At 42.6% G+C, this 135,403-nt stretch overlaps 1 protein-coding gene across 2 annotated transcripts; it reads left to right on the top strand.

Moving 5' to 3' along the window:
* Nucleotides 1–58,824: 58,824 nt before the first annotated feature.
* UBL3 (ubiquitin like 3) lies at nucleotides 58,825–121,270 on the top strand. 2 transcript variants are annotated; one of them, XM_082072177.1, is made up of 5 exons: nucleotides 58,825–59,647; nucleotides 109,000–109,108; nucleotides 114,425–114,511; nucleotides 119,015–119,092; nucleotides 119,511–121,270. In XM_082072177.1, the coding sequence occupies exons 1-5, from the start codon at nucleotides 59,621–59,623 to the stop codon at nucleotides 119,561–119,563; spliced, it is 354 nt and encodes a 117-aa protein (XP_081928303.1). In that variant the 5' UTR covers nucleotides 58,825–59,620; the 3' UTR covers nucleotides 119,564–121,270. The 2 variants fall into 2 exon arrangements, with proteins under 2 accessions (XP_081928303.1, XP_081928302.1); XM_082072176.1 differs by lacking the exon at nucleotides 58,825–59,647 and adding an exon at nucleotides 86,152–86,225.
* The last annotated feature ends 14,133 nt before the right edge of the window (nucleotides 121,271–135,403 follow it).

The raw sequence follows: 135,403 nt of genomic DNA on the forward strand, positions 1-135,403 counted from the left end.
ATAAATAATTTCTAGGCTAAAATTTCTGCCAGTGACCCTCTTCACTGATGTTTCTGTAAGAGCCAGGGTTCCTCTGATTTATTTACTGAAGAATGATTTGCAGAAAATACATCTCTAACAAGGTCATGCCCTTTCTTGCGGCTCTGTGATGCACAGGGTGATCCTGCCCCACCTCGGCACTTCACTCCAATGTGGCGGCGGGTGTTTGGTGGGGGGCACTGAGAGGGATGGGGCAGCATCCCTTGCTCAGGGGGTTGGACCCGCCACACAAGGGAAGGTGAAAGGTGCTCACCCAATTTTTAGCATGGGCTGCATGGACTTTTTCCAAGAAGAGTTCAAACCATGCCCATCAGGGCCATGATGAGGCTGGCATCCCTGCTGCCCTGTCACCCACCCTTGGGTCTGGGACCCCACACAGGCATGGGGGTTGACATCTGCCCACCCCATCATTAACTGCAGAAAGGCGAAGCTTCAGCAGGGGCATCCCAAGGGCCAAATCGAGCCCTTGCTGGCAGCTGGACCATGCTGAGTCCCCAGCAGCCCCAGAAGACAGGATGGACGACAGCGTTTTTGTCACTCAGATCACAAGTCACCCTGCAGAGAGGGCTGGTGGGCTCTGCACTGCACAGGGGCACTGAGGGTGGGAAGCAAGGGCAGAATTTGGTGTCTACCACCATCTTCCCTGTGCTTTACATGATCCCGGTGTGCAACACTCTCTGCCTCATCTCTGCACGCAGCACGTCAACTGCAGCTCCTTGCAAACATGATTTCCTGCGTTAAGCAGGGTGGAGCTGCCCTCTACCGTCTCCCTTCCGTACAACTGCCCGCTTGGTTATTTGACAGAAAATAAAGAGCCAGCGTGGACATGCTGCTCTGCAGCGAGCAGGGTTCTTTTGGAATGAACCAGGCTTCCCTGCGATGCCACATCTGCTCCTGGAAGTGTGCAGAAATGGTATTTCTGCGGGCTGGTAGCTTCCCCGGGCTCAGTTATCCATTGAATGCTGAACAAAATTGGAACCGTAAGCGCTGGGGCACCTGTGCTGCACAGAGAGGGTGGGGGAACGAAGGAGCTTGATGCCGATTCTCAGATGCTTCAGTGTCCCTGGATGCTATTTATGCTTCTGGGTTTTCTGATGTTCCAATGTCATCTGCAGCTGCTTCTGCTCCCAGCAGAGGAGATCTGACGCTGGGCTGGTTTAGCTGGATATAAATCCAGTGTCCCTTGAATAGAAATTAAAAAGCACATTTAAATACTATTTCTTAAAGCAAATCTCTTTTTTCACAGAAGAGAATTGATAGTGCCATGCTGGTATGTTCAGCAGTCAGTGTTGCGTTGCAGGTGAACACCAGCGAAAGCTGGTACCTTTACACATACCCTGCATCACCGCGAGCGCTTGGGAGTCTGGAGGCTCAGTGCAGCAGAACAACATCAGCTACGGGCATGTGGTCAGAGAGCATCCAGCCCCAGCACCACCACACAGATGACAATGCTGTTGATTACGGTGGTCTGCATTTAAAACAGCTGGCTGAGCTGGCAGAGCTGGTCCTGATAGCTCACACACATTGCTCAGGTGGTGGGGGTGGTGGGTCTCCAGAACCTGAGTTTACTTATTTATTCTCTATGACCAAGAAGCAGTAGGACAAAGTCCCCACTCCATCAGTTTCTTTCTCACTGCCTGAAGACCTCTAGGTCTTATCAAAGGATTTCTCAAAGGTGCTGTGAGAGATGCTCTATCCATCCATGCCAAGGCATGAACACAGATGGGGAACAGAGCGGACAACTGTGACTATAAGCTGAGTTTTGAAGTTGCATCATTATTTAGCATCACCTGACACAAGGATGCAGTGTTACTCCAGTTTTTCTCTAAAGGCTCTTTCCATACAAATGTCAGCGACCAGAATGAGATACCAGGTGAAAAAATATCTGGCTTTTTAATGCCCTGACAGGTGTGATCTCCAGCTGTGCACAATGCCAAGTGATGGTTATGCAGGGAGAGCTCTGGAAATGTGGCTTTTGCTTCTCATAACATGATGAGTCAAACCAGGAGGACCAGGGAGAGAATACAGCCCTCGCCATGGGTGCCTGCGGGCTGTGGAGGAGCAGAGCGGCAGGAGCACGGCTGAGCCAGGTAGCGTGGGGATGCCTGAGTGAGGTGCTCAACCACAGCATCCCACAGAGAGCTCAGGTCCACTGTGGCATGTGGTGGCATCTCTGTGTGGACAGCTTTCTCCTGCTGAGCTTCGGTCTCCTTCTGTTTCCTCTCCAGGGTGGTCCCCAGGGGGCCAAGTTCCTACAGAAGCTTCCCAGGCTCCCCAGCCTACCCCGCTGGGTGCAGGATGGGCAACGCTATGGCTTATTCTCCAAACTCTTGTCATCATCAAAGGCAAGTCCCCACACCTGGAGGCACCTGCAGAGCATCAGCAGCAGGAATGGAGGGAACCAGGGGTGCAGTCTGGGCGTGCTAAAGGGGGAGGATAGAAACTTCATTTCTCTTGCTCAGTCTCAAACAAAAATGATGATTTAAAACAGAACTGTCCCCCTCATGCTTTATAATTTAATGTGATTGATGATAACTTGGTTGGACAGCTGCAATTCTCACAAATACCTTGGTGTTGTTTCGGGGAATAGAAGAAGTGTTAAGTGGATTTGAGCTACAGAATTACCTGTGGCCACTGAAGTGTACAAATGAAAATAACACTTCCAGGACAGTTTGGGATGGAATATTAAAGGCAGCAGTGGTTGCTGCTTTCAGGAAATTGTAGATGGAGTGATTCAATGTTAAGTGTTTTATACATAACTAGCAATACAACGGTGTTTTAATTAAAAGTGCCAAAGTGCCCAGAAGTAATTAATTATTTTAACAATTCAAGTAGGAGATAAAAATGAGGTTCTCACCCTTTTGTAAATCAGTGTACTATGTTGTGTTAGCAGGATGCTGTTCAGGGATTTTTTTTTTTTTTTTCTGGAGAATTTAAGTATTATTCTGAGTCTACAATAGCGAAAAAGATTACAGTTTTGCCCAAGATCAGACAGCAAGTGAGCACAGAGTCTGGAAGAGAATAACATTCCCCATCCAGCTCCTGGACTTTGAGGCAAGGATCTCCCAACCCCGGGGATTTTGTGAGATGCTGCAGAGCCAGGATCTCCACAATCTTGGTGCTTTGCAGCCATTTCACCCTGTGTGTTAGTGGGAGCACCTGTAAGAGATCCCTGGCAGGGGAAACTTGGGGCCCAAGGCCCAGGTCTGGACAGAAGAGACATGTATCGCATCCTTCACTGCTGGAAACAGGTCTTCAGTCCAAAATGCTTCTGAGAAGAAGAAGTTATTGCCTTCTCCTGTCTGGTGAACCTCCATGAACTCTTGATAACATCTGGGGCTGGTGGCCTGTGGCAGCCTGCATGGGATCTTGCCGTGATTGTGAACCACAGGTCCCATGTTTCTGCTATTGTAGGAACCTGTACCCATGATTGAAGCCAAACATCTGCTTAAAAGCTTGAACGCAGGACTGTCCACATGAGAGCTGGAGATTTGCTCCCCTCTTCAGACCTAACAGGAATTCAACTTCCTTTGGCCTGGAATTACCCTTCATGGCACTGTATAGCCACCTAAACCTGGCAGCAGCTGCTGCTCTGTTAGTGTGAGCTGTGGAACAGTCCTTGTCCCAGCTCCACTTCCCGTCCCAGAGATACCTGTAACTCTCTGACACTGTTTCTGCCTGCATGGCAACACTGCAATAGCAGAAGTGATGGAAAACAGAACAAAGATGCTATTATTTATGCATTTGTTACCCAACTCTTGTTTATAAAAGTGGATATTTGCAGTCATTTCCCACCAGCCGTCCATAGGGAGGCACCAATACACATTGTGTGAAGTTTTCAACATGTGCCAAATTTCTTGCTCAGCCGAGCTCTTGCAAAGCCTTGCTCTTTTGGCTCTTTGCTCACACTAGCGGCTACATTTAATGCTGTGGATCCCACTATATGCATAATTACCAACATGGATGCCTGTGCCAATGCAGCAAATTACAGGAGAGACAGCACATTCCAGCCTCTAATTGCACCACCAGCCTGAGTGCCAGCACCGAGGGTTTCGGTGCAGGTATCGCTGCCCCAGAGGACAGCAGTGGGGATGGGAAAGTGGAGAAGGCTTTGCTTCCATTAGCAGGGCTGATCCCCAGTGGTTTTTTTATTTTCTAATTTTCTGTTTTTGAAGAGGGTCAGAAGAAGAGTTGGGTGAGAGATGGTAAGCTGCTGGCTGGACAAGCACATGCTTAAGTTTCACCACTACACCACGGCTGCTCCTGCATGGGCCTCAATGCTTTTGAGGGCTGTGGGAGCAGCTGAGAGGCTACAGCAGTAAAAAAAAAGTGCTCCAGGCTCATAGTTTTGCTCAGGAACTTGCAAGCCATCATGCATCCTCTGCCAGGCAGTGGGATGCAGGGCAGAGAGGTGTTCCCCGCTTCCCAAGGAAACCCTACCCTGAGCCCTGAGATGTGCAGGGTGCTCCCCACCCTTAGCAAGGGTGAGTGGCAAGTGGTGAACTGACCCAGCCTGGGGGGTAACTCAGCTGGCAGGAACATCCTTGCCCACAGGGTGCTTTGAGGGGCTCATGCTCTCCCATCCACTGGGGACCAGGAGCCTGGAGGTGCCTGACAGGAGGGAAGCATCCCCAGGCTGTTTCGGCTGGGGCTGGAGGAGCTGCTGCTGCAGGGCAGCACCTGCTCCTGCTCCATCTCAGCTCATAGTGATGGCAAAGATCTCTGCAGACACACTCTGCTCATCCCACTGCGTCAGGGAGATTTTTACAGACATTCAGCCTACATTTCTACTTTCTTGATTTCATTCTTAACGTTCTTTGCTTAAGCCCTCAGGGCAGTAAATAGGAGGCAGGTTAGCAGGAATAGCTAAGTAGCTGTAATGAGATTTCTGCTCAGGACAGTCTTGCCTCCCCATTCATTTGCAACGTGCCACTTCTGCCTGAGTCAGCGTCCCCAGGAGATGTGCTGCTCGCTGAGGTCTTCCCCCAGGATCTATTTTTAGTTCTTTCAAATCAGGACCAGTTAGCTCCGTATGCTTCTCCCTCTGTTCCCGTGTTTCACCTGTGACTGACTGATCTTCAGCTCCTAGGAAAAGCTGGAGACTGTAGGTCCTTCCCAGCTCAAGTCTGTCTGTCCCTCAGTTACAGCTGTTCCTTGCAGTGAGGTGTTTTTCTACAGTGTTTCTGAGTGCAGGAGTAGGAACAGTGATGCATTTGCTTTGGTATCGACTTCTCACAGACTTGCAAAGAGCTTTTGTAGGCCTCAGGCTTCCTTTCTGCCGTAAGAGTGACTCTGTCCTCTTTCTTTCCAAGATTTACAAGATTTCTTTAAGACTCCTGTGGTTACTGCTTTCCAGTGACTTTATTTACTTTTCACTTTCATCATGCCTCATTCTTTCTTATTTTGCAAGTAGCTTCTCTGAACTCCTGCCCAGCTTCTCCTCCTCCCCTTTCACACCTCCTTTTTCCTCCCAGGACTGAGACACTCACCGGGATGGGACAGCTGCTGCAAAGGTGCACAGAGACTGGAAGTTGCTCTGAGCCCTAAAATGCATACCAAAATGAGGGCTAACATCCCGGTGGCCCCAGTTTCACCCAGCTGATTTATAGGAAATTTGCCTCTGGAGCCTGCTGCAAACAGCCTGTACTTAGCTGAGCCTGATGGTCCTCCAGTGCTGTTTTCTTGCAGCTCTGCCCTCGGATGCCCCCCCCAAAGCTCTTTCAATGCACCCCAAGGCATGGAAAACATACCCTTGGCACCCATTACTGTGAGAAGGCACCACTGGTGGCAGGCTATGGCACAGCCCTCTTATTATTTCAGACCCTCTGAAGTGGAAAACCACAGGAAAACAACAATTACACCTAATGACCCTAGGGACACAGTGTGGGGCCCCAAGCCTGGTCCAGCTCTCAGAGGCCAGGCCACCTCACCATGGGCCGGGCACAAGCCATCCTGTGCCTGCCAGAGTGGGGATGCTCTCCTTGGCACAGGGAAGAGGTTGAAGTGGCTGCCATCAGATGGAGAAGTGCCTGCATGGCACAGCCATGAAAGCTTAGTCCCGCGAAGCAACACCAGCAATATGGGCTTGAGCACAAGTCTCCCAAGACCACAGGGTGCTGAGACCTGCTGCTCTAGTTGGCTGAACTCACCTGGACCCTCTTCTCCTGCAGTTTGCAGAGCTCCCCGCAGGAAGCCACCATTCCTGGGAGGCATGTGAGGGTGCAGAGGTGCTGATCTGGCAGTGGAGTAGCATAGATATTTGCTCTATAAGTGGTGATGAATAGTAATGGATGTCGTGTCATCCACTTCTCCTCTGGTCGTGCGTGGCCTCCAGCTGACCTGCTGACTGGAGAGAGCCTGCCTCACCTGAGCACCCAGCCGGAGAGCAGGATGGGTTTGTTCAATAAGCCTTTTGAGGAGAGGGGTCCACACAGTCTTAAGCGTTTTTTATTCAACATGTGGCCCGCTGTTGCAGGAGGTTTTGACACAGCAGTGTGCTTTAGCACAGTGTAGCTTTGAATTTGTTTTTTACTAGAGGTTTGAAGTTTATTATAAGATGCTGGAAGCTCTTTCTGGCCTGTGGTGTGCAGGGAGATGTGAACAGGCCAGCCTGGGGACTCTGTTGCCATGAGTGCATGGTCTCTGATGGATGTTGTCCCTTAAAGGTCCATGCCTTTGCCAGTGTGTTTTCAGCCTCAGTCCCAGACTCCTCCCATAATGTTTATCACATTTAAAAACACCCACAGCATTTGAATCAGTCTGTTTGGGAGGTAATTGATGTTATCAGATGTATGTGTCAGATGGAATTTGTCCCTAGAGCAATTAGGTTGGTTACTTGTCTTTCATGGGATCTCTCTTGATTTATATAAATTGCATTAAATATAGGCTTAGCCTCCTGTTAGTCAGGCAGCAACTGGTCTGACCGGGGTGATGAAAAGCTCCTGGGTTTAATGTCTTTGCATATTTTCTTATAGGTGAGTTCCTACATTTGCTGCCTGCATGTGTGCACGAATGATCATGAGTGGTCCTCTCCAAGCCCTTCAAGCAGTGACCACACACTGCAACATGAAGTGGGTTTCTCTTTGCCCCTGAGCTGTCACACCAGTCCAAAATGGGCACATTTGATTAAAATTCCTCCTCGGGGCAGCTGGCATGAGATGTCCCTCTTTGTCTCTTCCTGCTAGGCTACAAATTGATGTTCAACTAATAAGGGGTGCAAAATGATGCCTTTCCTGTGACAGCCATGGAAGAAGGCTGTGCTTGTGTGCAAACAGGCCCTGATCCAGGCACTTCATGGTTTGAGTAAGCCTATTGATGTGCTTCAGATTTAGCATGTGTGCTAAGTGCTTGGCTGGGTCAAACCCCGAGGAAATGCCTGACGATCCTGGAGACAAAACAGCCATGGGATGTGCTGGGGCAGTGGCCAGGGAAGAAACGTGTCTCAGAACAAAAGCATAAAAAAAATTAAACCATGTGGCCCCTGTTTAATCAACCAAAATAGCTCCTGTGGATCCCAGGTCTGGAGACCCTCCCCTCTGCTCTAGGGGAGCAGGGAAGTCATGTCTCCGGTCACAGAGCAGAACAAGACACATCTCCTCCAGAGAATGGTTCTGTAAGATTTGAAATGGTGCCAAGCCAGAGCTGTCCCCACCTGGCAAAGCCAGTTTGCCCTCATAAGCCAGGCCTCAGAGCCACCCCATCCTCTCACAAGCAGCCAGGTACCCCCAAACGCTCCTTCTTTTGCAATGCCTTCTGATGGTGACAGCCACCACCTGCCCTGGTCTGGGATGCTCCATGTGGGAGACCCCACTTGCAGGTCCTTAAAGAAGTGAGCTGAGGTCTTCAGGTCCGGTTCTCTCATTCCCAATGGTTTGAAGAAATGTGAACAAATCAAAAAATGAAACAGTGCTAAGGGACCCAGCTGCTTGAGGCTGGGACAGCTCATGGGTGTGTGCCATCTCCCAGAATGATTTCCACCCTGGAAGCAATCATGATGAAGTGCCTCCTCTGTCTTTAATTACTTCCCTCTGTCGTGCTGTCCCTTGTTACATCTGCCCTCTTGTTACCCCGGCCCCCCTGGCCCACCTGGCTCAGCTCATGACTCGGGCGCACGACTCCTGACTGCAGGGGTAGGTGGGTGCGCTCCCCAGGACCAGGGGCTTTCACATGGAGGGGGCTTTGGCGTTTCCACCCTTGTGCCCTTTCACCTCCTTTCTCTGCTGTTGCTTGATAAACCAGATGTGGTCACTCATCACCAAAATGTCATCACCACCACCTTAAACCCAGTGGCACTAACCTACACGTGTGCCCTTGGCTTACCTGCTTGCACCAGAAAATATTTCCATTTTAATGGATCTGATGAATGTGATCACAATGAATTGTTGCAGCACAGCTAACAGATATTAATAACTTCCCAAATTGAGGTGGCACCATCTGAAATGGGCTGGATCTGTTATGCAGGATGAAGAATTCTAACTTACCCCAAAAGACAATTTTTGGCCGTTGTCAAGTGATGCTGCAGGTGCCTTACTGAATATTGCTGGTGGTGGTGCTCATGTATCTTACTGCATCTGAAGACAATTTCAAGCATCCTAAAAGGTTGCATAAATATTCTAGACCATATTCATGTGTCACATGTTTACACAACTGTTAAGCAACAAACAGCAAGTGAGTAAAGAGAGGAAGATGCCTGATTGCTGTAGCGGAGCCAAAGAGCAAACTGTGTTTTCTGGTTTTACCCAAAGGCCTCTGGTTTTCATTTCCAGATTTCATGCATTCCTTTAAGGTGAAGGTTCTGAGTCAAGTGCTGTTTGCTCCAAGGCCAGCTAGACACAGGAGAGCAAAGCCCTGGATTTCTTCTTGCTGTGACTACTGCATATGAGTATTTACTGTTTGATGTTTAATCAAATAGAAACATGCATAAATCTAATTATAGTAATAATGATAAAAACCAACCCTAAACGACAGAACACAAGAAGACATCAAATTAGTCTGAAATTAGTCAGACTGTCAAAAATGAGAAAAATGCTAGGTGTCAGTGGAGCCTCAATTCTCACTCACCTCGGGTTGACATGGGTTGACAGTCTGTAATTGACTGTGACACACCAGTTTGTTCACAGGGCTGGGTGAGGGTTTTCGGGAGGAGGCAGGAGAGGAGAAGCAAGCTTCCCGGTGTGGTGCTGCTGAGCGTGGCTGGTGGTGATGATCAGCTCAGGTCACAGCTCCAGCCTGGCATCTTCTCCTACACCAGCCGTCACTCTGTGTCTGGGACCTTCACCTCCTTTGCTTAGCCTCTTTCTGCCTTTACCATCCACCTTGAGTGTGTGGCTTGGTTGTTTGGACCCAGGTGACCCCTGCACAGGCTTTATAGTGATTAATTTCCTTGCAGGTGCTTCTGCGATGCTGTCGTTGTGCAGCAACCTGCGGTTACTAGCAATGCTGTCCCCTCTGTCCCCTTGCAGGTGTGAGCAAGCCTCCCTTCTCGGTTTTGCAGCAGGGGAGCTGGGGTCAGCCTGCCTGTCTCATCTGGGATGCTCAGGACAGGGTATGCCCAGTGTGCAGAGCATGTTTTGGCGCAGCTGTGCGTGCGCAGTCCTCAAAACCATGCATCTCTCTCGCTGCTCTCTGGGTGTCTGGGAGATGGGGAGGTCAGTTCACCTTTGGGTTGATGGGCTGGTAGAAACCTCACAAGTTCAGCAGGGCCAGAGCCCTGTTCTTGGGCAGGGCCATCAGCTCCTGGTCACTTTAGCAAGTCACTGTCCCTCCTCCCCTTTCAGTCCCCTTTTTTCCTTCCCAACTGCATTATGCAGGCAGGGATCCCGCAGGCAGGACCCTTTCCTGTGCACAGCCCCAACATGTTAATGGAGTGTCATCTTTCCTGTCACAGATGGGAGCAAGGGTCCCAGCTGATCTCTAGTATGTGACCATGTAATTAATTTTCCTAATCTACAGGTTAAGTGAAAGCTGCACAGGCAACTTTACTTGGACGCTGCTGAAGTACAGCTAAGCAAGAGCAATAATATATTGTGTTTGTGTACCTTAGACCAGCTATTTGCTATATCATATACCATGCTGGTAGAAACATGTTCTGAAGGATGAAAATAGTGGTTTAAAATGCTGACTTATCAGTTTTTCTGAGTACTTTGATTACTTTTTATTTTCTGTTTGCACAGCATCATCTAAATCCAGCTTTCCCTCAGATCTTAAACTGCAAAAACTGCAAACAAGTACCCCTTATAGGGACACCTAACCCTTCAAAATGTTCTTCAAAAGTATGGCTGCTATGGGGGAAGGACTATAAGTGACCCTCACCATCCAAGCAACAACACTGACCTTCATCAGTCCTCCCAAAGCAAGGAGAAACACTGCAGCACCTTCCCCATCTCCAGCTCTGCCATGGTGGTGATTTCATGGCACACCTCAGCAAACCATCAATTTAGCAGGAGAATGCTTGTAGTGGACACAGCTCCTCTTCCTCTGTGGTGAAGCATGCCAATAGAAGCCTGCTTTGTCCTGCCAAGGCTTTATTTTGAGGAGATAGATGCAATCTGTTAAAAAGAGTGTGGGGGTGAGCAACACAGAGCCCCAGCAGCAGAGAGAGCAGCTGTCACTGCCACTGCTTTTTAGACTGCCGCCGTCCCACCACGTGAGGTTGGCCAGGACGGGTGTTGGGGCTCAGTTCCAGACACACCTGAGCATCATCTTCCCTGAGCAGCTTTCCTCAGAGCTCCCTGCAGCAGGGAATGCCACTGTGGATGAGCTGAGGCCACGCGTCCAGTGCAGGGACCAGGGCTGGTGGCAGGTTCAGCAGAGCCCTCGTTAGCAGGGAGCTGTGGGCAGCTCTGGGCTTGCAGCGAGCAGGGAGACCAGAGCCTGGTGCTCCATACAGCATGATCACAGGTCTCTGATAGCTCTTTTTCTGCTGCCACAGCCATTTAGTCCCTTCCTAAGGGAGCCAGAAAGGCTCTTGCAGCAGGTGCCTGGTGTATTGCACCATCGCTGGTCTCTGTCTGGCCTGTAAACAGGGGGTGAGCTTAGCCTGTTGCTACACACGCACCTCACTGGCACAATCAAAGGGTAATGGTAAAACACGGGCAGGGCTGCCTGGCAGGGAACATCTTGAGGTTGGCTCTGCAGCACAGCAGCAGTCTGTCGGTCTGTCTGTCTGTCTGCCCGTGGAGCTGCCTGCAGCCACGTCCAGCATGGGAGGTCTCTGGCAGTACTGCCATGGTGTAGCTGGACTGGCGAGGCTTCAGCCCAGCTCGCAGGTAATGAGAAGCAGAGACCCTGCCCAAGCTGGAAGCTCAAAGTGGATGAGGAATCGTCCTCCCACCTCGTCTTTTGTGACCTGCCCTGCCTGGGCACGTGCTGTATGCCAGGGTGTGCAACCTGGTGCAGGGCTCAGACCCCATCCCTGCATGCTGCCAAGGCAGCTGAGAAAGCACATGCACCACATGCTGTAGTAATCCGGGATGTAATGGCACCTTGGTCAGGGTCGGGGATGGAGATACCTCACCCTGACCACCCCAACACTCTTTAGGGTGTCCCCCACATGTCCTGCCCACCTGCGATAGCAGCTCCAGCCCCAGAGCTTGGGCTGGGGGTGGCTTTTGCTGGCATAGCCTGAGGAGGAGACCCAGGGGCCATGAGCAGCACCCAGAGAGGCACAACCCAAACCTATCAGGGTTAGAGACCTTCAATGCCAGCCAGGCCAGTGGCAGCGCTCAGCCCTGGGATGTAGCGGTGATGCTGGCATCAGCATGAGCTGGTGCTGGGCCCAGTAAAACGTCCCACTGCTCAGGACCAGGGGATCACCCCAGCACGCACAGAGGTGCATACCCACTGGCACTGTGGCCATGAGCATTTTAAGGAGTGAGAGTCTGGATGCCACCTTTACCCCATCTGCCTTTGCAGCTTCAGGGGTGTGCATAACAGTCAGCCCTGAAATTTTAGTTTCTGCAGGTACTGAGCCCCACCATCACTTTAGCATAGTCCACAGCTCCGTCACCTGGTGAAATGATGCCACTTCCGATGGGTAATGGTTGTGGCAATGGCGAGGTGTTGTGCCCTGCTTTCCACCTCTCTCCTAGAGGCACTAGTTAAGCCATTTAGTGGGGACGCAGTTTTACTTCAGATCAGACAAGCAGCAAATTTGTCTCCCAGGGAGGTGTGGCAGGTCACATGCAGTGGCAGAGCGGGTGCAACCATCCCTCCCCTCAGCCACACATGTAAATATAAAAAACTGGGCGATCCTAAGTGCTTGGTGTAGCCCCAAGGCATTTCTTATTTGCTTTGTGGTGGCAAACACTCATGTCTGACAAGAAAATCTCTCTTTTGATAACTTTACCTTTTTCAGCAGTAAACCTTCAGCTTTTCCCAAGGGCCTTGGAAAAGCTAATCCTAACATCCCAGGTTTCAGCTACTACCCACCATGCATGGTGGGAACACTGGATAGTTGAAGGTGCCACATAGCTGTGTCCTTCCATCTTTTGTCTGCCAGGAGAAAAACCCAGCCCAGGAAATACCTCTCGCCAGGGGAGGGAACAGTGTTAGCTAGATGCTGAGGACTCAGAAATCATCACTTTTCCTCTAAAGGAGGGAGGCTTAAAGCCGTGCTGGGATGAAGCACTGTCCCATGCATCCTGAGAGGGGGATGCAGGGGTGTGTGTCACATTGTCTAGAGACATCTCACTAGTCCAACGCAAAGGCCAGGCTAATTACTAGCCTGCCACAAAGCCAAGAAACCAAAATATTCACCCTGTTGTCTGTTTTGGCTTACCTCATGCTGCCTTGGAGCATCTGCAACACTTGCATCCCGCAGTGAAATGCTGATTTGTTTCCGTCAGGCACCCAGGGTTGATTCCTTGCTGCCAAGCCAACTCGTAAGTCGTTGTTTAATTTGGTCTGGGACACAGTGGAGCAGTGCATGGTAGGACCAGGATGACCCAGCCCCGCTGAGGCTCCATGAATGGGACAGAGCCTGAAGCACCTTCCTCCTGGGAGAGAAGCATGCTGGAAGGGTAAAACACATGGAAGGACAAAAAACACTTGAGGAAGGCAACCTGGGCACTTCCAGTATCTACCTATGTCACTGACATCACTCTGTTAAGATATATGTTCTATAGCAGGAGCCAAAATCATTCTTAGCAAGCAGAGCAAGCTGATAGAGCTGACAGCAGAGCTAGAGTTCATATGTGGTTTCCCCTGTCCTGCCTGTCTGATGCCTGTCTCCTGGACACCTTGTGCCAAAACAAACCGTGCATTAGATGTGCGGTGGGCTCCCGTCTCCACCCAAGATCTTTCTGGAGTGGAGGAATGTGGGGAGTTGTCCCCAAATGTTGTGGTCCACCTGCTCCCACATTATTCCTCCTCTTTCTCCACCCAGCCTGGAGCCATCACCACCAGTGCTTTCCTGCCTCACCTGCCCAAACCACCCCCTCCCGCCCCATCCCACAGAGCTACAGTGTGAGGATGCACATTTGGTAGAGGTGTGATGCTAATAACGAGGTGTAGGGTAATGTAAACAGGAAATCCTGCCACGAGACACCTCTGGCACTTAATCAGGCTTTCAGAGCCAGCCATCACCCCAATGAGATGGAGCAGCCCTATATCCGCTTGTAATGCTGGGTGGGAACACTGCCATTGGGGTGATGGAGGACCATGCCCAGCTTGGCTGCTCTGCTTTTGGCAGCCATACCCTCCCAAAGGTGAAGGAGTCAGATGCCTGGCAAATCCAAAGGAGAAAGATTGACTTGACAAAACTATTTAGTCTATTCAAGGCAGAGTAATAGATGCTTGTCTGAGTTGTGTCTACTATTAGTGGACCTGTTCCAGAGTGGTAGGAGATGTGATGAAAAAAAAGTGCTTCCATTTTAATAACTAATTAAACAGGCTAACTCAGCCAGGGACCGCTGCCGTGGAACTGAATCCAAAACCTGAAAGAAATAGCGGTAGCTATTGCCTGAAGCCTTAGCAGTGAATGAGTGAAAGAGCAAAAACATCTGTCCCTTGGAAGAACGTCAGAAAAAGCTGATAGTCCTTTTCCAAAAGGAGAAAAACCTCTTCAGTTCAGGAAATAAAACTGCTCCTGTTGGACCCGTGCCCCTCCAGCCCTCGACAAGCCCATCAGCAGGGTGGCAAGATGCTCCATCTGCTGCTGCGGCTCAGGCATACGGCTGCACGTGAGCTGGGGTCAGCACGAAGCCAAGGTGACGCCGTGCTGCCGTGAGGGCGGCCGGAGTGCCCAGCCCGGGCCCGGCCCTTCTTGTGGTGTTTGGTTTATTAAATCATCGGCTGGGCTGACAGCTCCCTGGTGTCCCTGTGGCTTTGCCTGCAAAGTTGGCTTAATTCCTGACCTGGAAACAGACTGGGAACACGGCATGCACAGGGATTTCCAGTTCTCAGCAAATTTATCAGGGAAAAACAGGCTTTTTCTATGAATGTTTGAGTCATCACACAGTCTCCCCCATGATATTAACCTGCTCACCTGGGTTTCCTGATGTCACACTGACACCAGCTTTTTGTGCAGCTTTCCCCAGTGCAGAGGGCATCCTGCCTTACCTGGGAGCCTTTTTTTACTGAACTTGTATAAACCTGATTACCTGGGTATTCTTTGCCCTGCTGCCACATGTGGCTGAGATTGGTTAATAAGGTAAGAAATTACTCCAAAGAGGAGCAGAGAGGCAGGAACGGATGCTCACACATGTGCGCACCCACAGGGAAGCAGGCTGGACGTGCAGAATATGGTGCCGGGTGCCGTGGGGTGCATCCTCCTGTGCAGGGGGGCACCAGGCCAGAGGTACCAGCAGCAGCGGCCACCAAGGGCATGAGCAGAGCGCCCATCTCACCCAGTTTTGCATCCAGAACTGTGCAGCCAAATCAGGTGGGGAAAAGAATTTCCTCAGCAGGTACGTGTGACAGAAAAATATTGTGGGTTTTTTTCTTTTTTTTCTTTTTTTTTTTTTTTTTTTCTCTGACAGGTTCCTCAGGCAAATCTGGAACAACCCAGAAAGGATGAGCTGGGCCCAGCTTATGCTTAAAGTGAGCAGTCATGTCTCCAGTGATAGCGTCTTATTTCTCTCTGTGGGCACAGCTACCAGGCAGAGCAATAAATCTTTCAGATGGAAGTACTCGGTGTGGACCTAAATTTACCTTCCTTTCTGTAACCCTCTCAGCTGCACAGCAGCAGCTCCTAACACTGCTCCCAGCCTGCTTGTCTGAGCACAGAACCTTGTCAGGCTGCTAAAACCTCACTGCCTTGGGTCATATTTACTCCTGCCAGCTTGGGGCAAGGCAGAGATAAAGTGACTTGTCCTGCAGGAGGCTGTGCTGGTTTATTTACTGGAGGAGGCCATTCTGTACGCCACGGCAGCTGGGCTGCGCTCATCTCCACAAGGGATTTGTATTGTGCATTTGACCGTCAGATGCACATGGAGCAGCCCTGGCACAGCCCCGCTGCCACGGAGGACTGGAGTCACCCCGACACTGCTCTGGGAAGGATGCAGGAAAGCAGTTCAGCACTGGGAGCGGCATGTGTGTGTTTATTCCAATATAATCCATGGTGTGCCGGTTGTGATGCTTTAGGCCCTTGGAGCCAGGGTTTGCTCAGCTGCCTCTTCTTCTGACCTCCGGGCTGCAAGGATAGTGGCTTCTCCCCTCTTATCTCAGCTGATGCTATCACTTGTTCCTCCCATGCCCGCAGACACAAGTCATGTGGTAGAAACTTCCTCTGGGGGAAGCCATCTTCCCAGCCTGGCTGCCAGCCAGCCCAGTGTGATCCTTCATCTTGGAGCGGGGAGAGAAGGGGGCAGAAATAAATGCCTCTCCCCTTTTAAAGCATCTTTGATCCAAAAAACCCTGCCCTTTGATCTGCGTATGGGAGCTGGTGAAGGAAAATTTCAGCTTAAACTTCTCTCAGCACAAAGCACAATGCTGGACTCTGTAAATCGGAATTTTTCCTGCCACTGGCTCCTGTGTGAGTCTGGGCAAGCCCCTCACATTGTCATCACTTTGGGGTACAGGGACAAGGGCAGCTGTGGCCCTGAAGATACAGGTTTGCCTTTTTCCTAATCTCTGCCTTTTGCTGACCAAAGAGAGAATGATTCTGTGAAAGCTGTATGCTCGAGAAGCTGATCTCTGGACGGGAGCTGCATACCCAGGTTATTGCCTGTTCTGCTGCACAAACAAGTCCCTCATAGTTGTACACATGTGCCTGTGTGCACACACACACAAACACACCCTCTCATGTGCACTCCTCTGGCGGCACTTCGGATTTTTCCTTACATGCTGGTATTTTGCTGAGGTCCAACGGCCCTGGTAGAAGGGGCCTCAGCAGCATGGTGCCCAAAGGGACCCAGTGCCTCTGGAGATGAGGAGGGAGGAGCGGCAGCACAGCTTTCTGCGGGTTGATGAGTCATTTGGACTCTTCCACTCACTTTACCTTTTGAAATAAGGTGGTGAGTAACCTTTGTAATGCCCAGTGTAAAAGGCAACTCTGCAGTCAAAAAAGTAGACGGCAGTTCTGCTATGTACACTTCTTATTGCTGTTTTCCTGTGTGCCATAATCACTCCATGTACATGTCTGAAACAAGCAAGTAAAAGACGGAAATATAGCATTGGTTCCCTGAGCATATTGTGTGCAAGGCAGGTGCAGGGGGGAAAGGTGGGCAGATTCACTCCTCATTACCTGCCTAATGATCAGTGAAGTCTCCCAAGATGCTGAGGCAATTCTCAAACATCCCAAGCAGATGGGCTGAGTGGCTTTTCTGTGCAATAGGATTTTGGAGAGCAGCCGGCCATCTGGGCTCAATAGACCTCCTGTAGCACACAGGTGAGACCCAGGGCCAAGGGCTTGCTCTGGCCTCTTGATTATAAAAGATGCAGCATCTCAGAGGATACGGGTGAAGGCTTGATGATGGCAGGGCTAAGCTGGGTGTGAATGCACATCTCGTGCCTTGTAAAACCAGATCTCCTGGCCTCATCCCAGCAGCCCTGCCAGAGGTTCTGCCAGCAGCCCAGGCTGCAGCTGGTGGGAGCAGGATCACCAAAGATGGTCACCTTGAGCTGGGGGCTACCAGCCAGAGAAACCTCCCAGGGCTGTGTCTCTCTCTATAAATATATGTCTCCCATGCGATGCGTGGATCCCTCTCGGGTTTCTCCCCAGTGTATCACTTCGGAGAGATGTGGGTTGCGTTCCCTTGGTGCTGGCTTTGTTCTCCATTTGAGAGGGGTAAAAATAGTAAAAGAGAAAGAAAGGGAGTGTGTGGGAATGGTGTCCTTTTCAAAGCACATCCTCTCAGCACAGAGGCTGGAGACAAACCCCCACCAGTCCAAAGAGCCCAGGACCAGGTCACCTCAGATGTAACCCCTTTGCAACCAGATACTGTCACGGAGGAGCTGCCAAGGTCTTGGAGCTGGAGGTGGCAGTGCCCTGTGTGCCTTCTGCCAGCTGTGCCCAGCCACGGCTGTCAGGTGAGGAGCAGGAACCTTTCACTCCCAGCCCTGCCATGACTCATGGGGTGCCCGCCCTGCCCAACGTGCTGCAATCATTTCAGCACACAATGTTGTCTGCCCCGTTCCTTGGGCAGGTGTCACCTCAGCAGGTCCCTGGTGCTCCAGTGTCCCTTTCAGAGCACCCTGCCTGGCATGGACACCATGATGCGCCCCCTAACACCCTGTGACAGCCCTTGTCCCTGAGCTTTGTGGGGACACTCTGTGACGAGCTACGAGAGCTGGCACCACCTGTACGGCACAGGAACAGGGCATGGGTGTTGCAGAGATACCTTTCTAATTGCCCTGAAAACCACCCCTTCAAATTCATGATCATCCTCTGACCTGTCCAGACAATCATGATACTATTTTTGCCTTATCTTGATCTGTGCTGCAGTACATCACATGAACACAGCTTGTCACTGTGATGGTTCTCTTCCTTCCTAATATCTCATCACCATTCACGGCTGTGCAAGAGAGTGACTCCTTTCCTGTGACAGAGAAGTGCCATACCTGAAGGCTTAGTTGCAGGCAAGCCATGGAGGATTCATCTTAGCAGCTGTGAATTATCCCCTCTTACACTGTGGTCCTTAGACCCACTGTTTTGGCTTGCTGGTGTCACACAGCAGAGACTTCCAGGCTTCTTACCTTTCTCTGCTACCCTTCAGGAGGTTTGGTGTCCAAAGTCACACAAGAGTTTGCAGGAGCTGAGCGCTGCTTTTGAGAGGTGGAGGAAAGTCCCTGGCAGAGGAGACCAGCCAAGGGAAACCTCCACAAGACCTATTCAGGTTTTTGCAGGGGCTGTAGGAGCTAAGAGGAGTGTATCTGAGTGTCCATGGCTTCAGCTGCTACCTCAGGTGGTCTCTGGGCTGTTTGATGGTGATTGCCATCCCAGAGGCTCTGTGTGAAGTGCTCGTGGCACGGGGCAGCAGGGCTCACCATGCCATCTTGCCGTCTGCAGCATTTGTAGAGATCCATGTTGTGGGATCTTCTGGGAGGTGGTGCTGGGGTTCAGTCATCCCAGGCTCTTCACTACCTTAAACAGCCGATGGCTCCCAGACCTGCCTCATTCACAAGACAACATGGACCTGCAGTATTTATGCCATGCCTACACCTACCTCTTTGGTGTGGCTGCTGGGGCATGTGGTGTTAGGAGAATCACTGATCAGTGTGGCAGAAAGAGGGTTTGTGCTTGGCAGGGGAATGAGTGGAGCTCTAGGACTTCTTCCAATGCACCCGAAATGCCATAGCCCCCCGATACAAAAAGCTTATCATCTAGAATAAACACACTCCACTTGTGGGAACCTGTTTTTTGAAAGCTCACAGGTTAACTCTGTGTCACATCACAGACCGTCTGTCTCGCTGCGGCTGGTGCAACCCTGTGCCACCTCCTTGGCTAGTTTGCTAGTTTGACACAAACACACCCATGTATGTGACTGTGTCTAACCTGGGTCAGATGTGCCCAAATGGGTGATTTTGCTGAGTTTAACGATGACAGAGTCTCAGGCTGGGATTGCCCACCCTGGGGGAGAGTATCTTATCTCTGTGAGAAGACATATGCTCTGCTGGAGAAACCCTGGGCTTTCCAAAGAAACAAGAGCAGCCAGAAACACTACCTCCTAGAGAAATTAGGGGTCAATAACCTTTTGGGAGCGAAGGAAACTTGAATCTGAATCATATCCCTGAGAGATTTCAAGAAATCAAAGGAGTATAAAGGCTGCTGTGAGAGGAGTTTCCACCCTGTGAAGGCAGCCCGAGGACCTTGGGCACACAAAAGCACGGGGGAAGTTTGTAGCAAAGCAGCAGGAATAAAACAGCTTCTTTGCAGGAGGCAGCCCCCTCGGCTCACCTAGCAAAAAGCCCTCACCCGAGGGCAGGTGCCGGGCCTTTTATCTGCACATACATTTGTAGCGGTAAGGCTATAGTTCTCAAGAATAACCAAGATCAAGTGTGAAAATCAAAAGAAGACTTTATTTCAGTTCCAGAGCAGAAGCAAATAAAATGGCTACCCTGCCATAACGAGCGACCATTATCAGCCTTAGACCAGGTAGTTCCAGATCTCTGCTTTCACACAGCAAAACGAAAACCGTATTTGATATGTGTGCAGGCAGCAGGGCAAAAGCATTCTGTGTGAATTTGAAAACTCATAAGGAAAAATAAAAAGGGAAAATCTTGTGTTGGTTTTAGAAAAAACAATGTTCAGCTATATTTTACAGTTTTTGTTATTCTCAGGCACAACCAGCAGCAGACTCATCAGACTGAATCATGTCAGAGCTGTGCTCAAGACTGCTGCTTTATCTTTTCTTGCCATTGGAATTTAAACAGAAACAAAACATCTACTCTCTTTTTTACTTCTCTCATAATTTTCTATGTTAATAATAGAACTGCAAAGTCACAGAATAATTTCAGTGGGAAATTCTAGCTCCAAAGCTAGACCTCAGGCCTTTGATTCTGATTTTCCCCAGGGATGGAGATCCCACCTTATCTCCGGGCAACCTGTGCCAGTGTTCGACCACCCTTATGGTGAAATACTTTCCATATATTGAACAAGAACTTCCCTTCTTGCAGCTTGTGGCCATTGCTCTAGTCATTTCAGTCTGCATTTCTGGAAAGAGCCTGCCTCTGTCTTCCCTGTAACCCCCTTTAGGCAATGGATGACTTGCACTACATTCCCCTCAAAGACAGCATTAGGGCCCCCCACTCAGACCTCCCCTCCTCCCAATATAGCCACATCTCTCTCACACTGGGGAGCCCAAGATTGGACACAACATCCCAGATACAGCCTCATGGGTATCGAGTAGAGGGGAATGATAATTTCCCTCAATGTGCTGCGTACGCTCTAGCTGATGTGGGCCCACAGGTGGGCAGCCCTCACCCCACTACTTCGCGGAGCTCTAGACGACCAATAATGTGTTAGTCACAGAGCTGGGAAGGAAAATGCCATCACTGATAGAGTTCCTTAAATATTTGATTTCTCAAGAAGCCTAAAATCTGTATTTGCTTAGAAGAAGACTAAAAGGATCACTTGAAAAATGCGAAAGAACGAAGGGGACATAATCTAGTAAAGATATTCAGCTACAGTGTAAGGTATGGAGAAATATTCTTTGGAGTTATTAAACAAGTTTAGTTCCCATCCAAGTTGAGGATCTCCTAAGACTTGAGTAGAAAAAACCAGTCCAGCCATCAGGACAGGCAGAGTTAGACCTGTATGCTTTTGCCTCGAAGTCCAGGCTGCTGCCCCTTCAAGCACAAGAGGAGCAAGCCTGGGAGGTGGTGAAGGTCACAAGCCTTCTCTTCCCCTCCTGCCCCTCAAAGCATTACCAGCCCACAGAAAGCAAGGTCAGCCTCTCGTTCTACAGGCTCTCACTGCTCGCTAAGTCACTTGAACACCTTCTGACAACACATGCTTGTTCACCTAATGGGGCATGTGGCTGCCTTGGTGTCATGTGCTGTGCGCTGCACATCATGACTCGTGCCTGACTGCCCTCTCGTAAAGGCATCAAAATGCCCATGAGGGGTTCTGTGCTGGCTCTCTAATTCCCGTGCCTCACTCTCAGGGTGGCCGGGCAGATTTCCAGCCCTATTTGCAGGCTCCTGGTTTGAGGTGGATGCTGTTAAGAGGGTGCCTGGCTGAGCCAGTGTCATTGTTGCACTGCGTACAGTTGCCATAGAAATCTAGGACATGTAAATCTGACTGATAATTGTCTCTCTCCCACTCTTTCTTTCTTTTTGCATTAAGTAAAGGAAACTGCACAGCTAGACCTTCTTTTCTGAGGAGCCAGACTGGGAAGTCTTGGCTGTCAAGTGGTGTTTTTGGATGTTGACGCTGCAAGTAGCCATTTGTATGCTGACAGATGAGGTTAATGCTCAGGGAACAGACCTGTTCCAGAACTGGTGATGGACAGAAGCTGGAGAAGGCTTCTGCTCAGCTGAGACCTTATGCTGCTGCTGTCAAACCAAGGTGGAAGTAAGATCAGACCCCAGTTTTACTATGCACCATATCTCCACCCTCAATATACGTGGTCTTGTAACAGCAGAAATATTCCTTCCTAATTAATGATCCATTTTGTGTCCACAAAGCTCTGACAGATATTTCATGGCAAATACTGTTTGCATTTTACAGCATGCTATGATAAGATCTCTAAGTATATAAATTTGATTTCCTCCTGTATATCCTGGATAAAAGTAATATAAGACCTCATTCACTTTCAGAAATACCAACAGCTTGGCTCACGGTGCATGCCCTAGTGCTACTGATTTTTAGGCAATCACGTTATTACTCTCGCTTCGGTTGTGTTCACAATATGCCTGCTCCTTTTGCTTTGAAAGAGCAAGATGAGGGCACAAATAATTATACAGCGAAGAAATAACTGTTCAAAGATTTTACCAAAGACCATAACAGAATCATTGGAGAAAGTGTTGAAGTGTTAGGAGTTTAAAGAATTGGAGCTTCCTGCCACAGCCAGAATTATCTTTCCCTGCAGTTGCATGACGTCCTCCCAAAATGGAGCCCTGACCAAACCTGGTGGTTGTTGCAATGTGAGCTGCAGCTGAAACGTCCTGGACAAGGAAGCCTTTTGCCTTTCTTAAAACTTTGCATTTTCTCACACAAGAACACAGAAGCTGCCCTCTGCTCACCTTTCCTCACGTGAGTGCTGCCATGAATGTCAGAGGAAATGAGTGAATGCCCAGCAGCATGGGAAAGCCTTGCACAACCAGGCCTAAATATAAACCGGACACAAAAGATAAAGTCTTCAGTAAATATAATTGTGATAGCTCGGGGGCCCAGCCAGCTCACGTTAATGTCAGGGGGCGTTGGTTCCCTGCCTATCTCCTGGCTTCCCCTCAAATCAAACCACATCATCAAATTCAGTCCATGTCTGAAAACTAGTTTTATTCTGAATTAAAAGCATTCTTAAGATATTCTCTATTAACTGCTGTTTCAAAAGTGCCGTGGCGTGAGATGAGCAGCATAGCTCCTCATTGTGCCGTGCACCCAGGGCTGCCCTCCTCCCTGTGCAGCAGTCAGGACTTCTATTGGGGCAGACTGGTGTCTGCCAGCTGGTAGGATGCTCATGGGCACCAGAGCTTGTACCTGCATCATGTTCACCCAGCATGCTGGGGAGGTGGGGCCTCATCTGAGGGTGGAAATTTGGGTAATTACCTCCCAGAGAGCCAGACTTCCAGAGCATATAATTGCGTTCAAATTAAATTGCTCATCAACAGGTAATCAGCCGGTCCACTTCATTTGCTGAGAGTCATGGCTGACGTTTTCCTGTGCCTGTGTTTTGTTCTCTGACACGTTCCAGAATTTAAGGTCAAGGTGGGGAGCAATCATCAGTCTGTACCACATGCCAAAGCCTGGCTTTAAACTCCAGCCTCATAATATTTTTAAAGGACTTTGGGTTGAAGGGTTCAAGCACACACTCTGGGTAAGATTGCTATGGCACATCCATTTTCTGACACTCTGGCAGGAGACATTACTTCCCAAACAGCTTTCTGGGCAACCCAGCTGCTGATCTGGCACAGTGTGGTCATTTTTTCAATACACTGAAATATCTGCAGTAGTGATGCTCAAGCTTTTTTGCATGGCACTTGAAGGATATAAACCTAGGTTAGTAACAGGTGGATCTAATCCTGTGAGGTGCTGTGGGCCTCTGAAGACGTGCTGAAGCCCTCACCTGCTGCTGGTGACTTCAGGAGATGCTCCACACCTTGGGAGGCACAGGCAGCTGTCCAGGCTCTTGAAAAAAACAAACCAAACAAAAAAAAAAAAAAAAAAAAAAAAGCATCAGAACAACACATTAGTTCGTGGCCTGAGTTTCAGAGGGTTTATAGGACCTTTTGCACCTCTTTCAGTGAGAGAAATACCATCCCGCAGGGTGGTGGTTTGTAGGAAAAGCAGCGTGGCTTGCCTGTGCACCCAGGCAGAGTTTCAAAGGCAATGGAGATCAAAGGAAAAGGCTTCAGACAAAGCCACAGGACCGGGTGCTAGGCACGTTAATAATTTAAAAGCAGTCATATGTAAGAATAGTCAAATGCAGGCGCTGAAGGAGTCACAGGGCTTTCGAGGCGAGTACAGCCCAAGGCAGGAGAGAGGCACCCGTGCAGGGCGAAGGGCTCTGCCTGCCTGGCTTTCCCTGCCTGCTCACCAAGGGAGCTGATGGCGGGGGTCATCTCTCTCCAGAGGTCCTGGAAGCATGATGTCTATGGGTGATCCCATCCTTTGGAATAAAAATCTCTGATTTTTCTTGGGTGTGTATACAGAATCTTAAGAAAGTCATGAGTGCACAGACTATGGCTTCCTGCTGTTCATTTTGTGTATATCTGTGACCTGACCCTGAGTATGGTGAGTGTGCCCAGCTGATAAAAAGCATTTTTTTGGGTGATGATAAAGATTGTTAACAAGTATTATTAGGGGGATGGAATTTTCCTTGGGAAATAAAGGATTTTTAACCAAGCTTTTGTTACCACATGCCACAGATCTTTCTTAAACTGAAAATAATGAATATCAGTGCGAATTGTATTCTTAGGTGACTAATGGGATGTTGGAAAACTCACTTGGTGATTTTTGGGGATGAATGAGAGCGGGTGTAAACAAAGAGCTTGTCAGAAAAGAGCTCGTAATTATTCAGCGCTGGCTGCATGAAGAAATGAAAATGGGAATCTGCAATGGAGCTCCTTTATAAAACCATCTCACACTGCTAAGGTATAAATTTTAGAGCCCACATAATGGCTTCAAGTTTCAAGTCACATGTACAATCCATTTTTAATGGTACTACTTTTGCTGTGGCACTTCTGACAAATGGTCAGAGAAACATCAGTCTTGACAGTCCACAAAATTAGCAAAATTCCCCTAATAAAGCTAAAAGTAGGGGCCAGGGCAGCCATGGGTGTGTGGCACAGCTCAGGCTCCCCAGCACTGCCGGGACGGCTCTCCGTGGCACAGAAGAGCCTCTCCAGGTCCTTGTGCCTCAACCCTTGCTCTTGCCTGGTATGCTCATCCACAGCTTCTCAGGACTACCCATTCCTGTGTCTCACCACCCTTATTGTAAAGAATTTCTTCTTTATGTTCATTCTAAACCTACTCTCTGTTTAAAATCATTAGCCCTTGTCCTGCCCCTGGTAAAAAGTCTCATTCCATCTTTCCTATAGGCCCACTTTAAATATTGAAAAGCTGCACTAAGGTCTCCCCCAAGCCTTCTCTTCTCCAGGCTGAACAACCACAACTCTCTCAGCCACCTCTCTCAGAGAGGTGTTCCAACCCTCTGATCATTTTCATGGCCTCCTCTGGACCCGCTTTAACAGGGCCATGTATTTCTTGTACTGGGGACCTTAGAGCTGGATGCAGGACTGCAGGCAGGGTCTCACCAGACAGCCAGAATCACCTCCCTTGACCTGCTGGCCACAGTGCTTTTGATACAGCCCAGCATACACTCAGCAAGTTTGCTGATAACACCAAGCTGAGTGGTCCAATCAATATACCTGAGGGTTGAGATGGAATCCAGAGGGACCTGGACAGGCTTGAGAGGCGGGCCCATGCAAACCTCACGAAATTCCACAAGGCCATGTGCAAAAGGTTCTGCACGTGGGCAATCCCAAGCACAAGTACAGGTTGGGTGGAGAACGGGTTGAGAGCAGCCCTGAGGAGAAGGACTTGGGGGTGTTCATTTGTGAGAAGCTCAACATGAGCCAGCAATGTGTGCTTGCAGCCCAGAAAGCCAATAATATGTGTCATTCCATCACAGAAGACACTAGATTAGTTAGGCATGATTTTCCCTTGATGAAGCCACAAAGGGTGTCCCCTGGTGTATGGCCAGCGCTTTGGGGGTGAGGGTTTCCCTTAGGCCAGCTGCAGCAGGGCAGGACACACAATGTCTGAGGGTGAGGTGTTGAAGAGTCCCAGGTCTGGTAAATCGGTGAGGTGGTAGACATTGCAGCTTCCTGCTGCAACTGGCTGCTCCAGGCCACACAGAGGTCCCTCATGGCCTCCTTGGACCTGAGCTGGGACTCGCTTTGCCTGTGCAGTCTTGTGACTCTGTATTTGCTATTTTTTCCCCTCAAGCACAAAGAGGACACTGGTGTCTCTGAAACAACCTGGTGGAGACCCCGCCCTAGCCACAAGGCATGCACAGTGGAAATGTACCATGGGTCCTGGGCAGAGCCCAGGGGGCCAGCAGCCTGCACAGGGTGCTGTGCGTCACCATGCCGGGTGCAGGATCAGCCCTGGGGAGGAGAACCATGTTGAGGGTGATGGAGCAAAATACTTACTCAGCACATAAACTTGACAAGCGTTTTAGTTTAGGAGTTCCTTAAGGTACATGCCTACACCCACACATACTTATATATATACATACTTACATAGATCTCAAATCCAAAATTGAAGTGCAAAGGCTTTTAAAAGCTTTAAAGGATTTAAAGACTCCTACTAGGAGTGATACTGATGGGGGGGAAGAGAGAAAACGTTTGCCCTGGCTGGGGAAGCAAAAATGCAAAAGAATTGTCATGGGGAACCCTGGCATCAGCTTCTTGTCCTTTCCTAGACTTTTTTGTCTGCATGTGAATTGCGGTCAGCATCTGTGAAATGGGGGCACTCAGCCTCTTCGTCACCATGGTCCCTAACGTCCTCTGCTTGCAGGCTGCCCCTCACTGCACAGCACAGCAGCAGTCCTGCCACCTCACGCTATTGCAATAAAAATAACTTGAAATAACAGAAAATGAAGCTTGAGTCAATAGCTACTGATTGGAAGTGAAGGGAAGGGGACCAAGTTCAGAGAGGGCTGGTATCGGGTAATATAGCCAAGAGCTGGTGCTTCAGGAATTATTCACCAGGGAACATGGCTTTTTTCCTCTCTTCTTTTCTTTTTCTCATCTTTTTTATTGATCTGCGAGAGGATGGAGCTCTGTGGCTGTGATATCTGAGAGCTAGTGGTATCTCATGCCTTTATCTGCAGCCCCTGTCTCTGTTTCTGGCTTCCTCTGTACTGCACCTTGGGCTTTCTCTGGGAGGCCTTTCAGCTGTCTGAAATTAAAGCAGCCCTTCACCTGAGCTCCTCACTTTTGCTACTAACCAGTGTTTTTCTCAGCAATTCAAATTGATTCAGTATTTCCATCAGAGGTCAGGTGTTTCAGCTGGAAAAAGTCACTGGTGGTGAAGCCATCCGCCTCTCCCTTCAGCCTCAGCCCTCCTCCTCCTCACCCAGCACACAGGAGCCTGATTCAATTCCTCCACGTCCTCCTCCAGCACAAGGAGCTGGAGTGATGCTGCAGCCCTGCATTTCCCTCATTTCAATGGTGGTTTAGAGCCAGGAAAACAGATCAGACCCCCTTATATTTTCATTCTTCTGAGGGAGTGGGTGGGTGTTTCCACATCAGTATCTGTGTGCTCAGAGCCAAAGGAAGGGAAAGTGCTAGCCTGCTCCTCACACCTTCTCGCCCCCTCTCCGACCTTCTGTGTCTGGCCGCTGCAGTCCCACGACAGATGGCTGCTCAGTTTGCATCAGCATTCAAGCCCAGAGACACTGGCATTTCCCAGGCAGAGTGGTAACCAGACGCAGAGATTAGTTCTGGCACATCTCCATGTTTAAATGAACTTCCCCTAATTAGGGAAATTACCCATGATGACACTTCAGACAGATCCTCCCTGGAATTATATTCATAAACTTCTCGTGCACCCCAGTACAAATGGAGCCACAAGCTCAGTGTGAGGAGATGCTCATCTCCAAACCCCTGCCTGCTCCCACCTCTGCTGTGGTGGCCCCAGTGGTGCTTGGGGTTTATATCCTTTCTCCCCCTCTTTGCTCATGGGGTGATTTTGACTGGAGATGTGCAAGTTCCTCTTACCCCAGCTCCCAATGGTTACCCTAACGCTACCAAAACCATGACCCCACACTTAAACTGTTATTGCCCACCATCCCCTGCTCAAATCCCACTGAAATCTCTACCAGGCCAACTCATGATGAATTCTTCCCTACCTCATTTTACTAAACGTGCACGATTTTTAGCAGACCTTATGGAAGAACAACTTAAAGGAGTTGTGTCTGTACATATCATGTTGCTACATTTTTGCTCAAAACAGACTCTTTTGGGATATGGTGAAGACTCTGTGCTCCAAGACAAATTAGGTCTGGGGAAAAAAAAGAAAGAAAACCAAGCAAATTAAGCTTGTTAAGTTTTACAGTAAACTGCTGCAAGTCTGAGGCATGACATAAAAGCTGGGGTTTTCAAAGGGCCCTGAGGGAAGCAGACCTGGGGCTGACGCTGAATTTAATTTGCTCTGTGCTGAAGGAAGCAGCTTTGGAAAAATGCCTATATGCATACTGATCCCTTAAATAGACATTTTATCAGGTTTAGCAAAAATAATGTGCTCCAGAGCAGCCAGGGAGTCCTTGTGCTGGATGGAGCACAGCATCCAGAGAAGGAGTCCCTCCACCCTGGTGCATGGCGGGGACTGCGTAAGCACCATGGCTTATCTTTTAATAGAGATATTACTTTTCCTTGGGAGATACAATGGGAATTTCTTAGTGTACACAGACAAAAGAAATCATTTTCAGAATGGGAAAAAAACCAACCCAACCTCCAACAAATTGCAGATGAAATCTGTGTAAGAACAGGAAATGAATTTTCTGTTAATAATCCTTAAGGTTAACAAACTCCTAAGAGCCAGAGGGTGAGAACGTTGCCCAGCTCTGACATCTGCCCTCCAAAGCGCTTTTTATTTTATGTCATTTTTTAATTGAATGGTTTTCTCTTTTTCTGTTCTTTGAATTCTGAGTGATGCTTTGGATGGCATAAAGAGGCACTGAGCCAAAACAAACTGGAATTGAAAAAGAACTCAGGGAAAAACAGAGCTTTCCTGGTTTAAGACTATTTCTTTTCAATGTGGGAAGAGACAAACCAAACAGGCAGAGTTCTGTCCAAAGGAAAAAAAAACCCTAAAACCTAGTTCAAGTTCTGGCTTCGAAGCCTGCTTCTGTACCTAAGCAGCAGGATTCGTCATCACAAGTACGGTCACAGAGAAAGGAACATAATAGAATAATAAGAGTGAAAACGTATTTAGTGCTTTTAATACAGTATTGTCAATCTGAATTATTTCATCTTGAGTTCCAGTGTCTGGAACTTTTGTTAAGGACCAAGACACTGCAGTCATGCATCTTTAGCAGCACTGCAACTTTCTGCTCTGGTTTCTTCTCTCTCCTACATGTGGGGGAGCAAAGCTTGAAACATCCAATCCTGAAGATCCAAAAAGCTCCAAAAAGCTTGTGAAAGATGCCTAACCACAATGGTTTTAAAGCCTCCATGTTTACAAGCAGGATGAAGATTTTGTGGGCAACCAGGAGAGTGTCTAGGGTTGGCCAGCATGGGACATGAAGTGGCATCCAGGGGAGGTGAAGCATGTTCATTCCCTCTTAGCATGGAGGAGGTGCAGAGTGTCCATGCGGCCATGCTGCCGGAGCTCAGACACTGCAGTGATGTCCTCAGGGTGTTTGCTTTCCCTTACGGCCTTGCTGGCTCCATCTGCAGCTACTGTCTGTTTTCTCTGTCTTTCATGAGCAAAGCCACAATCTTCCCTTCTCCAGGGATCTCACCCCAGGCTCCTGCCCAGGTGTTGGGGCACTGGGAGGGCACACACACTGCTGTGGAGGGATGCAGGGCTGGGGAGAAATCCCAGACCACCTGTACCCAAAGGAACTGGGAGTTTTGCATTGACTTGTTAGAAAAGCAGGTTGTCACAATGGGTTGGAGCTCAGAAGGTCCCTGTGCCTCTCAGCTCTTAGTTTTGCTGCGCTTCCACACAGATCCCACGCTCAGAGGCCAGCTGAGCATCTCAGTTTCACTTCAACTTTTGGCTTTTTGGTTTCAGGGGAAGAGTGAGATCATGCACCATCACCAAAGAGCAAAATAAAGAGAATGCCGTGTACACGATCTTTTTTAAATAGCAGGATTTTATCTCAACTTCATCACACAAAGGAAGTGGCCAGATGTTGGTGGTTGGCAGTCCTGCCTTTACCTAGATCTATCCCAAAAGCAGAATGATATGAGTGTGCTAGAGGAGACTCTTAAGCCTCCGTGCAAGAAGGGAGGGAGTGGGGTGTCTGTCCTGCCTTCGGCAGACCTTTGGATCTCCAATGGCATCCCAATGCTGTTTTGGGGGCTACATATCAACAACAGTGTCTCTTCCAGGTAGTGATGTCTCTCCACACACAGTCAGGGCTTGCAAGCCACCATGCAAGGTCCTTGTCACCCCTCTAAGTACTTTTACCTGGGTTTGCTTTGTGATTGGATCTTTAATTGGTGGCAGAAACTAATTTCATTCTAAATTTGCCTGGAAATTAATCCAGTTCCTCTGCACGTCAGCTATTTGCAAAGAAATCACAATGTCCTGCGTTACAGTAACTCTGGGGGCAGTGATTAGATTTCCAGCCCTCCTTCTTGCTTTGCACGACACATGATGAGCACAGCATTGTAATGTCAATATACTTGGTGCACTTTTCAAACCCATTGAGTAAACACTCACGGAGAGCGCGCTGCAGATAGGCTTGCTTGCCAAGGGCTGTTGCCTCTTTCCTTAGCTGTGTTTAGTGAGTACATGGTTTTGTTTAAACAGGAAAACACATTAAAAGGCACTTCATCTTTGAGTGTTCCTGTCTATGTTGCCTGCATTCCTGGCTGGGGTGTTTAATATACACTAAGTGCAACGTGCTCATGGGACCCTCCAATTAAAATACCAATAGGCCAACAGCGCCGCGCTGGGGTAATCAGCATGGCTACTTAACCAGGAAAAGGCCAGTTATGTTCAGTTTTTCATCATGTTTCTTTTTCCTTAGGCCCATTGTCCAAGAGTCTATGTGCTTCCCATAGAGCCTCTGGTGGTCACAGCAGTGGCACCTGGATTAAAACCCACAGTCATGATTTTCAGGCATGACTTCTGTGGTTGGTTTTGGGTTCCTTCAACTTACGCCATGTGAAAGCTAACTTAAGCCTCAGCCAAATGTTTGGTTTTCTTGTGCAGCCAGGTTCAGTGCCTAGTCACTGAGTCAACACTCTCCCCAAACACATTTTTCTCTGCTCAGCATAGACAGACACAGAATGGCTTATGGATGAGGGATGATGCTGCATGAGGTGAATCCCAGCTTAGGTTGCTCTATTTTCAGATGCTCATGTTGAGAGGGGTCAAGGTGCCTGATCTTTGCAGGAGAACTCTGCACCAAATCCAGTGGCCTTAAAATGTGTTGAGCAAAGACACTTGTCAACAGACCAGACCCTCATCCTGTTTAAACTGATAGTGGAATCTAGTTTTATTCTCTTCTGCTTAATGGTGTAATACAGAATTACAACAGTGCAAGGACTTGCCCATATGTGAAAATTTGCAGATGCAGCTATTCCAGAAGAATTACACCAAAACCAGTTCTTGACTGTTACTCCAAAAAGAAAAACATGTGCCTCCATGATGTCCTGAAACAGGTACTTTGGCTGAATATGAGACTGTCTCCTTATTTTAGTGAATTTGAGTCCCCAAATACAAGATCCACAGTCCCACAAACATCTTGGTCTGCAAAGATAACAACAGAGATGCTTTCTTCGGCCTGCCAGGCATGTCCTGACAAAAGGGTTTCTGTCTGCTCCACCTTCACCCTGAGAAGACCCCCTGCCCTGGTTCCAGTGATCACTGGTGGTGTTGGGCTCACCTAGCACTAAGTGAAACTCTCCCAAAAGCTCCCATCATGAAAGGTATGAGAAGCAGAAACTGTAGAGGGTCTCACACAATTCCCTTATAATTTAGCTACTGGGGATGAGATGCTGATCTTACCAGGAAAAAACCAAACCAAACCAAACCAAACCAAACCAAAACAAAACAAAACAAAACAAAACAAAACAAAACACTAAACAAACAAAAAAACCCCAAACAAACAAAAAACAGCAACAACAACAACGAAGAAAACCAACAAAAACCCCTACCACAGCCACTGATTCTTTTTAACCTCCTTTTCCTCTCCTCTCATGAGCTTATTCTGGAACAATTCTTTCAAACAATGAGTTTTTTCTGACTCCATTCAATGCTCTTCCACTCATTCCAAGACACTTCACAACTTCAATCATGTTTTTTTCTAGTAATTAAAAAAAAAATCCCCGATAGTATAAAAGGTATGTTATTTTGCCTCCTTCTCAGCAGATAAGGTTGTTGAAGTGGGTTTCCATTAGATGAGTTCTCCTTCACACTATACCCAATGCTAAAGTTAACAACTGCTTTTGTTGGTCCTGGAGCTTCTTCCAAGCAGACTGGGTTGCTGGTGCCATAGATGCCCTCCCTTGGTTCAAGGCTGACCTGATTCCTCGTGGGACACTGGGGACAAAATGATTTAAGAGACTTGCCAGAAACCTAAGTTGTGCTTAAACCCTTTCTCAAGATGATCACCACATACAGAGCAGGTTGAACTAAGCTAGGGGGGAGAAAATGGCACCAGACCTGGAGACAAGCATGTCCATATTAATACCAAAATAAAAACCTAGAATAACTTAACAGAGCTTATGCTGGAGAAGATGTAGAATACATCTTGACTTATTTCCAAGAGGAGACTAATCAGGCCAAAAAAATCCGTTTTCACATATTTTTAGGAGAAGTGTAGGGAAAGACTTTGGAAATGAGGAAGGATCTATTTCCTTGTCCTGGAAAGATGAACATTTTAGGGCTAGTAGCTCTGATTGTCAGTGTCTCACCTGAAGGCCTGCACAGGGGCCCATTTGCCAATAATAACAATCAAGTTACAGGATTACAAGGCCCTGCCCATGAGAAAAACCATGCAAGGAAGACGGATACAGCACAGCATCTCCGAATGCCTGAGCAGATCCAGGCAGTGCTCTAGTGCTACACAAACACTCTTGTTAGTTACAAAAGCAAAGTGCCCCACAAAGAACCAGTACTGGGCAAACCAGTTGACCAAGGAAATGGAGAATGTTGTAAGGAGAAACTTGAAGTTTGTGGTGTACCCAAAGAAAAGCCAAGAGGAGCTGTCATTGCTGTCTGCAAGTGCCTGAGAGAGGAGGAAGGCCTATTTAAGGTAAACACTGGCATGAGAAAAATAACCTATTACCTGTCTCCACAACAATTCAGGCTGCAGAGGGAAAGATCTCTCACCATCAGGGTGTGATGTCCTGTGAAGTATCTGAGCTTCCCGGGGCAGTCATGAAGGCTGGGAACCCTTTGGTGAGCTTCAGTCTGGAGCTGCTGGTACGTGGTGGTCACTGCCAGGCAGAGGCTGGTGCATTATGGCCGTGTCCTCTCCAATGAGGGGGTTGTGGAGTGGAGCAATGTCTGCTTATGGCACTGAACAACCGGCCATTGTCCTGGGGTTGGCAGCCCACAGGGATCCCCGAGATAAGCTGCTGGCTGAAACCAGATCTTGAAGCTGATCATGCCTGTAACGTCTGTCAGACAATAAAATCAACTGATCTCCTTATCATGGAGAGAGAAAAATCCAGAAGGATTAGCCCTGGGAATTGTACTCCAGTCACGTCTCTCCTCCAAGTCAGAAATGAGTCTCTTGAGTGAAAATAATATAGCACAGCCAGGGCTGGCTGGTTTGTGACACGAAGCCACACTGGTCTCACTAACGAGCAGGAGCAAATGGGACTAAGCCCAAAAGAAGCAGCGATGAGAGGCATTGCATCTGGCAAACCTCAGTGAGGTGTGCAGCCCACAAAAGTGCCGAGGGAGAGAGCAAAGAAGTGGCAGCAGATGATGCAGCAAGGGCTACCCCCAGAGACCACCCCATGCCCCCAGGTAGCCTCTGCCTGGGGCTGGTGGCCACCTCCCAGCTAGCAGCCTCCCAGGTAGAGGAGCCTCCTGCCCACTCACAAGATCTTTCCTCAATTTAAATCTAGTTTTATCCTGACAACTGGTATAAACAGGTCTGGTAGCCTGCAGTCAAATCCAGGCCCTAGGACTTCTAGCACCCCAGATACAGCTGTTGGAGGAGACTGCAGTAACCCCATTTATTCCCTAGTTAGCAGTAGCAAGAATGGTATGTTCACATCAGTTCAGCTCTGTTCATCTCTACTTATAATTTTTTTTTATCTGGAGGAATCCAAATGTTCATTCCTCTTTGCACTCATGAGGGGTTGCTCAGAGCTGGGATAGCCTCACTGACATCCATGGAGTGATGGCTGGGCTAGGAAGAAACCAGTCCCAGGGAGACTGGCTATGACAGGGTTTTTCCACATCCTCCACCTAGTTTGCATGACAGGATTTATTTATTTTTCAGCCTGTACAGCAGTGCTGGGGTTTGGCTGCTCTGTTCTGTAGGGAGCATGGCAGCACCTGTGGGGAGACAGGCAGGGGCTCTGCCAGGAAAGAACCCGCTGGAGCTGTGGGAGCTTGTTGGCCAGAGCCCACCAGGCTCTGCCCAGGTGGATGAAGCCTCCAGGTTCCAGGACAGCCAGTGCCTCTTGCACGTACAGTGCATTGTACACCAGGGCCTGGTGTACACCTTTTACAGGGCACCAGCAGAGATGCTTCACCAATCCCCATGCTTTTTTTGTCCATGTACACTCACATAAGTGTTGTACAGCGCCAGAGTGGTGGAGGCAGGATCATTTCCTCAGTCACAATCAGGGTCCTGAAGAAGGATTGAACACATGTTAAAAAAAAGTGATGTAAAAGTCGTTATTTGCATCCAGAGTGATTCTGTACAGCACCACTAGATATATTTATAAACTGAGTAAAATACTGTATTTCCTTTTAAATGAATTCTAAACTGTTCAGAAACTGGGAGAGATGAGGACACCTAATAAGCAGAGAGAACTAACATTAATCAAAAGGGAGTAAGAGTCCTTTCAGACATTCATTTAGACAAACTAAGGGGAGGATGACAGAGGAGAAAGTAGCCGTTAAAACACTGAGGAATTAAATTAGTGGGAACTAAATAATAACTGAGAGCTGATTTTTTTCAACAGCCACCTTTCCTCTAGCAAAGAAACATGGTCTGACTTCCAAGACACAATGAAGTGGGTCATCAGGATTTGAGGCATCATGTTTCTGGAGCTCCTGTGCTCAGAGTCAGATTTCCCAGGTCTCTGGTGTTGAGTAACTCCTCTGGTGAGGAGTTACTTAAGAGCAAGAACTGTACAAAACAAAACATTTCAAGGAGTGGGAGGTTATAAGGGGCTTTCCTTGCTCAGTCAGGGCTGATGGACATTGCAAAAGGTCTTGCCACTTGATTGTTATTAGTGGGACTACAGCAGTCCTAGGCACTGTGTCAAATGCGTGGGGAGGGTCAGGAGATTTTGAAATCTGAGCAGATCAACACAAAGCACAGTCAGACAGAGGTAAAGGGACTTGTCCAGGTTAGAGGAGAAATTGGGCAATGAACTCAGATCCCCTTGACACCACATGTTCCTGTTGCATGTACAGTTAGGCAGGGCTGCTTTGGGGCTTTTACATACTGCATACCTTTTTGGCCTGGTTACTGCAGACTTAGGCTTCGACTTCTTCTAGCAACACCATGCTTCCCTCTGGTACCCAAGCTGGAGATTCTTCCTTCACTTCTTCTTTCCCTGGCTGCACACAGCCCTGGGGCAAATGGCCAAGAACAGCAAGTTCTTCTTTGCAGCTTCCTCAGATGAGTTATGCAAGCAATTAAACGGTTTATGGCCCCCCTTCTGCCTTAATTTTCTATCTTGTGACTTTATGCAAGGCATCTTTCCATCAAAATTAACAGCCAGCTATATTAACAGTGGTTTCCAGAGTTGCTGACCTGCCCGCCCATCTCTAGTACTGCATGCAGTGTGCTGGGGCAGCCTGGCTGTTGTCATCCTCCAGTCCTCAACACAGGTCTTAGCAGATGTCAGGGCTGAGATGCCGACGTTTCACAGAAAGCTGAAGTGGTTGCCTTCACTGAGCGGACAGGCTGTGGCCTGGCTGCCCTGGAGAAAGCTGTCTTGGCTGGACACACTCCCTCTCGCTGTTTTGAGCAGCTATTCCACCTGCCACGCAAGAGCCTCTTGTCATTAATCAAAGTAATACCCACCCAGAATAGACAGTAAGAAATTGTTTGAGGATATTTTAAACCAGAAATTATTTTTTATGCTTCCTCTTGAGATCAACCAGTCTCTGCCCAGGCACGAAGCATCTCTTTTGCCTTTTCACTGTGCCACCCTGGTCCCAGGAGGGTGCTAGCAAGGGCAGAGCCAGGCACTCAACTCCCAGAGCTCCAGGAACTCAGGATACTCAGCTCTCCCAACATCCCTGTGAAAAGTAGCAGGGTGGTGGGCAGCAGCACCCACTACCCTGCTGCGAGGGTTCAGGCAGCTGGCACAGCATATGGGAGTCACTCGGTGGGCACCTGCTCTCCATCCCATGCTGCAGTCCAATGGTGATGCCTTGTGCTCCAGAACTCCGCCGTTACACACACGTGATTTATGACCCAGTGGGAGAGCACGGTGACATTGTGACCACCGGCTGCTTGGTGCTGTCTCTTCCACTGGCCCTGCCATCCCCCTCTCTCCCTCCCCCTCATTCAGCTCTGTGAAGTTCAGCCCAAAGCACTCCTTCGAGGTGAAGATCATTTCCAAGAAGTCTGGAAGAGTGGCCAGGGATTTTTTCATCGTCCCCCATAGAAAGGGGCCCATGTATAACCCTCCCAAGAGTTTCTAGTCTTGCTGGAGGGTTGGCAGCTTGGCTGCAGGAGATTTTCTGCATGCACTTTCCCATGTAATAGCTCTTTCAGAACTGCTTGCTCCAAATAAGAAGCTGCAACAGGTTTACTGTGCCTGAGTGTGCCAGTTCACAGTGCATTGTGTAGTTTTTGGGAAAATTGTAGGTGCTAAGGTGCATTGCAAACTGAACAGGGTCAAACCTTCCCTAACTCTGGGATTACTGTATTTGCCACCCCAAGCCCACCTCTTTCACCTCATCCCTGTTTTTAACAACATAGTCTGACCAAAGCATTTAGGAAAGAGGTACAACCAAGCTCTCCGGGGGCAAGATGAGAGTGCAGGCAGGTGTACCTTCAGTCCCAGCTTTGACCCTGACTTCTTGTGTCCATTTGAGCAAGTCATGCACAGGCAGATGCACATTGAAGTCCTAGGTAGCACTGGCTGCCTCCAGCCAAAATGATCTGATGGCCAGAAGGTACACTGTGTGGTTCACATGGTCTTTGGGATTCTGGAGAAGGTGTACCCATCGTGCCCACGGGACAGGAGGGACCCTGGCACAGATGTGCTGCCCATCTTCCCTTCCCAGCGCGGCTGGTGCAGCTGTGCAGGAATAAGAAGGTTTACGGCTCTTGAGGGCATCTCAAAGACATACCGATCTGCTTGGATGTGTCCTGTAAAGTGCAAGTCACCCTGGAAGGGACTGTGTGGCTGTTGAAATTGCTCCCTTCTGCTAAGATAGCCAGACATAAAAGGCAGAAGAAGAGCCTGAGTGGGCAGCAGATCCATCGGGGCAGGAGGATTGTAATTTCCAGCTCCTGCTTCTGGGATCAACCAGGAACTCAGCTGCAACCGATGTAAAACTGTATATTAAGGGCTCACAGAGAGCCTGTGGCAGAAGAAGAAATGGGAGACAGATCCTCACAGTGCCTGTGGAGCTGCCTGAGCAGGGACACCCTCCTCCTGCCCAGCATTCCCGCATTTCCACCCTAAACCCAGGCACACAGTGTACCCTCTCATGTGTCGTGAGATGGCATGTGTAAGGACCTCTGCTTCCCAAGGGGTTAGTCATTCCCATTGGGATGACCCATGACACTGCTGGCTGTGCTTTGGCTCCCACCCACACATCCCACTCCTCAGCCTGCCAGCAGAACACCCACGCAGTGCCACGTCTGCACACCCCAGTGTTTAAGATAATAACACCACTAGTGAAATCAAAGGCTGTGCAACGTAAGGTGCACGGGCCAAGCAGCAAGAGGTGCGCCTGGTGCTGAGGCAGGCCCTGGAGGGAGACGGGGAGAGGACCAGGCAGCATTGCCACTTGCACCACCCTGCCCAGGGAAAACAAAGCTCCTCTTTTTTTATTTTTTAAGCATAGGTTAGCCCAGACCTGCAAAGCACTTGATGGGTAAATTTAGAAAATAAACTTATAAAATATGATTTTCTCTGAAAGGTCTGTTTGTGCAAAATCTATTGAAGGAATGCTGCCCCGTTTATTCCCAGACAAGAAAGGGCTGGCTGTACAATATGCCAAGCATCCTCACATCCTCCAAATCTGAGAAGCTGAGAGTACTCAGTGCCTTGGATCAGGCTCCAAGTGGACCCAGCAACACACCTCTCCTGGAGCATCTCTAAGTGCCTGTGAGGTGACGGAGGACAATGCTGGATGCTGATCACAGCCTGCTTGTCTGTCAGCTCCTACATTTCACCCTGCACCACAGAAGCCCTGCCTGAGCAAAGTGTTGCCCAGGGAAGACAGTCTGTGCCTCCAAAAGCAAAGTCAGTGAGTCAGCAAAATAAGCCTGACTAAGCACTTCCCTGTTAGATTCTGGACATCAAGAATAAAGCATCAATGACTTTGCATTTATTAGGCAGAATTACTGAAGTGGCTACAAGCTAGCAGCCTTAAAGTACCCAATTACTCTCTTTCAAATGCAACATTCTTACTAAGCTCAGGTGATAAAGATTTCAAATCTTCCCTTCCCACAGTGAGGCAGGTTTGTCCAGAAGCATAAGCCAATAAATCCTGTCATCTCCACTGACACGCTTCTTCCACAACGTCAAAGGGTCAAGTATGTAATGTTTTGCACATACTATTAATGATTAACTGTTGTCTGTAGAGGAACTAGTTTTTCTCTTGGCTTCAAAAAAAAAATCTTGAAAGATGAAATGGAAAACCAGCCTTGGGTTGGCTCCAGTGGGTATTTATGACTATGGCATTGATAGCACAGAAGATTAGAAGGCATTTGGAATCTCAGGAATTTTCTTTTTGCTGATCTGTTCCTGGTAGGCTTGAAAATGGTTAGGAAAGCATGAGAGAAAAAAAAAAAAAAAAAGAGGCTTGTGGTTGGGGCACGTAATTTCCTGGTCTGGTTGCCAACTCTGTATGACCTTGAACAGGTCACTCAGAGAAGAAAGTGAGAGCTCTGGGGCCAGGCCCCACAAATACCACAGGCCTCCCTAAGGGTGGTTGTATATGTTCTCCCTGCAGCTGATGGTGGGTGAATTGTCTCACCTGCTTTGGGATGAGATGAAGTCATCTCTGGAGGAACCTACTAAAAAGAACATTTTAAAAGAGAGGCTCCTGCCTTGGCTTTTGCTACCAAATTTTGAGAAGGCTGAAGATGGATAGGATGGGTCCTGGCCTTAACCTCCTCAGGACCTTGCCTTTGAATTGGGAATAACTATTTCTTCTGCTGTCTTATCCCTTTGTATGTTAAGATAATCACAGAAAGGATCAATTCCTGCAGTATCGGATGAGGGACCTTGTTTCCAGCTAGACGCCAGATCAGGGAGAGTCAGCCTGACTCAAGGGAGCTGGGGGAGCTCCTGACACCCACTCTCAGGGATCCCCCAGCACACTTGTGTGCACACACACACAAGGCTCCCCAGACATCTCTGGTGCCTCATGGCTGCGTGAAGGCTTTGGGATCCTGGTGGGATCACAAAGGCTTGGCCAGCCACGCTCCAGGCACTGCATGCATGTGGGAACAGGTAGTTACAGCACTGATAGGAGAGCAGCTACACGGGCTTGCAGGCATGTACCTCAGCTGGGTGAGATCAGATAGCTTATCGTTGACTCCTATCTTGGTGGAAAGGGTTGGGCAGCATGTTCACCGGCAGCTCTGGAGCTCTCTGTGCCAGGGCTGAGGGTGCTGGTGCAGGAGGTTGGTTGGCCATTGTGCACAGCTCTGTCATGGCCATGGACACTCCCCCCTCAAATGACCATCAAAAGGACCACCAAAAAAAACACCTCCCGAGGGTCCCACCTCTCCACAGCTTAGCTTTTATGTGATAAGTATCCCCTGATGATAAAGAAAAATAAAACTAGTTCTGACCAAATTATTCTTTCAAGCACACCCTTTGGTCACGGGGGGAGAGATAGAAACACAAATATAGAGTCACAGATCAGTCAGTTGCTGTGCACAGAGACTGTATTGATGGACATGTTAAAAATATCCAGATGGCTATAAGCCAGAAACCATTTTGTGTCTAAAACAGGATTTCACAGGATTTAATTTCCTTTTCCTTTTTTTCTTCCATTTTTCCAACAGACCCTTTCCATGATTCACTATGTTGGCGCTTTACACTTCTGTTGTTCCGAGGCAGGGAGAGTTTTTTATCTGCTAAGGTGCTTACAACAACATTTTTAATGGTACAACACGGACAAGCTCGCAGGTACAGTTCTAGTTCACTGCTGCAGAGAGAGCTGCTCCTTGGAGCAGAAAACTCAGTGCATTGCCTCTTCCTCCAGGCCTGCAGAGAGATGGTTTGTCCTGGAGAAGAGCAAAGGGTTAAAAATGTTATCATCCTAGAAAAGGTCAGGCTGGAAGCAGCTTCTGGAATTTTGCTGATGTGACCTTTGCCTGAAAGCAGGGCCTTAGATTGTATTTTCCAACTTGCTAAGCACCATGGCAGCCCCTCCTGCTGAACCCTTTCCCATGTTCCAGTGTGTGTCTAGACCTGGGGACATCAGACTGGACAAGGGCCATGAACTGCAGAGAAGAGTGCAGAAATCCCATCCTCTGCTCTGCCCACCGTGCCCTTGCCAGTCCAGCCCAGGACAGGGCTTGCTTTTGCTGCTGACCCACATTGGGGAAGCTGCATTTCTGCTGCTCAGAAACATTTTGGGAGGCTGATTTCAGGGATAGGTACATAGTGCTACACACAGATCTGTTTGGGAGCAAATGTGCGGAATAATTGATATATACTGGTACAGCAGTATAGTATAATCTATACTAGATGTAACAAGAGTGTTGCAAAAGAAGCAGAGAAATATAAAGGCCTTTTGTCTGGGAACTACAAGTGTTTAAAATCATCATCCAATGAGTTAAACATTTTTTTCAAAGCAGACAGTTGTATTTCAGCATATAAATACGGTGCATTCCTCAAAATGAATATAATAATCAGAAAGCTTTTACTGAAGGTCCCCAATTAGCTTTTGGATACAATTTCACATTGCAAAATTTCAAGACATTGTGTGCAGAGCGCAGGTAGATCTCCTCTGGCGTAATGATGGTCCTTTGTGAGACATGACAGCTAACTCCCTAATTAATCTTCGAAATGTCAGACCCTGCTGGAAGTAATTGGGCCTGACGGTTCAAGGGCTAATTAACTTAAAACCTTGCATTTTCTCTTGTTTCCTCCACAATCCTAAGTCATTTATTTACTTTCTTTTTACATTATTTTTAATGTTCTGTAGCGTGTCTGTTCATATCTGCTTTTCTGGACATGAAGGTCAAGAGTGAAGGTATTAAGTTGGGTGTGTTTGCACTTTATGAATCTTCCTGGAGTGTCTTGACTTCACAGGAGAAGAAAGCTGCTGTAAGCAGAGGGCTGGTCCCGGGGGAGCAGCTCACTGTGGCAGATGCTGGCTGCAGCCCCCTGGGGCCTCCTGTTTGCTGGGAGGTGTCAGCGGTACCTGGGAGCAGGCAGTGATCCTGGGGTCGGGCATCCTGCAGAGCGGAGCCAGTGTCATTTATCATCATTGCCATCCCAGCAAGGCAGCAGGGAGCAGTTTTATGGGCCCCATAGCATGGCTGTTTTATTACTGAACTTTAAGTGAGCAGTGTTACCTGTGCTATGACCTGCTGTCTCCACAAGCCTCTGCTGGCCTCCTGTCTCAGGTCTCCTGGGGCTGGTGTCCCATTTGTCTTTCTCTCTCTCCGGTCTCGTTTGACCTTTGGCTGAAAAAAGATGAAGGACTTCTGCAGCAGAGGCTCCAAATCCTATCCCCTGCTGCCTCTACCTATGTAGAATGACCTTGAGGCTATTACTAGAAATGCATGAAAAGCCTTTTCTCTGGTTGACGGGCTCAGTCTGTGGTCATGCACGGATACAGAGCATGTCTTTGTGAGAGCAGCCTGTGTGTAGACTCCTGAGCTAAGCCCTGCATCTCTTCAGTTTCCACACAGCCAATTTACAAGGACAAGTGAGGCAAAGAGCTACTTGGGAGGCATTCCCTGTAGCACACCTGCACTGGGAGCCACAGGGATGCTTTCAGGGTCTCTGACAGCAGGAGCCCAGTGGTGGGAGCAGGGTCCTGCACCAGCCCCTGATTTCTACTGGCACCAAACAGGTTCCTGCCAGGGCACAAGGACCAGGCAGCAGCATCCCAGCATTCCTCTGCTGCCTCTCGCTTCTGATGATGGAAATCACAAATGTCAAATTATTTTGGTCTCTTTCTGCCTCAGGCAGCATAGCTGTGCTGATTACATTTGCCCTCAGTGTAAAAGAGTATAAAGAATGGGAAGGAAAAACCTATTAAACTGAAAACTATTTGGGGGCAAGAGACAGTTTCCATCTGCCCAGGTCTGAGCACAACAAAGCTGTGATTTGTGTCTCCGGGTGACTGAAGTTAAATCACGGCGGCAGCCAACTCCCATTCAGGCATTAGCTTCAGACACACACAGCTCATACCTGAGCAGAAGGATCATCTGCTCCAGAGAGCAGGGGCTGGAAAAGCTGTGTCTGATTTCCTCGCTCTTTTTCTTAATCCTCATTTCCTCTCAGCTAGGGCTTTCTTACAGCTCCCGCATAACCCTCTCCAGACAATATCTAATCTGTCACAGATACATCAAGATGTGCCTTGAGTGTGGCACCTAGTGATGACTGACAACTGCCATTAAGTGCTACTGCTCAAACAACAAGGCTCATTTCATTAATGGGATTGCACAGGTTTAGCCTGCAATCTCGGAAAGGAAAAAAAATGCCATATGTTCACATGGGATTTATATAATGTCTTCTTTTATGATCCCTGTCATTTAGTTGCCCAACAAAATTAAGAACATATGATAATACATTAGTATTAGTATTAAAAGCAAACCAACAAAAACCTATACGAAATATATAGTTATATATATTTCGTATAGGTTTTTGTTGGTTTGCTTTTAAGTTTTCTGTCGAAGAAAAGAATGTTTGATGTTTCCTTTGACTAAATGTTATCCAGTTCACTGCAAGTCATCTGAGCCAATGAAATAGAGGTGAAACATCAATGGAGAAAAGGTTTCTGAAAAGTTACTGTCTTATGGTAAAGAGGTATTGGTGGTGGAAAGTGAATATAATGAACCAGAGAGCAAATGGCAGCATGAATCCTTTCCATACAGACATTGCAATATTTCCTCTGCAGTAACAGCTTTTTTTTATTCACACTCTTCTAGAAAGGCCATATGAAAGCATTATCAATTTCTGTTTTTCCTGGTTACCTTCCTATCCTGTGTTGAACGATGCCGTGATGACAACAGTTCAACACCACCAACTGAAATTAGCTCTGCTGTGAATTAAACTACTTATTCAAGTTAGAGAAGTCAGGGTTTCATCAGACACAGGAATCCAATGTCAGAAGTAATAACTCTTTTGTTCAGGCTAGAAAGGTTCCAGAAGTGTAAGGAAATCACCTCCGCCAGCTTCCCTTCCTCCTCATTGCAAACAAGGCACACAGTGACATGGAAGGAGCTGGTGATGCTGAAGGAGGGGGAATGACTTTGAGCAAAGAGCTCAGAGTTTGTTGCTGTGTTTGCATGGCTGTTTACCCTTGCTTCAGCCTGGACATTCTCTACGGCCTTGGCCTGGCTACCCTTCCTGGCTCTGGCAGCCAGGACAGCCTGGCGCCTCCTTTGCGTGGGTAACGGAGCAACCCCACGTTGGGTGCTCTCATGCAGCACCTCACTATGTTGGCGTTTTTCTGCCTTGTGGCTGTATCTTTTGCCTCTGTGCACAAGACATACCACATACAAAGATAAAAGCCAAGTGAGGACCGTTTCTCTGTGAAGATGTTGGTATCGGGGCAGGATGCTCCTGGAGTAAAAAAGTAATTTGTTTTTCTCAGTGAGGTCCAGCTCTGACAAAGGCAGGGAGTCACTCCAAAACACGTGGGTGCTTCCCGCAGCTGAGATTACTGCCACAGGAATTTTGTAGGCCTTTAGGATCATTTTCTTCCCCACTCTGTGTGAAATACTGCCCACACTAAACCGGCATTCACCTTTGGGTTTATCTCAATTCTTCTTCTGAAAGTAGTTGTTTCTCTCCTCTCTGCCACTGATGTGTTCGAAGGGATTAGGGGAAAGATGAGGGTATTTGGGCTCCTGGCTGGAGGTGTGAAGACTCGCACACCAGTAAGTCCATCCAGATAGAGATAATCATGCTTTGAGCCAGCTGTCAACAAATCAAACAAACCAGTGGTGTTTTCACAGAAGAGAACTTTATGTGCTTTGGGCATAACCAGGGAGAACAGCTACTCACAGTCACGTCTCTAGCAAGCATTGTGCCTGCAGGGATCTGTATCTGGGTACTGCTATTTTTTTGTTCTTTACCCTCCATCAAATTTATGACTTTTGCTGCATCCACCAGTAGGGACAGACAATTTTCATTGTGCTCTAAAAGCCGGAGCAGAGCAGTAGCATGCAGCAGAGAGTGGGACTGGTAATATTTGCTCTGACCGCTGCTGCCTTCTCTGTTTTATAGAGCATTCCTGAAGGAGCGTAGGAACAGCAATGGACCTTCTGCTGGTGTCTCCAGGGAGAGGAATGGTTTTGCAGGCACTTATATTTTGGCAAATGGAAATCCCAGCATCAGCTGTAGTGCTGTGCATTCACTGTCTAGCAAGGGGCTCAGGCATTGTGCTTTTTCCTGGTGCCAAGACAGCTTTGTCCTTTCCCTCTCCTCCTGCACTCCAAGGACAAGCCTGAAGGTAACCAGAGAAGGTTTTCTCCTCTCCAAGCCGGAAGGCATTTAGGAGTGGTGCTGGGAGCCCAAGCCAGCATGTGGCTTCTCTGGGTGTGAAATGTGGAGTTCAACATCGGGGAGAAAATCCTCACAGGTTCCGGTGCCTGGGTCTCATTACAAAATGAAGTGATTACATTTTCTGCTTTGTGTGTGTTTAGATTTTTAAAAAGCACAGGCACTTTCTGGTTTCAAAGTGAGGAGCAGTAAATACACTGGTTCCAGAAGTGGCTTTTGAGTGTTTATTGCTGTCCTTATTTTCAAGCAGAGTATTTTAGCTCCTGACAGCTTTTGCTATATGGCATACACAAGCTGCCCAGGGCTCTGTACCATTGCCTTACCACTGACTTCTTTGTGTATAGCTGAGACCATTATTTTCATAATGTACAAGTAAAAGCACATTGGTAGTGTGGGCATTTCCAGTGGCTAATGCTGGGAAGGTTGGGCATGGATGCCTTGTTGAGGTATCACTGTGCTCTAGCAAGGATTGCTTTGCTACTATGCGTAAAAGTGGTTTGTTGTTCTAAGAGAGTGAAGTGTTTTGTTGTTCTAATATTATCCAGGTTGTTTTATTCAGATGTACTGGCCAAAATCACTTGAGTACTCTTGTTCTCAGCCTGAGGCTCCTTACTGCTCAGCATGCAGCTAGAGGGGTTTTTTTCTCTCTTTTCACATCAACAGAGCAGGAATGCTCTGGCAGCAGTAATACTAAGGTACCACATCTCAGCTGAAGAGACAACCACTTTTTGAAATTGATCTGGCACAATATGAAGTGCTTGGTTTTTTTTGTAAAAGGAACAATAGACTCTGTTGGGGGACCCCAGGCCCCTCAGTTTGTCTTCAGATTAAAAAATTAAGGTTGGGATTCCTATCACCTAAATTTATCTTTTCAGGAGTCAGGCATCTAATCCGAGATAGTAATGTTGGCTGCCTGTCTGGTCAGAGGACAGATGGGTTGCCGAAATACAGTTCACCCCTCTGAAGACAGCTGCCAGTATAGATGGGATGACTTGCCCTCTGCTCTTGCTTTTCTATGTACCTCATTTGAATCTTAAGGTAAACACCAACCTCTCACACAGCTTTGAGGGGAATCCACTCCTAAGAGTTCAAAGCTGCTGTAGAAGACTTCTTTCTGAATTGGGGAACTGATATCTGATAACTGGGGATAATTGGGGAACTGATAATCTCCATGAGATTATGTTGTTGGGGTCGTTTTTTTTGACCAGCATGCCTTCAACAAATGTGAAACCTGTTAAGAAATTAACAGATGGAGCTTTCTTCTGGCTTCTTTTGTTTTGTTTCGTTTCAAATGTACGTCATTATTTTATAAGGGAAGTGCTTGATTTGAGGCAGATACTTAGGTCAGTACTGACCCCTCAGAAAAGAGAATTCTGGTTCCCCCTTGGGGAAGGGAGGGTGATCTCAGAGCTGAGAGCAGGAGGGTAAAAGAATAGGCCTCTTGGTGTCTCCTCTCCCATTTGCGAATGAAACAAGCCTACCCAATACTTAATTTGGTAGATTAACAAAAGGAGCTATCCCTGCAGAGTTGGAAACAAGCTTCATTATGCCATGTGTTTAAAATTGCCAACAAGTCTCTACAGGACCTAATTTAACACATTCATTTGCTCACAAAAGTGCATGAAGAACAACAAATCCATCTTGTACAACGACAAAGAAACTCTCTGTTGCCGTACCTTGTCAAGCTGAACCAATCATAAAAGTAACTGTATCCTTCCCCTCTTTATTTGCACATATATATCCGATTCCATATGAGTGAGAGTACCCATAAAACTTCTCTGGGGCCCCAGATTGCTTTGGATTCTTAACTAAAATACCCCAAATGTTCTTCACTAGATCCCACCAAACATGCCAATTACTTCTACATCAACCCAAAATACATAGAGGGCCAGGCACCACATAATAGCACTCACAGGCAGGGGATTCAGGGAATAAGAAACAATTGACTTTATTCATGTACACACACACATATACTTTTATAAATATGTATTTTGATATATATTTTTTCTGTGTTCATCTATCAGATCAGTACTTATCTTTGGCTTCTCCAAAAGCTGCTGTTCCCCAGCAGAAGTCGATGTCCGGACTCTTTCAGGAGGAATTTTCTGATCAATACATGACAAGAGCATCCATCACACATTGCACCGCCTTACACAAATTCCCTGACAGTGAGACAAGGTCCCCAGTGGGAAGAGACTGTCCCCAGGGGCCTTCCAACAGATCTGGTCACCTACTGTGAGAGAGAAGGGCAAGGAGTGATTCAGAGTCCCTGTTCTCCACAGCTATGAAGCCAAGACTTGGTCTGGAAATGAGAGAGAGAAGCCAGGGCTGCACCCAGACCTGCCACACTGCAGACCTCACAAACAGAAACTATGCTGAAACATCTAAGATGGACTTAAGCCAACCACCTGATCCTGACATTTAGACCAGACCACCTGAACAGCTCACTGATCTCCTGAATTTAGTTGCCACAGCAGGTGCTTCAAGCCTGATCTCCAAGGTCATGGTGTTCATGACTCGAGGGCTGCCTCATGCCCACAAGGAGAGGATGTCTTCTCCCCACCCTTGGTCAGCAGGAGTCAGCCCCATGCCACAGCACACACGGTACAGGCTTTCCCACAAGAGGACGGATCCCCCATAGTCTCAGCACAGACCAACAAAATACTGCAGGATGTGCTTAGTTTCCACACACAAACAGCCTGGGATTAGTGATGTTCCTGGGATTAAGCATGTGCTAAAATACTTTTCCAGAAGAAGGAAAGAAAGAGTATGAGAATGGATGTCGGCGATGAAGAGACAGATGCACACTTCTCTAGCTGCTTAATGCCAACAAAATATTCAGGACAAGATTAAGCACATGCTGCCCAAACTATTCAGATACTTGTTCATAAACTTGTAAAACATCACATCAAATCCTGTTAAACTAACATGAAAATATTTTTGAAATGGGAAAACCACTCTCACCTTTTTAATTTTTTCTCATAATTTCTGAGTCTATAGAGAACTTGTGTCTAACAACATTTTAAGTGCTTATTTGTATTCACTAGCATGCGAATCCATTTTAAGAAAACACCTGTCTTTAGATTAGAGGATTGAATGAAAGGCTTAAATGCTGAAGAAATCAGCACATTCATTTATTTGTCAGCATTCTCTGATACAGTGATCCTGTGATGCATCACTCAGATGCTCTTTACTGAGAGGGAATGGCATTGCAATCAGTGAAGTGAAACTGAATCTAACAGTGCATGCCAGCAGCAAAAAACAAGCGCTTTGCAAAAGAACTTATAAGCAAAATGTTCAAACAATGTGTTTCTTCAAACCAGTACAGCGTTCTGTGTTGCCCACCCTTCCTCTTTGTTGCTCTTGATACAAGTTACTACAGACTGTTGTTTATTTAAGGTTTCAACTGCAGAAAAGGAAAAACAAACATGGAAAAGAAAAAAGCTTACCACTTCATATATAAAAACTCAAATTCTACAAAATATAGCCAGTGGTTTAGAAAATACAGAGAATGCAATGGTCACTCTCATGGGTTCTTGCGCAATTTCAGGAGAGCACACACTGCTGCCACAGCTCACCGGGCAGGGAAGTGACCGTTCCGTGCTGGTGAGACTACGGTAAACACATGATGCTCAGCTCTGTGCTAATCTTTCAACTCTGTACTTGTATTGGTACCTCGGCAGTACATAAGAACTAAGCCAAAACCAGACATCAGAATGGGGAGGGTAGTGTTAGCAAATGTCTGCGTTTTTTACAAGAATGTATTACCTTAGTCCCTGAGTTTATGAATTGCTTAGGTACGTATTCCTCTTTATTGCTCTTCTCCTTCCTGCAGGCTGAGAGCTACTCTAACTTAATACTCCTGCGTTTCCACGCTTACACTGTTTTTCTCATGTCTTTTTTAACCTGACTCATATTTGCAACATTCTAGGCTCGGATGTGATTAAGAGTCACCAGATGGTATTACTGGGGATGGTTTTGCTGATCTTATTTAAACTGACTTATTTAAGACCAGTTCCTTCCTGAAGAAATTTTATGGCCAAGAGCCAGACTCAGTTGTGGAGAGGCTGACGCGTAAAATCTATTTTGTCTAAATAAGGGTTTTTTTCACAACTGATGTGTAGATTCTGCCTGTTGGTTACATCTATGCAAGCAAGCAGCCAGGAGCCTTGTAAATCCAAAATCAATCTACAGAGAAGTTTGCCTCTATTATTAAATTTGTTGAGATCCTAGAAAGGATTGTAAAGGTCTGATACTCTTGGGAGCTGGAAAAGTCAAAGCAGCATGAGAGCTCTGCTGGATCACTGACTGCCTACAGAAATGTGCTGCTTTGAAAATCAGTTCTTTATCAAAAGGTTTTAGGGCATATGTTGCCTGCAAAGGCTAAAATGGAAATGCATTTTTTGTTTCATCATGCTACACACAGTAATCAGGAATAGAACAATTCAGTCTGATGACAGTTTTCATTCTTTTTCTTTTAGGCAAAAAAAAATACTGAATAGCTTTTTGTTTTCCAGTACTTGCCCTGTTGCTCCACTCTAATGTATAGCTTTCTTCCGCTTTTTCAACTGCCACTTATGCACTTTCTAAATCACGGGAAAATTAGTTTTTCATACAAAGGGAAAAGGTGTTTTAATAAATAAGGAAAAGCGAGAGTTCACTTTTACTGCAGTCATTTGTCACAGAAAGGGCAGGGAAATTGAACAAGATCTTTGTTTGGTAGCATTTTTAATACTCTTGAAAATACTCTGTAATATTCCGTGTAACCAGTCTCTGCTTAAACTAACTCTTGCTGCATTTACAAAGAAGTCTGCAACAGTGAACTAGAAAGGATACATATTACATACATACATATTAAAGCTATGAAGAAAAAGAGATCTATGCATGTTTTCTCCAAGCTTTCACATCCTCTTCTCATTTTCCTTCAACAAGCCTTTAACCATCAGTACCCTCATTGTGTCCTCAGTGTCCTATATAAGGATCCTTCTGGAAAAATGAAAGGTTTTCAGACCTCATGCAATGCTCAGCTGGGCAGTAGGACTCTGCCCATCCAGTTTACTAGCAGCCAAGCTGCACCCCAAGGACTTGACAGAGCAGACGCCAGAGCACACGCTGTGATCACTGAGCAGCCTCATTTAGTGGAACAGCCAGCCTACAACCTGCTCACCTCTCTCAGGAGAGCACTGAGGTGTTTTAAGTGATGCCATGATTGTAACGCTTCCAAAATTACTTCATCATTCATCAGCTTGAAAACCGTGTTAATTAAGTGACAATAGCAAGTTTTGTGCTGCAAAGGAAACAAAAGAAGAACATTTTCTTGCCTCGAGGTGATTATTATTTGAGCCTTGATCCTGCCAAAGTTTATGCACCTGCTTAAGTACGTAACCAGTTCTGCTTGCTGTTAAGCAATTCACTCAGCCTGTGCCCACTGACTCCAGCCACAGCGGTACCACTTTCATGCTGAAGGTCCTGCACAGATGTTTGCAGCATCCCTGGTGTGGGATCTCAGCACTCCGGAGCATGAACAATGCCAAGGTCGGCGTGGGTTGGTGTGGAACATCCCTTAGCAACAAATCCTGGTTACCTTTCCAGCTAAGCGGTGTGTGGAACTGAAAACACCACGTTGGTGGGGAGAAGTGAAAGAGATTGCAGAGAGATTCGCCATGTTTATCTTCAGATGTATAAAAATTAAGCATCTAGTCTGAATAGGCTTTGTGCAGGCTTTTTTAATAGTCAGTGGAGTGAAGTAAAAGTGCCTCATGTAAGAGGCCAAGGTGGTGGATGTACCTTGCTCCACTGATTACAGATGGAGGCCGGACAAGTAGCTTAGATAAGATGTCAAATATTTTTTGAGGACTAAATTTAGATGAGTTGAATCCCACCCTTAGTGTCTGATAAAGGGAATCTGAAAATGTGCCATAAGTTTTTGCACATGGACAAACATTGACACTATTGTTTCTCATTCATTTATTGTGCCTGCAGCTGGCACCCAAGACACCAGCCCATTGCCAATGACAGACGCAACGTGAGCAGTGAGACTGATGTCTGACAAATTCTCCCTTCATTTAATTTTTATCTAAAATTGTTTTAATAAATTAATACAACTAAAATTAATAAAAACTAATAAAGCTCTTTAACGGCAACTACACATATGTGGAACAAACTTAAACATGGCAAAACCTGTCCACTCAGTTTTTCAGACTCCATTGCTCTGTTGCTGTCTTTAGCAAGACTCTTGCTGACAGTAAACCGATTAGATGAATTTCAGTGCTGGCTATTTTGGGAGTAATCGCCTATACTACACAAGCACCTATTACTATCCACATAGGCCTTGGGACTGGAAGGAGAAAGGGAGGCTAGAATTAAATCAGATCCTCTTGGGTTTTATAGTTATGATGAGCAGAAGTGAAAATAGAGAAAAAAATCAATCTCAACACTGGCAGCATTCAGGACCCAAGTGACTGTGAGCTTGGAAGCAACATGGAATTCAGACTCTTATTAATTTGCCCAGTCCTTCTCTCAGCTTATTGTAAACCAGGAATAATTCAGATTACATCAATGGAGTCAAATTCATATAAAATTAATATAAGATCTCAATGCAGCCAAAAGCTTCCCTGTTTAAAAATAAATAAATAAATAAGTAAATCCTGTATGCAAGACTTCATTCCCCAGAGCTATTTTTTTCTGTTTTTTCCCCTTTAAATCTGAAAGAAAGAGGACCATTCAGTAAAACAAAAAGCAGTTATTCAGTGTTTCATATACTGACAACATTCATCCTCAGGAAGTCTTTGTTGATTGTGCCTCGCATGTATAGTAAGAAAGTAAAAGAAACACAAAACTGTGGTGTCTCCATATCCTATAGATGACATGAGATTATTGTGCCGTTATGTTTAAACAAAGAGCCACCCACCACTCATGGACAGTCTGCCCAACAACAGTAACCAGTTACCAGAGGTCAGGCAATATCTTCAGCCAATTAAAAATAGCATTTCTAGACACTGGCTCATTCAGATATTATTTCTTGTTTGGAGAGTAATGAATGATAGAAAATAAGGCAGACTAAATGTTATATTGCATTGACATAATGTATGTAAACAACAATTATTTCCTCAGTACAAATTCTGAGATGGGTTTTTGTTTCCGTTCAAGTAGCATACAATCAAATTTGAGTGTAATCTATCTGAGTGCTACAGTTAATTTAAAAAATGTTCAGAGAACTAATACGTATGTGAGCATATAGGTTTAGAGCCTATATAAACATATATTTGTGCATATATACACGTGCATATGCATATAACTATCAGCCTTAAATTATAGACATGTGAAGATCCTTAAATTACAAAAACCTGAAGTGTTATAGTGTAGATAACAGACACGAAAATCAAATGAGCAAGAACAATTTCTTACTTCAATTCAGTATTTTTAGCACTAATTTTATAAATACTAAATTTGAGCTATAATGAGAGCTCATGAATGTTTAGATTACCACTGGAGACCCTTACAGTAAATACATATATATATAAAAATGAACCTAGCTGGCTCATAATGTAAAAAAGATTCTGCTGTAGTCAGCAGGACAGAGGGCTGATAAAAGGCAGCCAGGACTCCAGGGTCCCGCTGAGTCTGGCTCTGCGCAGCTAAAGGAGTTCACTCCGTCTGGGGCTGCAGCGGCTCCTGCAAGGCACAAAGGAAGGCCAGGACTCTGGTAGCATCAACAAGCAATTCGAGCTTTAGCTCTTGTGTTTAACAGTTTTACAAAGCCATTTTCCTTCTGCATCCTTGGTTGGACTGAGAGTGCTCTTTTACTGTCCTCTCTTGAATATTAACTATGTATTTTTCTTTAGTTATTTTCTAGACAATTTATTTTGCAACGTTGGGTTTTGCAACAGCCATTCCCCACAGTCACAGATTCCTGTTACTTTTTCTGCAGAGCTATCATTTAATCTGACGTGGCATGTTGGGGGATCTTCAGCTTCCCTCTTCTCTGGCAAATTTTAGTAATATTTGCCACCACAGCCCATATGACTAGTTGCACAGGACTTTCGAATTGCTACATATTTGATTTCCTGATATTAAAGAGTATTTTACTGCTGTGCTTTGTAAATCCTTTGCTAAATTCAGGTCTCAAGTTCAGAGTTCAAGAATTATTTTGATGTTTCCCTTAGTTCCTCCTTGTCAGGAAGCTGATCCAGGATGGATGTTTCTCTCCTAAAACTTCTCCTTCCTGTTTCTTATCTGTTATAAAATGAATAACTTTTTCCAATTACTTTAGGGTTATTTTTGTTTACAGACTGGACAAATGTATCTGCTAATTCCTAGGTAGTTAAGCCACATCAGAACACTGGTGATTTGAGCACTCGCTAAAACAGGCCCAGGGATTTCTTCTTCTCATTTGTGTTAGTCTTGTACCTTTGTACCCTCCTCTATCAATGTTCAGCCTTGCTCTTAGGAGTTCCCTGACATAATTTATGACATCAGTAACTGTAATACCACTATGTCATATCTCTGCTACGCCTGTGAGATTGGCAGAGCGCGGTTCCTGCCTGGTTTAGTTGCGTCAAGAAGGCCAGGAATAACCTCTGGCACTCTGGATCACTTGGTTGTTTCCTATAGACTTGCATTTATTTGTACAGAGGTATTGCAAATGTGAAGGGAGGAAAAAAAAAACTTATATTGGAGCATTCAGGGGAACAATGTGAGTTCTTTTAAATAGCTCTGCATTTTTATTTTCCAGTAAGACTGGTCTGATGAGTAACTTAAAAAGTAAATAAATAAACAAACCATCATTATGGCCGGTGGTGTGTATTGTAAAGTCTACAAAACCTCAGAGGTTGTTTTATTGCCTTCCTGCTGGCCCTGAGGCAGGTGAGGACTGCTAAATGCTGTTCCCATAAGTCCACTGGTATCAACGAAGCTGGTAGGACCCACATGCTGCATTTGCCTTGTCATAGAAGCAGCAAACAGGCAAAAATCAATGTTCTTCCAGAGGAAAAGGAACCAGTTTAGTACAAAAACATATCTGAAAACACAAAATCAGAGGTTTTTCCAGAGCTCAGCACTAGAAACTGACAGTGCATGGGAGCACACGGCGGGCAGCAAGCACACTGCAGGATCCAGCCTTCATCTCCAAGGCAGCTTTTCACCTAAACGCTCCCTTGCAAGGGGCCTGAATTCAAGCAACCTGAGTCACACGCAGTTAAATGCAAACTTGGCTCTGTAAGAGTTAAAAAAAAGTGGCCACATGTTTCTACAAAGGTATTAAAAGTATCCTGTTGACTAGCCCAGTGTGTTCCTTGCTGCCCTGGATATCTTGCCTCTGTGGCTGCCAGAGAGGGAAAGAATTCTGATCTGTCCCACAGCCAAACCCAGGAGAACTAAACCCTTTGTCTCAGGAGCCTTTCACCTTTGCAGGATACTCTGAAAACCTGGAGAGAAATCAGAAGCAGGGGATGTTCTTGCCTTAAAAGAAATTTCATGTTGGTGTGTTCCTTCTCCTGAGGATGCTCCTGTTTGCAGCCTGCCTCAAAGGGAAAATGCTGGAGCACAGCTAGGGACTGAAAGCTTTTAATACCAGTCTTGGTGAGCAGGGTCGATGTGGTCTCCAACCCCAGCAATAACAGCCGTTGAGAGAGAGCTCTGCTCTTTTGCAAAATGGCGATTGGTCCCACATGTTACTGATGGGTTATTCTGCCATTAAGGCTATAAAGGACTTGAAGTTCTGTGCTTCAGGGCATAAACCAGACTCTCCGTCAGCCTTGGCAGCAGTAGAAACTTGGCAAATTAGAAGACTGTCCATCGTGGGGGTTTGTGTGTCTTTCTCTGAAGCATTTGATGCTGGCCACTGCTGGAGACAGGATATCGCATTGGCTGGACTACTAATCTGATTTAGAATAACAGACCTTTTATTCCTATTAAGCACATCTTGGTACAGAGTCGGGTTTCAACTAGTACTGATGTCAATGAAACACTAAAACCACAGCCCAAACTACCCATAGATATCTGGCACAATTCTTCTCAAAGAGAATACAGTGTGGGAAACTTTTACTTATTTACTCATGCCATGTCATATTTTTCAAATTAGGAGCAAAATATCAGTTGTCTACTTCATGATTTTCCCCCATAAATTGCCAAGGTAATGATGATGAATTATTTTGTACCTGAACGGCTAAATTCACATGACAGTTCTGCAAAGGAGACTTAATGGAAATAAGATTTGTGTATGTGAGTAGAGTATTAGGTCCCCAAAGCAGAATAGCTTTTTAGTTCTCCATGTTGCTAGCACTTCTCTCAAATTGCACTTCCCTTTTCGCTTGATCCTTGGATGTAGGAAAGATTTGTTTTCAGATGTGTATGCCTGTAGCACTTGCTCAGGGTTTAGGTGCAAGCTGATCCCAGTCGCAGCCTGCAGTTACACTTTCGCAGGGTCCCTTGTTCCAGCCGACTTCTGCTGACCACAACTCTAATTTCCTCTCTGTGCAAATGTGAAATGAATACTATCATAACAGCCTTTCTTTATACATGCCAAAGAGAAAAAAATCTTTCTCTGCTTTATATTTGACCACACTGCATTTCAAAGACATGACCTCATCTCCACACAAAGTGGGACTTATCCCTTTCATCATATGCAGTACAAACTCCACCAGGATCACTGTGCAGCACCTCTTTTTATTCACTTGCCTAGCAGACAGCCATCCTAAAATGACCTCCAGTACGTACCAGTGGTGCTCGATCTTCCATTCGTTTGTGTTGTGTCATCATAGCTGAGAGCAGGGGGAACAATATCAAGCAACTATGATATGTCAACCATAGAGTAAACCTGGTTCTGTGAACCTTTCAGGACAGGAATTCTGATATGTCCTTCTACGTGCTGCACCTAGGACAGTGGATTTTGGTCTGCAGTCATAACTGCAGATTCAAATATTATTAAGAAGAATAAAAAAGCTAATTCTTCATGCCATCTCTTGGACACCACAGCTCCATGTCAAAGACAGAAGCTCATCCTTGTTTATACAACACTCAGCAGAAAACTTGACCAACCTGAGTGCGTACATGAAGCAGCAAGGACAGTCCCCTGAACCTTCCTGGAGCTCACTGAGTCGTCAACACCAAATGCATGATCCTTCCTTTTAACAAACTGTTAAACTGGAAGCAAAAAAGCAAAACCCATAGAATCACGCTGGTTTAGGCTCTTTATCTTCTGTATCCTTTCTTACGGCTACATCCTATGTATGTGCTTATCTTTATGCACCACAGATGAGCTCATCCATCTAAACAATTTAAGTCATTGGAGTCATGTCCAATGCAGCAGATGTGCCCTGCTGCTGCCTGCTTGCCTTGCTGACCCCTCATCCAGTCTACCTGTGCTTGTTGGTGTCCCCACTTGCCTGACTTGCTTGGGCACATGGACTTCTTGACGCTCAGTTGAAGGGTATATCCATACAACCTTTGGCAATTCTCCCTGCGAGCTGTAAATGATTACAAAGCCCCGCTGCCTACCCTGATGCCTCGTGGCAGAGGGGGGAAGGGTCATGTACCTCAGCTGTCACAGTGTGGCCAAGGACATAATTTTGAGTGGCCACCAATTTTGGTTTACATGATAAGACAGCTGTGAGCTGCAGCACTTGCAAAGCAGACAGGGTGCCTTTCTCTTGCCCCATCACAAGAGTGCTAGAGGGAAGGGCATGGGCAGGGCACCTCCTAAATTACCCTGAGATCACCCTGAGGCACCTGTACAGGGCTGCTGTATGCGTGGAGCCAAGGGTTGCTCTGAAGAGTGGCCTTGGAGAAGATCTCAAGAGCCTGTTTAAACTTGAGCTGTTGTATGTAAGTGGCTTTTTTTGTCTTTTTTGGTTTGTGGGGTTTTTGTTGTTGTTGTTTGTTTGTTTTTTGGTTTTTTTTCAGGAAAAATCCCACATTAATAACTTTTGAAGTAAAAACTATTCAGCAAGATCTATTTATAATTCTTCAGTCTGTCACTGATTTAACCAGAAAGTCATTTGTGTCCAGGAATGCATATTGTTTGAGATGGAGAGACATCCTTCAGGGCTCATCCCTTGGACCCTCATCCATGAGCATTATTATTTAGATGCTTTATGAAAGTAAAAAAAAAAAAAAAAAAAAAGAATGAGGAACCCTTGCAATTTTTCTGTCCCTCAAGGATACCCAATTGGAGAAAAAGTAAATGACGCTTCAGCAATTTGCCATTACTTCCAAAAACATCAGCTTTTTTTAATCCCATTGGTGACTAGAAGACCTGAGATTGGTGATAATGATATAAGGTACCATAAAAACGTTTATCAGGGGAGAGTCACAGTCACAGCATCATTTGGGTTGGAAGGGACCTCTGGAGGTCATCTAGTCCAATCCACTGCTCAAGCAGCATCAGCCAGTGCATGTTGTCTATGACTATGTCCAGCTGAGTTTTGAGTTTCTCAACAGACAGGCTCCACAACATCTCTGGGCAACTTGTCCTAGTGTTCAGTCACCCTTACAGTGAAAAAAAAATAAAGTATTTTCTTATGTTCAGATTGAATTTACTGGTTTTTATCCCCATTGCCTTGTTCTGTCAGTGGGCACCACTGAGAAGAGCCTGGCCCCCTCTTCTTCATTCTGTCCCACCAGGCACTGATGAGACCCCTCCAAGACCTTTCTTCCTGGGACCAAACAGTCCCCTCTCAGCCTCTTCTCCTGTGAGAGATTCCCCAGTCACTGCCTCCCAAAAAATGTACTGTCTAAGCAAACTAGGCTGATGAGGGAGTGACGTGCCCAAAGTCACACAACGTGTGACAGCACAGGATCCTCACACAAGCACCTCTGCTGGCCCTCAGCTCTTCTCCCAGGTATCTGACAGGGCTCCTTGCTGTCAGTTCTGTCTTCTGAAGTGGGTAGCTTTGTGCTACTTTGGAGCAGAGTATAAAGAAAAGAATTATAACCCCTGCAAGGGATCGTGTCTTGCCAGGAGTTGCCTTTGCTGGACGAAGTCCTAAAGAGGAAAGGCAGCCTTGAACTTTTTGTGTTAAAGGGAACAACTCTTAATTTCCTGTGGTTTTACATGAGATCTGACCCCGAAGGACCGAGGCTGCATCTGTCACAAGCTCCATCTATTTGATTTTCTTGACTTCTTTTCTTGGACAGTTTTACAGTACTGGCATATGAATGTGTCTCTCCACACCCCTCTCAAAAGGCCTACTCATTTCTGCAATAGCTCTGCACCTAGTGTAGGGGTTTTTTGTGTCTTCGAGGTGGGATGCGTTTTTCATCAGGCACAGCCTTTCTTTGTTGAATGCCTGGAATAAGGAATAAAAATCCCATTACAACACATTTTCAGATAATGTGGATCCATAGCAAACGCAAATCTGCAAAGCTCTTCAGGGAGTGGGAAGGCTTCTGAAGGGGCATTTTACATGCTAAGTGCCCGCTCTCCAGATGCTTCCAAGTCTGAAGTCATCATTTTCCTCATTAATCTTACAGGAGCTTTTTTCACTAATAGAACTACACCGTTTGTAAATAATAATAATAATAATAATAATAATAATAATAATAATAATAATAATAATAATAAATTAAAAAGTTGATATTTCAAACTCTAAAAAACAACATAAGGAATGAGAAATACAAAGAAATGCCGCGCAGGCTCAGACTTGTGGACGTGGGGTGAAAAAAAAATATGAAAATGTCCTGATTTTTTTTTTTGGAAGCAATCCAAGAGTACAGCACAGGCTTACAAGCTGGGCACGGGATCCATGGAGAAAGGGTTGCAAGGGGAAGCCCAAACGCCCCGAGGAACCTCCAGCCGCCCTTGAGAAAACGATTTGTGTGGGATTTGCCCGGGTGGCGGGGGGGGGGTGGGCGGGGCGGTGTCTGCTGCGGAGGCGGGCACGCTGCGCCGAGGCCCCGGCGGTGCCCCGGGGACTCCACGCTGCGCCCCCGCCCTCTGCCCGCCGGCACCGCACGGGGAGCGCGGGGCGGGGACCGGGGGCAGCCCCAGCGGGGCGGGCCGGGCCGGGCCGAGGGGCCCCGGGGTGACGCGCGGCCCCGCAGCGCCGGCGGCCGCTTCCCCGCCTTGGCAACGGTTGCTGAGGGGCGGGGCCTCGGTGGGGCGGGGCCAGGCTGGCTCCGCCCCTCTCCCCTCGGCTGCCTACAAGCCCCGTGGTGCGGCGCGCGGCGGCGGCACGTGACGCGGCGGGAGGGGGCCGGAGGAGGAGGAGGGGGTCCGTCTCTCCTGCCGTGTCCCCTTTCTCGGCTCGGCAGACGCCATGTTGGTTTGAGCGGAAGATGACAGGGGGCGGCTGCGGGCGAGGATCGCGCTGAGGAACGGCACCCCCGGCTCGCAGCGGGGCGAGGCAGCGCGGCCAGCGCGGCTCCCGGGGGAGGGGGGGACGTACCTGCCGCGCCGCCGAGGGCGCCCGGAGCCGCCAGAGGACGAGGCGGGGGAGGGAGGAAGGGCGGGCTGAGGAGGCGGTGGCGATGCGTGCGGAGACCTGAGGCTGCGGGAGGCGGCCGCCGCTGAACGCCTCCCGGCCCCCGCCGAGTGCTGTCGCCGCCGGAGCGCCGCGGGGGAGGGCTTTCCCCTCCGGCCGCCCCTCAGGCAGCCCTCCCCGGCCCGTCTCCCCGCCAGACCCTGTTGAATGTGGCACACTGCCTAGGGAGTGCCGAAGCCCGGCGTCCTGCCCAGCGGCCCCGGGCCCACCCCGGCCCTTTCGCCTCTCTGCCCCGCCGCCGAGGGGCAGGAGCGAGGTCCTGCCCGCCTGCGCGCCCGGGTCGCCTGCGCCGGCTGAGGAGGTGACTTGGACGCACCATTATCCCGTGAATCATCCCGTCGTCATTTGTCAAGGCTTGGAGAGGAGGAAGAGGAGAGAGGGAGGAAAAAGCCCGCTCGCAGCTCATGTGGCGGTGTAGTCCTGCCTGGTCTACCTGGCACCGCTGGTGCTGCTGCTCCTGCCGCTGCTGACAGGGATCTGCTGCCATCTCTGGTCTCCTGCTGGCTCCTCGGCACGGCCCTGGCACCGCTTGCCCCTGGATATTTCTCCTCCTCAGCCGGCCGCCTGCCTCGCTGCGCATCGGGCACCTCTTGTTCGTAGGGGACGTGCAAGTTGCTGCCTCCGAAATTGACACCCGTTTTGCTTCTTGAAGGTCTCCAGCGGGCTGTTGTTGCTGCTTTTTTTTTTTTTTAAAGTTGATTTTAAGCCATTAGGGTAACATCAAGATGTCCAGCAGCGTTCCAGCTGATATGGTAAGTCTTACACACCTTATTTAATAGTATTTTTATGGAATAACGTTTATTTCGGCCTGTTTGGGCAGAGAAGGTGGAAAGAGGAGGAGTGTGGGGGAAAAGAAAAAGGATACCGGTTACATATTTAAGGAACAAAAAGTTCCCAGTTAATACTACCCCCCCCGCCGCAGATGCTGGTTCCGCTTTGCTTTTTGGTAGCGGAGTGGGAAATCTGCAGCGTCGCCTTCTGAGTAGCAAGGCAAGGGGTATCTGCTTTCTCTAACCTACGGCAGTTAATATCGGACTGCTTTTGCTTAGACTGTGTAGCACTGTTGTTCAGCTCTGCCGAGCATTTTTGGGGAGGAAGATAAATACGAAGAGAGCATTCAGAATTATTTACTTGAGCCATTTCTCTCTTATTTTTTTCTTTCTAAACCAGATGAAATTTAGTCTGATCCTTCTTCATTTTCTTCTCAAACTCCACTTGTTTCTTACCGACGCTTTGTCTTCCGATGTTGATGGGAAGTTAATCACTTGCTGCGGGTCAAGAGCGAGAGAGAAATTCTCATGCACTTATTTACATGGCGAGGTCCTTTGTGCACTAGCTGCAATCTGGACATTTTTCAAGGGCACTCCTAGTACTTCTTATGGCAGACGGTACTTCAGCCTGTGTTTGATACTCGGCTCGGTACATTTGAAATAGGAAGGTATAGCAGAGCATGTGGAAAGAGGGTGAATCAGGTCTGCTAGGTAATCTTTTGTTCAGCACGACTTTCTCTGTTTGTGTATATTTCCATAAATCACTTAATTAGGGAAAAAAAAAAGAGTTGTGTCTGCAGTTTGATATGTTGGTTATTATTTCTTATGGCGGAATATTTTCATATTTTCACGTATCTTCCCCTGACTTCACATTTAAAGGTACTTTTTTCCTTAAAAGCAGCAGACTTGGCCATGCTTTTTTTTTTTTTTTTTTTTTTTTTTTTTTTTTTCGGGATGAAGTTCTGTTTGCTAAGTAAAACCTGCCCTCGTAGTGGTAACAATAAAACCCAGTAGCCCTTGTTTCAGCCATCGATATATGATTAATGGTGCATGTGTATGACAAGTGGGCTATTGAAATAATAACATCCTTTAGTTGCTTACTTTCAGTGTTTCCTTCACAGCTTTTGCACTGCAGTCAGAATGAGTGAATTCTGCCAAAAAAAGCAGAAACAAGGTAGTGGATAATCAAACACGGTGTTAAGCTCGCCTTTCTTTTTTTATATTCTATTCCACTCCCCCTCCCCTGATTTTCTCACATACTACAAATAAATTTTGCCCCCTGGAAGAGAAGAGTGATGAGGAGACTATTGCTTCTGACTAAATCCTTTCAGCTATCAGTTTTCATATATTTCTTTTTAGGGTCTCTCTGGGTGTTAGAGTACTCTCAACCCCCTTCTTGCTTGCATGTGTCTGTCTGGCATTATATCACAGAAATCCTTGCCTTAGCTCTGGAGGGTTAGATGCAAATCTCTGAGTGCTGCTTGTTAAATTGCCCGGAGGACTCACTTGACGGTGACATGAAGAGCTCCTCTTCCCTGTCACCCTGGGCTGAGAGCTCTGCCACCTCCACACTGCTCCCAGGTACTGCCCACCTGGCAATCATGATCTTGCCACCAGGCTTGTAAAGTTTAACATTTGACATTTTATACAAAATATACAAATTTTAAGATTGGTAAAATATTCTTTTGTTTCTATGAAACCTGTTTCCTTCTGTTATGATGTAATGGGATACCACTGACAGGGATAGCTAGGCCTAGTGATGCTGTGTTTCTTCAAATCAGGAAGAAGCTTGTTATATATAGTGATGCTTAAATACTGAGTCATTACACAAACATTTGAGTGAAGATGTTACCAATGTCAGTAGAATTTAACTGAGTAAATTGACGTATTCTGGTCTGTCTCGGGATCGTTTTGTTGCATTATTAGCTGCAGTTTCTCTCTGAAAGTTTGAAGTGTGTTATAGAAATTCATGTTATTAAATACAGCTAATAAATATCACTTTGTAAAAAGAACACATGGAAACTCATTTGGGGTCTCCTTTTGTCACCATCCTCCTTATTTCAAAGGAGCTTGTTCAGGAAAGAAAATGGGACTGTTATTTCATTGATCTTTAAAGAGGAGCACTTAACAGGCTGTTACCTTGTTTATATATGTTTTTATTTAGTGTAGGATTTAGCAGTTTGTGTTTCTCTTATCCACCCCCTGTATAATTTGCCTTTACAAAAAATTATTTCCCGTTTCTGTAGAAGTTGGCATCAATGTGATAGTGTCATGTTACGAAGACTCGATCACAGTTTGTAATTCTGCTATGAATTGCTTAAGTGTTATAACAATTATGTTTCAAACTGTTTATGTCGGATTCAGAAACTAGTCCTCTCATAATAATAATAATAATAAAACTATTATAATTGCTACTTTTAAAAAATGTGTTAATTTGTCTTCCTGTCCCACCTTTGGGAAGGATCTGCTATACATAAACTCATAGTAAATTATCAAATCTTCAGCTTTGTTTTTGCATGTAGGGATGATTTAATCCAGTCTCCCTTTCTGTGACATTTCATTGACTTCTTTTGAGAACTGCAGCATATTTTACCAGCTAACGATCTTAGCATCACTTCTAAAATAATTAACACAGTAATTTATCATTTGCATTCCACTAATAAATTGGGTAGTGACACACCGCATGCCAGGTATTGTACATTTGTGGTGTGTTATTCCTTAGCAATGTGTGCTACTTACAGGTTAAAACTCCTCAGCTGTAAAGAAACCTGCTGATATTGACCTCTCTACTTGAGTAGTTTCATTAACTTAATTAGGATTAGACATGTATGGGGCAGTGCTTGAAGACTACTGTATATCTAGTGCCTAATTTTGTTTAATTTTTCACATAAGTTCTAGTGATTGTAGTGGCAACAGGGCATCTCTGAATATGTTAAATAATTTCATTAGGTAATATGTCAGTTTTACCATTTCGTAGCAACTAGAGTTTGACTGTGGATAACAGCAGGGCTGTTTACGAGTTGTATTTCTTTTGTAATAATAAAGACACATTAGGTGATTTATGGACTTGTGAAGTTAATCACACTGTTTTTTTGAGTGGACCACATGAAAGTGGTTTGGCATTTGTTTAGACACTGGAGCTGACTATTTTAAAACAAGCTATGAAAAACCTATGCTCAGTCCAGAAGTTATTATTCAATTGAATAATCCCTTTTATTTCAGTGGAGTTGTCACCAGAGTCTGGGAAGCTGTGTCTCTGTATTCTGTGTGCCCCTGATAATTCTCCTTACAGATATAATTCTTCAGGGATCTTAGAAGTTCACAGCAAGGGGACTGTATGACTGAAAAGTATTACAATGTCCACTGTTTCCTGTATCTGTGTGTTTTGTGTAGGCACAAGAAGGCTCTGCCAGCACTTTCTTCCAGGGTAGTTTTTTGGATGCCCTCTAGGATATCAAGTTCTTTTTCTGTCTGAGTAGTAACTGAGAGTGATACTCTTGGCCCATGGTGGGCTTTTTTTTTTTTTTTTTTGGTCATTTGATAAACAGCAGAACAAAAATCTATCAAACAGTTAAAGGTTTTCAGTTTTATTGTGTACAACTATACTTAAGAGATGTAGGCGGTATGAAAGAAATTATTTTTAATGAAACTGAATGTTTGGTGCAAGACATTTGTGGACATGCTAGAGGATGGATTATGTGGTCTAAAACTCTTATGGACAATGCTAGAAGGGAGCAATAGGTGGAAGAAGAATAACAAATAGAAACCTTACTCAGTTGGTGCCTTGGTAGTGTCAGCATCTTTAGTGGGAATGTGTATATCCATGTTCCTTTTTAGGAAATTTAGTATAGAGTGGTGATGAATAGCTTCATATATATATATAAGGACTTCCTTTTAGATGCATATCAATGGAGGCTAACTGGGGAAAAGGATAGACATGTAACTGGTGCTATATCAGTAGGGGAATCTTGGCATCCAGGAGTAAGGTTCAGGCAGGAGGGACTAAAAGCTGGTTGTATGGCAGCTGAGTTTTGTTGTCCATCATTCAGTTTCAACAATTCCTTCATTTAAGAAGGAATTTAAGGATTTTCCTTCACTTAATAAGTGCAGTATCATTATAATATGCTTGGAACATAGAAAGAAAATACTTTGTTCACTCACAGCATTTTAATTTTTTTCAACAAAATGCAGGAATTAATGTATCTCTGTTATTCTATTTTAACTACTTTTCCTTTTGTCTTCCTTTTTCCTGGTTTTGAAAATTATTGTGTTCTGGTAGCCTTTGTGCATAGAGTCACAGGTTAGTCCCTTAAGTTTAATAATAAAGATCTATTTATTTTTCTGTATTTTTGTACCCCCTTGTTGGAAGTTCTAAATCGTTACATTCTCAGATAAAAATAGTATGTCAGGTTTTTCTGTGTGGATATTTTGTCTTTTGCTTCTTTGGTTCCCCCCCCCACCTCCTATTGTTTGCTGATTGTAACAAACAAGAGTCTCCTATCCTTTGCCATTCTTGGCGTTTTGTTTTGAGTTTTTTCCCTTTCTTTTGGAGATAGAATTGGTGGGATCTGTATCAGAAAGAGGAGCTTGAAGCAGCTTCTTCCTGCCTCATAATATATTGTGCTAGCCTTTGTAGCATATTGCAGTGTTTCTTGTAACGGGATGAAGAACCTCTTTCTCTGTTATCTGCAGCCATGACCAGGGATAAACTTCTCAAAGCTTATGTTGAATGTATATATTTGGGTATACTTCAGAATGATTTGTGTTTACCATTTCCCCCACCTACATTTTGTCTTCCACAGATTAAAAAATGTCTTACCTATTTATCTAACACCCCAAAAGAAAATTCTTAGTGATGACTAGTGTTTTTATGTATGACACTGTAGTGGAAATTCCACAGCATCCTAACACATTAAACATACTCTGAAATTATGTTTGCATGTCCTTCATCTCATTTTCTTCAGGGATGAAGAGCTGTAACCTGTGGATGAGGTAATGATTGATATTTATGCTGGGCACTGGTGCACCACTATATTTCAGATGAAGTGTAGGCTGGCAGTGTAAACTGCTTCTTCCTTCCTGCCACCCACCCTTGTTGTTGTTACCTGAATTGGTTTCTCTCTACTTTTGTTGTCTAACTCCTTGAAATACTGGAGGGGATGTGTACTGAAGGACATTTAACTCCTCCCTTTTTGGGAATGCTGGGAAGCCAGCAGTAGCTGCTGGCAGGTTCCAGCAGGGCTCAGAGGCAAAAAACAAATGCTGAGTATCTGAGTGTAGCAAAATGCTACAGCAGGATCATTGAATTCTGCATGTTAAAAAATTGCCAGACATCATCTGTGGGAACTGGACAGCTCAGTCAGGGCCTGCATGGGGACAAGTCATGCAACTCTGATGTGGAATTAAGGACAACTTCAGGTACCGGTAATCTGTATTTCACCTTGGAGTTTGTGACTGCTGTCCATGCGTATTTAAACTTAAATTTTAGATCGTTCAAGGCCCGTAACTTTCTTCCTTGTCTTTGCTTAAGGCTGTAGTAGGAAATTAGCCTGTCTGAATGCAGTCCTTGCAGCAGACTTGGTAAGCAATACTTTTATGGTACTGTAAACAGAATGACTAAGGGCATGCTTTTCTGTTTAAGTGAGAGTTTTCCCTAAGTACAACTTCTGTGAATGTTGAAAGCCATGGTCATGGTATATGCATAAGTGGAATTTACTTGTTTTATGTTTCTGGTCTGTCAGCTATGTTTCTCACTAGAAGTCAGAATGTAAACTTTTGATGGTGTCTATATGTGCTTATGCAATACTGAGCAGAATGGAGAGCTCAGTTCTGACGCAGCCTGTGAGTGCTACTCTAGCTTGCAGGAATCCAGAAATATCTGGAATGTGACTAATCATTCTTGTGGTTTTATGTAAAAGAGATAGTACAGCTTATTTTCGGTCGTTGTACAGTATTGGATCCACTGACTTGGTTATTTTTCATTGTAACTGTGGTGAAAGCCAGAGCTGCAGATCAGTACTCTTTTCCATGTTAAGCTGGTTTTCGCAGCAATTAATTGAGCCTACTGAAGCAGCAAGCCTTCTCTGCCACAATTTTGCACGCATAAACTTTAGCTCACCATAATTATTAGTGGGATATGACTGAGTGCAGTGCTTTCATTTTAGAAGCTGTTGAAAATCAGCAGAAAGTCAATGAGAAATTTTAATGTCATTGATCTCATGTCAAATCAGAACTTCGAGACCCCAGCTCTTCATCAGTTTTTAACATAATTTAGAGGTTTGCCTTTTGAAATTCAGTTATTCTTAAAGTTACCTTGTAAATTCTGGTAGAATGACAGTCTTTAGTTTTTGACAGCTTTTGTTAGACATATGTTGCAGAACATCTTAAAGCAATGACTGGAATATTTTTCGCTTGGTATATCTCCAGACAAACTGAAATTCACAGATGTACCACTAAGTGTTGCAAGCAATGATAGGAAGGAAATACTGAGGGAAGAAAAAAAACGAACAATCAACACCCTGCAAGATTTTTTTTTTTAAAAGGTTGCTGAGACACTAGTTGAGGTTCTGCAAATAGAATTATGCACTTCAATACTATGTTTTTCTTTGTATCCGAAAATAAATTTGCAGGAGGAGAAAAGTTGCTAACAGGCTTTCAAAGAATGTAGAGAAAATTACTTAGGAAGTCTGTTTACTTTTGAGAGCAATACTTAAAATTCAGACCTTCTTATTTGTAGTTCTGCTGGGCCTCAAAATTATGGTTCTGCAGAAATACTTGAACGTTATGTATTTGTGGAAATCCTGTGTGTTTTGTGGTCACTAGGTGGGATTGTGTTTAACTCCTTGACAAAGGATAAATTTGTTGCTGCTTGTAAACCATCCACAGTGAAGGCAATATCTCAATTTGTATTAAGGCTCTGCAAGTATATTGAAATCTGATTTTAAAATGCAGTGTTTATTTTCCACAAATAGAAACTTTGTGTAAAATGAAGATTTGGCAGATTATGCAATTGCAATACTGCCATTAGCGCCTTGTAGTTTTTTCTACTTTATGTAAAGAAATTTGAAAATAGCTTGCCAGTGACAGAAATACATTGGTTTTGTTTTGTTTGGTTGTTTGTTTTTTTTTTTTTTTTTTGGTTAAAATTATTTGAGAGATTCAGTTTAGAGTTAAATGGAAAGTTTGTGACGAAGTTTTGCTGAAAATTTATTCCATTATTTGTGTTGTTATGGAGACAAACTCAAGCGGTTTCTTCCTTGTTTCTATGTGTCACATATAAATTAACCAAGTAAAACCAGGAGAATCTGCCTATGAGTTTGGCAGGTTTGTTCTTCTACCAAAAACTGAATCTATGCCTTAGTGGAATGTAGGTACCAGAATGATACTTCATATTCAACAGTGTAGAGATGCAATCTGGAAATGTTTTTGTTGGTGTCTATCTACTTTGATGGTTTCAGTTTCTCTTGAGAGCTGGCACAGATTGCCGTTCAGGCTCATCTGATTTATGTCAATCCCTTGGACCACTGCTGAAGAACAAAGGTGGTCTTATCCTGGAGTACTCTTCAGCTGCAGCTGGGGTCTGGATTTTAATCTGTGAATCCATTGGCAGTATGGATTAGAATGAAAGCTTCTCTTCCCCCTTTTTTAAAAAAAAAAACAAAAAACCACACCATATTTAGAGGATGGTCCTGAGCTCTTCTGGAAGCTTTTCTGTGATCTTAATTATGTGTTGCACTGTTTCATAAATTTTCTCAAGTACTTGATGAAAGTGTAGTACTAATTTCAAAATAAACACAAGAAAACTAAACGTGTTTTTGTTTCAGAGATTGAAAAGAACAATATGTTTAATCTAAAAAAGAATAGTACTTCCAAGTCGTAAACTGTAGCATTGGTTGATATCTCTTCAGCAGAGTTACGGTATGTTAATGCTTTGTGGTCTGGCAGAGATCTACATCCCTGTAATCTGTTTCTGATACTTAACGTATATTCTAGATGGTATTACTTAGTCTGTCTCTTGAATCTGACATATGTTTTTAATATAGAGAAATAATGGAATAGAGATAGTGAAGTACAGTGTTAGTCAAAAGCCTTTTGCAGCTGAGGGTGTGTATTTACAATCATCTTCTTAAAGGTAGATTAGTGCCAATCTACATGTGCATGTGTTGGTAAGCCTCAGGAAAGTTGTTATAAATTACATTACTATAAAATAATTCTAAAATAGTGATCCTTTTCAGTATTTTTTTTAAGATGACTGTATAACATTTTCAGATATGCTTTTATATAGTATAACGGACCGACTAGAAGCTTTTTTTATGTTCTTAAAGCCTGAAATACCTGGTTCCAGTGTTTTATATATATTTTATTTTAATTATAGAATTCATATTTTTATGGGCAGTAACATGAACATCAAAATAAACTTCATCTTTGGAATAGTGTTCTGTTGTACTTGAAGCATAACATGTCGCTTAGGGCATATCAAATCTGAATATGTAATTTTGCCTGTGAATGAATATACTTTTAATCTGTGCAAATGAGTTACACATTGTAACAGCTGTGAGGTATGATAGTGAAAGCTTAGCTCTCACTTCTGAACCTTGGTTATCCATCTGTGATGGAAACAAACTTTATTTGACTTGCGTGTTTTACTGATTTATACTTTGTATACATGTGTAGCTATTTTGGCAACAAACCCCAAACTCTGAGAAAGCATTATTAAAAGATTTTAAGTGAGGGAAGTAAATCCCCATTCACCAACTCCATATGATTCAGTAATAATGAAATCAACATGAAATAGCACACAAAATTAGTAAATTCCAATATCGTTATTAGAGTAAATAAGTGACAATGAGGATGTGTTATTGTATGTTTATAAGAATTATTAAAAAGCTGCTCTTTCATTAGAATTGTGTGCTCTGTCTATGTGGACTTTCACTTGTGTTAATTTTCTGGATTTTAACTGTTGGACTGTGATGTCCTATATAAAACAGGACTGACAGTGGTGTGGCATCATGTGCATGATGGAGCTGCCCCCCGGTAGCTGCTCAGCCTGGGTAGAACAAATCCCTGCCTGACATTGGCCTTTTGCTGGTCAGTGTGGTTGGGACACTGGAGTAGGTGGTTTAGCTGTTCATGTGAACACCTGAGGAGATGCCTTGCTCCCTTTTATACAGAGGTCATGGTAATATTTCTTAGAGCGTGTAACTACTCCTACATTTATACAGTCCTAAAATTACATTTAGCCTGTTGAAGGCAACCTTGAGGCTGATGTGGCCCCTGGTGAAAATGAGTTTGACACCCCTGTCTGAGAGTCAATTCTAGTTTGACTATCTCCTATCAGGAACTCCATGTTTGTAAGGTGGGGCTTGTCCAGTATGTTACCTTTAACCATAAAAATGTTTAGGGGTTGTTTGACTTAAATATTCAAAGATTTTGTACCAAAATGTGCTGCAATGTGTATTCTTCATGCTATTTATTTCCAAGAAAAGCTATTTTAAAGACCACCTTTATAATTAGAAGATGTGGTAAGTATTTAATATGACTGTCAGCTCTAAGCTAGTTCACTTCAAACTCAAGTACAAAGGAAGAGAAGCTTTTATCTCCCAAAAAAAGCTAGTGAGTATTTCTAGTTGTCTAGGCGCAAGACTGGGATTTTAAGGTACAATATGTCAGATCTAGCACTAAGAGAACAGCTTGTTAGTGAGAAATTTGACTTTGTCTAGAAGGTCTCATTTTCATAACTAATAGCAAGATGACTAGGAGCTCTTATTAAAGAGAAACTGCAACTGTGTTTGATTTCTGTCTGCTTATTGCCTCTGGCCAGTGTAGCTTCATACAAATGAGGATTTCATGTAAATCTGGAAATGGTAATTTTTTTCCAAATTACATATGTTTAAAATTATTTGGAGGTTTAAAATATTGACTGTAGTGCGTGGAATGCCAGGTAAACTGCAAGCGAGGTTGTGATGAGGGCTTCAGTGAAGGTGGCTGTGGGTATTTGCAAAATTGTTTTAGCTTGAAGAAGGTTCCTTTAAATTGTTTCTTCTCACTAAGAAGAGAGCCCCGGTGAAGGTGTTTCTGAAGAAGAGTGTAGGTGCTTGGAAGAACAGAGTAGCAGAGGGGTCCAGTGATGGGCTCTAGTGCTTTTTCACTAGCAAGAATGTCAAAAATTCTAATTTTTCAAATTGATTTTAAAAAGAAGAGTTGAAGCATGTGGATTTGCAATGAACTACCATCACTCACCTCAGCCAGGGTGATGTGACTTACTTTTTCCTACATGCCACTTTTTATGGGAAAGAAAATGGGCCCTGTGTGCCTGTTTCTTCCGCTTTGGGGATAGCCGGGGGAATCCCCACGGAGGGTGACACTGCAGGTGCAGAATATTTATTGTTCCGGCATGCTGATGCTGGCACTTGGTGATGCTGGTGCATGTGCTCATTGCGCTTACCGCAGGAGGTAAGTAGGCCTTGGAAAGGCTTTAATGGGGAATCTATGAAGTTTTGGTGGGGATGGACTCCAGAGCTGCAGCTATAGCTTTCCCTGAACTGACTCTGAAGAGTGGAAAATCTTTCTATAAACTGCCTGGCACTTCTAAGATGAGATTGTCTTTTTCAATACAGATTTGTGGCTTTTGAGCAAATACAGTTTGTCTTGTATTTTTTTGCCACTCTGAGAATGATGTATTAGGTTGGTGCAAAAGTAACTGCAGTTTCAGACCGTGAATTTTAAATCATTATAACTAGGCTCAGACATAACTTTATTAAGCAAAATAGGAACCACTACAGTCAACACATTTTTGCCAATGAAAAGTAAGTTTATTCTCGTAGCATAAAAGTCTGTGCTTCGGGATTTGGTGAACACTTGGAAAGCATTTTCTGCATCCTGTTGGTTGTGGAAGCATTTTCCCTGCAAAAAGTTGTCAAGGTGCTTGAGGAAGTGGTAGTCAGTTGGTGAGAGGTCAGGTGAATATGGCAGATGAGGCAAAACTTTGTAGCCCAATTTATTCAATTTTTGAAGTGTTGGTTCCATGACATGCAGTCAAGTGTTGTCATGGAAAAGAATTGGGCCCTTTCTGTTGACTGATGCCAACTGCAGGTGCATCTTATCGATTTGCTGAGCACACTTCTCAGATGTAATGGTTTCACCAGGATTCAGAGAGCTATAGTGGATCAGACCAGCAGCAGACTACCAAACAATGACCACGACCTTTTTTTGATGCAAGTTTTTCTTTGGGAGGTACTCTGGAGGTTCTTTTCGGTCCAGCCACTGAGCTGGTTGTCACTGGTTGTCATATACAATTCACTTTTCATTGCACGTCACAATCCAATTGAGAAATTGTTCCTTGTTGTTGTGTAGAATAAGAGAAGATGACACTTCAAAAGGATTATTTTTTTGATTTTTTGATCAGTTCATGAGGTACCTGCTTATCTAGCTTTTTCACCTTTCCAATTTGCTTCACATGCCAATGACTGTAGAATGGTTGACATTGAGTTCTTCAGCAACTTCTCCTGCGGTTGTAAGAGGATCAGCTTCGATGGTTGGTCTCAGTTGGTCATTGTTAACTTCCGATGGCCAGCCACTGCACTGCTCTTCTTCAAGGCTCTTGTCTCCTTTGTGAAACTTCTGGAACCACCACTGCACTGTACGTTCATTCGTGGTTCCTGGGCCAAATGCATTGTTGATGTTGTGAGTTGTTTCCGTTGCTTTATGACCCATTTTGAACTCGAATAAGAAAGTTGCTCAAATTTGCTTTTGTGTAACATCATTTCCACACTCTAAAAAAAACCCATAAACAGCAAGTAATGTCAGTAGCAAAAAACCATCAAGCGAGAGAAGTGCAATCAAATGATGTATAGCATAACTACATTTAAGAATGTATTCCAGTATCAAACATCGAATTTCAACAATGCGAGAACCACAATTCCTATTGCACCAGCATAATAGGTACCATAGAGCTATTTATGTTGTACATGGAAAACTCACTTTAAGAGGGAACTCTTCCACTTGTAAAATGAAGCACAAAACCCGTCACAAATACTAGGATCAAGACTATTTAACAATATTTATCCATCCTGTGGTATAAAAGCATAATTGTCTCTTCTTCCAGAACTATGTGCTTTTTACCAGCTCTTTATTCAGCACCCCCTCGTTGTTCAGTGACTGAATTCAGAGCATTACCTTCCTCTACTGCTCAAACGTTTCTTGGAAGAAAAGTTTTAATTTATCTGGAGCCTTCCTGTGATACTAGTCTCTTTAATAGGTACTTAATAAAAATCCATTTATTTTTTGGAAGATCTGTGAGAGAAGAGGTTATTATTTATCAAAAACTGTGGATATTGTGGAAAGAAATTTCACTTCAATATACTCCTTATACTAGGTAACTGCAGTAGAGCTGCAGGCGATGAAATCTTACAGTTTGAACCGCAGTCAGAAACAAAATGCAAACAAGATCAAGATTTTCTTGTGGTGTGTGGCATGTGTGGGTTTTTGTGTGTGTGTGTTGATGTTGTATTTTTTTAGTCAAATTTTGTTGAAATTTCTCTGACCAACTCTGCTCTGGTGCATCTTCAGTGCCTGTCAGTTATGGTTGTTCAGAATAGTCATGTTCCATGACTGTACCAGCATTGCAGTTAAGCTCGTGTGCTCTTTGCTGATGTGAAGGTTTTATTGCAGAATGCTTAAGGACAACGAGTTAACTAAAATGATGCAAAAGTCAATGAAGTTTATACATTGATAGATGCTCTCAAGAACAACATTTGGAGAAAGATTGTAACCATATTTGTTAACAAGCTGTAAGAAGTGAGTTTTGGGGAAGCTGTTTTTTTAGGTACCAGCTTTGTTGTAGGGCTATGTTAGTATTTCTTTCAACTCTTATTATTGACTGAGAATCACATGATTTTGCTGAAGTGTTTTTGTTGATCTTTTAAAGAAACTGAAATTCTGAGCACTTTATTATCAAGTCTTGCCTTAATAATGCCTGTCAATTATTATGTTCCTACTTTTCAAATAGCATGCTATCAGTTTAAATCTTAAGTAATTTCAGGAGAAGACAACAAATCCACAGGACTTTCTGATGTTCAAGGATGTGGGGACTTAGTTGTATCCTTAAATTATCTCCCTCAAGTTCTGTGGGGTTTTTGGTGTGTGGTGTTTTTTGTTTTTTTGTTTTTGTTTGTTTTAAATGAAATGAAATATCGGAAAGACAGCTTGCCCTATCTGCAGAGCACAGAATGATTATCAGTCAGTACCTTTATCTGCACATGTGCTGCTAAGTAAATTTCAAACTCAGCTTAAAAAAAAAAAGGCAAGCATGAAAGTGAATACATAATTCAGAGTGCTGACTAATGTGTGTGGTGTGATAAGGTGTGGTGTAGGTAAATAGTTTCCTGCCTTTTGTAGTTTATTCTGCTGCTGTGTAGCAGTCCTGACTTTGATGCTTAAATGATGTCCTAGGTTATTAATTTTATTTATCATGAACTTGTGGTTAGGAGGTCATTTTGTTCCCCTTAGTTCTATGCTGAAAAAAATAGAGAAACTTTTGGGTTTTTCTTGTACTTCTTAGCATATCAAAATGAAGACCAGAGGGAAAGAAAACTGGTATAGTTAGTGCCTCTATTAATACAGTTTTGAAGATTTTTTCCTTTTACTAGACACTGTTTTGCAGGACATGGGAGACAGAGAATTATATTTGAATAAACACAGTATTTTCTGTAGTCTTTTGTATCATGTAATATATTTTTCTGTAAAATCAGATTGTAACATGTTCCAAAAAAAATGGCATACAGTTTTTAGGAAGAACCATAGCTATTTGGTGTGGCAGTTTGACATTTCCTATACAAAAATCACTTATTCAGAATCTTAAAATATAGTCGTCTTGTATTTTTGTCCTGTCTTTAACTTTGGGGTAAAGCCAACAGTTGTTTTGTGGTGCTCCATTGGAACCCATATTGGCTAAGCCTAGAGTATCTGTGGAGCTGTTGAGATAGGGGAAAGAAGTCTTTCGAATTGTTTCAAAATAGTTCTTGCTGGGTTGCTGGGAAAAATGGCATTCACTTTCTTTTGTAGGCACTTTGGACTGCTGTAGCGGTTTGTAGGGTGGGTGGTGGTAGCAGCTGCAAGGAGTGCAGGGAGAAGCCAAGTCATGATTACACAACCATCTAGTGACAAAGGTACAGGCACTGAACTTGGGAGTGTCAAAGCCTTCAGGCTTATTTATGGACAATAAATTGCTGTACAGGCACGATGGGTAGCAAGAAACAGTCAGGGAGTCATGATAATTTTCTCTTACCGTGCATAGGTTTTGTACTGTTAGTGATTAAATTCAATTTAATGAAGCTTTTATTGTGTCAGATGATAACAGGTTTCCGATGAAGGACATTCTCACCTTTCCTCTGCCTGCCGGAGACAAACATGTCCAATTCCATCCCTTAATATTTGTATTTTCATTACTGGTGCTGAATGGAGGTAGAAAGGCAGCGTGTGTTGTGTCTCATCTTCTGGCAAAAGTAAATCTTGCATTACCAGATACAGGCTCTAAAGCAATAAGGCTTCGAAGACTTGATTCAATTGCCTAAATGTGGTGTTCAGTGCCATTTTGCACATGCCCCTGTGTCCAGGGTGGCCAGAGGGAGCAGGCAGCAATGACACACAGGTGGGGAGAGACCCGGGCCCTTTGGGAACAGCAGCTGTGCTGTATGGGAGAAGTACTTCATTACACCTAAAAATTGCACTAGATGTATATGTTTTGGTAATTCCTTTGAGCTGTTGGGACTTTGCAAAACCTCATTTGCAATGCTTTCATATTGGGTTTTGGTAGGTTGTCTTTTCCTATCTTAGATTCATTAAATAGTGCTTCAAAATCATTAAACATTTTAATTTACACTAAATCACAGTTCTGCCAGCTTCATTATTTCCTACTGAAAACTTTTACATCCATGGTTGTGAATACTGCAGTAGAAAGAAAATATTTCTGCATTCAAAATACATTTCTTTTAGCATAGCAGATCTTCTCCCAATTACAACTATATGGAAATTTGAATAGTTTTAGGTGTACTACTGCATGTTACGGTGAAGTAAGTACAGTGTAATTCCAAATCTTTGCCAAACGTGAGCCAATCTAAGCTATTGCACACAACCTGTTAAAAAGAACAAAATGGAAGTTTATACACATTATCATAGTAAATATAAAAGTAATTTAAGTTACCAAACAAGTGAAAATTTCAACACAACTGCGTTAATTTTGAAAATTGTCTGAAGTCCTTGAAGGTGCATTATCTCTCCTCTCTCTAATTAATTGTAGAAAATTGGACTTGAATGGTGTATTCTAAACATCACAGCAGAAATGCAGTGTTTTTTTGTTTCAGTGTGTAATCATACTTGTGGAGCAGGAGAGAAAGAATATTGTCTATACAAGTGCTATGCTATTTTAATGATACTGAATTTTTTATAATGGAGTCTTGCAAAGAAACAAAGTCATATGTGTTTTGGGTTTTTTGTTTGTGTTTTATTTTTTTGTTCTGTGTGTGTGTTTTTGTTTGGGTTTTTGTTTGTTTGTTTGGGTTTTTGTTTGTTTGTTTCTTTTTAATATTGGATTAAAAGAAAGAGGCATACTACTTGAAGCTTGACAGGCCTCTCTTGACATTTGGCCTGAAATGTTTGCAAGATATTTCATATCCTCACAGCAGGCATGAATATGAGTGGCTTGAAAATTTATGCTTACATAATTAAATAATGAAGATTCTTTGGCATTATATAAGATATGAATGCAGGGAAGTTTATCATTACCCTAGCAAGGTTTCCATTGTATAATGGAGTATGTTTAGTCTGTTGTGATAGTGGTAATAGTTTTAAATTAAAAAAGGGAAGATGCAGGTTAGACATGTGGAAGAATTTTTTTACAATGAGGGCGGTAAAATACAGGAGCAGGTTTCCCAGAGAGGTGGTAGGTGCCTCATCCCTGGAGACATTCAAGGCCAGGCTGGACAGGGCTCTGAGCAACCTGATCTAGTTGAAGATGACCCTGCTCATTGCAGGGGTTTAGACCAGATGACCTTTGAAGGTCCCTTCCAACCCAAACCATTCTGTGATTCTATTCTATTACATTTCATACCCGTAGTTTGATAAATATATGATACATTTATATTTTGGAATGCAGCTTTTGATACCTCTGTGTTGCTAAGGGTTGATTTACAGATTGAATGAAGACTTCGTGCTGTGTTTCATATTAGCACTTTTGTTTTGCCTTAATTCAAGTTTTGAAACATAAGTTTTGTGTGTGTCACGATTCTGTGTGTGTGTTTTTTTTAAAAATTTGTTTGTTTTGTTGTTTTTTAAAGTTAAGGTAGAAGTCTAATGATCCCAAGTGAAACCTTTCCAGCATAAATTGTTCTTGTATTATTAAGAGGAAACAATATCCAAGCTATTTCATTATTATCTTAAAACTAATGTATTTTGTCTCCGTATACTAAAAGGCTCCATCTTATTTTGCTTAAACATTTCATGTTTTGAGGAATTTCTTATAGAGGAATCTTTAGATGGTAACTGTAAATAGATATATATCTAAATGTAGTCTTCATTCTTTTGACAAAACTAATATTTGCATTTGTGCTTCTAGGAGTCCTCTTTTGGATGGCTATATTTCTTTACTGATGGATCAATCAAAAATTTACAAAGCATAATTGACAAATTGGGAACACTGGCAATAACAGTTGACCCGAAGATTCAGATTTTTTTTTTTTAAATCATTTTTAAGTATAAAGAAGCAAAGAACAGCCCACAAGTATATTCGTTTAACTCCATCCATTTTCTACTGTGGATACTTGGTCTGTCAGACTTTATAATACAGCTTCTATTTGCGGATGAGCGTGTCAGGATTGTTGAATGCAGGCAGTTTATTCAAAAGACTTTTATTGTTCAAACTAAGCTGAAAATGATCTGTAGGATAAAGCTGTGACCTAGTTCTGGATTTCCATGCTTTGGAAAGCATTATGTTGCCAAATCTGTGCACGTGTATGTATTTATTTAATTCTCTTTCCTTCTTTTTGAAGACTGATGATTAATAAATTATCTTAAAGTTATTACTTACATATCTATGAATAGAATGTGCAAAATATTCTATTCAATGTTAAATTTGGGGGTTTCATTTTTGTGGGAAGAGAATTCTTCACTCAATGTAATGTATTGGAGAGAAGGTCAACCTACGTAACTCATGCTGGCTCTGAAGTGTAAATATGCACATTTGTGGCATCAGGATGTTACATAGGAAGGGAGAACTGACTGCGTAATCTGTAATGATATGTATTTGAATTTTCTAAGTTTAATAATGTTCACATTTCTTTTTCAGGAATGGTCAAGTCTCTGTAAATGAGCAAATTTATTAAGATTTATGAGTATTATAGATTTTAAAAAATAGAATGGAGAATTGCACTTAAGTGGTTATGTTTTGTGTTTTGTTTTGCTTTTAAATTGGTGAATTATGAGGCTGTGCTATTTTAATAGTAGCTTGACCCCACACTGAGCTTGATTTTTGCGTCACTAAACTTCTGGTTAAGAGTTCACTGCTCTGCCAAATGTTTATTTGCAAGTTTAAGAAAAATCTCTAAAATAAAACAAGGTTTTCTGAGAAGATACCTTCACTTTTCCTTCAACTGTGTGAAAAGGTTAAGACTTTGATTTATAAAGTAATAGAAGGGATTTATACTTGTTCAAAACAAAAAAATCTCCTTTCCCCCCAAACCCTGTGATATAAACCAAAGATGATGGAATTTTTTTGGTGAAAATTGTGTGTGGTGGCATGGCATTACATGCCAAAGGAGTATATACATAGAAGGCAGCTTAGTGGATATATGAATGAGGGGAAATTTTTTGTTTGTGGGTTTTTTCCTAACAAGCAATATAATATTCAGGTATGCCCTCAGTTTTTTTGCTTGGCATGCTTCTAACCTTTTTACTTGAGGTACAAGAAAGTAATCCTGAAACCTGTCATTTTTCGGACCGTGAATTTTTTTTCTCAGCAGAAACATGGAATAGGATATAATCTATAGAAACATGGTTTTTGTTCTAAACGTAAGTGCGTGTACTACAATAAATGCTTAGTTTTGTTTCATTTGAGAAATATTCAAAGGCTATTTAATTATTGTATCTCGGGTTAAAAAATTATATTTGGAGACTGAAGAAAATACCAATTTCATAACCTATGCCACCATCTGTTAAATACTCCAGAAGCTTATTTTTTTTTTTCTGGATGGGTTTAGCCAGCTGTCTATTCTGCACTGTTGCCTGGATGGAGGCGTGCTTTTAAGAATAACACAGTAGGCTTTCTGTGAGTTGACAAAAAAGCTTTTTTATTTTGATGTGAGACTCCTTTAGCTTGTCTGACACTTCCTTATATTTAGTCTCTGGCTGAGGAATGTATTTGAAACCTTTCCCCTGCTCCTCTCCTGTAGTCTGTGCTTTCATCTTCTCCCACTTAGGTCTGGACCTGCTCCACGGGACAAGACATGTGCCTCTCACCCAGCCCTCTGCGAGCCATGTGCGTGTATTTGCTAGTGGCAACCAAAGTCCATTCTAATCCTATCGGCATCTAACCCGAATGGCATTTAGTTAATCTGTCTGGCACTCTCCTTTCTTTATCTGACCCTGTGAGATGATATAACTTTTTGTAACTTTATTTTAGGTAAGTGTTTCAGGGCAGTAATACAGACCAGTAGAGTTTACTGAACTAATTTTCCTTTTTAAAATGCTGTCTTCGTGATAAATAAAACCTATTCAATAATTGTGTCAGGGTGACCTGGCAGATTTTATTGTTGTTTTGTTGTTATGCTTAATTACAGTGTACATAAGGGCTGATAAGACAGGGAAAAAATTAAGTGTTTACAAAAGTCTGTAAAGAAAATTATTGCAGGTCAGTGAATTATTCTATTCTGCTGTTCAGTTTGCAGCAAAGCAACCTGTGTTCAGGAAAAAAAAATAATAAATTGCAGAAAATCGTTTAGAATTAGAAACTACCTCTTTGCTGACTGCAATTTAGATCTGGCTTTAACTCTAAAATGTGGTTTTAGAAATTCATTTTTCTGACTTCCCCAGGAGTTTTACTTTTTTTTTTTAATTGTAAAATAATGACCACGTAGAATCTAGCAGAACTCAGTTGAAGAAGCTACCTGAGACAATACACTGCATTTTCTGATTTGGATTTCCATGAAATACATTGTGGGCTGTGTCTGATCACTCACACTTAGAATGGCAAAGCTCCTTTTGTTGGCTCACTCTCTTCTGTCAGGTTGAGACTGTTGAGTTGGGAAAGGATTTGGCTTCACTTCATGTGGAAATCCTTATTTGTTTATCCTTCATCACAGAGTTGGCCAGAGGCGTCTGTACCACTTAAAAACATGAAACCTCTGAATTCCATGTTGTGTATGAATACACCCTAGTATATTCTTGTCCTGTCCAGCTTAGTTTCCTGATCTTCTTAGAACAGCAGCACTCTGTTTTGGTGCAGCTTGATGGAGCAGCATTTTGCTGTCTCTCTGGAGTGTAGATATGCATTTGAAATGAGAACAAGAATTTGTTGCTATTGTATGGAGGACATCTGTGCTACTAATCAAGCTAGGATATCAGAACATTTGAAATGCTTGCTTTTCTTATATGTCTATGCCAGTTGGATAAACTGAACTTGAGAATTAATTGCATCCAGTCTCTGCTGTTTGTACATAGTTTGCTTTGGCTTAACTTTATTGGCCCAGCTCATTGGAGGCTTATTCTGGGGAGATCAAGGACCTCAAATCAATGCTTTTAAAATCTCCTTTGCCCCAGCCTTTGTGTTCAAAGTCTCATTGGAAGCTTTGTAGCTAAAACCAGCGTATATAAGGTGATTGCAAGACAGTCCACTTATCTGTGTTCCTGGCAAGTGAACAGCCAAACCAAGCACTAAATGCCTTCATTCAAATGTTTTGATGAACCACTGGACAAAATTTTGCTGTAAGCTCTGCTTTGCCAATTACATTTCTCCCTCTACTTTCCTGTTTAGTCATTATGTCTGTACATGACTAGCCATGTAGTGTTTGCTCTCCACTGGCCATGTTTCCCCCATGTCCTTATAGCAGGATATGGTCAGTGGTCATGCAGCTGAAAGAGGAATTGGTCACTGAGTGATTTTATGGAGAAGTAATCTACCAGAAATTCTTCCAAAGCTTTTCCATATGTCCAGCTTAAAATCACTCACCTGATGATGTTGGGTTCACTAGGTCTGACCCCAGCAAAGGGGAGAAAGTGGGGGCATCCCTTTCATTGATAGCCTGCATTCACACAAGTTCAGGTGTAACAGAAAATGCACTCTTTTTATGAAAAGACAAGCTAGCTCAATGTTAGAGATCCAAGCGTGCTTTCATTTATGTAACCACCAATGTGCTGAGACAATACCAATCTCCAAATAGGATCGTAACAGTGAACATAGCTTAAAGGATTAGTTGCTTGTCAGGCAAAACAGAAGCACTCTTTTTTTTTTTTTTTTTTTTTAATTTTGTGAATTGAATATTAATAGTAAAAGGCACATGAATACCTAAATAGTCTTAATTTTAAATAGTTATTGCTGTTGTAAAGTTCAGATGGAATTGAATAATCACAAAGAGAACTGAGAAAATAAATTTCTTTCATTTTAATACCTGTTTGATGCAATATTTATTCACTCCTTTCTCACATTCCTGGTGCCATAGTTATCAGACATTAATTTCCCTACTGGTGCTGCTTTGTATGTGGAAGGAAATAAATCAGAAGAACGGTGAGAAATCTGTAGCAATAAAAAAAATTTGGCCTGACAGAGGACATGCATTTTAATAAAAATGTAATGTGTGGCTATGTGGGAGGCATTGAAAGTGTTTGCCTATTCCCGTAATTTATTTTTTTTTTTTAGCCCCTCAGCTATCAGTTGTAGTAATGAGATAATAGTATCAATTGTTATGGTAGAAGAAAAGATTTTTTTTTTTTTTTCTCCTTTTTAACTCTTAGTGTCTCATTTGTGAGTCAAATTTCCAGAACTTATCAGTTAGGCTTAAACCTGTCGGTGGAGCTGGTCTTCAAAGCCCTACTCAGTTTAGCAGTGCCTTGATATAGGCAATGTGTTTAATACAGATGAAATTTAAAAGTGAGAAGATCCATATTTATAGATCATAGAGTCTTAAGGTTAGATGAGACATGTGAAGGTTGTGTAGCCCAAAGCAAAGGTCGCTCTGATCGTGGCTCAAAGCAGGACTAACCTCAAACTTAAATCAAGTTGCTCAAGCCTTGTCCACCTGAGTTCTGACTGTGTCCAAAGATGCCAATTCTGCTGCCTTTCAAGGCCAGAGCTTAAGCAGAGGTATCTGGGCCAGAGCTTAAACTCAGATCACCAAGAGGGTTTATCTGCATAAACAGAGAAAATTTCCCTTGCTGCAGCTTGTCACCATCAAGATGGTACGAAATGCTGTGAGATACTTTAGCTCTTTGAATAAAAGTTTGCAACCAAACTGCATCAGAATTCCTTGTATTTTGAAGTCTGCAAGTGATTGATTTGAAATTTGTAGCAGGTAGGGAGTTTGCCTGTGCATAGGAGTTTGAAGAGATGACACTGATGTTTTTTCAAAATAATTTACCATTCTGCATTCCTGATTTTTCTTCATTAGGGTGTTTACCCTCATCCATAGTGGAAATGGTTGTGACTGTATAGATTTTTATTGAAAAATGGGCTTAGATGAAATACCAAAGAAAATTGTCCATCTCAGTTATTTAGGTGAGAGTAGGAAAGAGAAAGCAAATTTATTTTGGGGGTTGAGTGACTTCAAAAAAGCATGACACGTCAATAAAAATAAGTACCTAAATAGGAAAAAAGAAAATAATTCTTCTCAGATGCAAAACGGACTCTTGAATGTGCGAAGCTTTGGAGGGGAGCAGTTGATAAGGTTTTTGTAAGGCATAAACAATAAACAAGGAAATGTGTATTCTTTTTGTTGTTGTTTGTAACAGGATCAAGTACTTTAAAGGTGTATGCATAATGTTATGTTCTCCCTTCTGTCTTTTTGGATCAGAAGTTAACCTTTTGATCCTTGCATGTATAGTAACCTGTGTTTTGTTCACTCATGTACTGTTTATTTTTTGTTTTGTTTTTAACTTTATTCTAAGCATTCAGGCTATTCAAAGAAACAAACAGAAAAAGGGGAAAAAGACACTATCAAAATGTGTTTTTTAATCTGAATGGTGTCAGCAATACTAAAAGCGGTGGGAAAAAAGTGCCAATTGTGTTCTAAGTTGTTCTCTAAAATGCTACATTACATGTGTTTCATAAGTTTTTGAAAACAGATGTTGCAAGAGAGAGTCTTACCTCTGAAATACGCATCCTGGTGGAATTTGGTACTAATTGTTGGAAAGGAGGAAAATCTGGAACAGAATCTCACTCTTTGCTTTTGTTATAGAAGTGGAAAGGGGCACCAGTTAGTGTTCTTATCCCTGGCTGAGCAAACACTTGATGTGTGAATGCTCCACTTGGATGTCCACACTGTTGCTATACCTTGCTATTTGTATAGGACAAACACTTATTTTAATATCTCTTCACCTGGTTTTATTTACGAAAAGCCCTTCAGTTTTCTGAAGTGGGATAAAACACTGCTAACATTCTTAGTTTAATCCTGCAAGGCCACTGAGACCTGTGCTCCTCCCGTATGGATGTCACATAAAATGAACAATACCTGCATTGGCTTTTTATCAAGCAGTGTCATCCTCACAGTATGTTGTGAAATTGCCAGGTAGTATTTTTAGATGACATGACAGTATTTTAGATAATGTTCTCCACTTCATGACTGCCTGTGTGTGTCCATTTCGCTATTTCATTCTAATACCAAGTGTAAACAGTCAGTGAAGAAAAGCACGTTTATAGTATTTTCTTATCAAGGGAACATGAATGACTGCTCATACCTGATGAGTTTTTTGATCCTTGCAGTTTTACAGGAAAAAAAAAAAAATCCATGCTGTCACTCAAAGAAAAAGAATTTCAATACTGGAAATAAATTTATAATATAAGAAAGCACCCAAACCACCTATAAAGCTTAGTAGACTCAGTAAAGGCTTTGGGTAGTATTCTAGGGAAGTGAAGATTGAGAAGATCTTAATTTTAATGAAAATGACACTTTTTCTCCTTTCAAATATAGGCCATGAAAAGTTCATGCTGTTTTAATGAATTTTAAAAAATGACCTTTTCATAATCTTAGTAGCTACAGGAAGAAATAAAAAAAGGCACAAATATACCTTCAAATCCCGAATGACTTTCTGAACAGATATTTATTCCCTGCAATATGTTTGTCTTTCTAAACAGATCCAAGGGTTGGTTTATTAAATTTACATTTAATTCTCAGTGCCAAGGGAGGACTAAAAGTAAAATAAGAATAATTGTTAAGTAGGTTTATATACTAATAACTGACAGCATTCTGATAAGACATGCCTTTCTTCTTCAGACTTCTGTCTGGCCTAAAAGTTGTAAAATCCCTGCTCTGGTTGTGGGAAAAGCTATGTTAATTCAGGTTTAATGTAGACAGCCATATGGTAGGAGAAGAAAAAGGGATTTTTTTTTTTTTTTTTTAATTAGATAATGGTGGAAATACTGTAGACTACAGCATTTTACACTGCAACCTGGAAACTGTGCTGTGCCGCTTGCCAAATGGCTGAAGCACCCTTTTCTGAGCTTGCTTCATCAGGGCTTTGTACAAATTCCAGCTCCTCTAAGCACAGGGACAGGCCATCCCAGTAGTTGGGAAAATGAGTAGATGAGCCAGTAGACTGGCTTGGTTAAACAGGGAACTTGTGTTTGGATCATTATGCTCAAGAGATTGTGCTTAATGGCTGGTTTCCTACCTGCAGGTTTGTTACTAGCAGACCTCCAGGGGTCTGTTGTAGGACCTAGATTGTTTAATATCTTGATCATAGAATCATTTTGGTTGGAAAAGACCTTTAAGATCATCAAATCCAACCATTCACCTAACACTGCCAAGTCCACATCTAAACCATGTCCCTAATAACCTCATCTATGTGTCTTTTAAACACCTCCAGGGATGGCGACTCAGCCACTTCCCTGGGCAGCCTGTTCCAATGTCTAACAACCCTTTCTGTGAATAAATTTTTCCTAGTGTCCAGTCTAAACCTCCCCTGGTGCAGGGGACAGACTCATTAGGTTTGCAAACACCAAATTGCAGGTGCAGTTGATCTACTTGTCTGCCTGGCTGGAGAGCGCAGTTGGCCAGATGTGAGCTGGCAGTATGTCTTGGCAGGAGCAAAGGCTAACAGCATCCCGGCTGGTATCACGAGGAACGTAAACCAGGGAGCTGGGGGAAGTGATGGTTCCCATTTGCTTGGCACTCGGTAGACTCCACCAATGTCCAGCTTTGAATGTTTTTTTCCTGTACCACACTGGAAGAGGAAATATACTGATTAGCTGCAGCATGTTCAGCAGAGGCCACTGAGATGGTCTGGGCTGGAGCACTTCTCCTGTGCGTAGAGGCTGAGGGAATGGGACTTCTTCACCCTGGAGAAGAGCCAGCATTGGGCAGACCTAACACCATGCTCTGAGTACTTACAAGGAGGTTATCTAAAAGATGGAGCCAGGCTATTTACTAATGTAAAAAGGTGAGAGAATGAAGGACAGTGGTCATGAATGGGAACAGGAAAGGTTTCAAATTAAGGGGGAGTGGGCATACTGTAAGAGAAACTTATGCCATTATGTTTCTTTGCTTTTGCATTCATCTGTATGAAACTTTTTTGACTCATTCATAAGTCTTGACTGCACATCTTGAGTGTTTAGGTTTACTTTCCTCCATCTCCTTGCTTGCTAGAGAAGTCTCCTGCTCCTAACAGTAGAAGACCTTCCTTCTTTTCCTGATCCACGGTGAACCAAACCACTCTGTGCAGCTTCTGAGGGCATATAGCCACTGGAATATGCTGGGAGGTAAAGATGCTTCAATAAATTGGCCAAATCTTTAGGTTGAATGACTGCTTTGTTATTAATAAATTACCTTGAAATAATCTTAAATAAATCTAGGTTAAGGTAAAATTTAAAAACATGCTCTATTTATAATATTTCAAGTAGAAAACATAAATGATATAAGGAATACAAATACAGAAATAGAAGAGAGGATTATAGTTAATTGTTTTATGTTAAGATTGAACCTGGAAGACCTGCCTCTTGTATCCAGATGGTTTGACATATTTTATTTATGGAAAGCCACCTTGACAGGGATTCTGTCTTTTTTTGTTGTTGTTGTTGTATTCCATATGTAGTTGCTTCTCCTTGGACATTTTTCTTTTTTTCTTTTTCCTTTTTTTTTTTCCCTCCAAATTCTTAGCTTTTTGAAAATCTTGAAAGGCTCAGAACATATTTAATCTCTCCCTTGAAACATCTTAACTTATACTTCAGAGAATGTCTTCTGCTGTGTTAGCAGAAGTGCTGTGTTGCTTTCTTGAAGATGGAATTGCAACTTTGTTTTATTAGGTGTCATTTTGAACAGGTTTTTTCCTGCTAATAACAACTAAAGAAGACTTAAACCATCATGTTCTTTCTTCTGTGCCTGTTCTAATGCCTATAAATCTTGAAGAGAAATGTCACCTTCAACTACATCATCTATCTGTGTCCAACATTCATTAAATAACACACTTGTTGCTAACATCTAAATGAGATAAATGTATATATTTCACTATTGGTTGTAGATTTGGGACCAGGCATGGAAATAAATTACAGCTTTTGAGTGATAATGGATTTGAGGTAGTCTGTCCTTCAGGAATGCTATAACCATTATTTTCTCTTGCATTTTTCTGCAGTGTCTTTAATGTATCCTCTTTAAATGAGTCCTTTAGCTCTCTTTTACTCCAAGCTTTCTTGTAGAGATTTCACAACACTCTGTCCTTGGTACTTTGCTCAGTTACGTTTGTGCAGCCGTCTCTGCTCCGTGTCTTCCTGCTGTGACTTTACCAAACATTTCCTTGTTCACAGACAGAACCATCTGCTGCCACATTTGTATGAAAACCTCTAGTCCAGGCTTGGCACCTTGTCCAGCTAAAATTTCTGTCCCTCTGACATGTCTTTGTTTAGCTCAAGCAGAACTGGGCTTGAAGCCACTCGCTTTACCTCTGTTCTGGTTATGTGGGCAGTATCAGCCTTCTGATCATCACTTGGTCCTATAATCTGCATGCCATTTGTGAAGGGGTGTGATTGAAAGGCTTTAAAGAGATCTTGATCTAAATCTTTCAGATTCTTGTTTCATAGCAACTCTAAGTAATTTACATTGTTTTTACTTGTTTCTACAGCTAGAATTCTCTAGGTTCTTCTCATGTCTTTTTTTGGTTACTGTGGCATTCTTTTCTCTGATTCCTTTTATATGCTTCCAGAATGATCTGCAAAGATATAAATGTAATGTTTGCATTCTTAATATATTTGTTCACTCTCTGTTTCAACCCCAGTTCATGAAAAATAGATTGGTTATCATCCACTTCTGTTTTCTGCTGGGTGGTTTGGCTCTCAATGGCAACTGCTCCTGCACAGGCACTTAATGATCCAGTGAGTACCTCTTGACCTTTATCCCATGCTGCCCATTCTGTTCAGGAAGAATATTGTATATGTCTGCTGCAAAAGTAACCTTTTCAACTTTTTTTCCGCTTGAATTTCTTGTACAAATTTCTGCAAGAATTTTGACAGTGTGTAGGTGCTGTTCTAAGACCACTGGCCATAATAATAGTCAGCAGTGCTGTCTTTGTAGTTTTGTCTGTACGTTTTTGTTGGGGTTTCTTTTTTTATTCTTATTTTTTTTTAATGTTTATTTCCTTGCCAACCTTGAGTTATAAGGGACATTGTCTTTATTCTGGTCACAGTTAAATATGTTAGACTTTGATTTCTAGGCAATACTGTGACACAGATAAGTAAGGGAAAGGTGGACTGTGCCTTGAATATTATTTTTTTCCCCTTATAAACATAGACAGACAATCTGAAAATTGGAAGGTGCACCTGAATGATGGAAGTCCTGGTCAGCAGCTACTCACAGCAGTAAGAAAAATGGGACAATAGGAGTAGGTACAAATAGGACAAGAATTTGAAGGTAAAATATAAACATACTTTGGATTGTGCTGAGACTGAGCTACCTGCAGATGAAATGAATTGTCAGATATGTAGGAGACTAAATCAAGGGAAAGTGGCTCAATGTCAGGTAAATGTGTGAACACAAAGGAGTCAGCTTGGACTGGGTGCTGGTAGGATGAAAATGCTGCTTAAAGGGGGACATATTAGGAAAATAGATATGAAAATTGATAGGAAGCTGAAGTGTTGTAAGAGTCAGAGAGGGCAAAGAGCACACAGAATCATAGCAGTTCAGAGGAGACAAGGGATTAAACAGTCAGAGTGTTTTATTGCAGTTCTTGTTCACTTTCTGGAAATAAATTGGTTTTTGGCTTCCTGACAAGTCACAGTCAAACAGGCAGGGTGATGTGATATGTCTTTTCTAGTGATTTGTGCACTGGTGTTTTTTGGTTTTGTTCTGTTTGTTTGTTTGTTTATTTGTTTGTTTTTCCCCCAAGGAGCAAGAACTTACCCACCTAGAAAAAGTAAACTTAAATTGTGTAGGATGGTTCATGAGGGAAGCTGAATATGATACGCAATGCACATATAACAATTTCTTCAGTGTTTTATACTCACCTGTATTGCTGTGGATGGCTGGTTTCTTCAGTTGTATTTACTTATTTGTGTAGTTGTATCTAATTCATTGTGAATTGAAGTAGAAAATAAATCTTATCTACAGACAGTAACGTTGGCCAATGAATTAATTATCAGAAAGCTGTCAGCTAAAATGATATCTGCAAAGGATGACTTGTTGTGAAGCTTCCCTTTAAGTCTAATTCTTTCAGGAAGGAGTAAATAGCGTGTTCTAATATGGTTGCCAAGATAATTGTAAAGAGATGAGTTTTCTTCTCTTGTGTTAGAAGGTGGCTATGTATAGATCATCAGTTAATGTTGAACATACAGTACATCACTCAAGCCTTACCACTGGACCTCTAAACTTATTTCCACTTATCTTGATACAATTGTTTTGAACTTTTAAAAGTTGCTTTTTAAAAAAATACCTAGAAGTGCTTCTCCTTTTTCCTTGTCCCTTCACTTATCACAGAAGTGGCCATTTAATTCTGGCTCTACTTTTAGACAAACAGAGCAAGCCCTGTCTTAGGTGAGAACCGGTACTCAGAGGTGGAAGTCTCAGAATGTTGGGTGACCAGTGGCAGAAGGCTTCTATAAAAACCTTGGTCAGTGTTTTAACCATCTCCTTCTAACACTGTATGTATTATTAATGCAGTGAATGCAGGTCTGTCTTTCTGTAAGAATGTTTTTCTGGAACTCATTTGAGGTGCATGTGCAACCTACAGTTTTATACATCAAAAATGTAATCTAATGGTTTCAAGAGCAATTAAAATAATTGTGAGTGTATGAAAACCGAAACAACTCTACTAACCCTTTATTGTACATAAAATGATCCAATCTATTAAAAGATACTGTTTATTTATAGTTCATGAACACTTAATGCTTGCTTTTATGGCAAGAGAAGCAATCAGTGTTATTTCAATAAATTAAATATTTGTTCTGGTTTTGTTTGTGTTTTTGTATTGCTTTCATTCTTGAACATGTGCAAAGGGAAAAACATTTTGATTAATAATACAATTTTATGCTAGAGCACAGTGAGTGTTAAAAAAAAATAAAAGAAGCTAGCATAAACATATATTAAAATTGTTGAAGTACTGTTGGAATAACTGAAAGTGGAAGACACTAGTGAAAAATGTTTGCTCGTTTTTTTTTTTCCTTAAGTTAGACTAAGAGCATGTACTTAAAGTAGTATTTCTACACCCATTGCCAGGGACAGTATGTCTAACTGAAACTATTCAAAGTGTGTGCAGGTACAGCACAGATTTCAAAATGGAAATGGAAGGCTTTCTTAGGTTGAGTCTTATGTCTTTGGTCTGTTGTCATGAACCTATGCTTTCAACTGTTACTCTTGCTGCTTTGCTTATAGGATAGGGTTTTTTTTCCCCTGTAAGTATTACTTAGTGTTTCTATCTGCACTGGTTTCTGTGCAGGAGAAAAGTCATATGACAGCATGTGTGTGTTTTTGGAGACACAGGAGGGAATGGAAGGGGGTCCATTCAGTGGCTTGTCATTATTAATATTTCTCTCTGCTTTTCTGTTTAATGTTTTTCTATAGAGCAGTAACAACTCTTTAGGAGAATCTATTTGGTTTCAATCTATTGCTACAAGGCAGCAGAAGCAACAGCCTGGGGAACTGCAGGTCAAACTCCCAGGTTCTCCACCCCCAAGCACATAAGAAATGATGCAGAGTCCTCTCTTGCAATCTATTTCTATTGAATCAGTGCTAGTTGGACACTCAGAGGACAGCTTAGTTGATCAAGAGAAGGGAAAAAAAAAATAATCACTATGACTTTGTCTCTTGTGGTTTGCAATGTCAGTTATACTTCCCTCATGAATGAAACAAACAGTAACAACAAAACAACAGAAACAAACAAGGGAGTATTTATTACCATTGCATTTTCCTTTGGAAAGTTTGGAAGTCTTTAATTGAGGAGTGTCTGAATGTAGCTTGTGAAGCAGAGAAGTGGGGTGAAATATTCTTTTGATTTATCTCCCTCTACTCATTTAGCTTACCACAAGTACTGTCCTTCTATGCGAGCGCTGTTACCAAACCACAAAAGAAATAATTAGTAGGCAAGAAACATTTAGTTTTGTGTTGCAGTTTGCAGAGTTCTGAAGAAACATGTTTTCTGTGTATGTGCATGTGGTTTATGTTAATGATTATTAGTATTTAAAGAAAGATCAAAGTTGTGTTCTTTCAAACCTCCCTGTGCAACTTAGACTTAGTGCAGTTGAATTTGACTTCAACTTTATCTATAAGTGAAAATATCCCATTGTGAATTATGTTTACTATTAAACATTAACTTAGAAAATAATGTGTTCTGAGTAGCTATGAATTGTTATTAGCCCTTAAATTCAAGGGAAAACATGAAATTTAGGTGCATGCAAGAGTGAAAAAAAGTGCTGTTTTCTGGGTAAAATTACACTTTTTCTTGATTAAATACAGTCTTTCAAAATAGACCAAACTTGAGTGGACCACATGCTGAATTACTACTTTTTTAAACATGAAAACTATGCTTAACCTTTGTTCGAGGTAAGAAAAAGAACAGGAAGGTGCTGTAGGAGTTGATAGCTATGTAAAATTGTCTTTGGACAGAGAGGCAGATGAATTGTAAGATATAAAGATCATAAAGGTTGTGTGAGGTAAGTATTCAGTAGAATTTACTAGTGTGTTTTAACAAGGCAAAAGATGTAATTTAATAGGAATCATTGTGAAAATGGTTGTCATGATTTATGTCAAACAAGGCTGTTTATTTTCAAGCCAAGAACAGTAATTGCTAGGAGGAAAATATCCTTCACTTATGGCACCATGGAAATAAGACTCTGCATAAAGATTATAGTCCTTTCCCTGAGATATCCAGAATAGGATTGTGTCAAAATAGGACTCCAGCTATGTTAGATGCTTGGACTGATCTTTGATAGTATTTTTTATTCCTTCACTTTAATCACAAGAGACAAAAAAACTTTTAAACAACTTTGCATCTTCCCTCCCCTCCCCATTTATAACTTCACCCCAATGTTGCAAAATGACAGAGCACTCTTTTTATCTTCTTTTCCTTAATTTTAAATTGTGCATTAATAGTTAGATGTAACCAAATTGAAAATTTTGGAAACTTCTCAAAGTAGGGTAGATCTAGTTGGTTTGACTTGGAGATTCTTACACTGTAATATAATAACCAATTACATAGGGTAGTTTTGCTGTGCATTGCAGTACACTGTGTGGAGATCCCTCTACAAGTTAGTGTTCCTCCACAGGTCATTGTAATACTGAGAAGTAATACTGTAATAATTACAGAAGTGTTTGCTCATATATGGACATTTGTTCTTTGTTTTTTTAGCAGAGGTGTTAATGGGGAAAGGTAGAGGTGTCATTTACAAAATGCCCATAATATTGGAGCTGCAAAGGAAGTATAAGAGGAGTTTACACTTGTGAGCTGACAAGCATTCTAGAATGTAAGATTGGATACAATACTGTATTGGTTTTCTTTTATCTTTGTGAAAGCACGAATTATTAATATTGTATGTAGAATCACACTATTAATAAACTGGTAATATATCTTAACTTCTCGTAGTGGCATTGAATGTGAATTATTTTTCATTATAATGCAACCAGGTTACTTCAACATACGTATCCCAGATAATATTTAGAACACGCAGTGGTTCTTAACAACACTCTAGTAACTTTTTCACTACTTAATAATTTTCTTACATGCACTTGTGTTTGATCTCTGTTTTGAAGTTTCAGATCATTTGCCCTTCTTTTGCACTGATTTTTGTAAAATATCCTTATGGAGGCTTATTCTTGTTTGATATTTATTCTGTTGAAGATTGTTCTATTATGTTAATCTGTTATATATATTGGATGGGTGCAAGACTGGGCTGCTTATCATGAGCATATGTGTGATCTTTCCTATGTTGTTTTAAGAACATGACACCAAGGCTTTTGAGACTTGAGTGTTAGCAGGTAATTGCAATAATGGTCTCTTCTTCAGAGAGCAAATAGTACCCTGATGATTTTACTGACGCACTTGGGGAGGATGGTGAATATGATCAGCTGGTTCGGTGCTTGCATGAAAAGCTAATTAAACTTTTTAATGCTACCTTTGAGGCATGGATTGGAAATGTTTGAAATACCATGGGTTTTGAAGAGAGAGGTTTTGCTTACTGTCTGTTACAGTTTCCTGTGCTTCAGTTTTTAAAATATGAAACTAGTTTTTGCCAAAAATAGTGAATAATCTCCAATATTTGATTAAAAGTTTCAAAACTTTTGGCTCAGAGGTACTTTGGGCAAGCTCTTATGTGGGTCATAGCATGTTATGTATATTTAAGTGGTATTTCTGTGAAAGGTTTGCAACTTGAGAGGCCCAGAGGGTCAGTACCTTGTTTTTATTTATTTTTAACTACTTGGCCATTAATATTTATGGCCAGTTACTTTTCACTACCTAGAGCCTCAATGGCTTCATGTAGCTTCACAAAGATTGTAGCTGACGGCCATCAGTCTCATTCCATGCCGTGTTCATCACCATTGTACTTGATTTTCTTCCTTTGCTACTGTTCTGTTTCCCTTGCTGATGTTTTCCTGTGTTCCTTGCAGCCTGGAACTGGGGTTGGGTTTGGGATTTGTGTTGTGGGGTTTTTTTTTGTGCGTGTTTTTTTTTTTTGTTGTTGTTTTTTTTTTTTTTTTTTGCTTTAGGTTTTTTGTTTGGTTTGTTCTTTGTTTGTGTGGTAGTGTGTGGGTAGTTGTTTTGTTTTCCCAGGGGAGACAGTTTCCAGGTTTTACAAGTTTTTATGGCCTGCCATTTTGTTCCACTTCTACCAGTTTCCTTTGTCATTCTTCTCTGGGCTGCTGTGTTTAGTTGCTTTGTAGTGGTTTCAAATTTCTTAATGAACTGTTAAATTTAAAAAAAAAAAATATAATTTTTTTGAGCATCACTTACACTTACTTCAGACTAAATAATGACTGAACTGCCCCAGGTGGTACTCTCCCGTCAATTAGCTGATACTAACAAATGTATTTCCAACATAAGATCGAATTTTCCTGTAATATGTTGGTGTTTAGATCCTGTACAGTATCTGCCACAGTGCACACTTACCGAGCTACTCAGTGCCTTGATTTGTAGTGTAAACACTACACACTGTTCATGCGACACTTATTTTGTATAATTTGATAGGCTGTTTATTGTAAGTAAACAGCTTTGCCTGTTGGAGTAAGCAATGGAATAGTTATATGCACATGAGAGTTCATTATGTTCTTTGAAAACTAATTTCTTAGTGAGAATGTGAATATGAAAAGCAGATGATGCCACAGTTGTGTTTGGCACCACGAAGTGACAGTATCGCTAGTCGCAGGTTGATGCAGATTGATTCTCAGCTGAATAGTCGTCCAAGCCGTGGTTAGCTTAAGACAATTGCATTCTTGATAGATGCTTTGTATGACAAATGCACTTTTCTTTCTAAACGCTAGATCCTTCTTTCAGCTTTGTATAATGATTTGTATCCCAAACTATTGGGAAGAATTAAATAGTTCTGACTATGTGGACTTTCATTCTCTTCCTATAGAGCAGCTGTATCTTCTATACTGTCTTGTGAGTATAAGCTAGACCCTTTGTAAGAAAGTTGTATCTACAAGTCTGCTACTGTGCTGTAATTGTGACTTAGTAATTAGCCAGAAAATCAGTTGACTGTTAACTAGAAACTTTGAAGTATATCTCTGTTAACATCAGCTTGTATGCACAGAATTGTCACTCAGTTGATGCATACATACGTATTTCCCCAAAAAAGATTCATACTAATGGACGTTTGGATGTTGTGTCTCCTGTAAAAGAACTTGCTAAATTCTGTTCTTATGCTCTTCTCTCCAAAAAGCATCGTTGCTTTACCTTTTATCGTGTCATGACAGCAAATGCAAAGATATGGCATCTTTCTTTCCTGTGATGAAAAGATGTTGGGATTTTTGTGTGTGGTTTTTTTGGTTGGTTTGGTTTGGTTTTGGTTTTTGGTGGTGTTTTTTTTGTTTTTTGTTTTTTTGTCATCATAGCCGACATGGATATCTATCCACAACTCTGAGTTGAGCATGTTGAGTCCCAATAAGAAAGACGACCTGGCTTGTTTGTTTTTGTGAGAGGGTATTTGCTGCTCCTTGTAACATCAAAGTAATGCTTCAGTTGAGATAATTATAAAAGTTTAGTAATTGTCTGGGAAATAATTCTCCATTAACTGTAATTAGTCATAACCAGTGGTACCAGTGAGATTTTTCATAATATGGTCAGTCATTGATGCTATCTGTCAAGACTGTCATGTCTTTTGCCTTAATGAAAAGAGGGGGCGAGAGGGTCTTTAAAACCTGTTATAGAATTTGTGGAACTATTAATGAAACACTCTTAGCTTTAAAACATCTGATCTGAAAATAAGCTGTGGCCTGGAAGTATTATATATAAAGCAAAACAAACAGCTGTCCTAAAAAGCTAACAATCTGAGTGCGTGAGAAACAAAGGGGAAGAGACGCAGGTCATCACCATGTCTTGGTGAACTCAGACGTGTGGAGTTGGTGAGTAGTATGTGCTACCTGTACTGACCACATGTGCTAAAAACATAAGGACAGGGAAGTTTGGGATTTGGAATGTGACTTAAGTCTAAAATGATTTCATTCTATCAAAAGTCACAACATATGAGGAGAAGAGCCTGTTAAATGACTTATTCTCATGTTGCCTATGTATATAGATTTGAAAAAATTAGTTCAGGGAACTAATATTTTTTTTTGTTTTAAAGGTAAGAATCATAGATGCTTGGGGGAGCTCTCAATAATATACCTCCATAGTTGTCTATACATAGTGTTTAGCAAACAGTAATTAAGATGCAAGCTAGAATACATGTTGCCCCAGATTCACAGAAGCCAACCTTACTCACTACTTTGACACAGAGCAGATGGCTTGTTATAATGTGGTTGTTGATGCACTAAGAACTGAGAGCCATGACTGGTATTGCTTATAATCGCTACCGATTAAAAGACTATAATGCCTTCAAGAAGGCATCACTATTCTCTCCTTCTGCTCAGGGTTTAGTGAGATCCTAGACCAAGTTGATATTTATACTTGGAAGATGCCTGAATATCAATAGCATCTTAATTTTGTGCTTTTTATATATATTTGTTTGTAGATAGATTTTTCTGGAGGGCTGTAATGAAGCTTTTTATGTAATTTGATGTTTTTTGTATAAACTGGGCATACAAGACAAATGAAGAAAGGAAAAAGATATTGAATGCATGATCCCTAAAAAACTTTTTTCTTTTTTTTTTTTCCCCCTCCTCACTAAAATCTTATTTCCTTTGAGGAAAGATCTTTTCATGGATGAAAAAGGTCAATGTAGAACCTACCACAACTTAGTGGTACCTTGCCAGGTAGATGCAGTCTGCTTTGGAAATGCTAGACTACCGTGGGGGCAAGTAGTTACTGTGTAGTAAATGTGCAAGGATACTGCATCAGGAACTAGATCATCCAAAGAGGTCAAGCAGTGAGCTAACAACAGGTAAATTGTATGTTTCTGACTCTGTAGAAGGCTTAACAATACCAGAGAATGAGGCTGCCAAAATGAAAGGGCAGCTCTAACTGGTTTAGTAATTAGTAGACAGTCTGGATGCACTTGTGTTCTTCATGATGGAACAAGGATAGGAATTATTATTAGACTGCCAGGCAGTTGGAAGAACACAAGCACTGGACTGGCATTCAGAACAGAAAGGTGGATAAGCCAGGCCTTTTAGTGTTCAACAATGAATGCAGAGCACAATCAGTAACTGGATCAGACCTTATTTGTGATATCACTCCATTAACTTCAGTCAGTTGACTTCAGCAGGCTTAGCTTCTGGATGAATTAGTGCCATAATGTTTAAATAGAACAAAACCATGTAAACTTATATAAACACATCTTATATTTCTGTTGAACATTAACTCATTGAGGAAGGAAAAAATGGAAGAGTGTTCATTATTTTGTTCTGACAAGTACAGACATATGTTAAGGTCAAGCTGTTTGCTCTTGAAGAGTTGTATTCTGAATAAACTGGCATCACAATCCTTGATCTCTTATCACATAATTCAGTGTTTTCTCTGGGCTATTTTAGAAGGAAAACAATTAAAAGAGGTTGTGTTCTCATTCATATTCACGTTGCGTGCTTTTGCTAGAGTAAATGAGACCTGTGGTCATTGAAACATCAGTTTTTATTAAAATTTAAATTGTCTTTTTTATCAGAGACAAAAATATATATTGCTCTGTCTCTTGCCTCTTAATTATCACAGCTCAGTGGTGCTTTGGAATGGTGAAACTTTGGCTGACTGCCATGATAGACAGAAAGCACAGAGAAGCTGGGAATCAATACCTAATAATAAAAAATTAATTTTATGGTATTTCCACACAAGTAAACCAAAATATATCTTGTAAGTCAAGGTGAAACTCTGTCTCCTTCATGTTTTAAAAAATATTTAAGACTTGCTTTGTTTTTGATACTCTCTCTTAAGGCTTGAAAAATTTAGCACTTGTGTGCTGACCAAGATGCAGAATCACACAGGGCCTGTCAGCAGCATCTCAAAATTACTCCCAAGTGGGAAGCTGCAAATTTACCACCTATTGCTGCCATTTCCATTGGGATGTCAGTCCTGACAAATCTTAGGGAAGTTGTTTGTTGTTTGTTTTTTTTTTAATTCACACAATGTTGTAAATAATAGCTTAGAGCTGATACGAGGGGACTTTCAGGGGACCATGTCACTCTTTGTCTTTAGGGAGTGACCTTTTTTTTTTTCCTTGAATGTTTCTATCTGCATCTAGATTTATATTAGCTTTAATTTTGTACTTAGTTGCAGTGTGTTTTTAGCGTACCAAACAGTAAGCCTGCATTAAAACCATACAATGCAAAACTTATTGCAAGAGAGAAGAATTGAATGGAATGGAATGGAATGGAATGGAATGGAATGGAATGGAATGGAATAAAAAAATTGGATTTAGAAGGTCATTTCCTTGCTCTTCCGTTATTTCTCTTCTGCTCTAAACTATTTTTGTACTTGATTGTCATTGTCCCTTTTTTGGGGCCTGAGGAGTAGTGCATTTTAAAAATAGGCTTTCCATTGGAGATTAATTTGTTTCTGAGGAACACTGTCATCTCATGGATCTTTTTCTCATGAGGAACTAAGGGGTGGATCTTTAATTTCCAAGAAAATGGATATGCTTTTTTTTTCTTTCCTTATTTAAAGATTTATCCAAGGAATTTTCAAAATTGACTGGTTACTTATGTATTTTTGGTGAGACCTGAAAATTGAATATATACACTAGCTTTGAAATGATCTATAATGGCCTTTCCTGTCTCATGTGGTAGAAGGTGGGAGCAGAGAGAACAGTAATTGGACTTCTGCAATGAAGATTGACTCAGGAATACAGAGAACCCAATACAGGTTTATTACGTTTAAATAACTTAAAGTGAGAAATCACTTTTTAAAACTCAATTCAGAAACAAAACCAAAACCACCAAACAAACCCAGTGAAGTGGGGGAGGGGGAAAGGAACAAAACGACAACAAAAAGAACAACCAACAAACAAAAACACCCCTACAACAAACACCACAAAACTAAGAAACAAATAACTTAATAATTATCTCTTAATCTCTAGGAGGGTTCTCTATACACAACCATGCTTACTCCAGCATCTAGTGCAAAAATCAGTGGGGTATTGTAGGAGGTCTTAAAACTTATCTCTTGCTGATTAAATGGCCCTGCCTACCTCCTTTGAATATTATTTTTGTCAGTCTGTCTTTCTGATACTGAATTCAGGTGAGTGGGCATTATTCTCAGAAGTAATGAAGTTGGATGGGAAGAGCTTCACTTGTCTCTCCTGAGAATTAGTATGTAGAACTAGATGATATCCATGACCATATTCTGCCCGCAGCTGTCATTGTTTTGATTGCCTCTAGTTAATAGCAACTCCCTTGAAATGTCTTTATTTTTTCTGTATTTTTAATGATTTCTTTGTTTGTTTTTTTGTTTGTTTGTTTTGTTGGGATTTTTTTTTGTTGTTTTGGTTTGGGTTTTTTTGTTTTGTTGTTGGTGGTGGTGTTTTTGGTTTTTTTTTCTTTGCTGAACTTCATTTCAAATTGAAGCTGATGTTTGTTTTCATCCAGGCTGTAACTGAAATATTACTTTTGTCTTTGTCTATGGTCTCACTGACCTATTCTGGTTATAAAATTGTAATTCCTCCAAGTCTAGTATATAGTACATGATTTTTTAAATTTTCATTATGCAGTAGGAAACAATAGTTTTCTGCCTCTCTTTTCTTACAGTGCACAAATAGAGCATTCAATATGCTCTTCCTTGCCCATTATTAGTTTCTCTTTATTCTTTGTAGTAAGTGAACAGCTGCATCTGAAACTTCTAAGAAGATGGTTAAATCAAATTGAGTCTCACAAAATTGGTTAAAGATAGGAAAAAATAATTGACTGGCGATTAAGAAAGGGTGGAAGGTATCTGTCTGCTCTTTGGGCTTGGGAAAAGCAGCTACGTATGGAACCAGTTCCTTGGAATTGTATTCTTTGTTAGCAGCAGCAGTAGTATTCATTTTAAAATCGGAGATGTTAGGTACTTCGCAAAACAAGCATTCACAAACTTTATGGTCTTACATATCTCTGTTTAAAGATAGCATCACTGTCCTAAATAATATTTTTAAATATTACACAACTACTCTATAGAATAAAACCAAATGTTGGGTTATATCAGAATTTGATCCAAATTTGAGTGCCTGGCATTATCATTATTCACATTTGTCTAGTGAACTTCTAAGCTTTAAATACCAGCTGACATGACAAGGTGATGGGCTTAACCAGCGGCAGCTCTTGAAAAGAGATAAGGGGACAGTAAGACAGATGGTGCGTGCTGATTTCACTTCTAAATTCTGGAGTCCAATGTTGGGATGTGTCGCTAGAGGATATTTTTAGGGAGACAGAGATTGAAAAAATAGAAAAAGACACCTTTTTCTCTCTCCTACTCGCACAGTTTCCCACTTCAGAAAGAAAACCTAGAATGTTCTTCTCTGATAGTGTTGTATGTTTTGAAAAAGTCACGCAACAGCCTGTTTGTTGCTGCTTCTCCACTAACTCCATGTGCTGAAGGCCAGGGCCTCCAGGATCTGTCACTCCAGGATGGACCAGTTCCACTTTCACTGGGAGTCCCTGCTGAGAGCAGAAGCTCTAAAACACCGGAGTTATCAAACCACCTTGCTGTGACCATGCTTACCAGACCCAAGCAGTTCAATCTGACAGCATGATCTTCTCATGTGTGCATCATCATTTGATGCACGTTTATTATTATTTCCACTCTAGTGTTTAGCATGGCATACTGATAGCTAAAGAGATCTCTACCAAGTTTTCATGTTAATCTGGGCATATCAGTTTCTCTCTTTCATATTCTAGTCATATTATTTCAAAGTGGAAGAAAAACACACTTACTTTAACACTGGGTTGAAAGGATGAACTTTGAAAATAGTGAGCATGAATACCATGTGGTTACCTTTCTCCCATTTTTGCTACCTCATTGTATTAAAGCTCACTTCCAAAGCATGGTCTTTTGTGTGTTGTAATTTACACATTGAAATTATGCTGGACTTAAACAATTCTGTCATAAGTGAAACTTATTTTGTGTGTGCAGGGTGAAACTGCCCTGTTCCTGGCTTGTGCGTAATTACGGCAGGTCTTTCTCTGAGTCTTTCCTGTCAGAATGGATTCACTTGGGGCCATTAACCGGGTAGGTTAATTCTGTACCCTGCAATTGAAGCATGCATGAAGCATGAACCTGCGATACAGTAGACAAAGTGCCATGTGAGCTGAGAAGATCAGATACTCGAATACTTGCATTATTTCAGGTAATGGAGTGCCTGTGTTATCTCATACTGCTGGGAGAGGAGTTATTCCTGGGTAGTCATTTGTGGCTCTGATTTGATCGAATTATTGAAAAGTCCTCTAGTGATATGATCAGAATGTTTCAAGAAAAGGTTATTCTTCTGGTTTTACTCTTTTTTTTTTTTTTTAAGGGTAATTTTTGGTGAAAATTCTTAACTAGATACTTTGGTGTGTTTTGTTTAGCTCACTTCCCTCCAAAAAAACAAAAAAGCAAAACCAGCTTTGTCCCAGGAATGCTAGTAGTCAGAATAGTAAAGGAAACTATGTAAACTCCACTGGAATCTATTGTATTCCTCTAGTTATTTATGATAGTATCTGTATTAATTTAATTTGAAGAACAATGTTTCCTGGATATTTCTTCTTAAAAGATAGGCCTGGAACTCATAGGAGGATCATGAAGAACATATTGCCATTGTATTATTTGAACTGAAGTGAGGGAGTTGCTAAAGTGTGACTGAGCACTAGGATTTTAAGTTCAAGAATGTCCTGGTTTCCATAGAAACAGCTAGCTCTATCTTAGCTACTGAATTAAATGCTTATAGGATATTGCTTTTTCCTCCTCTAAATAAAATTTGGTTATGTGTTGTTTTGGTCTTCTCTTTCACTTCAAACTTCTCTTACATTTGCTTAGTTTTTATCAGTGCAAAGCTGTCAGCCATTCGTTGTTTGAAGGAAAATAGTTGCACATAAAAATATATTTGTTTCTGTTTGTGGTAATCTATAGACGTGTATGTCATTGGAAGTGGCTATGGAGTTCACCTTAATCTTGAACAGGGTGATGTGAGGTGCTGTCACACTTCCATGGTGACACATTGGGATCGCCCAACTTCCACAAGTGGCGTGGCTTTGAATGAGTGATGCGGGTCTGTTGGCAATGAAACTTCAGAGCTTTGTTCCATCTCGTTGACAATTTATGTTACCTCTCATGTCCCATGCGCCTTTTTTTTCCAGATATGAAGTAAATTAATTGTAGGTGCAAGGTATTGTAAGGGTAGAACAAAGCCCCTTTGTGCATCTAAAGCTAAAGGCAGCAGTTCTGAGTGTTGCCAAATATAAATTTCAGATGTTCAGTTGAGGAAGTACAGTTTAGTCACCTATATTTCCTATAAAGTGTCTGGTGAAAATAGGTGTCTAGAAATGTGATTCATAAGAACTGTAGTTTTATTTATTGATTTTACCAAGTGACTCTTGAACAAGAGTCCAGAATCAAGGATCTCTCTCATGAGAATGTTTGCATTGTTGGGCTACAAATTCATACTTCCTGCTCACTTTCTTACCTTATGCATCTGTGTCTCAGTTCCTCTACTGGCTAGTTTCTTGACCAAGAAGGAGCTAATATTGTTGTTCTAGATGCGTCTCTTAAATTACCAAAACTCTGGAAATCTTCAGAAGGCTGCTTGGGAAAATGACATTGGATCCAATGATCACAAGCTGATACAGTTAAAATCAAATGAAAGAATCAATGAAGTAGTAGTGTACATAAATTCTTTGGATTTCAAAGGGGCAGATGCTGATTAAATAAAGTGGACTGAGTTAGCATGAGGAGCCTATCTGAAGAATTTGCATGCTTGGTATTTCTTCAGGTTGAAGACATTAAAGTTATAAAATAGTCTGCATGCCAAATGAGTGAAAAAATGTGGAGAAACTTTGAATTTGACAGATCAACAATTGCATCAAGAAAGATATTGAGAAGCAGCAGAGAAGAAATAATGCAATAAAATTCACAAAATATATTTACCCAAGTGAAATTATGATGGATTCATTAGCCAACTTTATTTGGAAGGAGAGTGTTTTTCAGATGAGGGAACTACAGAAGAGGCATGATCTGTCTTCAGTGAGTAGCTGATGCTGGCCTGGGAAGGGTTTGATAGGGTGTGTGGCTTGGGTAGAGAAGATGGTAAGACACAGTGCTCAGTGTAGAAGTGTCAGGGTGACAGTTATGCTTAGTGGAATTCTTTAAAGATTCATTTTGGGACCAGCTATCTTTCTGATGTTTTAATTTATACCACTGACACAAGGAAAATCAGAATATTGTTAGTTCCTTGATGATGAAAATTTGGAGGTACTGATAGTACAGATCATCATGGTGTATGGAAAAGATGGTATTATCTCAAAGGCTGAATTAATAGGAACAAAATTAATTGCATTAGTATAAAAATATTCTGTACATCATAAGTGGGTAAAACCAATATTTTGTAATGCAAGCTTGAAGGCTTATGTCATGGAAATGACTGGGCTAGGAAGAGCATTGTAAGATTACTGCATTACAAATGTTAGATAGTTGTGATGGTTGTATGGAAAATGGAGAGGCATTTGCAGACAGTCTAAGGAGGTTCCAGTATAATTTTATAAATTCCTGAAATACTATGTATAATTCTAATAATGCATACTTAAGACAAATTAATCAAAAACCATTCACTTTGGAAAGGACCTTGAGAAGTTCTCTAGCCCAACCTCCTGCTGCAAGCAGAGTCACCACTAAATTTGGACCAGGTTGCTTGGAACTTTGTCTGTAGGGTCTTGAAAACCCCCAAGGACAGAACTTCCAGAGCACCTCTGCGTGAACTCTTACACTGCTTTGATGTTCTCAGGGTAAATACCTTTTTCATATATGTCATGGTTTAACCTGAGCTAGCAATACAACCATGATAACTGCTCGCTCATTCCACACCCCCACGCCCCAATAGGGGAGAGAATCAAAAGGGAAGGGAGAAATTTGGATTGAGAGAAACACAGTTTAATAAAGTAACAAAATACTAATACACTACTAGTAAATATATATATATAAAATAGAAATAAAAGATACCCAAGGCCATTCCTCACGCACTCTGTCCACACTAAGCAGCCATTCACAGGAAGGTGCACCCTGGTCTCAAACAGAGAGAGAAAAAAAGAGGGAAAAGGCAGAAAGGCTCAGAGGCCTCTGCAAAACAGCAAAAGGCCAAACTAAACGTCCCAAACCAAAATGCCTCCAGCTGCAGCAAAAAAGAGTGCAGAAAAATTAAAAACGTGCACAAGAGAAAGTGCCCAAGAGCCAGAGTGAGAATGCTTGAGAGAGAGCAGAATATACACCCCCCCCCCCCCCCCCCCCCCTTTAAAGAATTAGCACAATGCTAATGGGATGGAATACTCTCATTGATCAGTCTGGATGTCAGCCAAGCTCTGCCCCATCTCTGCCCCGCTTCCTCGATGCCTCACACCTGTGGGCAGAGCACTCAGAGTGTCCTTGGTTCTTAGACCAGAGCAATTAAAAACATCAACTCTGTTCTGGGGTGTTATCTCTTGTTCTCAAACTAAGTCCAAATAATGACTGTTCTAGCAATGAAGAAGAAATGTTTCTAACTGCATGAAGAAAATTAACTCATTTTCAGTCAAACCAGCAAAATATCACAGTTCAAAGCCTCTAGTTTCTATTAATGACTATTGTTTGTTTTTCTTCTGTCTTGAACCTCAGTAAAGAGGTCCTTGTATGGGCATAGGAAGGCTGCTAATAGGTGCCCACCAAGCCCAGTTCCCTTAACCTCTTTTGATGTTCTTTGGAGCTGTGAAGACAGTGATCACACCAAAGGCCAGCATATTAATGAGGAAAACCTTTGCTTGTTTATTTTTGAAAAGTATGTCCTTATGTGTGGATGTAGAAGAAAGCCACCAAAACCCCAAGAGGAGAAAAAGCCTGTTACAACTAAAGCACGTAGTAGATCTGGCATCAGTGGATGTAACCTTTTCAAGAATACACTTATGCTGGGAATTAGAAGAGAGCTCCACTCAGTAGGACAGTCATGTTCTAGAGCAGCCTTCCAGGGAGTGTAAATACTGAAGTTCTTTGTTATATTCACATGGATACATTTCCAGAAGGCATGACATGAGATTATATACCTACTTCAGGAGTGAACTGGAGTCTAGAACCTGCAGGTCCCTGATGACTTGGCCTGTAGAATGCTGCTGTTTCACTTAGCCTGTTGTTCGGGCTTGGTTCAGCCTCTCATGTGAATCTGGTGGAGAATTCAATCAGTAAAATGTATTTGCATGGTACTGTAAGGTTTCTCTTTGGCTGAGAGTCATTAGGAAACTCTGGTGCATCTTTGGAGAGCAAACATTTCTTACAATTATAAACTTGAACTAGGAAGATTTAAATGTATTGTATTTTGAGAAGTAAAACTTCAGTCTGTATTTCTGCTCTTATCTGATCACTTTCTGTTCCACTGTTAGTTTTTAATTGAATTTCACATCTATTAAGAAAAGGAAAAAATTAGTCTTGTGGATGTATTTTAAACAGCTGAAGAAAAGCAGTTCAAACTTGGGGTTGCATAGCATGTGATGATGTGACGCTTTTCCTCCTCTGCATTGTAATTGTAAGATGGGAGTAATCTTAGGCTGTTACTGGAGCTTAAAATTGATTAAAAAAAATCTTATTTAACTGAATAGATGAGAAGTCATTTAAACATCAAGAAACATGGTATAGGTTGTAAATCTCTCATTTCTTGATGTTTAAGTGACTTCCCATTTATTCAACTTTAGCTGTGAAATGAGAAGCACTGTAGCACTAAGACACTTTGTAGTTACACCTTAAAGAAGGAACAAACACTGTTGGAGATGCCTGTAATGAAAAAAAAAAAATCAATATATTCTGCATATACATGACCCAAAAGTTGTAATCACAGTTGTTACTACAACCTTTGCACATACATATATATAATCTATGGGTTTGTTTAGTTTTGGGTTTTTTTGTTTGTTTGTTTGTTTGTTTTTTGTTTACCATATATAATCTACATTGAGATTATTGTGTATGTGATGCAACTGGGGTAGCTACTGGAGCTGTAATTATGAAATTGGTGTTGGCTGTAGGGGGCAGGGAGGGCAAGCAAGGTTTTCATGCTTGAGATCACAGACAGAATGTGCTATTGTATAACTGTGCAGAGAGGGTGTAGTACACAAATTTTATTTAATCCTACTTCTGATACTGTGGCTCTTCTTGACTGCTTCCATCGGTGATGTTGCAGTTGGTGCTACAATGCAGAAGTGTGAGGATATGATCCTCATCAGTTTGCTGTAGTAAAAGACAGGAATTACCTTGGGTAGCCTGAAAAACAAAAACCAGGATGGTCATTTTTATGCCCACTGTGGAAGAGCAAACTTGTCAGGGCCATGAGAATCGAGAAGGTTGCTCAGGACGAAGACTCTAGGCAAGAATAGATGGAGGGGCTTTAAGTATACAAGGGATACAGATACAACTTGCTTGCCAACTTTTAACATAGGAAATAGGATACAGGAGAACTAAGACCACTAAGAATAATTTTGTAACTTGAAAAAATAGAATTTGCTGCTTTTGTATCAAACCTTGTCTACCTAACCGAGATTTTTTTTCTGCACTTTCCTTTGAGTAAATGTGTGTATACATGTTCTCTTTTTTTTTTCTTTTTTTTTAGATAAAGACTTTCTTCAGTGGCATTGTGCCAGAAAGGATTGTTTTCCATCCCCTGTAGTTTGTTTGAAGTGCAGTTCTCAGGCTTGCAGAATAATTAGTGCAGCAGTTGCAAGCTGTTAAATTTCCCAGAGCTCCTGAGGGAAATGAGATTAGACTCTAGATTTAAAGGCAAGTTTTGGGATTCTTTGCTTCAGACCCTTTGAGGCTGTGTGATGTGCGACTCAAGACTAAGATTCCTTCAAGATTAAGATAGATAAATATAAATATATATATATATCATATATATGCACATATATATAAAAATGCGAACTAAATGAGTCAGTGGCATGCTGTGCTATAAATAAGAAAATACCTTAGCCTTTCATTAGAGCAGCTGTTTCCTTGCACTTGATGCAACATCTGCTTGACTGATTTAAGGATTTATTTTGGACTTCTGCTGATATTTGGTGATCTTAGGGTTTTTTGTTTAAATGAAAGTATTCTTTCCACATCTTACACATACTTTAGTATATCCTGTACAATTTTTAGGTTATATTGATATGCTTTTTATATTTGAAAGTAAGACGATAAGAAATGTTATTCAGGAACAAAAATCTTCAGCACTACTAAGTTACCTATCTTGGGAGGGGGTTAAGGAATTAACATTTTTCACGTTTTTCCCCCTGTTGCTTACATTGAGTTTTACATTGTATATCAACTGCGTAGGTATGACGTAATCAAATTTTCCAGGAAGCCAAATTAGTTCCTTAGTTTTGGCTATTTCTCTGTAATATGCTTCTTCTTTCTGTATTTGCTTTAGTGTGCCTGGTAATCTCAAAACTCAGTAGTGAGAATAAAAAGAAATGTGTCTCCTTAATGCTATGCTAACTGAAGTATAACTTCAGTTCTATATTAATGCTGTCCCCTAGTCATATTTTAAGTGCTGAGGAGTCTTCTGAGGAGGAGTCTTCTGAGGTTTTTTTTTTTTATCATCTCCTTGTTGGATCCGAATCAGACAGGTCTAGGAGCTGATGCTTTGGTGTTATGTCTCCTGCCCAGGAAAGTGTTATGATCGTCAAAACAGATAATCCCCACCACAGAAACTACAGATGGATGAACGAAAGGTCCTTGGATAAACCTGCATAAAATCAGAGTTGGGGGACTGCTTGGCCAGAGGGAACAAGTGAAGGGGGGGGTCTCAGAAGCCAGGCAGAAGGAATGGTGGTGGGGAATGCGAGGGAGAGGCAGGGGGGGCTGCTGGGGAGAAGCTCACAGCAGGCACCACTGCCGACTGTTTGGGCTGGGTTGGTTGATTTGTTTTTTAAACAGGCAGCCTATTCCCGAGTACAATTAACAGTTTGTGACGCAGTCTAAACCTCCTAAATTTTTGGCAGTGTGTTGGTGTTGTAATGAGATGCATTAATGCTTAAAGGATAATTAAAGATAATGAGGTACAGAGAAAGTGTAATGGAGTGCAGCGCACCACGCCTCTGAAAGCTGGAGTGTGGCAAGCTGACTTTTGATGAAAATAACTGCTTTTCTACCTAGACACTTCTGTAGTTTCATCTGTGTATAGTAACTGAGGTAGTGCTATATTGTAAACTCTTGGTTAAATAGGACAAATTAGGATTTAATAGAGAAATTGTGAGTGTCTGTGAGGGCCTAACATAAGGAACATAGCTAGGAGGAGGGGGGGACACCAGCTCAGAGAGCTCATTATTGGTATTCTTATGGATCAGTTGTCAGATCAGTCTTGTGCTTCCTCAATCATTTAATGACAAAGGTATGTGTAAAGGGATCTTGCTGCTAGAATTTGTTGATGACATGAAGTTTGGCAAATGCTCTTAGTGTAATGAAGAAAAAGTTTTACACAGAATTTTTTTTGAGGATTTCACAGGTCATGGGCCCAGACAAGGGGGAGGCTTGACACATCTTTGTGGTGCAGAATACTTCTTTCTACCTAGGCTCTTTTCCCTGGGAGGGATGGAGTAATAGGAGTGGGATGAAATTTAGACCTTTGTGCTTTAGGGCATTACAGCCAAAATATTCAGCATCCAAGCATGTAACTTGTAATTGAAAGAATCCAAGTCAAGAAAGGTATGAAGTAACTGAGCAAACAGCATGGTGTATTTACAAAGAAGGTGTATGTGCTTTTCGGACACAGTCACAGATGTTTCCAGTAGACAGAAAAAATTACTGATGGTGTTATACAAACATCTGGTGAGACATCATTTAGTATGCTTCAGAAACAGTCATCTGTTTTGAGGAGAAAAGAAAAGAAACTGAAACTTGCAGAGATGGGCTCCTAGGATGAATGGGGAAAGGGATATCTCACCAGAAAAAGCGTCAAAAGAGCTTGTCCAGCCAGAGCTTGGGTAGTCCAGCTAAAGAAACTGTGTATGTAAGTGTTGTCTATACATACACAGGTAGAGACAGCTAAAATGGGGAGAAAATATTTTAAATAATATAAGCAAAACAGTAAGTAGACATAATCTGGGTATTGCTGAATTTAGGCATAATGTTTTGAAGTTGTAATTGATCTGAGCAGTCAGATTTTTGGAGTAAACAGGATTAGTGGAACTTTGTCTGCTTTTTCTGCTAAATCTTGGTGAGATTGGTGAAAACAATTCCTTAATCATTCTGGAAATATTAAAGTGGAATTTTAATGTTTCTAGCCAGGTGTGTTCTGAATTTTCTGAATAATTGTCTTTGACTGAACAGCATTCCTGTAGCTTCTTTAACTTGTTATTTGTGATTTCCTGGTATGCAGTGATAGCCTTACAGTGGCTGTGGTGCTTTCTCAGAGGCAGCAGCCATTTGGCTTCTCCCCTGGGGTAACAGCAGAACTTGTATTTTCTGAAAGGTGTTAGCAAGGGTCAGGGAGTAGCTCTTCCGTGCTAACTCTTTTTATCCTTGCTACAGTTTGAAATAGAGACTGGATTGCTTTTTGGAGGGGTCATTTTCTTCAGTGACGTTAAGTGTGCAGGCTGATACAGATTTTAGTTTAGATACCTCCATTAGATGCTTAAAGATAGGTGAAATGAAACCAAGTCAAAGCATTCAAGAGAGACTAGACAATCTGTCTGGAGAGCACTTGAAATAAGTGAGGAGTGGGTAACTGAGGCAGGGCTGTCATGTTCAGTGGAGATAATATGCTGAGATTTTTTGACCCTGAAGAAGTCTTGGAAACTTGAAAACTCGCTGTAAATTTTTCCATTTGTATTTAATCTAGAAAAGAGTTTACTGAATTCCAAAAAGGAAAGCTTTCTTACAACTTAAATTAAAATGAGAGCAACTGTTTGAGAGTATGATTTGGAAAAAAGTGTCCAAGCAGTTAGTATGCTAAAGTGTTGCTAAAAGATGATGCAGTTTAGACTTGTAGGCCAAAATGCAAAAGCAGCTAGAATCCCACTTGCCATGGGCATTAGTAAGTGATAGCTAAGTAAGTGATTTTGTGGCCCTGCTAGCAGTTGCTTTAGGAACCAAAATATAATCTCTTTTGCATTGCAAGTAATGTTATAGTGAGCTCTTTGTGCAGGTTATTGTAATGCTATGTGGAAAAGTAATTACATTCAGTAACTTGCAAATAGAAGAGGAAAATTATAGCTGAAGATGCTGATGGTTAGATGAAGAAAATCTATGGTAGAAAACTGTGATGTGGTGTATTTCTATACTGTATGTGGATCTCAGTGACTTTGCTTGTCGAGAAAAACAGTGGTGGAACAAAGTTTTGGGTTCAGAGGAGTGGCAGATGGTTTTAAGTTCTGTGGCAGCTGGGACTGAGGAGGAATGCTGTCTGACTGCTGGTGTTTTGTAGGAGATGAAGTGGGTGAGATCAGGACTGACAAATGTACTGGAGGAAACGTGCTAGGGCTTTTGCTGAGGCTCACAGGATATTCACGTGCAGATTTTACTATTTTTAGTGCTGTTTGGGTTACTTTTTCAAATTTATCTTTTTCTCTTCATTCAAAGAAGATACGTTGCCAGTGTGTCTTGGCTGGAATTCTTTTATACCCCACTGAAAGCTTTTTTTAATGGCACAGTTGATTCAGTTGCTGTCTATCAGAATATTCTAATCTTTATCATAAAAAATGCCAGCTGGTAGAATTTGATCTTCGTAGCTATGTGTAAAGAAACAATTTTTTTTTTACCTCTTTGACCCTATTTTTAACACCATCTTAAACTGTTTTCTCAAATCACCTTGGATTAATTTTCTCTGAAAACTAATGGCAACTTTTTAGGAACTTAAAAAAAATAATAATAATTTTAGTCTTCTGTGGATACTTTCCTAATACTGCATTTTAATTTTTTTTTAATAGATAAATTTGCGCCTCATCTTGGTAAGCGGGAAAACGAAAGAATTTCTGTTTTCACCAAATGACTCTGCTGCAGATATCGCAAAACATGTGTATGACAACTGGCCGATGGGTGAGTAGCTGTGTGGCTTTGGCTTTTTAACTGGCGAGCTAGAAGTTTCCTTGTATTTTCAGACTAAAGTGTCAATAAACTGATCTCTGTTCTCAACATTCAAATTAAGTATGTTTGTTGTGTACCCAGGCACAGATTTATATGGAAATACAATTGCCTTCTTGCCTTCTTTTTCCTTCTTTCTTCGGTTGGGCACATTTTTAGATGTCTGGATTATTTCCCACTTTATTTCTGAAATTTGCCTCCCCAAACTGTAGTACTTCTTTCCTCCTATCTTTAGACACCTTTCTTGATCAATCTTGTTAGAGAAACTAGTAAGTATGAGGAAATGTTGGCGATTGTCATTGGTCCCAGCCAGCTTGGGTTCATGTGAGGGGACAGTCCTGCTTGACCAACTTAATTTCTTTCTACGACAAGGTTACCCACTTAGTTGACCAAGGGAAGCCTGTCAATGTGATCTTTTTGGATTTCAGTAAAGCCTTCGATACTGTTTCTCACAGTATCCTCCTGGACAAGATGTCCAGGATACAGCTGGATAAACACATAATGCAGTGGGTGCAATTGGCTGATGGGCCAGGCTCATCTTGTAGTTCTAGTTCTAGTAAATGGGGTTATGGCTGGTGACCAGTCACTAGCGGGTCGTGCACGGGATACATCTTAGGGCCAGCGCTCTTCAATGTCTTTATAAATGACTTAGACTCAGACTTGAGGGAATATTAAGTAAGTTCGCTGATGACACAAAATTGGGAGGAGCTGTCGACATTCTCAAGGGCAGAGAGGCCCTGCAGAGGGATCTGGGCAAATTGGAGAACTGGGCAATCACCAACTGCATGAAGTTCAACACGCACAAGTGCCGGATTTTGCACCTGGGACACAGCAACCATGGCTGTACATACAGACTGGGAGACGAAATGCTGTAGAGCAGCTCTGCAGAGAGGGATCTGGGGTTTCTGGTCAATGGCAAGTTGAACATGAGCCAACAGTGTCCCTTGCAGCCAAGAGGGCCAACTGTGTCCTGTGTGCATCCAGCACAGCATTGCCAGCTGGGCAGGGAGGTGATTGTCCCGCTCTGCTCTGCACTGGTGCGGCCTCATCTGGAGCACTGTGTGTAGGTCTGGGCAACACAGGATAAAAATTATATTAAGCTGCTAGAGGAGTGTCCAGAAGAGGGCTATGAAGTTGGTAAAGGGTTTGGAGAGGAAGCTGTATGAGGATCAGCTAAAGTCCCCTGTTTGTTCAGCTTGGAGGAGAGTGAAAGGAGACCTCATGGTGGCTACAGCTTCCTCACAAGAGGAGGAGGAGGGGCAGGTGCTGATCTCTTCTCTCTGGTGACCAGTGACAGAACCTGAGGGAATGGCAGGAAGATGTGCCAGGGGAGGTTTAGGTTGGACATTAGGAAATGCTTCTTCCCCCAGAGGGTGGTGGAGCACTGGAATGGGCTCCCCAGGGAGGTGTCACAGCCCGAAGCCTGACAGTGTTCAAGAGGAGACTGGACAGCACCCTCAAACACATGGTGTGAACTGGGGGGTTGTTGTGCAGGAACAGAAGTTGGCCTTGATGATCCTTGTAGATCCCTTCCCACTCAGGACATTCTATGATTCTATATAAAACCTCTTATGTGAGGACAGCTAATGTAAAATGTAGCATGTCACAGGAATGCATTAGTGAAATTAAGTGTGGAGTACTTCTCTCTTTACTGCCTTATTTTGGAAAGAATCTGTAATAGTTATTTTTTTCCAGGAAAGGGGTAAACAAATATAAACAAAACAAACAAAAAAGCCCACCAACAACAAAACAACACCACACCATTTTAAGAAACATTAAAGATTGAGGTTGTTTATGTGAATATATTTGGTGTTCTGCAAGAATAGTAGCTTTAGAAAATGGAATCGAAATGGAACTGAAAACTTAAGGTGTGTATTCACATACGTGAATAGTTCATAGAATCACAGAATGGTTTGGATTTGAAGGGACCTTAAAGATCATTTAGTTCCATCCCCCCTGTGATGGGCAGGGATACCTTCCACTCGACCAAGTTGCTCAAATCCCCATCCACCCTGGTCCTGAACACTTCCAGGGACGGGACATGCACAACGTATCTGGGCAGCCTGTTCCAGTGCCTCACCACCTTCATGGGGAAGAATTTCTTCCTTATAGCTGATCTAAATCTACACTTTTTCAATTTAAAGCTGTTACCCCATGTCCTATCACTACATGACCTTGTGAAAAATCCCTCTCCAGGCTTTCCTGTAGGCTTCCTTTAGGTACTGGAAGGCTGCTAAAAGGTCTCCCTTGAGCCTTCTCTTCTCCAGGCTGAACAACCCCAACTCTCAACCTGTCTTCATAGGAGAGGTGCTCCAGCCCTCTGTTTAGTTCCACAAAAATAAAGCTTTTCTGTTCTCCCCGACTGTGATTTCATGGGAAAATAGCCAAAGCACAGACATAGCATTACATACGATGAAAAATAAATCTTTTTTTGGTACAGGACTTCATTTGGGTTTCTGTTATAATGTTAAAAGAGACTGCTATTCACACAAACTAAAACGTGGCACTGTTTCTGTGGTACCATTTTCGAAGAGGTATGGTGGATGATAACTCATGCCAAAATGTTAGTGTTGATAATGCATATTTTAGGCCTTGTACTAGTCTTTGAGGTCAGGAAGAACAGAGTTTCAGGGGACTTGTTTGCTGTTTGTTTTGCATTATGTATTATGCAGCATTATGTATTTAGTAAAATATGTAATGAAGGAGGTTTTTAGTGCTCTCAAATGTTAGATATAGATGTAAAACACTTTTAAACTAAGGAAACTGGTTGATGTAGCATCTGTGTAGCTACTGTACGTATTTTAATGTGTGTCTACAACATCGTCGTAATGACCAAATGTTCTTTGTTTACTTCTATCTGTATTAGTAAAGGCTGAACTGTGTTTTTCTTACTCAAGTTTATTCCCGAACATGTGGTTGCATATTCAGAGTCTTGTGAAGAGCTTGGAAGTTGCAGTTTCTGAGTTTAGAGTTGGGAGGAAAACCAGACTTTAAAGTCTGTTTTTTAATGGAAAGTAAAACCAGACACAGAAGCCTCAGTTCAAATACCTCCTGCCCTGAGTGAGATACTAAATCTGGATGGGTATTTAATTGCTTGTGCAAAGAAGAATAGTGTCAAAGTAAAAGACTGAAGAAAAATCTACTACAGAGTAGTATATAGGTTTTCACAATTAGCCCACTAGGTGTTCAGACTGAAAGTGCGGCTCTTTGCCACAGGACTAAGAAAACTGATGAGAACTAAAGACTCCTTGAAATAGACATTATATGAAATGGTTGCTTTTACCACCACTTTTACTTGTTGTGTTCTTGCAGGGAAAAATTTTGAAATATCTTCACTCACATGCTGGCAGGATTAAGGCAAACCTCTCCTTCCCTCTTTTGCCAATACAGTTGTTAATTAAGGATCTCTTGACTTGTAGAGGAAAGTGAAAAATTTATATTAATGTATATCATCTAGGTAGGCTACCTGCTCTCTTTCCCTCCCATTTGCTTCTAAATAATACTAACTTTTTTCTTGTACAGCAATTATCTGCTGAACTTTTTTTTTTAAAAGAGGAAGTTGTAGGTAAATATTTTCTTCTTGGCTTATGTAGTCATCAGAGGAAATCAAAATTTGAAATCGTGTCAGAAAGAAGTGTTTCAGACTGCCAGCCAAGAAACAAAAATTAAAAGTATGAATAAACTGGCAGCTTAACAATGGAAAATACCTGTACCAAAACGTAGTCAGTGTTCTTTTGATTGCTGTTTTATGTCATTATGGACTGTAAAGTGGCTGAACTTCTCCTCTGTACAGCCATAGTATAGTGGAGTTCAGACTATATGGAGTAAATAAATAAATAAATGGTATCTTCCAAAAAATCACTTGCCCTAGCAGTGTGATAATTCTGATCCTTAACTTAGACCACTTCACAGCATAGCATAGCAAAGAGGGCCTGTGCTTGAATTGCAAGACAATTGAATCAGACCCTGAGTGGAAATGCTTGAAAGTCAAACAGCGCTGCTTGCCTAATTTGATTTAATCTTATAAACTGGGCACATGCAGCTCCCAGGATCTTGCAGCCTCTGCTGTTGCTGCCAGTTCTGCCACGGCTCCTGCTGCCGTGTCTGCCTGCTCACTGTTTCGCACCAGATGCCTTTCCATACGCCCTCCACCACCGTGGCTTTTGTTTTAAAGGCTTCCCTTTCTCCGCTTTTCAGTTCTTCTCCTTTTGTGGTGCCAGTTGCCACTGCGCCTGTATGTTAATTATATGTTCTCAGTGAACAGTTTGGTTTCTGATCCCTTGCTGAATATTCATTTTGGTATATAAACACTACAAAGGCAGAAAGAGAGAACATTTGTGAACAGCTGTTGCCAGATATCTGGTCAGCTAAGAAACAGATGACACTGTATTCCTAGAGAACCCATTTAAATTCAGCATTTCAAGGTTTTATGATATTTATTCGGAAAGGAATGCACAGATTTATTTGTTGTTCATGTTGTGAAAGGGTACAGTAAAGAGTAGGAAAAGAACATTAAGCTTATAAATGGTTTATGACAACTTAAGCATTATAGAAAAATGCATGCTTGCTGTTCCCGAATCACTGTTTGCCAGACAAAAACATCCACAGATTGTCCTTTGAGAAGTTCTTTGCCATGTACCCGTCCATGTCTCCCCTGTGAGAGCCCTCTGTTTTGGGCTGCTCAGGTCACTGTCCACTCTGGACATGTCACTGTTTGGATTTGGCCGTCCCTGCCGCCGCTGGGCAGCCTGCAGAGCCTCCTCAGTGCTGTGGGCTGAGAATCATCTTTCAAATGATCCATCACATGCGCCCTGGCTGTGTGTGTGGCTGCTTTGCATCGCTGGGGAACAGCTCCAGTTGGGCAATTAACTGGTGAGGAGGAGTTCAGCTTGAGAATCTTCTGAATGGGAAGAAATAAAGGCAGTTCTAGCCAAGTGGATATTAAGCCTCTGGAAGCAACTTGCAGTTATGAAATGTTTTCTGTAGGATTTGTATATGTGCTAAATATCTCATTAAATCTGTGAAGTTAGTAATATTTGTACTTGCAGGCATAAAATGGTGTTTTTCAATGCCCAATGTTCAATAATAAATTTAAGAATACATTTCAGGAGTGCTACCCTTGAATCATCTTTCTCTATCTTCAGCCTATGCTCTCTCTTCAGTGTTTCAAGCAGAAGAGTCCTGTTCTCAGTTTTTTTCCTGGGTAAAGATGAGATAAATAACAAAAGATGTTTTTATTACAACATAACTGTGAAAATTCTCTCACTTCAGATTGGGAAGAAGAACAAGTCAGCAGTCCAAATATCTTGCGGCTTATTTATCAAGGGAGGTTTCTTCATGGCAATGTGACACTAGGAGGTATGAAAATAATTTTCATTATCCATATTATAACCAGGCAAAGGGGATATTTATTTATAGTGTGGTAAATACTATTTTACTACTCAAGATCGCAGTATGGCTTGCTGTATACTATTTTTTCCTCTGCACAGAGTGACACTGTATTTTATTGTGTATTTTATTTTATTTATTTTTCCATCTTCCAACCACTAGTTGCTAAACTTTTTGGAGGTACCACCTGGTAAGTCAAGTCTCTTGCATAAAGAAAGAGTAATACTGCTATTCGTTGTCTGTCTAAATGGAATATATTGCTCTGCCTCTCTTACATTGCACTGGCAGGGTAAGCTTCTTCATAAATGTCTTAAGTATTTTAAAATGTTTGCTACAGGTTATGATAATGGGTTAAACAACACTTTAAATCTTAGTGCAATGAAGGAAGACACTCTATGAATGAGAATGAGGGGAAGCATTCTTGCTGTCCAGTGCTCTCCCAGGGATACAATTGCATAGTTATGTGAAAACAAAAGTAAATGGCTTCACTTCATATGCTAAGAAAATGCAATTCAACTATGCCCCCTTGTGGCAAGTTTTTCCCCACAATTACACATTTTGATGGGTATCTTTGATAGAGATGTGGCACAAATTTATAACAATAATCTATCCTTTTGTAGATGAAAGTTGCCAGTGTGAATGTCAACTATAGCAGTGATGAAATCAAATGACACTCTTCTCTGTGCCAGTTTAAAAATAAATTAATACTCCTGCTTTCTCTGTATGTTCAGATTGTTGGTGCATTTGGTACTTGACTGCAATACAAAGAGGAGAATATAGAACAAAATCACAAATGAAATGTTTTTGAAGATTCTTTTTGAAAATATTATTTCTGGACTACTTATGGTGGTCTTTCCTCCAAGAAGTGACTGGGATGATATAGCCATTGATTCGCTTTCTACCATTACCGATGTTGGCTAGTGATGTACTTTTAGAACAGATTTACTCTCCATATAAATCAATTTTTAATGCTGTTATATATACAAAGAAGATCATTGTCAATTCAGCTGGGAGAACTCTGATATTTTTATTTACTCTTTAATTTGTATGTTTACCAGGTGCCAATGCATGCAGATAGTAGCAGTTGCAGTAGAGCTGAAAGAAAAATGTTAAGTCTTGGATCATCTCTGCAGTTATAGAGATGCTAGTCTTACCTTACATTTTCCAGGCAAGGATAGCTAAGTGGGATTTTCTTTGCCATTCATCTCTAGGTGTTACTCTTGACCACCAGTGCTTGTTCCCTTTAGTAACATTTGTCTAAATCCAAAACAACTTTGAATATTTGTTTAATATATTTAATGCATTGTTTAACGAGTTAAGCTGAAAAACATTAGCTGTATGCTGTTGTCTCTTGTGTTAACTCAGGTCTATGGATTTTGAACACTTACTTGGGTTCAGGACATTTTAGTTCATTCTGTTGCAATTTAATCATCATGATTTTACCCTAAGAATACTACACGTATATTAGTGTTTCTCAGAGATCTCTTTGTTGCTGTATTGTTTTCAGAAAAAAAAAAAAAATCCCCCAAACGTTGGCTTACTTCAGTACTAATGAAGTTATTTGGAGTAAGATTACAGAGCTGAAAGAGGAACAGCAGTTCGTGAAGCAACCTGAAAAGAGTGTTGCTTTAGTTTGTGGTGTTCGTTATAAGTAACCCTAAGTGAACTAGTTATCTTTAAAAGACGGGGTGCAGAATTTCTTACTAAATACAATATTTAGTTTCTTAGACTCTTATAAACTTTTCTATCTGCAGCTCTCTATAACTGAGTTATGGCCCTTAGGGTTTTATTTGCTTTAGGTGATTAGGAAATATTGACTGGAATTTGGACCTACTGTGTGCTGAAAATCGCTTTATCAACTAGTGAAAGAAAAGTTTCCAAGGAAACAGTTTGGTGTTTTCTTTTTAATGGGAGCCCATTTTTGTTCACATTTAAAATGACATTGTAATGTTCTAGTTGTAACTTCACGTGTCTATGTAGTGTCGTATGAATTTGAGATTCTTTTAAACTAAGCAGCATCAAAAAATGACAAATTGATAGGAAAAAAGCTGGCTTTTGGGTTTAAAATCTTATTTTAAAGGAACCATCTCTTTTGCCAGCTTCTCTGAATGGACTGTCACTGTAAGAACAGTAGAGCTGATGGCATTGGAAAGTAGTAAAGAGAAGCAGACCCCTCTGGAAAGCTGCTTGTGCCGCTCTTGCCCACAGTGCTCGCGCCAGAGCGTGGTGGTGTGTCCTGCCCGCGGAAAGGGCTGGGTGGTGGCTGGCAAGGCAGGCTCTGTTCAGCTTCCAGCAGGAAATTTCATCCTTTAGCTAAATATTTGGTCTGCAGTTTGCATTTGAAAAAAATATTAAATAGGGAGGTAGCACATAATCGACAGTTCTCTGTTTCTTGTTCTTTATTGCTGCCTTGCCTTAAACCATAACATTTGTTAGATAATGGTAGTTGGCAATGTTTGACTTATTTATTGGGGAGGGGGAAGGGTAGCCAAACCACCTTGTGCCATACAGAAGTAAATTCTGACAATAAAAAAATCTGGAATAAAAGTGGAATTAAACAGGTGGGAAAAGAATGAAAGTTTAGTTTAACTGAGAGAACGGGGTGAAAGAACAAAGACAAGAGCAAGAAAGGATGAGTGGGCATGGGTTTGGGTGCTCAGGCTCCGACAAGGTGTTCCACGCAAGAAGCTGGAAATTGCTAATAACTTGTGTGAACTATGCAAACTACTAGCTGAAATAATTTAATTGAAATATTAGCATACTTTTACTTGATAACTGTAAATAATTAATCTTCACAGCTCACTAATCAAGTCTCCTCAAGTGTCTTGATATTATGAAAGATGTCCCTAATGTGACTATTTTGTAATGTTTTGCTCTTTCTGTACTGGCTTCTTAGGAGTTTATGTCATGAAGGCAATCCCTTTCCAGTGAGTTTAAAAGACTGCTGTCATGCTCTTAGCAGAGTTTTCAGTTGTGTCACAGAGTCAAGTACCAAAAATACTTAATCCTTTTCAGACTTCAAGTTATCAATAGCTTCTACTGGCAGGCACAGGCAGTGCTTCAAGTAAGCTAAGCAATGTTCAGATCTGACTGTCTGTGGAGATGGTCTTTCCCAAAGTACAGCTCCTTCAAAGAGGCTTGTGGATCTGTGTGTCCCTCCATATGCTTACCCCTGTGTTTTAATCATAACTTGCGCTTTTTCAAAGGAATACATGGGCAATGAACATGATTTAATAGCAGTGTTGTAGCTAGGCTTGTATGGGATGCATGTAGTAAGCAAATACTAGTGTGTTTGTTGTTTATTTGTTTGTTTTTAATTTTTTTATTCCTGAATTTTGAATCTGTGCTGTAGTGATAAAATAGGCATTTTCATCTTCAGTTACATTCAGATTTAGTGGACATTCATTATTCATTTATTCGTTTAAAATGCTGTGGTGCACTGCATGTGAAAATAGAAGATGTAAATGCAATTTGAGAGGACAAATTCTACTCAAGTCAGAATTTTTTGTGTATTTAGGGTTAAATTCTTGTTACATTTTTCACTAACTTTTTTCCCCTATAAGGGGAGAGGACTCAACTTAGAATATCTTTACCTTACATTTCTCAGAAAAATAATCAAGAAAGATGCTTAATCTTAGGAGTTGGAGAGAGGAAACAAAGTTATGTAAAGAACTTGTAAAAATAACTCCCCTCCTCAGATAACTGGAATAAGTCAAAGTTCAGAATATTGAATCTGGTAATGAGAATCTGATAAATATAACAAACACAGAGAATCCTTTCATTTGAAGAAGGCTAGAAAATTTGGTGTTATGCTGTGATACTCAAACCATATATTCAGCATTATGTTGGTACACTGAAATCAGAATGTGAAAGTGATTATTTTAGTTTCAGAAACAAGCAGAATGAATTGCATTGCTAAAGCTCACAAAGGCAACATTGTGAGAACTACCTTATGTTTTAAATTTGATACTTTTCACATGGAGCTGATGTTACAGATTGATATTAAAAGGGAAGATGCAGACATTTTGTATTTCGGAAAACCTGTACCATAGATCAAAGTATGTCTTAAGAAAATCTGTTCTGAAGTAGCACCTCTGTTTTGATGTCTTGGGAGTCACAATTTTGTGGCTGAATTAACCACTTTTTTGCATCCTTAACAATAAAGAGTTCTTAGCATCTGAGTCTTGGCATGAGTGCCCACATCTACTCAAAAGAGGAAAGCTAAGTTTCCTAGCAGGAATATCATGTCTCTAAGAATAAAGTGTTTTAAGTGATAGTTATCAGGTCCCAATACCTTGATCTACAAAACTTTAGCCAGAAACGCCTTTATAGATCTATTTAGTAAGCAGTTCAAATCTAACAGTGTGAACTTTCGAATAAATGCTAATCCAATTATGGTTGGTTTCAATTGGGTGTTTTAGAGAAAGAAGACTGCTGTAATGTATTAATAAATCTCCCTTTCTCCTTTTGCAGCATTAAAACTTCCTTTTGGCAAAACAACAGTCATGCATTTGGTGGCTAGAGAGACATTGCCAGAGCCAAACTCTCAAGGTACGTTGTGTGCCGGAGGTGTTTCTTACTCAAGTGCATGGCAAAGCAGTCAGATCTCTTGTAGGCTTTCTGAGTGTTTCATAGTAGAGAAAAGTCCTTGCGGTCTTTTGTGAAGCAAGTAATGGAATGCTTTTTACATCTTTTTTTATAGAAAACTAAGAAATTAATTTTGTGCTTTGCCATTTTTATAGAATGCAGACATTTCCTCAAACCTTAAAAGCTTTCGTTTTTATTGTCAAAAACTACTCGTGATTCATTTTTCAGTTATGTATGCATGTGTATAATAATAATAAAAAGCCATAATTTTTAAACTAAAAATCATTTTAAAAAACGTACCTGTATCAAGCATACTCGAACACATACCAACCTAATTACTTTAGAAATGGCACATAAGCAAAACTTTCTTCTTGCTCCACAGGTCAAAGGAACCGTGAAAAAACTGGAGAAAGCAATTGCTGTGTAATCCTGTAAACCCTGTTAGCTTTACCTGCTAAGTGTGATGTAATATAGTCTTTGTCTTTCATGCTGCTGGAATAGAAGGGGCCCTGCCTTGCTTCGGACACCTGTAGGAAGAGCCTGTCTGTAAATCCATGGAACCGAAATATTACACGAACACTGTCTCATTAGTTTGGGGTTTTTTTAAGAGAGAAATCTATGAACACTTTCATTGTTTATGTTTTTGTAATTCCTGCTTACTGTTTATTGAATAATCTTACAGTACATCAGTTCTTGAAATAATTCAATCTCCAGAAAAATTAATGTGTTCATTTCCATAGCAGGAATCATTTTGCTACCACAAAAATCTCCATTAACTGGATCTAACCAATCAAACTTTGTAGAGGCAATTTGCACTAAGTATGGTTGACAGTATATTTCTCATCAACTATCTCTAACAATATTTGAGAGACCTAGTAATAACCTACAGTTTATAATGCAACACTGAACACCAGTATGTCTGTAATTAAAACAAATCTCACTTATGGCCAAATCAAAGGAAAAACTGTTAAGTCCTTTCTACCTAAGTCAACCTTGGTGGCCGAACTGGCACAGAATACTAATTAAACCAAGTCTAACTATATATATTTTCCCTGCAACAAACAAAAAACTATGTGCCTGTAATTTAAAAGCACTCTGTAGAGGGCTGATGAAACTGATTCTTTTTTTTGTTATTGCGTGCACTCTGATCACATATGTTAGTTGAGTGCTTATTCCGACAGCACAAACAAGTGCAGAGAGTGCATTTCCTAGCCTTAATATGGGAGGGGTAATTTCCTGTAGTTCATAGGCTTTTATTATTGTGCATAAGTGTTAGCAAACATCATTTACTAATCAATTTTATGTATTTGAATATTGGCAATTGGTGTTTTTCAGACATTTTCTCATCTGTACCTTAGTGTCCAGTGTCATGCTTACTCATTAGAGACTTCAAAAGAATTACTGAAGTTTAAAAAGCAAAAAGAAAAACCTCTGCCATAGTACTAGTTTTGTTTCTTTATGTAATCTGCATTTGGTATTAGTGCTTGCAATGGTATTAAAATCAGAAGCTGATTTTTGAAGGCATACATAATTAAAAAGGATGCCATTCTTTTATTTCATATCAATAATTTAAATGTTGATATGCTAAAGAAATTTGCACAGCACTAAAGCATGAGCTAGTTTCATCTAAACCTGTAAAAAATAAAAATAAATAAAAAATATAAAAGATTTTATATTTTTTCACTGGGAGGAATTCTTCCTGGTTGAAATTACAAATATGTGTAGAATATATTTAATAAAAATCTTATAAAATACATAACTATAGAAGTGAAATATAGATTGGCGTGTAGTATAATAGAACAATATTCCATATAAATAGCTTTAGCCTTTAAAAATGAGTCACAGGTTGACATTGTGTTCTGTACTTAAGTGTCCACAACTCTTACAGATGTTCTGTGTAATCGTTTTTTTCGAATGATTGGCATCATTCAAATGTAATGAGGTTATTTTATTCATTGTTACTGCTTTGATGAAATGCTTTATATGCAGTAGATTTACAAAAATATTGTTCATACTGATCCGAATTAAATTTGTATAGAGCAGAGTTTTAAAAAAAAATTGTAAATAGCACTAAACATTTTCTTTCTGCAACCTGTACTGATAGACTCTTCTGTAAACTAAATAAAAGAATATTGTAGTGCATTTTGGTGGTGTTTTCAGGGTGGTAATTGGGTCTGTGACTACTTTTAATAATAGTTCTTAATCTGGAAACTAAGTAAGGACAACATTTTATTTATTAAAAAAATAGGGGGTGGCAAAATCTGCTGAAAACTGCTAATAGAACTTATCACTTCACTTTTGTTTCCCTTTCACGTAAAAAGAAGTGACCTAGAGGGGTGTTTTCTGTGGGAAGAGAGTGCGAGCACAGGCAGTCGCAGATGCGTAGCCCCGTCACACGCTGCTGTACGCACAGGAATTGTCTGCTCCTACCATAAAGCTTTTGTCGTCTTCATTTACTTACAGCGGGGAGCACGCACGTACCTCTGAGGGCGTTGGGAACGCAGGTGAGAGCATTATTGTGTGCTCATTGCTGAAATGAATCTTGAGGGGGAGGGGTTCCTTGTACTCTGCAGTGCGGTCTCTAAATAAGTAACTACAGGGACACAAACCTCCTCTTTTTTTTTTAAATAAATGTTTAATAAACATCAGCTTGAGAAAGCTACTAGGAGCATGTTGTCATGAAGCTTCCCATTTCCAAAATGTTGACTGCCTAAGTGACACAGGTTCAAATGGGAAATGGCTATGACAACAGCAGAAAAAGAAAGGGGCTGAGTTGGGACGTGTTATCTTAGCTAAACAGTCTTTCAGATGCGTTGATTTTTTGAGAAATTAATGTTTGAAATGTACTCTTGGTTTGAACAAGTAGCTACGTACTTAGTACAGTTTAAATACATGAAAATCCAGTAGCTTCTTGTTAAAATATTTGGCAAGCTTGGATAGCAAAGTATGTGGAGTTCCCTTTTGAGATGAGTAAGATGCATATATGCACGTGTCCAAGCAAATCCTTAAACACCGCTTGGTATTTAAGGTGTGAACTTGCCAAAATAACTCCTGCAGAAAGCAGATAGAACGGTTGCCTTAATTTTCCTGTAAATTGTCAGAAGTCTGCCCATTACAGAGCATTTCTATTGTGGTGTGAGGCTGGTGGAAAACTGGGGGGCAGAATTCCTAAAGGATTAGTGATTTTTCTCCTTGGATGTTTTGTATTGTGGGTTGTATACTTGCCAAAACAAAAGCAGTAGCTCTTAATCCCAGATTCCTGTGCCTTGCTAAAGTTAATGCAGTGCTTCTCTTCTGATTAGAGTCAAGAGGATTCTTGCAGCCCACAAAGATTAAAGCCAGCTCTTCGCAGGAGGCTTTTGGATGGTCTGATAATACATTGAAGAGTTTGACATTTGATTTTTCACTGTTAGATAGAAATGATATTTTCCCTATGGATGACTTAATAGGTGTGATGAAGGAAGGCAAGGGGATGATGAATTGGAGCCCTACATATTCTGAAATATGAAGGGACCACATCTGTCTCCCATACTGCTGTGTGCGTTATCAATTGTAAATTGATATTCACATGTGAGGATTGATATCTGGTAGCAATGAAAGTACTTTAACTTTTATTTTCTTAAATGATAGCAAAAAAATAACTGGTGAAACAGTCTTTGGGATTAGCTCAGTTGCTGGAAGAAGAACGTACGGCCACTGTCGTGGTAAAGGCTTTGCTAAGGTGCTGCACTGAGGTTAACCCGGTGCTGATCTCTGCAGTCTCTGGATACCTTTCCTTAGTACACGGCGTTTGCAACTGGAGAAAGAGTGATTGAGTTCAGAAGAGAAATGTACAGCGCTCTGAAAAAGCTTCTTTCCTCCCACAGGGGTAAGGAGGGAAGCAGCTGTTCCTGGGCTGGCCAAAAGTGAGGAGTTTCTGCTCTTTCTCTTTGGGAAGAAAAGCCGGTGTATTTTGTGGTTCTGTCTGTGCTCTAAGATGTGTTATACAAATCTTACTTCAAGAAGCAAATAGGAAGATGGATTTACTTCTCCATCTAAAACTCTGTCACTAACTTAATGCTAATTAAAGGGGTAAGTTTAAGCTGGTGTTGGGTTGTACGTCCTGCGTAAATTGGCATCGAAACCATTAAGAGCAGTTGCACCATTGAAACTGATGGGACTTCTGTGCTTAAATCAGAAGAAATGCCAAGATCTGTTAAGATTCTTAAAAGAGAGTTCCTACCCCCTTTATTTCTTCTGAAGTACTTAGAGTATTTAGGAAGCATCTATCTTGGCCATCATTTGTCCATATCAAAGTTATTTCCAGAGCACAGTAAAAGGCCTCTGTTGGTCAAGAGGCTGACAGTAATAATTCATTATAATAGTTTAAAACTTCTTGTACAGTAGTAGCATACTTGTCCTTCTGTGCAATATGTACATACCTGTGATGAAGTTTACAATATAATATCTAAATTGCTTATCAATTTATTATACTAGACTGTAAAATTACAAAACCATCTTTATGCTTTGAGTATTTCCAATTGTTATGATTGACTTATGCTTTTTTTTTTCCTAATTGGTAAGTTGTTGTGGTATTTTTGTTTTGGTTTGTTTTTTAAATTAATCTGGAAAAGGAATGACCAGTGAAATACAAAATAATGAAAGTTATTAAAGTCAAGTTCACAAAAAATAAGGAAAATTTAGTGGTACCTTAATGAAGCTCAGGCAATGGATCACAGTAACAAATGAAGTTCAGTTTTGAATGTAAAGGAGGACGTAGACAGAGAAAGCAAAGTACCCACACAAGTCTGAGCTTTAAAATTACCTGGATTAGTCTGAGACTGAGTTCTGGGCATCATGGGCAAACACTTTGTGTTGCAAGTTCCTTAGGGTTCGGCAAATGCTAACAAAAATGAGACCACAGAAATATTATAGAGAGATTGAAGAGAATGGGAGATAAAAATAGCCACAGTTATGACTAACACAGACAAAATGGATGGAGAACTTCTATTTTTGTCTTGTAGCTTTATTGGCCCAGTTTTTACATTTGTCTTTAAAGCAGAGGTGACAAATTCAAATCCAATAGAAACGTTTTTCGTTAAATCAATGGCACTCACTTCCACCAGAAGTAATTTGAGGAGAAAAGCTGAGCAATGTTTAAAAGGAAAATGGACCATTGTAACCATGAAAACTGATAGACTTCCAGAATTATAATAAGCAGTGATGCCAAACTTTTTCTCATCAAGGTAGTAATTTTTGTCCTTCAGACGTTCCAATAACATTCGACGAAGAGCCCAACTTTTAGAGGGAAAGCACTTCTGGCACATACCAGCTCCGCTGAGTACAAGCAACTGCACAACAGGAGCCCCAGGCTGTGCAGCACGAGCACATCGTGTACCCTGCTGTGAGTTTATCTGTACGAACCTGCTGCGGATCCTGAGTACAGAAGTTGATGCCTCTTGAGTGGTGCAAGATGAAAGCACCCTGCTTTAGCAATTCGGAGGATGCTGAATTTATAGGTAGTAAATGTTTTGAATCTTCTACCAGAAAACACTCTTCAGCTACTTCTTTTTTTATAATGGAAGCAAGGTAATAGGATGAAACAGAACAATTTTGGTTTTGTGCTGTCTTCCATCTATTATTTGAACTAAAGGTCTGGATGATATAAATGGAGAAATTTTAGGCACCTCCTGTAGGATCAACCATCAAACGGCTGGTCAAAACTCACCTACCAGCAGCTGTCCGTGCCACAAAGAGCAGCTGTGGGGAAGAGGTGACCCCTGCCCACAGATGGGCAACTCCCATCGCCAGGGTGACGTGGCTGTGAATGAGAGCAGAAGGGGGTGGTATGTGGTCACTTCATGAGGCTTTCAGTTGTTCCAGGCAAAAAAGGGAGTTGGGATATTGTGCCAGTTGTTATGGGGCAGAATAACAGAGCAGAATTACCTGTAGAGGTTAGATTAAAAAAAAAAAATAAAATAAAAAATCCATGACACTGGAAGTCAGCTGTGCTGGATGGATGATACTGCACTTCCAGACCCAGACAGAGAAATATGTATTGGTGTCTGTTACATGCATCTGTCTGTTACTTGTGGTGGCTAAATTAAAGGAAGACTGAGTCTTAGTTCTTTAATTTCTGCAACTCACACGTGTCCCTGAATACAGGTTGTTGATCCCCGGTGCTGCTGAGGTGACGGCTCTGCCAGAGCAGGCAGCGGAGCTGGCAGGGACCTCGCACCCCGAGTGAAAAGTCAGCTCTGCGACTGCACACACCAGTGTGAGATAATGTCCTCTCCCTTTTCCTCCTATTACCTTTCCTTAGCAGGGAGGCCAGAGGGTTAACAGGGAGCATCGGCCATGGTTTATTTTCACCCTGAAGTAAATGGTGACAGATGAAAAGCATGTCGGTCTTCAGTGGAAGGAAATGTCAACGTGGCAAATCAGCAAGTACCCAGGCAAGGGAACTCAGCCAAATCCAGGCAGCTCTACCAGCCACTGAGTGTTCTGCCCTTCAGTGATGTAAACTACGTGGGTATTCTTTTGGAATGCAATAATCTTCTCTTGCACTCTTGTGTTAACTAAGCGATGTTGGCCACATTGTTTGGTTCCTGGTCACCCTGATTGCCAGCATCCCAGGAAAGACCTTCTCTCAACAAACAGATATGGAGGCTGCCTCAGACTCTATTTTTCATGTCCTCTGAGCAATGACCATCTCTGGCTTCATCTCCAAAGTCTTCAAGCTTCCTTTTGTTCAGATTTTCTCCCATCCTGGTGCTGCTGCCTGCAGACAGCAGTGATCACCACTGGACACCTGCTCTACTGAGCTGAGTCCATGGCAAGGACTGGAAAAAGATGTCACCAATGCAGATGAGGTGTGCTGCTGCAGCACACTCTGCTGAGCTGTGCACAGGACTCCTCCATGGCCGTGGTTGTTGGTGGGTGGTCTGAACTGCCTGGAGGAGAGAAACACATTTTGAGCTTCCAAGCTAAGGGCAGGCCCCACCATTCATGACACTGTGGCCAGTTCAGCTGCATCTTCTTTCAAGTTGGGCAAGACAGTGTTGCAGCAAAGAACCTTGCTGGTGATCAAACTGTTAGCTCATCTAAACATGAGGAGAAACTACTTTGAGGGTGACAGAGCACTGGAACAGGCTGCCCAAAGAGGCTGTGGAGTCTTCTCTGGAGATATTAAAACCCACCTGGATACATTCCTGTGTGATCTGCTCTGGTGAACCTGCTTTAGCAGGCGGGTTGGACTAGATGATCTCCAGAGGTCCCTTCCAACCCCAACCATTCTGTGATTCTGTGGGTCATGAGTACGATTAGTGCTGCCCCTGCTGCTGAGGCGAGCACCACGCTGGCACGGGGCTGCCCCTGACAGCATGGGAAACAGACAGGGAAAGAGAGCATGGGGAGGTGGTTTGGGACCTGACTGCGGTTCTCTTCTCAGCTGCTGGAGCTCCTTGTCACAGTGGGGCAGGGCTGGGACCCCCAGCCAGGCTCCAGCACGCTGAGCTCTTCTGGGAAGGACTTGCCTGTGGGTTGCCAATGCAATTTTATTATCTTGAGGATTGTGATTATGAGAATAATAGTGAGCTGGCTGTTGGGAGGCTGGGAGGTAATTGCAGGGCTGGGAGTCCTGAGCCAGCCCTGTCCTTGGAGAGCTGCTGGGGAGGTGCGATCAGTGCTGATCACTGCTGCCAGCCTCACCTGGTTGCACAACTGCTTGTCTTTCCTTCCAGCCCCTGGTTCAGAAACTGACCCTACTTACCACAGTGCTGCATGGCTCAGCCTGTCTACTGAGGACCAGCCACATTGCCTTCCCATTAGGCCCAAGACCATCACTCACACCTGAGCTGGTTGCTCCTCCAAGGCAAAATGCTCCCATGAGGTCCCTGTGGAGGTGTGCTGCCACCAGCGGGATGGGGAGACTTGGGCTTCCCGAGAGTCTCACAAGGGACCAGGTGTGAGCCTGTGGCTTTCATTTGCCTCACTGGCCCAGCAGCTGCTGCCGCACAGTGAAGCCATTGGCTCCCCCTGGGCTTCGTCCAGGTGAGGACTGAAGGGCTGGTGGGGCTGACAGGGGTTGTCTCACTCTATAAAGACATAGTTTCTTCTGCCTGGTGGTTAAAAGCTTTGAGGAGGCTTTCGTTCATGTTAAATATTGTGTCAGTGCTTCTGTGCTTGGCTGTTTTAATCAACTCAAAATTAATGGTTGAGCCCCAGAGACTGCGGCCAGGCACTGAGAAGCCTCTTGTTACCTCTGGAAATCAAGGCATCTGGAAGGTGTGGTGACTTGCTGCCTGCTGTGTGCCAAACCTGCCTTTGAGGAGGGCTGTCTTGTCAGCGGTGTACGTTTGTGCCGTGGCAAGGCTTGCACGCACAAGCTCAGGGGCTGCGTAAGGAAACGTCGTAGAGATGTTGGCTCGATGTAGTGATACCTGAGTCTCTAACTCCCCTTTGATTTAGCAAAAAACTTTCACCCCATTTCCTGGAAAGGGGAACTGGTGTGAAGGGTTATTCGACTCCCTTTTTATAATCTAACAGTTCTGCTGGAAATAGTTGCCTGGAGTACAGGTTTAGGTATTCCCCCGTGCTCCAAGAGGGAAGAGTTGGCCAACAGAAAGTAAACATAGAGATTCCTTGCATTCTCCTTAGGGTGAAACGTGGCTGCTGCCAGGGAAAACCTGAAGGGTTCCTCTGATCCCCGCAGGCTGATTCCAAAACCTGGAGAGACACCTCTCCTTTCTCAGGCGGCAAAATGGAAGCAAAAATCATTTTGATGACGGTGAGTCAGAGCAAACACAAGAGCCTCGAGATAATGAAGCTTCTGAGAGTACAACATAATTGGCATCTAATGCACAACTTACCTTTTCAGCTGCTGAGAGGTATTTAAATGTGAGTGGTTCAGTTTCTGCGCCTCTGGGACATTGCAGTCATTAATGCCTGGGACATGTGTGAGAGAGGGGGAGACAGAAGGTGACCCCCTGTAAAACATTTAGGGCATGCAAATGTAGGGGACCTCAGTAGCTATGAACACTCCCCGACTTGCCAGACCTTTCCTCAAGGAAAACTAGTGGGATTTGCAAAATCACGGACTGAAGCTTATTATCTGCTGAGTGAGAAGACGATGAGATTTCATGGCCCTCCAGTGCCCCCAGCCCCACGCGGGGCAGTGTCGGGCAGCCCCAGCCACGCTGGCACCGGCGTGGGCAGGAGGGAGCCAGGGGCTCAGCAGCTGCGCGGTGCAGCCATCTGTGTAAGGATGTTTAAATTAGAGGTGCATGAATCCCTAATTGCACGGTTTGGCCAAATATGTCGAAAGGTTTTTCAGCCAAAACTAAAACGGAGTACTTGTGGAACAATAGGAAGATCATATATTTAGCTGCCCTGGAGCAGAGCTGCAGTCAGAGGTGCTGGTTTCCAAGGCAAAAGGTAGCATGGTTAATGGAGGGGGAGGAAAAAATGCTGAGTGCAATTCGGCTGGGGAAGAAAGCAGGGTACCGCAGTGTCTGGGCATCAGCAACGAAAGGCTTGTTGCAAATAATGCTGCTCCCAGCACTTTGGGATTTTGCAGATTGTCATATTGGGGCCAGATTGATTCCTGGGTACAGGTGCTGAATTTCGACATCTGATAGTCCTTCACGACTGCAGTTCTTGAGCTTATTGCTTTATGGAAGTACAATTTCTATGCGTGAAAACAGCTTTGTTTTAAGAAATGCTCCAAGGCAGGAGAGCTGGTTTTATAAGGAAAAGCAGAAGTGACTTCTGTGGGGAGCAGAGGCTGTGGCTTTTCATCTGACGTTTTTGCCAGCTCTTGATGATGTGCTCACAGCACCTGCAGATCAGAACTTTCCTTCCTGTACCTACTGCCATTCCTGAGTGAGGATATTTGTGCTCACTGTCATTTTATTCAATGTGCAAGTAAGGTCTCACCAAATGATAAATACCAAAGCAGGCACTTTTATTAAGCTTTACAGTACTGTAAAAGTAGCTTGACTTTTTGTCCTAGTTTTGGCATGAACACAGTATTTTTATACTGAAAACCAGAAAAAAAAAAATCTGTATGATATACTAAAAGTGCAGAAGCACAAAATAGATGCTATTATTCATCTCTAGACTCAAAATCCAGCCCCAATGTTTGAACCTGATTCAACAAAAATTTACCTCTTCCCATGTGGTGTCCCTTCTTTACACCTCTTTTATGTACGGAGTTCACTTCATCAACAAGAAAAATCACCTTTCTGTCTATCATAAACTCTTGGTAGTGCTGCACCATCAATCCTGCCATGCCTGGAAGAGGAGCCGTGTCTCCTCCTGGCTGCTCCACCACTGTTCCCTCTGGCCCTGCTGGTCCAAGCACAGACAGAGACCAGGGTGGTGACCCTCACCTGCTCCTTTGGGTCCGAATCAGACACCAGATGTGGCTGCCAGCATTTCAGGTGCTATCACAAAATTACAAATGGGCAGGTCTCTGAACTTCTTTAGGAAGACACTAGAATAATTTCTCCATTTTGTATCTCTGTGTGGATCCTGTGCCACTGTATTTATATCGTCTTCTTTTTTTTTTTTTTTTTTTTAATGTAGGAAATACACTGTATTTGTTTAGCCAGGCTGCAGCAGCAGGAGTCAATCTTCTTTCTTCACATGATGTATGCATCTTTTAGGATGCAGTTGTGTACGGAGTAATAGCTGCTAGCTCTAATGCAGTCATTACGAAGCAATCACAGCAGAGAACCACATCCCACCAGTCACACGGGGAATGGGAAATGAGACTGCTGTACTCCAAACCAATGCATAAAATGCTTTTGATTATAGAAAGAAAGGTGGGCTGATGTGCAGGTACATCACATGATGTGCAGGTACATCACATGATGACTGAGTTTGGGCTGGTGTAAATGAGCATCTTGGAATGCTGGGGACCAAACTGGAGGGCTGTTGTCTGCTCTCACTAGCAGCCATCTTACAGCCTTACTCTTGGTTTCCTCTTCCAGTGCATCGTCTCTTTTGGGCCTTTTGTATTTTGGTTATGCCAAGCCTGAGGACATTATTCACGTGCTACGAGAATAGAGCAAGAGAGATTTTCCTACCAGCATGCGAATACAAGTCTAAGCTGACGTGATGTCCGTGCTAGGAAAAGAGAAGATAGGAAAGAAGGTTGCACTGATTTTACTCTCCTGTGTTGGTCTCTTAGTGTTTTTTTCTGCACCTGTCTTAATAGCTGAGGATCTGCCTTATATAAATACATGAAGCTCATGTGTGATGTGATGCTGTTGTGTAAATTGCTCTGTCAAATCTGTCGGACCAAAGGGACCTGATGAACTGTTTGAGCGCTATGGCTGCCTGATAGATTTTGCTCAGTCCTCCTCAGCCCAGACTACCTTGGGATTTATTAGCAAGGTGGAAATCGCCGTACAATTTCCTCTCTTTCCTTTTAAAAGCTACAAGTTGTGACCGGGCTGCCTTAGTTGGGAACCACTCGGCACTTACGTGCTTTCTTTGAGCAGGCATGTGCTATGCTGCAAATACTTAGGAAATCAGAAAGGCTGATTGTCATTTGTGTGAAGGACCACAGGTGCCATGAAGGAGATTTCAGCGTTAGCAGATGTGCAATTTGCATGTGGATGGAGCCTTTCAGTGCCTTTGTGCTGACAGCGATGCAAAGGGCTCCCAGCCCATTGAATCTAGAGGACTCCCGCGTCATTAAGATCAAAAGTGATTCCTATTAATGGATGTGGCATGGAGCATCCTGACCGAATATCACACAAGGGTAGCAACTGCAAAAGGGTCGATCATGGACCCAAGACCCTTTGGAGTATCCTCCAGAAAAAAATTGTATTAAATGGTTTACAGAGTGCTGGAGACCCCATGTCAATGCAGCTGTTTTACAAACTCTAATAATCTGAAACTTCATTTTGTCAAGCTACCCTTGTTGCAGGAAATGATAATGCACTAACAGAAGTAGCCAGCGCAAGGCTATTGATTTTTAGGACTATGCTGATAAATGAGGAGCACAGGAAGCAGACTTGGCTGGTCTCCAAGAATTGCTGATAGATAGGAGCAGCAAAAAGAAAAAGGTACTGAGAAACGTGGCCCCATCTGAGTCCCACGGTAGCTCACGGAAAGTGTTCTGTTGACTCCAGTCATCTTTTTTTGCATCTAGCCCATACCAAACGTGATGAGAGCTGTGATGGAAGTTTCCCACTGAATGAGTTTGCCCCTCTTCTGAATTCAGGAGATCTCAGTCCTTTTTGAGACTCGAGCCAAGTCCCTCTGTGATGGGGATCCCTCTGGATGTCCAAGTAAGTCAACAGCCAGGCTAGGTCAGTCTTCCCCTCCCATAGTTTTCCTTTGAGGACCTCCTCAAAGGAAGGGGAGAGTTGTCTTTCTCTTGATGGGTTGCTCTTTCACTCTACCTATGGTGCAAATGCAGCCACGGAGGGATCTGGGGACAGGTTTATCTGTCTAGGTGACAGTGGTGATGTTACATTTTATTAAAAAAAAACAAACAAAAAACAAAACTTAAAGCTTTGTCATGTTCAATGTCTTCAAAAGAAAGCTACTGATTTCAGGAAGACTGTTATTAGCACAATTATAAATAATTACAGAAGAGAAAACATTTGTGGAGGGGAGGGAAACAGTTAGTAGTGGCAGCCATTCAAATCTACACCCTGATTTCCTTCAGCAGATGCAAAGTGCAAAGTCATGCATGGTCTTCCTTTTTGGAAAGTCCATTAATATTTTGCTTTGAAACATGCTTCCTTTAATAGAGATCAGCTCTGAAAATGTAGCATCCACTTCTTACTCTCTGTTGTTGTTAGGTCTGAAGAGCACAAGGTAAGAGATTTGGAAGATTTGCCACCATGCTCACGTGAGTGTAACACCGTGAGTCCACAAGTACAGTTTCTAGATGACAACTGTGCTGATCTTTGAAAGGTCATGGAGATTGTGTGAGGTTCCCAACACTAGGAGAAAAGCAAGAGTTGCACCCATCTTGATGAGAAAAAAGTGCAAACAGACAAAAGTATAATCCAGAAACTACGGGCTGGTCACCCCGCTCTTTGGTCCCAGGGAAAATCATGGAGTGACCACTCCTGTATATGATTGTTAGGACATTCTGGTCTGGATGGGTGGCCAACCAGATGGGTAAAAGTAAAAGCCTGGCTGGATGATCAGGCTCATGGGGTGAAGGTTAATGGGTTGTGCTCTACCTGGAGCCCAGTAACAAGTGGGGTACCACAGGGCTATTGTGGGACCTGTTCTGTTCAACGTCTTTATCAACGACCTGGAGGAGGCAACAGAGTGTACTTGTCCAGTTGACAGGTGACACCAAACTGAGGGGACCCATCAATACGCTGCCATTCAGAGAGAGGAGATCTAGGGAGCCAGGAGGAACAGATCAGCAGGAACCTCATGAAATTCAACAGGGACGAATGCAAAGCCCTGTCCCCCTGCAACAGCACAGGCTGGGGAGCTGCCTGGCTGGGAGAAGCTGGGCTGAAAATGCCCTTTTGCCATGTAACCAAATGTCCACCACGAGGGTGTCCAGGCCTCAGAGTGGGTTGTCCAGGGAAGCTGTCCTGTTTCTTTGTCCTCAGAAGTTTTCGGGACCCATCTGGACCCCTGGTAACCTGGCCAGATCTCACAGCTGACCTTGTTCTGAGCAGCAGGTTGGACTAGAGACCTCCTGATGTCCCTCCCAGCCTCTCTCCAGCCCTGCCTTGGATGATGGGAGCTTTGTGTGACAGGTGGTAAGGGCCACTGCATACTTAAAAGCTTTTACCTTCTAGATAGGAGCACGGCAGGCAATCCATATTAAGATAAATGCAAGAAAGGCCAGTCTGAAAAAGGACAATTTATTTTCTCCGTTGTGCTTAGTAGTGTCTCCAATTCAAATGATTCTGCCAAAAAAAATACGTGGGTAATGAGACAAAAGTATGAGGTGGTTCGTTTCCTATCCGGGCCATCTTTTTCCTCTGGCAGGTATCTTGCAGCTTCAAAGAAATTGTACAGCTCCAGCTAAACCGCCCTTACTTTCCTGTGCATCCTCTGCAAGAAAGTGGTCTCCGAGCCCTTAAATCAATACATTCCTTCCTGTCCCTCTGAGATCATTTATCTGCAGTTGCTTCATCACTCTTCCTGCAGACTGCTGAGCTCATTGGTTTCTCTACTGAGCTGGGAACCTTGCAAGAAAGAGTCAAATTCCCCTGCCCCAGCTCAGTTTGCTGGTTCGAAGGCATTTCCCTCTTCTGTCACAGCAAAGTCCTGTCTCTGGAAGCTGCAATTCACTCTACTGCTCCATCCCCCTGCAAGGCCATTTGCCATCAGTGACATAACAAGAACACAATTCCTGATCAATAAATAAAACCTTCTCTACAAATGACCCAAAGTGCTGTTAGGCTTCACTACAAGCCCATGCAGTGGAAATCCAATGTTTACTTTGGAGGGTCAAGGCTGGGGCAACGCTGGATCCCTCTCCTGCCCAGTGCTCTGGCATGGAATGCCCTTGGCTCTGCCCCACAGCCTTGCTGCTCCCCTATTTAGTGCTGCACCTTCCTGCAGCGGGGAGTGGAGGTCACTGAAGATGCTTTTACCCCCTCCAGCAAGTTTTAGCTACTATATAGCTGTTTTTGAGCCATCTGATGACTTTAGGTTATACCTTGATATAATGTTCATGGAGCCCCTGTGGAAAACCCTCCCGAGCTCCACACATTTCTCTCTGGATGTGTGCCCCATGCCAGGGGACACCACTGGCCCCTCAGCTCTCCGCCCGCAGCCCCGGCCCCTTGCAGGGCTGTGCTTGCTGCGTTGCTGCTCCCATGTTCTGCAGCAGGGGTGCGGAGTGGGGTCCAGATCGCTCATGGGCACGTGGCACACACTGTGGCTTTCAGAGGGTCAAATGATTCACTTGCCTGCTTGTAACGAGATGGAGAAGAAAGCCCTGGTGGACAACAGGTTGGTTGTGAGCCAGCAATGTGCCCTTGTGGCCAAGAAGGCCAACAGTATCCTGGGGTACATTAAGAAGAGTGTGACCAGCAGGTCGAGGGAGGTTCTCCTCCCCCTCTACTCTGCCCTGGTGAGGCCGCATCTGGAGTGCTGTGTCCAGTTCTGGGCTCCCTAGTTTAAGAAGGACAAGGAATTACTGGAGGGAGTCCAGTGGCAGGCTACAAAGATGATCAGGGGCCTGGAGCACCTTTCTTATGAGGAGAGACTGAGAGAGCTGGGTCTGTTCAGCCTGGAGAAGAGAAGGCTGAGAGGGGATCTCATCAATGTTTATAAATATCTCAAGGGTGGGTGTCAAGAGGATGGGGCCAAACTCCTTTCAGTGGTGCCCAACAATAGCATGAGAGGCAACAGCTACAGACTGAAGCACAGGAGGCTCCATCTGAACATGAAGAGAAACTTCTTTACCTGAGGGTGCCAGAGCCCTGGAACAGGCTGCCCAGACAGTTTGTGGAGTCTCCTTTTCTGGAGACATTCGAAACCCTCCTGGACACATTCCTGTGCAATCTACTCTGGGTGAACCTGCTTTAGCAGGTGGGTTGGACTAGATGATCTCCAGAGGTCCCTTCCAACCCCAGCCATTCTGTGATTCTGTGAAATGCATCGGTTTCACAGCAGTTTGTGCAGCAGAGCCACATCATAGTGTTTCAGGGACCAAGGCAGCAGCTTCCCAGCACAGCAGGCCCAAGTATCAGTGGGCACAGACAGACCCAGAGGCACCTCCAGATCAGGGGCAGGGGGCGAGTGGGCAACCGCACATCTGTATCTCAGCCCTGACCTTTCCCTGACTGCTGACCACGTATGCATGGGAAGGTTTGTCCTGGCACATCCCTCCTAGGGGTGAATTTCGTTCTTGATGCAGAAGGTTTCCTGAGCCGTAGGTGTTGGCTGTGTGGTGAGAGTTTGGCTCCAGGAGGCTGTGCTGGCACATACAAGCTTGAAAATTTTCCCTCACCCTCATAATTGACATAATTACCTAATTACAGGAGTGAGATGTCGACTGAGATTCATGTCAAAGGGGAAGCCAGGAGGATGGTGGCAGCCATGTGAAATTCTGGCTGAAAAGCAAAATCCCTTGACTGCAGCTTCTGCTTGAACACCAGGAAATTTCCCATTTTATCCCTGCCATTCATCTGAGACTCTTCCATTTTCTGAAGTCCCTGGTTTTCACCACGAATGGACCAGAGGTCCTGGCAGAGGCCATGCGTTATTTTGTTATTTCACAAACACAGAAAGCCCATCAGTGTGCCGTTCCCTGGCCCCGGCAGCTGGGCACGTCGCTGCCATGGAGAG

The sequence above is a fragment of the Streptopelia decaocto genome (genome assembly GCF_964273445.1).
Source record: "Streptopelia decaocto genome assembly, chromosome: 1".
NCBI lineage: Eukaryota > Metazoa > Chordata > Aves > Columbiformes > Columbidae > Streptopelia > Streptopelia decaocto.

Bases quoted from the DNA above. Each gene is read 5' to 3' on its own strand.
- UBL3 (XM_082072176.1), top strand. From the start codon at position 86,190: ATGGCAACTGCTCCTGCACAGGCACTTAATGATCCA. The intron at 86,226-108,999 runs GTGAGTACCTCT...TTTTTTTAATAG, and splicing joins CACAGGCACTTAATGATCCA to ATAAATTTGCGCCTCATCTT. The intron at 109,109-114,424 runs GTGAGTAGCTGT...CTCTCACTTCAG, and splicing joins GTATGACAACTGGCCGATGG to ATTGGGAAGAAGAACAAGTC.